The sequence below is a fragment of the Uloborus diversus genome, chromosome 6, assembly GCF_026930045.1.
Source record: "Uloborus diversus isolate 005 chromosome 6, Udiv.v.3.1, whole genome shotgun sequence".
Taxonomy (NCBI): Eukaryota; Metazoa; Arthropoda; class Arachnida; order Araneae; family Uloboridae; genus Uloborus; species Uloborus diversus.
The window spans coordinates 135063912-135208090 of record NC_072736.1 but is presented as its reverse complement, the minus strand read 5'-3'; positions in this window follow the sequence as shown (position 1 = coordinate 135208090).

Genomic DNA, 144179 nt, shown 5'->3' with positions numbered 1-144179 from the left:
GTTAAACCACATTAATGAGTTGAGCGAGTGGCACAGACTTCATATTTTTAAGGTTTGTTTTTAAGAAATTTTAATTTTAATTTTTTTTGGGGGGTGCCCCCCCCCCAAAAAAAACCCTCATAACATGTGGGTAGGAATTCCTATTTAAAGGGGAACATCCCCTTCCGCTATAACTCTGCAGTAGGGAAAAACCATCGGCCTTCTGGATTTAAAAAAAAATCAAGCTATTTATTCGAATAAGACCAAAAGTAGTAGGGCCTATTGGGGGGGGGGGGGGAGAATGGAGCGGGTCATGGCGCAGACTTCAAATTTTTAAGGTTTATTTTTTAAAGATTTCAGTTTTTGTGGTGATTTTCTTTCTTTTTTCGGGGGGGGGGGGGTTGACCCCCTCGTTTTACTTAAGGGGGTTAACTTTTACTTTCAGGGAAGCACCCCCTTCCCGAAAGTAAACGCAATATGGAACAGGCATCAGCCTTTTGGATAAAAAAAATTCAAGCAATTTATTGCAATAAGATCAAAAGCAGTGGGTCCTACGGGGGGGGGGGGGGGGGTTGCAGCAGGTCATGGCACAAGCTTCAAAATTTTAGAGTTTTTCCTTTAAAAATTTTAGTTTTTTGATGGTTTTAATTTTTTTCTAAGGACGGGGGGGGGGAGAGGTATGCCCTAGACCCCCTAATACCTGAGGGGGGTGAAATCCTATTTTAGGGGGAACATCTTCTACAAGTGACTGATAAAAGGAAAAGCCATCGGCCTTCTGTATTAAAAAAAAAAGCTAATTTGAATAAGACCAAAAGTAGTAGGGCCTACGGGGGGGGGGGTGATGTAGAGGGTCATGGCGCAGGCTTCAAATTTTTAAGGTTTATTTCTTAAATAATTCAGTTTTTGTGGTGATTTTCTTTTTTTTTGGGGGGGGGGTTGACCACCCCACCCCCCGTTTTACCTAAGGGGGTTAACTTTTACTTTCAGAGAAGCACCCCCTTTCCGAAAGTAAACGCAATATGGAACAGGCATCGGCCTTTTGGATAAAAGAAATTCAAGCAATTTATTGCAATAAGATCAAAAGCAGTGAGTCCTACGAGGGGGGGGGGGGGGTGGAGCGGGTCATGGCGCAAGCTTCAAATTTTAAAGTTTTTCCTTTAAAAACTTTAGTTTGTAGCTTTTTTTGATAGCTTTGTTTTTTTTTTTCGAAGGAGGGGGGATGCCCCAGACCCCCCCCCTAATACCTAAGAGGGTGAAATCCTATTTTAGTTGAACATCTCCTTTTACAAGTGACTCTGCAATAGGGAACAGCCATCGGCCCTCTGGATAAAAGAACGTTCAAGCTATTTTTGTTTCATTAAGACCGAAAGCAGTGTTGCCTACGGGGGGGGGGGGAGGGAATAGTTGAACGGGTGGAACAGACTTCAGATTTTTACGGTTGGTTTTTGAAAATTTTTAATTTTAATATTTTTTTTTGGGGGGGAGGAGCCCCCACCCCCACCCCCATGACCTGAGTAGGGTAAATTTCTATTTAGGGGGGCATCCCCTTACGCCAGTAACTCTGCAATAGGAACTGGCATCGACCATCTGGATAAAAAATTTAAGCATTTTATTCGAATAAGGACAAAAGCAGTGTGGCCTGCGATGGGCGGGGGGGGGGGAGGGGTAGTTGCGCGGGTGGCGCAGACTTAATATTTAAGGTTGGTTTTTGAAAATTTTTAGTTTTATTTTTATTTTTTTGTTTTTTTTTTTGGTGGGGGGGATTTGCCCCCCCCCCAACCCCCATGACCTGAGGGGGAGGAGAATTACTATGTAGGAGGAACATCTCCTTCCGCAAGTAACTGCAATAGGGAACAGCCATCGGCCATCTGGATAGTAAAAAGTCTATTCCAATAAGATTAAAAACAGCGGGGTGTACCAAATGGGGGGGGGGGGAGTCGGTCATGGCGCAGACTGCTTCAGTCAAAAAAGGGGATGTTTTTAAAAACTATCGATTTTTTAAGATCTTGTATTGGAGAACAGCCCCCCAGAACCCCCCACCCCCCAAAAAACCCTCCCCCTCCCCGTACCACATGAGGGGCTACCTATTTTCCATTGGGGGAGGGGTAGCGCCCTTTCCGCAAGAACTGAATATTAAAACCTGCAATAGGGAAAAGTGAGGGTGCCATTTCTCACTCCTAGTATGCCATCTTTTCACCTACTGTGCACGCTGTGGTTAAGGGTGCCAGTTTTTCACCCATTTTAAGGGTGACATTTCGGCACCGTATAGGGTGTCGCTGGTGAACAAGCTTTTCACCCTTGAAAGGTGCCAATCGCAACCTGTAGTTTTAACAGTGTAACTTTCTTGCTGGATTGTTTTTAGGCACCAAATTAGTTTAAATAGGGGAATGTGGGGCAAAGTGAAATGGTTAGAATGACTGAGTTTTTTCAAAATGAACAAATCGGAAATTTGTTTCGAAAATTACAGTACATAAAGAAAGAACATTTTATTTGATGATAAAACTTGCGTCGAAACAGTATTTTTTATTTTTGGCAATAAATTTGACTCTTAAAAAAAAAAAAAGAAGTCGAAAATGTTCACTTTTTTTTATGGGGCAAAGTGAAAAAAGGAACATTTTTCTAATGAAATATTTTCTATTCGGTTATAAAACATATTTTTGATCATGAAAATCAGTAAATAAACGTTTGAATGAATAAATGAAGAGATAATGAAACAATATATATAAACGAATAATTAAATGAATAAATCAATTAATATATGAAGCAAAATTAATGAGCGAGTAAAAGAATGAATGAATAAGAAAATAAATGAATAAATAAGTGAATTACTAAATGAAAGAATGTAAATGAATTAATAAATAAATGAAAATGTAAGTGATTTAAATTAAATGATTGAGTGGGTGAATAAAACAAACTTTCACTTCGCCCCGTATGAACTTGACTAACTGTACAATTTATTTAAAATACAAAAAGCTTAATGTTAACTGAATTTATACTGCATTGAATATTAGGAAGTCTCAACTAATATTTAAAATGTTAACAACAAGAACTTTATCATTTTATAGAAACAAAAATTATTTTTGACTTACAACAAAACATTGCAATATTAGTATCAGTTTTCTAAAATTGCCTTTGTTACCAAATGCTTTAACCTTCGGCGGTATTTCTTATCTGACTGGAATAGACTTCATATGGTACTACACAGTTAAAATATTACCAGATAGGTGGAGCTAAAAGCAGAGTAAATATTTCACCATTTCACTTTGGCCCGCTATTTTACTTTGCCCCATGTTCCCCTATATCTTTTTTTTTTAGAAAGCAAGACAATTAAAAATGCACATGTATGACTTGTGAAAAATAAAAGTAGATAGTTATTCGTGTAATATTAAACTAGTCGACCGTATACTGTTCAACTGAATTATTGTACTACTTTGTTCGTTGAAAAGAAAGCACTGAATTGTTTGGTGAAAACTTGCTTAAATGATTTCTGCCCTGAATTATGACATCGGAAAAAAAAAACTTTCATTTAACGCAAATCAAGGGTTGGACATTATTCGAAAAAAGCTCTATCGGAAAACCATCGCTTTAATGAGCGCAAAATTCTTTAAGTAACTCCAAAAAAGACACTGATTAAGTTTAGTTATCATTGTACACGTTGTTTATTGCATAACTCTACCTCAGAGCTAGACTGACGTAAGTTCAAAAATTGCGATTTGCAGTTTAATAGTGCATTGTATGTAGAATTATACTCTGCATCAAGCCATGTAAACGTAGTATTTCTAAAAAGAAAAATAATTTGTAATTATTACTTACCAACGTTAAAAGAACACGCATTTCATCTTTTGCATGCGCAAGACAACCTTTTTTTTTTTCTCTTTTCTGTAAAATTGCGATTATTTGACTTGGTACAGAAATGACATAGAAACTCGTTTACCGCAGTTGGTGATTCGTTGTTTAAAAGATGAAATGCGCCGTCTTGCGGTGATTTCAGAAATTAGCCAAAGAGGTAAAATATTTCAATTCTGCTCGGACAAGGCAGTCTCATTGGACAGGTCATACATTATACCTCATAGGGTCTATCTTGGTTTTACCTTTTTTAGATGTCCATAAACAGAAACTGCAGAGCCTTTTATAGTTTATTTGTATTGCGAGCTTGCAAAAAATAGAAATTATAATCTTTTAAATCATGGGTGAAATAATTCAAGGAAAAAAATCCAAATTATTACAAATGCCCTGTTTCATTAAAATGATATGTTTTTTAGTTTTTAATTTTTTTCACATTCAACGCAGTTAAAAAATCTTTATTTTCACTGCGTCATTATGTAATGCAAAAATTTCTTACAGAAAAACAAATTTAGCAACGCAGACATTATAAACTTAATCAAACCTGAAAAAAGTGAAACGTGTTTTGAAATTCTATTAGCTGATATTAAATTAAAGAAATTTTAGTGAAATAAAGCAAATACTGAAGAATATACAAGTAATATATGGTATTTAATGTGTGTAGGAAACTTTGAGAAAAATAGATGTTTTCATTCCCTAAGCCATTACTTCAATTACTGCTCCATAAAAATTATACCATTACGTTTATTTCTACGAGCCATATAAATCTTTTCATGTCTTACTTAAAAAATATTTTTATGATATTTTCATAAAAGAAATTGCTGCAATAAATTCGCCATAGTAGGAGCCTAGATTGAGAAAAAGCGTCTATATTTTATGTCTTTTTGTCATGAAGTCGAAAAGCGAGAATGCGGGATACCGTAGTAAAATTATTTCACACATAAAAATGTCAAAATAAAATATAAGATGAAATCTCCAATGTCTAACTGAATCGATCTCCGCTATTACTTCTAGTTTTGTTCTTCTGCTTTTTATTTGCTGAAATTCATTTGTCCTTGTTAGATAGAGAGTGGTGTAAGCCAGAGTTCCTCATTATTTTTAAACCCCTAGGGCCAGTACACATTTTCATTAAAAAAAAAAAATTCGTTGACCAAGAAAGAATTTAAAAGCAAGAAATTAAAATCATTTTAAAAGTCTTGCTTAAATTCAAACATTTTATTTGCTTACAAATAGAAGATTTCAACAGATTTAAAAATTTTGATTCTTTGTAATCCTCCGGTCATTGTATAACAGTTAAATCGCGTGAACGCTTTCTGGATGCCATTGTTGATGAAAGATTTTAATGTAATTTCTCTTTCACATTGTTGGTTTAATTAAACTGTTAGACTCACGCAAAAGATGACGAAAATTAGCCCACCTTTGAGCGATTAATGCCAAAATTGAAACAGCGCCTGTTTTTGTATAAGTTCACTTTTATTCCTAATTTTCTCTAAATCGTAACATTAGTTCTTGAGATATAGCAGTCGAAATTTACAAGAAAGAACATTAAAATGAGCCCTTGGAACTATTAGCACGAAAATCGGCTCAGCTTTTGCACCCTCTAAGTCTACCTGTGGACCAATTCTCGTTTGTTTAAATCCATTCATTACTTCTCGAGCTGTAGTCACTAGTAATGAGGAAAAAAAAAACATTCGATTACCTCCTTTGAGATATTAGCAGCAAAATTGAATCAGCACCTGTAACCTCTAGGTTCTACATTTTGACCAACGATTGTTTGATTTCGCCCGTTACTTTCTGGAATATAGCAATCTCGCTTAATGGATAAAACGTTCGATTGCTCCACCCTCCTCGGAGAAATTCGTGCCAAAAACTAGGCACTAAATTACATAAGAGCACATATATGTACCGAATTTCGTTTGTTGGGTCATGCAGTAGTTTTTTTCTCTAGAGTGACCACAAAAACAGGTCACATACGAACAGCGGACTCACACTTTCCAAAATAGGTAAAAACTGAGTCAGAACACCTCAAAATGATTAAATCCATCAAAATTTGAAATTTGAAAATTTTTATGAATCGAGTACTTTTTTCATTACATTAGATACAAAAGAAATTAAAGGTAGCCAGCTTCATATGGTTTACCAATTGTACTCCTGCTTCTAAGGCACTTAGAAGCAGGTGGCGAAGAGTGTATGTGAAAAAAATTGATAATACAAGTGGAAACAGTATGAGAAACATCCATCTACAGTGCCGGCAAAAAAAAAAAAAAAAATCTTTACATTCGATTAGCAGTTCAAAACTTTACATGCGAACTTCTTGTCATTCGGCCACAACCTAAGCCAAAAATTCCGAATTCGACCAAATCCCTTGAGAGCATGCCAATAAAATCATGAGAAGAAGTTTGCATGTAAAGTTTTTAATTGCGAACCAAATGTAAAGATTTTTTTTTTTTTGCCGGCAAAGTATTTTGTTACACGAGACATTAGTGGTCGCTCTAAGAGGTGCTGTTATCATTAATTAGTAATCAGTATTTAGTAATGAATTTACTTCAAGGCTGCCGTACAATTAAAATTTTACACGTGTTTTACTCAAAAAAATTCTTTCATCCCTTACGCTGCCTTCCTCCTCGCCCCTCCAAACACTGCATCCCGTTCCTATCGATTTTGAAAATTGATCTCCACCATTTGCTTGTAAGGGATAAATTAAACATCTTGAGCCATAAAAAAAAACAAAGAATCAAACATCCTGAACGGACGACTGTCTTTAATCCAGGTAAAAATGCCGCAGTTAAATATCTGCCTGGATGATTAATATATCATTGAACACCGTCAGTGAAAGTTTTAATCCCTTTTTTAATAATTAATATACATTTTAATTTAAGCTAAAATTAATACATAATTAACTTAAAATTTATTTACCTTCGTGTCCATTCCAAGAGTAATAGAGATATTCAACACCTGTTTTTTAAGTGTCAAAAAATATAAGCTCAATATATATTTCAGCGGAGATTTTTTGCTGAGCGCCAATCATTCTGGAAAGTTCCAGAGAACACTAGTAATCATAAACTGAGAAAGTTCCAAAGCCGTTTCTTTCTTATTATTATTTTTTTTTTTTTTTTTGCAACTATTAAACCTATGCCTGCGTTGGCAATTAGCCTGGATCGATCGACAAAATCTGCATTAACGCGAGAGAAGCCGCGGGTAAAGGATAGTTCAAGATGGTGTGATGAATTGTATTTTCGTACTTTTTATGTGCACCATGATTTGAATTTCTTTCACTTCCTTGATCAATCACTTGCCCTCTAGGGTGGCCCGCAAATGATTTCATACTTTGAGGAGGAGGAGGGAGGATCGTGAAATTTTGAGAGTTTGTGATAGGGGGAGGGTGGAGGTAACAAGAAGCATGACATCACACTAAAAAAAATTCTTATGGGAAACAGCGTGACATGCTTTTTATAAGGGCAGGGGGTAAGGTGAATTGTGATACATTGTGACAAAGGGGGAGAGGGACAAATTCGTTGAAATAAATGTGACAGTCAATATGGGACAGCCCCTTTTCTTAAAGTTTATTTCAAGTGTAACAAATTGAAAGTGTATTTGTGCTATGAATAATTAATTTCAATCCTCAACTGAAGCAATACCTTAGTTTATTTTTTGACTATTTGTCTCAACTGTACTGAACTTTGGGGGGGGGGCAAACCAAAACAAAACCAAACATGTTTTTGCTAGTAAAATAAGTGGTAGTTTGTTGTCCCCGGTGTTGGTGTGATGTCGTATTTCGCAATTTAGCTGTATGCTTAGCAATTTAATACTATTTAGCTAACCTACACTGTTAAAATAAAATCCTGAAATTCTGCGGTAATTTTACGGTAGAATAAATGAGAGTTAAAAAACGCAGCATGCAAGAAGCAGGTTCGAACTCTGGACCTTCGTATCGATAGGTAGCTTTGCTGACCACCATATCAGTTGAGTCACAGTGTGTGAAGGTAAGTACAGTCCTATGTTCTTCGCACTGTCAGTCACGTGGTGTATCAATTGGCGCTGCAAACGTTTATTTTATTTCGGTACAATTTACTGTAATTTTTTCCTCTACTGTAAACACTCCATTTTACAGTGAAGTTTAACATAAAATTTTCCTGAACTTTTAACAATGTATAGGGCCTATAAAAAATTGCATAGAGGAAAGGCATAGTGAACTGAAGGATATTTTCCGATACAACATAGAAATAAAGATTTTTTAACGGACAACGAAAACGAATAAAAGACACTAACAAGGACAAATTTAGACAAATTCATCGTAAATTTCAAACCAAATGGTTAATATAAAGAAAACACAAACCTACCGTGATCAAGAGGTAAAGTCAAAGATGATGTTAACGTTGGAAAGGAATTCTCTCTCGAAGAGAAAATAAATCTAGCTATAAATAATTAAAAGCAATAATACACGAACGATACTACACAAACTCTTTCTCTCTCTCTCACACACACAGGATAGATACATCCAAAACCAACACGAAAGAGATAAAATTATTTGACGAGGAAGGCCATTGTGGTAATCAGAGGAAATATATTGCGAATTATTAATTTTTCTACTGATCAGTTTGAATTTAGAAACAGTATTTTCAACTACAGGAAATTTGTGCAATAAAATGAGTTTCAGATTGAAAGTTCAATAGATATATTGTGTTTATTAATAATACTGATATTTTATTGTAACAGTTCAGTTTAATTTGTTCACAATAAATTTTCTTTTTTAATGCACTTTTAGCAAAATATATAAAATATAAAAAAAATACCGAAATATAAAAAAAAAAATGATACCGTTTTAAAAAATACCGAATTCCGTTGATGCTTTTTTGGTCCGGTATTGCAATCGCTCATTATAATTCTCAATAAAAATAAATAAAGTCCGTAAAAGAAGTTTCTCTACGAGTATAGTGTAAATGCATGAAAGTAAACTAGACTTCTATATCCTCTGTGTGGTGATAAATGCGTTTAACCCTAATCAACTAAATTTTTGTCTAAGTGCATTTCGTTAAATGCTTAGAATTCCTAATATTAGAAAATTGTGACGTTTATGGTTCAACTGACCAAATGGTATTGGTTTGATTATAAATTAAGTAATTTATCATTTTCCGGTCTCTTCTAAGATTTATGTCGATAAAAATAAATGAAGTCCGTAAAAGTTGTTTCTCTGCTAGTGCAGTGTCAATGCACGAAAGTTGGTGGTGCGGCTGATTGGCACCGTGAGTAGAAAAATTCGACCGATCCCCAAAATTTATTGCTCATCCATGTTAAAAAATGTTCCTTACCATCATCATTTTAAAATAATGTTCTTAACGACATCTTTTACTTGAATTTTGTGATTAATTTTCGTTCTTTTCTATGAATTTTCAGTCATGTGTATTACTTCTGTACAACTGTGGCAATAATTACGAGGCGTATTTTTAACATTTAAATATATTTTGCAACAGTTCTTTAACACCAAGTTAAGCTCTAAGAATTCATTTATTGTCATTTCTATAAATTGTTAAAAAGGGAGACATAAAACATCAGTCATTTGCAGTTGTCTTTCACAGATATTTTTCAGTCTTCGAGTAGAAAGTTTTCTTTTTGTTGCAAGAAAAAAAAGAGGATAAGTCAAAACCTCACCGAGTCGTAAACAAACAATATTCGAGTTGAACCGAATCATTGCTTCGGTCACTCGTCTGGTCAATGCTAATTCTGTTTTAACTACCAGTTTGTTTGGCACTCTTGGCTTCCTTAAGAGGCTTTCCACCAATGGTTCAGTCACTCCTATGCTGGGCTGATGAGTGCTAATAAGCACAAAACTGCAGTCCTCGGCTGAAATTGACTGAGCTGGCGGTGTATTTCATGTAAAATTCACATGTTTTAAACGGTCTGTAAATGCAAGTTTTTTTTTGCGGAAAAAGAAAATGGAAGAAAGTAAAGAAAAGGGGAAAAAATATTGCCGGTTCACGGATTTTTTTCAAAGCTCCCGCCAATCCACGGGTCAAAAAAGGTTGGTAGATGCTGCTCAATATAAGAAGAATGTAACTTCGATGGAAGTGTAAAAAGTTTAATGAAAAATGTGACAGCATATGATTGATCAGATCCCTCTCTGTGTACACCCCTTCTGTGACAGTAAAATATTAAACAGATCAAAGTAAAAAAATTAAGAAAAAATAGAGAATTGCTCGAAATTTCTTAACAATGTGAAGGTATTCATGTAAAACTGATTACGATGAACGTAAGAATGGACTCGCTTTCTGCCGGTTTCAACTTTTTTTTCAATGATTAATCATTTCTCGCATTTGTTTTTTGAGTTCTTTTGCGTCACACAGTGCGTAGAGTTAGCCGAGTGTTCTGATGGGAAAGACGTTGCACTCATTGTTAGAGAATCATAGGTTCTATGCTTGCCGGTACAAGGTTCTCCATGTTCATCGATGGTACCTGGTGAACGTTAATTTATTCGTGGTCACACAGTCCTCTGTGTATCCATTCCAAAAAATACTTCGAAGAGTTCTGTATCGGAAGTATCCCGACTCTCCTGGTCTAGTTCAAAACATAGAGCCTCCAACAATTGGTTAAACCATGTAAAGTTATATCTACGAGCAGTTACAGAATAAGCTTATTGTTTAAAGCTTGAAACTTCAATAAACAAATCTCTTTAACAGCACTTGAATCCATTATTCAAGGAATAGCTTTTACATGTACGGCCGATTTTTTTTATCTGATTGTTTTTTCTCAAAAACAACTAACGGTTTATCGCGATTACATGTTTTTGCACCAACATTAAAATACTGCAATCTTTGTTTTAGAAGGTATTGGAAAGTACAAAAAAGCTTGGTTGAGCGTAACAACGAAAAGAATGTCGACAAAAGAATCTTATCCCAATCTGTCTTTCCATTGTAATCCGCTGAAACATTATTTCTTTTAACAAGTTTAAAGACACTCTTCTTTTCGAGTGTCTGAACCTTGAGCTGTCACCTTTCAAGGAGACATTTTCCTTTGTACTACTTTTCTTCGTATTGGACAAAAAGAATTTTAAAGATTGTAATTATTTTAAGATGACAATTAAAGTAAAAAATAATGAAATTTCATCCAAAAGATATCGAATCGGAGTAGAAGTTGTATGAAAAAAAAAATGTTTCGTAAAGACACATGATAAAAGTGAAACCTTTTTTATTTCAGGGAAGCCCTAAGGCGCTGTTCACAAATGATGTCATGCTTTGAAGGAGAAGGAAGGGTTCGGTAAATTGTGACAAGGGAGAAGAGGGCTAACAAAAAGTGACATCAAGCATTTTTTATGAAAATATGCTCATGAAAAACAGCGTGACATGTGACGAAGTGAGAGTAGGGGAAGTGTGACATTTTGTGGCAAAAGGGGAAAGGAGGGTCAAAATGTTGCAAAAAATTGTTACATCATTTATGGACAACCCTTAAATTGGAGAAAGGTATTACCTGTCAACCTGTCAATTTGACGAACTCGATGAACCAGTGATTCGTTCTAGAACACCTTTAGAGTGCAGGCCGACTTATCCTCAATTTTGTTTGCAGGAGCGCTTTAAATCCAGAGTTGTTTCAAATAGGGGAATGTGGGGCAAAGTGAAATAGTCAAGAAAACTCCTAATTTTCAAAATGGAAAAAAATTTAAATTTATTTTGAAAATTACGGTACATTAAGAAAAAACAATATATTTGATACAAGTTGCATTGAAACATTATTTTTAATTTTAAGCAGAAAATTTGAGCCTTAAAAAAGTGCTTAGTTTTCACTTCATTTTTTCATGGGGCTAAATGAAAAATAAAATGGTTTAACAATAAAATTGTTTTTAGTTGGTAACTAAAAATGTTTTTGATCAAATTAAGGAGTAAATAAAAACTTAAATGAAGACATTAATCGATAATGAAGCAATACACGAATAAATGAGTAAATAATTAGTCAATATGTGAGAAAAAATAAATGAGTGTATATAATAGTGAATTAATAATAAAATAAGTGATTGAATGAATAAATAAGTGAATTAATAATTGAACACGTAATTGATTCAACAAATAATTGAATAAGTAAAAAAATGAAGTATTTCACTTGCCCCATATTCATTTGACTATTTGTCCGAAATATTTAGAACAAAAATAATCCTAATATTAAATAAATAAATATTGCAAATCTATTGTTAGAAGGACTCAATCAACATTTAAATTTGTGATAACAGGAACTTTATCATTTTGTGATAATAAAAACAATTTTTTACTTACAACAAATATTACAATATGAGTATCAATTTTTGAAAACAGCCCTTTATTTTCATAATGCTTTAATTTTCGGCGGAATTTTTTCCTGACTGGAATAGAATACATGTACTACTACATAGTTAAAATATTACCAGTTTGGTGGAATCATCAATAGGTGGAATATAAGCATAGTAAGTATTTCAGTATTTCACTTTGTCCTTGTATTTCACTTTGCGCCACATCCCCCTACTTGTAAACGCAGTTTACTATTGTCACTGGTTGGTGCGTCGTAAAAATAACTGCTGAAAAGTTCAGTAAACGCACTTTCAGCAAATCCAGCTAGGTAACTTATTTCTTAAAACATAATAGCTTCTCAGTAAATATTGCCCGTTAAGAACCCAGTTTTTATACCTAACTTGTTTTGAATCTGAATGAATGAAATCTTTTTGTTTATTAACTGAAATAGTCAAACATCCATCAAACTACACGTCTGAAGTTTAGACACCTATTTTCTCCAACGTGGTTTGCGTACGCATACTAATATTGCCTCGTAGCGCAATCTGAGTGACAATCACTGTGACTCAATCAGCAAAGCGCTCGGCTTCGAACCCATCTGATTCCGGATCGATTACCGGCCAAGATGTTTCAGGCGGATTCATAGAAAATTGTACGTTTTAATGAAGAAAATAGATTATAAACAACGAGAACACTAAACAGTACTCGAAATGCGTTGGTAATACACACGTGTTTTAACGTGGATGTTTTATTGATAACCAACAGCTTTACTCAACGCAGTACATGCAACCACGGACATCGAGAAGGATAGAAATCGAGTGGAGCTCATGGTCACACAAAACAATTACACCACTTCCGTAATACAAAAAATTCCGATCAGAATGGGGTTGTTTCCTTCATTCAAAAGAAGTACATTTAGTCACAGAAATTGATAGAATAAGCAAAAAAAAAAAAAAAAAAGGAAAACGACCCAGAAAATTCTTTCATTTTCCCAACAGTTATTTTTTAATTAATTTTTTTAAATGTCCGATTTTTCAAACAAGGCCTGGTCAAAATGACGTCACAAATGATGCTTTTTGGCGCATCTTTGTAACGCGTTTCCACGTTATAATAATCAAGAAGTGAATTAAAATTGCGCTCTACGCTTGCTATCAACCATATCGTTGCCAATACACGTGAGTAAAGATGCGAATTAAATATTTTGCTCTGTGAATGGCAACACAGAATGGCATTTCATCATTTGTGATGTCATTGGAAAGAAATGTAAACAATGAAAGATCACCGAATTAAGTAATTTTTTTAAAATATTAAACTTAAACAAATTATTTAAAAAATGGTCAGAGCCTATGTTTTTAAGCATGCTCTTCTAGAAAAAAATACTTTTAAACTATCGGAAACGACCCCATTTCAAAGCCCTCGCACAAAAAGTTTCATTCCACAATCTTGAGCTGGAAGACAACAGCGGAACGTTAATAAATGTTTCGCAACAAATTAGAACTCAACAAGGGTGAGTAAAGTTTGACCACGAAAAGAAGGCGGATGACCTTGAAGCGAAACAGAATTACTATCATCTGTAATAGGTAGAATCTGCCAGAAAGCACCGAATAGTAAGAGGCATGGTCTCGCTAATTCTATCTATTCTAAAATAATAACAAACATTCTATTACAAATGATGTTTTTGCTTCAAGGTCATCCGCTTTCTTTTCGTGGTCAAGCTATATAACCATGGGGTTATACTCACTCTTATGTAGCCGTGGCAACCTAAGTCGTATTGCTAAAAGGTGGTGTAAAGTAGAGAAAAGTAACCGTGGCTTACCCCAGTTAAATTAACTTTTATTTGTACGCCTTGTTCAATACATATGCTTATGCAAGCCCTTTCTTGTTATAATTAACCGTAAATTGTCATACCTAACAAAAATAATAGTTAATTTTTAGAGATAAAATTGTGGCTAGCATTGTAAAGTTTTGCAAACTAGGCATCTAAAATACAAAATACAGCTTCATGTTTTTTTTTTTTTTTTTGAACAAAGTGGCAGTTTGCTGGCAAAACAGTAAATTTATAAGGATTTTGTCCTTACTGAAGTGTTGCAAAAAATAAAAGTTAGATTTAATCAAAAAAAAAAAGTTCATTGAAAGAAAAATGCACGCATAATTTAGTGAAGTTTTTGAGGATAAGTAGTTTGGATAAAAAATTATCATAGGTGCTTTGCACTAAAATAAAATTAAAATGAAACAGTAACATAAATAAGGTTTAAATTTAAATGAAAAAGCTGCTTTCTTGGTCAAATTGTGCGTTATTTTCGTTTTTCTTCATTTTAATCAAGTAGCTGACGTTGCGTTTTTGCCTAAAACCTTGACACGTCATTTTAAAAATGGATATTTGTCCGTAGATTCAGTTTCTTATGCTAAAATAATTTCAGTTCTTTGTCTCTTATACAATGATAATTCTTAAAAAGATCATGAATACTATACTAAGAAAATTAATAACAATAATAGCATAAAAATTAATAAATAATTAATATATTGGTCCAGCAATTGGCGGTTCAACAATTTAATTTAGAGTAATAAGGGTGCTTTAATTACTTGGATCCGAAAGCAATTTGTTATCATTCCATGAATTTATTTTTACTGCTATAGAGTGGAAATAGATTCTATTCTGCATAAATTCAATCGGTACTTTTATTATACGAGTCAAGAAGTTCACTAATTACTTCCTTTGACAAGCTTTATTGCCGATTTCGGCGGAATGGTTAAGTTAATTATATTATTGATTAATTATCTGAATGGTTCTTTGTTCAAACCCTCAGTCGGTTAAAAAATCTTAATACATCTGGTAGTTTTACTAATTTTTTTATGGAACCGATAAAGTGTTTTACATATAAGTATTGCTTTTGTTTCTATATAAGTTTGATTATCTTTTCACTTAGCGACTAATTAATTAACAAAAAACTTCATTAAGCTGTTAAAATTTATCTGGAATTTGGTGTTTTTTTTCACGCATGTATATATGTTTTTACTTTGATGCTTTATTATTAAACTTTCATTTACAAATATGCGAAAGTACACAGATGTTAGAGGAAAAAGTGTTTCAGAATTTTTTTGTGCACGCGCATATGTGCATGCAAATATAAACACGCACGCACACAAATCTGGTGCTTTAAAGCGTTTCTTGGCACGTTTGTCAGTCTCTGGTTAAATGGCTATATGCAGTGTCCCAATTAAATGTACACACTGTTTGGATGACTATTTCTCGAAAAATTATTATAAAACAAAGTTTTCAAAAATCAAAATAATGTGAATTAATATAGGAAATATTCTGATTCCATTTCAAGAACAAGTTTGATACCATTAAACCACATACGATCAATTAATTGTGAGAATCCACTGAACGAGCACATACCCAAATACCAGTTGATGTGGATCGGAATCTTTTGAATTCCACCGATCTTCGCTAATAGCTCCGCCAGATTCATGTGGCCGATAATTTGAACGTTTTCAATAATAATCTGTGTCCCATATGTTTTGAAACTATTTCGATTTTTGAAACTTTTCTGTATTGTTGTGTGTTATAGTTATTCAATAGTTGATTGTAAACATTTTATTGGGATTCTCTCTCTCTCTAGAGAGGTAAGTAATATGGAATAAAAATTACATTCCCATAAATAGCTAGTTTTTTGGATAAAAATCCCCAAATCGCTATTAGAATCTACTATAAACGGCTGTAACGAAGTGCCACTTGCAAAAAAATAAAAATGTACTAGAGTAACGGCATCAGTAATAGACGTGCTTAAGGGGGGGGGGGGAATCGCTCACAGGTTAACTCAATTTTCTGAGCTTTTTACTGTAGTTAGACTTTTAAAACTATTTTTCTCTCGTGCAACTTCATCTCATCTAACGTTTGGCTGCTTCTCGATCCACAGAATTAGTTAAATTTATTTTTATTTGCTTAATTTCGAAAAAAGGTCCAACCCTCCAGTAACAGACGCCGACAATTCTGATGATACCCAGTAACAGATAGGATGAGGAAAGGATGAGTAATGGACAGAATTACTTTTATCTTCAAAGTGTGCAAAAGTTCTTTATTTTTATATCTAAAACCTTACTAAATTCAAATGAACATGAAATACCGGAAGACCTCGTAGTGTGGCTGTTCATAACCTTCCATCACTGCATTGTAAATATCAACTGGATCATAAAATTCACTCTGATAACACTAGATAGTATTCATGGGTTTCAGCAACATCTGTTTTGCCCGCCTAAAATTCCAATTTAAATCCAAACTAATGACTGTCTGTTACTGAACCCTTGTCTGTTATTGGTGCCTTTACCGTATTTATTTTGTTGTCATGAAGAAAATAAATATTCATTAAAAACCGACAAATAAAGAGTGATACGGAATAGTCGGGTAGTATGGAATACGTGTTTTAAATCATTGAAAATTTCAAACATTCGGCCTCTTTTTTTTTTTTTTTTGCTATAGAGCCTTTCTGGTTCTTTTTATTTACATGATATTTAATTTCAACCTTTTACTCTTCTTATGCATGGGGAATAGTTATAAAAGAAGATCCAAATTTACGACCCAGATTTAACTTCTGATTTCTTGGCGGTAGTATCTGTGTAGAAAATGTTATGTTAATTTTCTTCACGCTTTTGTTTTCGTATCAAGGACAACTACACTGGTGGACAAAATTAAGAGATAGATGGCCTTTTTCCCCAGTATCTCGAGAAATACTGGATAAAAATTAATGAAATTTGGTATGGATATAACTTATAGAATAACAATAATGTGTGCAAAGCAAAAATTTAAGTGCCCTTCAATTGCCAAGAGTTATTGCCAATACTCCAATGTGAACTGAACTTCATGATGGAAGATGGAAATAAAAGTGAGGCTTGTATGGTATATGGGCGCCTCTAGTATGTTGTGTGGTCCCCTCTGACAGATAGATAGCATGCACAACGAGTATTTATTCGTAGTTATTATTCAAGCACGTTCGAAGAGGTTAAGGTCAGCATAATCTGCTGGCCAATCCATTCAACGAATGTATTCACTTTCCAGATACTCCTCAACCAGAACAACCCTATGTGGTCGGACAATGTTGTCAATAAAAACGAATTCAGGGCCAACAGCACTCCCGAAAAGACAAACATAGGGTTGTAGGATCTCCTGCCTGTACCTAGGGCTTTCCTGGAACCAATGTCACATACATGGAGTGATATGCGGGTATCTTGCATGTGATCCCTGCCCGAACCATCACTCCTCCACCAATATAATGGCCCCTTTCCATGATGTTACTGGAATGATATCGGGTCCTAGGCTCCCCCCATATGAATATTCACCGAAAATCATGATGTAGACTGAATCTGGACTCATCTGTGATAAGAACATTAGCCCATTGGAACTGTGTCCAATGTTGGGGCTGTATGCACCATTGTACACGCTCTCTTTTGCGGGAGGGAGTGAGTAGGATGCAAATGGTGGACTTCCTGGCATACAACTCTCTTCCAGCGAGCCTCCTGGCAACTGTCAGTCTTGAAACTAATGTTCTTGTGGTAGCAGCGAGGTCCGTAGACCGTTGAATCGCTGTAGACGTCCTCTGGCGTTTGTCTGTAAGTAACAAATACTGGTCTTTATCGGTCGTTGTTGCCGTCGAACGACCTTGTCCTGGTCTTCTGGACATTGTCCCCATGTTTTTAAGCTGACTCCACAAATTTGAACCAACGCTTGGAGTTACACCGAATTCCCAAGCAACCTCAGCTTGGGACTGTTCTGCCTCATGTCTATCCACAATTCTCAACCTCATATCTTCGTCTTAACGACGATATTCAATTATTTCATCTAAATATCAACAAAAAACAACAAAATTATTCAAGAAACACAATACAAATCGCAACTTGAGCTAAAAAGTCGAATGAACTGAACAGCTGTCTGCAGACTTTTATATCTTCTTCTGCCTTAGCAACGCCCACAAGAATACGTAAACTCATCTCAGCGACACCAGCACCATAGGCCATAATATGGCAACCACCAGTCCAGATTTTATGTGATATTATCCGAGAAATGTGTGAAAACCCCTTCCATCTCTTAATTTTGTCCACCAGTGTGCATCAGGACTCTTGAAAAAACAGGGTTAAGTTGGATGTTACGAAATACCTGGTATTCCATAACATAATCTGACACCTCATCTTAAAAAATGAATCTTTAAACTGATGGACACAACTTTGTCAGCTGGAAGGCGACCACAGTGTTCAAAACTTAGTTCCTTTGGTGTGTCTTATGATCAATGTCGATATTCCACACGTGTAATAGTAAATTAAAATGCTTCAAAACTTGCTTGCTGAAACTCTTGAAAATCAGAACGACACACTGTATTATCTGCTAAGTGGTACAACAATAACAAGCGATCAACTCTCACTCTACTGCATCATGGGAGTCCCTTTTAAGTACTATTGTACGTTTTCCACGAGAAGGCACTTGACTCAGTCTTCGTCACGTGGTGTCCGATTATTCCATTTTCCTGTTTTCGGCATAAGGCATTTTCGGATCATAGCAGCAGTTTTTAAAATGTAAGAATAACGGAAGTAGCAACAGATAAGTGAAGCAAGTGATGTAATGGACACTAAGACTTTTTTTGCACGTTAAAATGCACGCCAGAGTTAAGGTTGTCCGGTTGTTTCATTTACAAGCATGGGGATATGTTTACCGATCACACCCGCGTAAAATTCAGCTCTGTGTTCGAGAAGACTGGACGAAGTGCATTCTCTTGGAAAACGGACAATAGTTCATGATATTCCCACGAGTGATATCGACTTCAAATAGAGACACATCCTGGCTGTTCCATATTTCCCAATTATTCCATATTACCCTTCTCTCATCTATCTATTCATCCATCCAACCATCTCATCTCATGTCAAAATATCCATAAAATATCCGTCCTCTTAAAGGGATACTTTTTCTTTGTTCGAAACTTTTATTGATGCCTAGCATAGGTTTTTACGATAAGAAAACTTCGGAAGAAATCTTTTCTTGTATCATTAAGATCAAAAGATAGTATTTCCGAGTTTCACACTCAAAGAACTTCTGTTCTCTTCGTCAGAATTTCCTCAGGTATTAAGTTCCTAAGATTGCGGGTTTTGGAGCTCTTTCTTTATCCGTATTTTATGTTGCCATTTCTTTTGTTGCGGAAAAAAAAAATACGTATTTTTTCAACTATTGCTAAAAATCTAATATGATTCAATTTTTCACTTAAGTTTAAATAATTAATAGCTAATTTTTGGAAAAGGTCACTATTTATTCATAAGAGTATTTAATCTGAATGATAAATTAAAAATTTTTTTTCAACTCATCCGTTTAAGCACAAATAACTCGATAAAAAAGATTTTAAGCACCACGTTTTCTCATGACGATAAAGTCAAGACCATACGAGTTTTTGCTACTCTACGAAGAAAATGGGGACTGTTCTTATTAGTCTACGCGGCTTTATTTGCACAACCGCCTTAATCTAGCAGTTTGAAACACTCAAAGTCATGTCGTCTTTACATTCAGTAATAACTTTCTACGTACGTTAAAAGATTACATTTTGTTTTCAAAAATTATATCTACTTGCAAAAAAGGCGAATTTGAAATAATATGTAGCATAATTCAACTTGGGGAGATATTTAGCTATGTTTTAAATACAACGTTGGTAAACGAGAAAGTCGGTTGATTTAGATCTGAGCGAAACGTATGAGCATAAGAACAGAAAAAGCTGACATGTCCCTTGTTCAATCTCTTTTATCATACTATTTTAATCTTAATTAATTTCCATAAACAATAGATCTTGGTTGGGAAAGTAGAGTTTTTTTCCCGAATAGCAAAACGTAAATAATTAACAAGGTTATTAATTGCACTTTATTGTTTTACACATTTGGTATGTACCGATGAGTTTATAACAGAGCTCCTGTTCAATTAGGCGTGAAAGAAATCCCTAACGCATCATAAAGTCATTTTCCTGTGGTATTAGCTTTTTGTTTTGCATAATGTTAATATCTCCTTTTCTTTCATTTTTTCCATTGTACATTAAGTATTATCATAGTTACTTCACATTAATATTTATTTAACTGCATTATTTATCAGTTAAGTGACAAATTGCGTGTTTTCTTGCAATAAAAGTCATTAATAGGTGACTAACACATTTATTCTTGCATTAATTTTTTATGGCTTTTCAATTGACGTGCAGGCAGGGACGTAGTAAATATTGTATACGAAAAAGTTTTTTGAAGTTTTTGCCGTGTATGTTAGCTTAATATCAGTGTTTCAATAGATACTTTCGAAGTTAAATGTGTTTTCTTTTTAATTTACAGTAGGCGCTGCTTAATGTGATCACTTTGGGACAAATACAATTTGATGACAATAACCGACTGATAGCAATAGCCGAAAGGAATCAAGGAAGCACAAAATGAAGATTTTTTTAAATTAAGAAGCATACACACTGCAAATTATAAATTAGCAGAATGACATAGTTTATTTTTTCCACATTTAAAATGGGCAAGAAATACTTTAGCCATCCGTCCGATGCTAAAGTATTATTTGCCCATTTCAAAAGCCAGAAAAAAAGTTTTTAAAGTTAAGTTTTTTCTGCATTATCGGACCATTTACTCGCGCAACATTTTTTCTGACATTCGTATATAAACCACAGTTTCAAAGCAGATAAAATTTCACCATCATTTTCAGCAATGTTTCGCTTGTTGTTTAAATTTTTAATTTGTTTTCAATCACATCACACTTTTTTTTTTTTTTTGTAACTTACAAAGTAATGGTTGAGAAATTTTTAGATGTACTGCCTTGACTCATAATGGTTAAATTGTCAAAGTGTTTAAAGAGAAAAATTCTTCTGCTTTACTGATGAGAAGGGAACCTATTTTCCGGGAAGCTACCTGTCAGTGCTTGTCTTTGTATTTTTTTTGATTGAGGAGCAAAAAAGGGGAAAAAATTCAAAATCTATGAAAAAGTGATAACAATAAACGAATACACTGATTACAATATCCGATTTTTTTTAACGCATGTTAATATACAAGTGTTCCGGGTCTTCGTGATTCTGATAACATTAAGCAAATGATAACATTAACGTGATCACATTAAGCGGCTCCTACTGTATGTATAATCAGCTTTCTTTCTATGATTTGTAGAATTTGTCTTTTGAATATAATAGACATATTTTTAATTAATTACCGGACAGTGTGACCTTTAGGGTTACGGGTCTAGTCGAAAATCTGAATTTAGGTTAATTTGTACTTCATATGAGCCAAGGTAAAGTAGTTTGACAGAGGCGCTTTAGTTTGGAAGCAACTGGAATCCAAAGTTGATGGTTTGGCTCCAAAAATGCAATAGCGTTTCCTTAGGAGTTATTTCTTTTTTTTCATTTCAAACCACTGGTAAATGTTATATCCGATAAAGGCTTCATATTTTTTTTGTATTTAGCAATTTATTTTAACTTTTCAATGCTAAAAATGTTTTTTTTTTTTTTTTTTTTTAATTCTTAAATATATCGTTTTCCCACACTTTCTTCAGATTCTCCGCTCGGAATTTCTTAGTTTGTCACTTTTCTTGCCCTCTTACATTTGAAAAGCAATTTAAGCCCTCACATTAAAAGTTCCATTTCCAAAAAAATCAGTTCAATGATTTTTCAGTTTGAATTCAATGAAAAAAAAATAATGAAAAAGGAAGGACTATGTTGTGACTAGGGGGCTCCATCCCTTGCTTACTTTATCCTTCAGCACCTCAATGATTGCGATATTTAGTTTGCTTCCTTTACACTACTAGCACAATATTCAGTCGACAATGTTTGAGAGTAATTCTGAGACGCTTGTGTTCCAATAGAGAAAATTTTCGTTAAACAGAAGTTGCTGCTTTAGCAATGTTTTCTTAGTTTGCTTGAATGATAAAAAATACAAGGGTAAAGTCTAATAGCACTCAGCTGAAAAACAAAAATAATTCAAGTTAAAAAGATAACAAGTCAAAGATTTACTTGAAACTTTGTCTAATACGAGACACAAAGGTAGGAGGCAGTGTTTATTTTTCTTATTTCAAATTTTGTAATGCTTCTCTGGAGCGAGTAGCCATAACTTGTAGCTGTTACTTACTTAACATCACCAGCTTGCGCATGGGATTTAACAATGTCATGGATGCAAGCCACATTACCCCCACTCTATAAAAACGCATATTTTATGAATCAATTGACAAAACAACTTATATAGAAGTTCAAACTGTTTGTTAGAAATTCGTATAATTCACAAATTTGCTATAATTTTGTTATTAAACTTCAAAACTTTCATCGAAAACAAATAAAGACAACTCATAAATACTTACAAGCAAATACGGAACAGCTCGTTATGGCATCCAGATCTGCAGTATCACCCTTGTCTGGGATAATTATTCCGAAATAGCCATAAAAGAGCTGAAGGCGAAACCTTCCAGCGCGAAAAAAGGCTCAGCTTCTGTAAGTGTTTTTTTTTTTTTTTTTTTTTTTTTTTTTTGGAGCAATCACGATTGCTTATTGTTCTCACTTGACTGTTTTTGGAGTTCCTATGATTTTATTTTCCCGCCAGCACCCTCTGCAGCATCACCGTCGATCGGCTCCTCACGATGCTGCTCCTATAGCGAAAGCCATCTCCAGGTTGCGTCAATATCCTACACTTACACGCATACATACACGCACATACAAACACATACACACACATACATACACACATACACAAACACATGCACACGCATACATACAGACGCCTACACATACACACACCTACACACATACACAAACACGCACACGCATACATACAGACACCTACACATACACACACACCTACACACAACTACCCACACAGTCATGCCTGCACACAGACACAAACACATATGCCTACACACACATACACATCCCCCCTATACCACAAACACTCATACACACAACTACCCACACACTCATACCTGCACACAGACACACACACACACGCCTGCATACACACGCACTCGTGATTGCGAAAAACATAATTTGAACTCCAGATGTCAAAATTCAAATTAATTTTTTTTTGCTTTCAGCTCTGATAAACCTATTACAGACTAAATTAGTCTAAAAAGGGATCAAATGCACTTTCTGAATGCCGTAACGAGTTGACAGGTATTTTCAATTCTGCCTTCGCTCTTGGTATGGAGAAATAGCTTGTAGCTTTTTATACGTAGGTGTCATCGGAATTAGTTTGTAAGAAAGTAGTTACCTGATTTGCGTACAGAGACTTAAAATATGAAACAAAGCGGTTGCCATGGCGGTTAGCATTATACAAAATAGCTACAATAGATTTCTAAATTTCTCTTATATTTAGACAAATAATACTATGTTTTAATGCATTGTTGAAAAATTTTAATGCAATAAGAGTCAAGCTATCTTTCTTCTTTTTCGAGATTTATCACTTACTCATTAGTTTGGAAATATGCCCTGTACCAGCAAAAGTGTATTAAGCTTTAAAGTAAGAAAAATCAAACCAGGCTAGTAATTTGAGTTATTAGAATTTTATTGATGATATTTGGTATCATTTATTTATTAACTCCAACCAAACACTCGATTGTTTGTTTTTTTCTTAATTCATCCCTCATTCCTTGTGGAACTCTTTTAATAGGAAAAATAATTATTGAATGTAATGACAGTTTTTTTTTTCAATTCTATCGTTGTAGAAATATGTAATATTTGCATATGTTACAATCAGACAGAACTTTAATACTAGCATAAATAATGTGGAGTTTCAATGTAAAGTAAATAAATTCTTTTAGCGTTAAATTTTTAAAGCACATTATAAATAGTTTTGCTCAGTTTTACTTAACACTGAATTACTCCAAACAAAGCCACTCGAAACAAAACTTCTATTCATCCTTCTTAATTTTATGAGAACAGAATTTTTATAAATCCCAGTTACATTAACTTTGTTGAAAGTAATCCCTTGATTAACACAACTTGTTTAAACTTTAAGACAAAAAAAAAAAAAAAAAAAAAAAAAAAAGAGTAACCACTACATACTTAAGCGGAGAATGAACACTTTCGTAAAAATTCTTTTACAGTACGAAATACACCACCGAAAGAATATTATAGTGCTTATCCGCATCTTTTACAGCGCACGTGGTACAATACTTGGGAACAACTCGGGCGTTTTTCTTTATTCTCCGCGACTTCTTGTTGCTAGGCAGCAAATACATGACGCGTGAATCAAATTTTTGAAAAATTGCACTTGAAGCGAAATTCTTTGTCGCACCCACAATAAACTCTTTTGAGTTTAGGTACTACCATGGGAATAATAAGTGTTTTATGAGGCGTGAAAATTGTTTACTCCTGTATGGTTTTCTTGGCTACAAAGAATTTTGCGTTTTATGTAAGAAAGTATGAAATTAATAATATAAAAGATGTTGACAGCTGAAAATATTTTGAGAGCTTTTTAACACAAAAGTTATTACTGTATTGTCTTACTTTGTACAATTGAACTGCTTATAAAAATGCATGAAAAATTAATTACAGGTTTTTTGATTCATTATTTGAGTGTTTGATGAAAATAGTAACATTATTTGTAGAAACAAAACTGTGTATATATTTGTCGGTCGACTAAGAAGTGCATAATTTTGTTCACAGGTACCTAAAGAGTCAGCCCCTGATGCTGCTCGATGTGTTTCCCCGAAATTAGGATATTTATAAAACTCCTATTTTAAGCAAAGATTATAATTTTGATCTAGCAGTACCCGCACAGCGTTGTCCGTGCTAAGAAGTTAAAGGAAATCCGTTGAAAAAAAAAAAAAAAAAAAAAAAAAATCCCGCCCCCTTCTGATGTGAAATGATCATTTTTCTTCAACTAAAATGCGTACACACCTTTTCAAGAGAAGTATTAAAGTCTCTTTGGAATTTATAAAACTATTCGCCAGAACTCATAAAAATATTAACAGTAGCTTTAAAAGTAAAAATAATCCTACAACTACATAGTTCATCGCTTAATGGACCAAGGAACCACGCTACCGTAACCCTGCCCAGTAGCGACTGAAGCGGTTTTTCCTCCCCAACAATTTAAAGAGTTTCGCCAAATAAACAATGCTATAATAAAAACGTTATGAAGAACAATCACAGTTGAAAAATACGACACTCTTATTAGTTACTTAGATAAGTAACTATCTTCAACTATAAGAACAAAAACAAACGTTGAAGAAATAAGGAAAACAAAACCCAGTAGAAAAATCTTACGAAATCAAATATGTACCTGAATATCGGGGGGGGGGACAAAAAAACGCTTTCTCTCACAAATTTGTTTGCTAATCACAACAGCGTAGCATGGGCATGGATCCTCGCAGCTATCGAAACTGTCGGACATCGCCTTCTCGGAGAGTTAACTTACACCGACATCTATTAGGAATTCATGGAACTAAATAATTAAACATTTAATTTGAAATTACAAATATTTCGGTCAATCCGATTTAATAACAATAGCCTATAGCCTTCCTCAATAAATGGACTATTCATAACAAAATGAGTTTTTCAATTCGAACCAGCAGTTTCTGAGATTAGCACGTTCAAACAAACTTATAATATTAGTATAGATATAAAATTTCCCGTTTTCATACCATTTTTTCCTGCTACTGCACTCCTATTAGTCATACCGCAATGCTATATAGCCTATATCCTTCCTCAATGAATGGACTATTCAGCTCAAAAATAATTTTTCAATTCGAACCAGTAGTTCCTGGGTCATTCCATTTTAAATCAACAAATTTTCAAAAAAGTTGTTGCATCACCGTTTTTGATTTTGATGAAAATTTGCATGTGCATTCCTTTCATTTTCTAGACCTCAAAAAAATAAATTTTTTATTTTTAAAAAATTTACCCTTTGATATATAGGCCATTTTTGTTGTTGGCAACAGCAAAAATAGGGCATTTTGATGCTTTGTGTTATGGACAATAACTTTTTTTCTATTAAAGCTTTTGAGCTCAAACATAGCTCATTGGAAAGCTAAGAAAACGATCTTTCCATACATGATATCAATAAATTTCAGATTTAAAAAAAATATCAATTTTTTCAAGGTCAAAGTTCGCGATGAAAAACTATTTTTTTACCACTTTTGAAAATTAAAAAACCTATGAAGGGTTTAGAGTAACAAGCCCTAATTTTCATCATATATTTATATGCATGGTTACTTATTGTATTAAAAAAATGGCTTGTTACTCCGCCCCCTTTATGAGATATGCTTCCCCAAAGTTGCAAATTTTCAAAAAAAATCCAGTTTTCAACGCTAAAAAAATGCATGTGGGGGGCAAGATAAAAAAATTTTTACTTGTGGTATTTTAAGTACTTTTTATAAGCTTTCTATCAAAGTAAAAGTTGCTTTGTTATTCAAAGGTGTTTGGCAGATATAAGGGTCTGAATTTTCAAATAATTGCGCTGAAACAACGCAGGTTTTTTTTTTTCACTTTTTAATCTTAGTTTTTTATTGAAATGTAATTATATATCTTATTCTTTGCTTTAAATGGTTTTAAAAAAAAGACTAAGATGAGTTATGACGTATTGCATTTGAACTTTAAAAAGACAATTTAACATTTTAAACAGTTAGGGACATAAATCTTTCAATGCTATTTTCTTTAGTATTTTCTCTCGCGGAGAAGAGTTGATAAATAATCTCTCATCACAGGTGTGATATTGTGACCTCTTCCTTGTACAGACCATAGTTCTGATGCAATCAAGATTTTAAAAATGTCTTGCAACTGAACCCAAGTTTGGTCATTATCACGTGATTTTTTAAATGATGTTCCAGGCCTTTTAGGATGAAAAAGTGGATCCTGTATTCTTCTTCTACATTGAATACTTTTACTTCCAATACTTCTCCTAGCCACCAGTCACTATCATACACACAGCAAACATAATCTGATAATTTCTTTCGGATTAATGCTTTTTGCTCAGCAAGTTCGTCTTTCATGACCTGAAAAATTGTAAAATCTGAAGGAACAGACGCGCGTCTCACATGAATGTTATGTCTGTTGATAGGGATGTAGCTGTGAAAAGACAGAGTTTGGGGGTAATGGCAAGGATGCTTTATATCTTTTTTCAAGAACCTTTGCTAATGTCTTAACATTATCACAGGAAACATAGAAAAATGTTAAACCATTAATATGTTTGGTGCAATAATCATGTACATCTAATGGATTTAAGATTTGATTATTAATTAGGCGCTGTAAACTAGCCTTTCGAACTAGCCTCTTTACTGTTCCACCAATCCCATCGCATGGGCCTTTCACATGGGATATAGCAAAAAAATGCCACTATGTTTTTATACCAATGTCCTCTTCATGGTGGCTGAGGTTAATGAAGTTCTTTCTGTTTTTATATTGTGCAGCAGACCCATCTGAAAAGTAAGTTAATTTTGAAACTGAAGGGTGGTCCGCCTTTTTTTTTCAACAAGGATATTTGTGGTAGGGTTGTGATCCAGGTAATAATTTACAAAGCAAAAACTTTCAGCTTGAACATTTCCATTTTTTTGCCAGTATACAACAAAAGGATGAAGTGTGCATTGAACACCTGACCAGTGATAGGTCTGGATCTCGTCTTGGAAAACACAAGAAAATTTTTCTGAGAAATCTCCAAGTACCAAAACTTCTACCTTATCCAAAAGGGCCCATATGAGAAGCGGGGGAGGGGCAAGTAGGGGCTCAACACCCCCCCTTAGAAATTAGAACTTCCTTGCTTTTAGTACTTTTTTCTTTGGAAAAATGTAAAAACATTTCTTCTTTTGCCATTAACGAATAAGTTATTTTTTAAAATTAAATTTTATAAACTCTAATTGGTACTGAAATCGGTTTCTACAGAGAAAATATCCTGCTAACTCATGAGGAAAATATCTGAGCCCCATCCCGCCTTAAAATTTTGCCTATAGGCACCCATGCCCTTATCCAGAGCGTCTTTTTTTGATTTTAAAAACTCTGCTTGCTTACTGGCAATGAAATTGTGGCTCTTCAGGTGTTCCAAGTTTTTCACAACACTTAAAATAAAATTCTTGCAAGGGGAGCACATATTTCAATAAAAAACTAAGATTAAAAAGTGAAAAAAAAAATGCGCCGTTTCAGTGGAATTATTTGAAAACTCAGACCCTTATATTTACCAAACACCTTTGAATAACAGAGCAACTTTTATTTTGTTAGAAAGCTGGTAAAAAGTACTTAAAATACCACAAATAAAATTTTTTTTTATCTTGCCCCCCCACATGCATTTTTTTAGCGTTGAAAACTGGATTTTTTTGAAAATTTGCAACTTTGGGGGAGCATATCTCATAAAGGGGGCGGAGTAACAAGCAAATTTTTTTTATACAATAAGTAACCATGCATATAAATATATGATGAAAATTAGGGCTTGTTACTCTAAACCCTTCATAGGTTTTTTAATTTTCAAAAGTGGTAAAAAAATAGTTTTTCATCGCGAACTTTGACCTTGAAAAAATTGATATTTTTTTTAAATCTGAAATTTATTGATATCATGTATAAAAAGATCGTTTTCTTAGCTTTCCAATGAGCTATGTTTGAGCTCAAAAGCTTTAATAGAAAAAAAGTTATTGTCCATAAGACAAAGCATCAAAATGCCCTATTTTTGCTGTTGCCAACAACAAAAATGGCCTATATATCAAAGGGTAAATTTTTTAAAAATAAAAAATTTATTTTTTTGAGGTCTAGGAAATGAAAGGAATGCACATGCAAATTTTCATCAAAATCAAAAATGGTGATGCGCACCCCATTTGTTGATTTAAAAATGGAATGACCCTCCTGAGATTAGCGCGTTCAAACAAACTCTTCAGCTTTATATTATGTGTGAAAGTTAATTAAAAAGAAAAATAAGACAATCATACGTATATTGTATCTTTTTAAAATCATTTTTAGAATCGTTTAGCATTTTCTCTCAAAAGTACCCTCATGCGACCCTACTCAGAACTCGACCTACCCCCACTGGATAGCGAAGCCCGCTCTTTCAAGTCGAGTCGCCATGGCTACGCATATTCTGCGTTCCAAACATTGTATATTATAATATAAATTTTACCGTTTTCATAACATTTTTTTTTACTTCTCCACTCCTATTAGTCATAGCGAGATGTAATATAGCCTACAGCTTTCGTCAATGAATGGACTATTCAATACAAAAATATTTTTTCAATTCGAACCAGTAGTTCCTGAGATTAGCGCGTTCAAACAAGCAAACTCCACAGCTTTATATTACTAGTATAGATAAAGGCTCAGCTTGATTTTGTTTCAGCTCCTGCGCCAGCTTTATTCTGCTGAAAAAAATCACCGACGAGAAAAAGTGTTACTTTCCCGCAAAAAAATATGAAACTTTATTCCTTTGTTTTCTGCCACGGTTTAAAACTGCGGATTTATTCGACATTAGCTTTCGGAATAATTATAAGCACAAGTTTGTTAAAATCATGTGCTCCCATAGTTTTTTAGTAGTGTAATTGTGAACCGTGTTCGCGTCTAGACTTTTTTTTTTTAAAGTTTGACTTGACTATCACAATGTCTTTCTATATTTTTTTATTTTATTCATTTCAATAATATAGTTGCTTTGTTCTCTTTATTTGTTATATTGCATCATTGTTGAACCATGAAGCACCATAAGCAGCACCATCTGCTGCTCATTTTAAAAAATATTACTGCTGGTCCAACCTGCCTCTATGACCAACTATCCTGTGGGTCACCCTATTCTCTTTTTCTTCTCACCATACAGAAAAAGTTCAGTTAGAAGTTCAAAAAAAAAAAAAAATCTCTCTAAAGTGTTACATAATCAAATATTCTTCCTTAAACAATACATTTTAAAATAATTGAATTTTCATAATCATATCAACAACAAATTACCATCAAACAATTTAATGCAAGCGTATAAAATAATGTACAATACAGAATAAGTTCAGTTTTGTTGCAAAATTTCTCTTCGAAATTTCCATCGATTTTAATTTTAAAGCGAATTGTCAATAGACTAAAGTAAACACCATTAGTCTTCTTTCCAATTTTCTGAATACATTATTGATTTCAGAAATAAACTTCTTAAGGAATAAACATTGCTCAGTTGAATGAATATTTCTAGATTAAAAAGCTCCGAACGAACGATATTAATAACAGAAATCGACAACATGAAAGTAATCGATTTTTGGTAAGCAGCCGTGGGGGAAACAGTATTTTCGTCAAAAAGCTTCATTGTTGCTAAGCAAGATGAAATTTTATGATTTTTTTTGGAGATTCTGGTGGATATGCATAATGTTTCGAATAATCAGAAGGAACGAAGAATGGATGCAAGGGACTTGCGATGGGGCGGTTGCCCCCTCCTTAGGCAAGATACTGGAACTTTATTCAGTTATATTTTAGATATTAAAGTTCCAAAATCGGCAATTTTACATAATCTTCGCAATTCTTCCGGATTTGAAGTATTGAAAACACAATCGTAGCCCAACTCTTATTACTCTATGGATAGGAACGCGAACTTTCTACAGGTTTTTTTTTTTTCGAAATTGAAATTTTAAAACCTCAATTTTTGGCGATTTTAGGTGATATTAGAGATAGGTTCGAGGGCTCCTCTCAATATTTTTCGGAAAAAACACAACTGTAGGACGCAAGCGATGGAGTTCAGTACATTTCTTCGAAAAATTTTAGAAATTGTAGTTTCAAGGAGTAAAGAGTCCTTGAACATTGAATATTTGACATTTCCTTGAAAATTTTCTGGATCAGACCTTGGAAGGAACAAAGTTCCAGGGGTACGAACTGTAAAGAAAAGGAGCACACAAGCAACTAATTACACGTTGAGTCATTTTCGGTCCGCTTAAAGTGTATGTGGTCATGATGCGCTAAGAATCAAATGTTTAGTACTACATCAATATGACGGTGCCCTTAAAGTATGTTTTTTTGCAATTTTTTTTTTTTTAAATTATTAAAAAAGAATTTACTATCGGTGTTAAACATGAAACTGCAAATGTTTTCAGCAGAAAGGGGGATAGTGCAAACCACGTTCCACTTTAAGCGTTACTGTTATTCTGCGTCGTAATATTCATTGAACTATTGAACCTTTATAATTAGTCATAACATATTAGAAATAGTTCAAACAGAACTATTGAATCATTATAACTAGTTATAACAGATAGATATAGTTCAAAGAGATTTAATCTTGTTAATCTGTTTGAACTATATTTCTAGAAAACCAAATCGCACCAACTGGATGCATGATTCATAAATTAGAATATCTGCAAAAACAACAAATCACATCAACAAGATTGCCATAATACTTAAATTAAAAATGTCAAAGGCAAAAAAAAAAATCTTGGTAATTGATACGTGAGCACCCATGATTTGCAGAAAGTTTCAGGTACATGTATCTTGTAATTATTTCGAGAAAATTACAACATACTTTTTTTCCATTCTCGTTGCTAAACTGCCATTTTTTGTAGAAATAAAAAATGATTTAAAATGGAAACAGCGGAAAAATTTACGGGAACGTGTTCGTGGCTAGTAATAGAAAATTGTTGTGCCGCAGTCATACTGGCAATCGTCGATTCCGTGCCAAGTGCCAAGTCATTCCAAAAGAATCCAGTAAAATATAACAATACCGGTAAACAAATAAACTAGGCAATCAAAAACCAGTAAAAGTGCTATCAAAATAATCCTTCAAATATATAAAACTAGCATAAATTGCATACTAGAATAAATAAAATTACATTGAAATTTCACATTACAAAGTGAAATATTCTGCCAACTAAATTGAGCAACATTAAAGGCTAAATTATTTATTGACAATCTTGTCACAACTTCGTTGCCTTCAAAAACCATGAAGTCAAAGTAGTAGTAAAACCAGTAACAAATGTAAAGTGACAATCTATCGAGAATTAACGTACTAGCAAGTTTGAAATTTATGGTAGTAAGTATACCTATATAGGGTGGTTCGAAAAAATCGATTTCTTTATTTCGGAATCGCGTTACCTCTCGAAAGTGGTGGTTTGGTATCCTCTATTGTGGGTGTTAAATTCCAAGTTGACATCCTCAATTCGCGCATGATGCTGAAAGTTTGAAAACATATGATAAAAATTGAATTTTTCAAAAAAAAAAACTTTTTTATATTTTATCATATTGCAACAGCCATAAACTCAGTATATAGCGTGGTTTGAACCTAAAAAATATTTTATAGCTTTTACATAAGATCTTTAGTTCGCACATACGCCTTAGATAGGGCAGGTGATTTTAGCTCAATTTAAGGCGTATGCGCAAGCGAAAGATTTTATATTTTTTTTAGGTTTAAACTACGCTATGTATACTGATATTTTATGGCTGTTGCGTTATAAAATATAAAAAACTGTTTTTTTATTTTTTGAAAAATTCAAGTTTTAGCATATTTTTTCAAACTTTCAGCCTTATGCGCAAACTGAAGGTGTCAACTGAAATTTTTTTAATTATTTTTCCCCAATTGTGGGGAAAAACCAAACTACAACTTTTGAGAGGTAACGCGATCCCGAAATAAAGAAATCGAATTTTTTGAACCACCTTAGTAACTAAACATCTATGGAGAACTGGCAGTAAATAAAAATGAAATCCACACTAGTAACTAACTCTGTATCTAGAATAAAACGATCAACATAGTGTCAATAAACAAGATTGAAATTGATAGTATCTATGTATAGAAAATAATAGGATTAAGGCGATAAAAAAGTTTGAAATTCGTAGGAGTAATTATGTATCAATAATAAAACGATTAACATATTAAACAAGTCTGAAATTTAGAGCAGTAACTATCTATTGAGGATAAAACGATTTACATACTTGTTCGAAACAAGGGTGAAATCCACATAGTAACTAACTCTCTATCGAGAATAAAACGACCAACGAATTTACAAGAAACAAGTTCGAAATTTATAGTGATATCTATGTATCGAGAACAATACGATTCAGATAATAAACAAATAGGAAATTCATAGTAGTAACTGCATAAAAAATAAAACCACTAACATACAAGTTAGGTTAAATATTCAGTTAGTATATCTATCGAGAGTAAAACGATTAACATTTCAAACAAATTTGACATTCTTAAAACTTAAAATACACCGCCAGCTCAGTTATTCCATCCGAGGACAGCAGTTTCGTGCTTTTTAGCACTCATCAGCCCGGAATAGGAATCACATGAGCTGGAGGCGAAAAACCTCTTAAGGGAGCCAAGCGAGCCAAACAAACTGGTAGCTAATGCAGAATTAGCAAACCAGTAACTTACTACAAAATTTGACATTCACAGAAGGAACTATGAATCGAGAATAAAACGATCAACAAACTAAACTTTGAAATTCACAGTAGTAACTATCTAATTAGAGTGAAACAATTAATATAATAAACAAATTTGACACTCATAAGTAGTAACTATGTATCGAGAATAAATCGATTAACATACTAAACAGGTTTGATATTCACAGTAATAACTAACTATCAATCGGAAATGAAACGATTACCATAATTAACAAATTTAACATTCATAGTAGTAACTATGTATGGATAATAAATCGATTAACATACTAAATAAGTTTGATATTCACTGTAGAAACTATCTGTCGAAAATAAAACAATTATCATAATAAACAAATTTGACTTTCATAGTGGTAACTATGTATCGAGAATAAATCGATTAACATATTAAACAGGTTTGATATTCACAGTAGTAACTAACTATCTATCGAAAATGAAACGATTACCATAATTAACAAATTTGACATTCATAGTAGTAACTATGTATGGATAATAAATCGATTAACATGCTAAATAAGTTTTGATATTCACAGTAGAAACTATCTATCGAAAATAAAACAATTACCATAATTAACAAATATGACATTCATAGTGGTAACTATGTATCGAGAACAAATCGATTAACACACTAAACAAGTTTGATATTCACAGTAGTAACTAACTATCTTTACTAATAATAAAGCTGAAAGTCTGTGTATGTTTGGATTACTCGATGTCTGTTACGAGAATAGCGCCTAGAACGTTTGGCCGATTTTCATGAAATTAGGCACAAAATTAGAGTTCGCAGCATAGGGGGAGCACCTCGAAGCTATTTTTGTAAAATTTGATTTTGTTCTTTTTCTATTCCAATTTTAAGCCCATTTTACCGAGTGAATTACCATAACATGGACGAGTAAATTACCATAACGTGGACGAGTAAATTACCATAACATGGACGAGTAAATTACCATAACATGGACGAGTAAATTACCATAACATGGACGAGCAAATTAACATAGCATATTGGCGAGAAATTCGTTATCCATTATATTTGTAAATATACAGGCGAACCAAATGACCTTTTAATAATCTACTACGGGCAAAGCCATGCGGGTACCGCTAGTCGAGAATAAAACGATTACCATAAACAAATTCGACATTCATAGTAGTAACTATGAATTGAGAATAAAACGGTTAACGTACTAAACAAGTTTGACATTCACATTATTAAATGGATTGAGAATGTAATATGCGATAGAAACATGCATCACAGCGATAGGAGTATTAAAGCTATGATAAATAACGAACCCCGTCTAGAAGGTGGTGACACGAGGCAGTTCGAAGCGAACATTGTAAAAATTGTCGATTGATTGACGTTCCTCGAGTGCACTGAGTTTTATGGAGTGCCGTGTAAAGCATTTTGAAACCCATCGCCTTGAAATAAGGTTTTCCTTTTCGCTTTTCATGACAGAATTTTTCAGTGTAGAGTACTTTTAGTTGCGTTTTTAAAATTACTGTATGCATTGATCTTACCGGTGGTGCTGTTTAATAGGTTATAGATGTCTACAAACTGCTTATTTTACTGTGCAAAGCTAAAATTAATGGAGTAAAATGAATGAAGAATTAGAGTGAAAGGATGATAAATGCTAAATGTTGTGAATATATATTATCCTTCCTGACATTATATATATAAATGTGAAAATGAGTTTACTTGTTTCACAAAGTTGGAACACTTCTACGCGTGCTACTTTCGTGTTTCTGAGACGATGTCAGACGATTTTTTACTTCGCGACAAATGCTAAAGCAGCCGGAATTTATCTTCGGGAGGGGGGGGGGATCATAACAGTCCTCAAATGGTTATGAACTGTCGTAGTAAGTCTGAGAGTGTGTTTTAATATCAGAGGTTCTGGGGTGGGATGTGCCTCTCAACCTCCGCTCGTGGTTCCCCTGAGAGATTTTCTTTCATTGACGCCATTTTCATTTCGCAATCACGTGTGCGTATGTAGGCGTGTGTATTTGTGTCTGTGTGCAGGCATGAGTGTGTGGGTATGTGTGTGTAGGTGTTTGTGTGTGTTGTGTGTGTGTGTGTGTGTAAATATGTGTGTAGGATATGGACGCAACTTGGAGACGGTTTTCGCTAGAGGAGCAGCATCGACAGGGCTCGGTCGACGGTAATGCTGCAGAGGGAGGAGGGGGAAAATAAAATCATAGGAACATCAAAACAGTCAAATGAGAACAATAAGCAATGTGATTGCTCAATAAATAAATAAACAAACAACATTTTTTATACTGATAAAAAAACAGTGAACCATGAAGAAGCAAAATTTACAGCAAAATAAAAGCAGTTTGCTCTGACCTGCTGTACGTACTCTCTTTAGTGCGTGTACTATACTTTATACTTTGACTATACTTCTGTGGATTACATTCTATACTTGTTTTCAAAGCTTCTTGGCAATGACGTCACAACGCACGGAAGAAGAACTATTGTGAAGCTCTGAGAAGTTGAGTTCCGACTCTGACAATGTTTACCTCTGTTTCTGAAAATAAGAAGGGGTTGGTAATAAGAAGGCGCTAAGTTGAGATGGGAAACATTCTTAGTAGTTTTTCAAAAATATTCCAATTAAAATCCGAGCCAATAACACGTCTATTTTTCACTAAACTTCCTTAAAACAGGTAAACATAGTCAAGGTCACAGCTCAACTAATCAGAGCTGCACTATAAGTTAACAGGTAAAACGTCATACTTTCTTGTTACTTACTTGACAAATTACAAGAGATTGCCTATTGTCAGGAACTGTTATTGGATGGCGCGTTCGATTCAAATGGATGCAATACTCTGTGCTGCACCGCTCGTAAAAATGAAAATATTTAACAATTAACAGAAATTATGACAAAAAAAAAAGTTACATAAGCATGGGTTTAACAAACTAATCCGATTTCTAAAGCAAATGGCCGAATTTCACCCGAAGTTCGGACATTGCGCTGGGAACTACTTCTTTCGCTTGGTCTCAACTCATTTCTCTATTGCTAAGAAAAGCTGCAGCCGAGTATAATGGCGATGAAGTCACGATTTAGCGAATGTCTGGGAAACTACATCCAAAAAATAAGGGGGGGGGGTGCTTTATTGGTCTAGATGGCCTGTTTGGCAATTGACACACATGCACTCGCACCACACACACGTACATATATCATCTTTACTAATAATAAAGCTCAGTATCTCTGTCTGGATGTCTGTAGGATGTCTGGATCTCTGTGACGCGCATAGCGCCTAGAACGTTCGGCCGATTTTCATGAAATTCGGTACAAAGTTAGTTTGTAGCATGGGGGTGTGCACCTCGAAGCGATTTTTCGAAAATTCGATTTTTTTCTTCTATTTCAATTTTAAGAATATTTTCCGGAGCAAAATTATCATAAGATGGACGAGTAAACTACGAAATTATCATGACGTGGAATGGGCGAGCGAATAAACATAGCCAATTGGCGAGAAATTCGTCATCCATTATTTGTAAATATACAGGCGAACCGAATGACCTTTTAATTTTTAACTACGGGCAAAGCCGTGCGGCTACCACTAGTATACATTAAACTGTCGTTTGTAAAATTTAGCCAGCGTTAAATTCATTATTCTCTCGAAATTCATAATTATTAAAAGAAATGCGAACATTGTTAGAGCATAGTACACACTCAATTAGATATTTTTTTAGCAACCGAAGAAACAAAATTTTCTACTTTCTCGCTTTTCAGTTTTCTGGTACAGTGAATGCCGGTTAATTGAATCAGTGGTTAATTGAATCAGCCCCTTTAATAAATCAAATCTTCAAAAACAGGACTAAATCGAGCTTGAAAAAGTTAGCCACTAAAATGAATCAGCCGCTTTAATGAATCAAATCGTCAAAAACAGGACTACATCCAGCTTTATTTAATTAGCCACTTAAATGAATCAGCTGCTTTATGGAATCAAAACTCTTTAGAACAAACATGATTCGTGTAAGCGGCGGCCACTGTATAAGTTAATATTATGGTACCTGCACGGCTTTGACCGTAGTAAAAAATCAAAAGGTCATTTGATTCGCCTGTATATTTAAAAATAATGGATGATTTTTCTCGCCAATTCGGTATGTTAATTTGCTCGCCCATGTTACGGTAAATTGCTCGTCCACGTTATGGTAATTTGCTCGTCCACGTTATGATAATTTGCTAGTCCACGTTATGTTTATTTACTCGTCCACGTTATGGCAATTTACTCGTCCACGTTATGGTAATTTGCTCGTCCATGTTATGATAATTTCCTCGTTAAAATGTTCTTAAAATTGTAATAGAAAAAGAACCAAATCTAATTTTCAAAAAATCGCTTCGAGGTGCTCACCCCTATGCTACGAAATAATTGTGTGCCAAAGTTTATGAAAATCGGCCGAACGGTCTAACCGATATGCGCGTAACAGACATCCAGACTTTCAGCTTTATTATTAGTTAAGATAAAGATTTCACTCTTTGCATTGAGCAACACACCCTGTTCATCAACAATTCCACTACAGGTTTCTCGAGAAGCTTTTGTTCCATCTACTTAAACGGAAGTAAAATTATGCACTATTTTCTTTTTTCGAAGCATTTCATAAAGATTGCTGAAATATTTATCAGTGTAACTGCGAATGAATTCTTTTCTTTCAGCGCAAATAGTGATCTAACCAACTTCAACGTTAATATTTCACGGGACCTTATTGATTATTCTGACGATAGCAGGCAGCTTATAAATATTGGATTATATATTGCAGTAAATATATACGTTAAATTTGATAAATATTCATGATATTGTTACTCGGAGATTCTCCCGTGTGCTGATAAACTATTTCATTTATGGAGACTTAATTATCAGGGGATTAACATACATTGATAACTGAGTTAGTGGTGTCGTGGTTGGGCTTTGAAGTTTTGTGGGGGGTAATTTAGAAAGTCTTTGCTTTTGGGGCTCTTTGTTCTTAAGGGGCTTCCCTTTAGCATGTGAAAGGGGGTGGGGTGTAATTTCTTTTGGAGAAACGAACATCCCTGAGCTTCCCTGTATCCCTGCAGCTTCTTATCAAATTTCTAAATATCGCAGAGAGAGGACACCAGAAAGCGAATGCTGCTATGAAATGATATTTTTAGTGAATTTATCAAATAAAATTTATTGATAATGATTCACATAGAGCCATGATGTATTGATAACAAGAACTTTTAATGAGAACTCATTTCAAATATAAGCTAAAGAAAGTTAAACTATCTTAACTGTTCCACTATCAGCGTGACATTTTGTGCCACTATTAGTTTCACATGATCATATGATTAAAGGGAGAAACCAACGTTAATTACAGCGCATAACTATTTCAAGGAAACAATGGAGCCTCTTCATCAGTGCAAAAAACTCATTACGCAACAAGAAACTTTTTCAGAAAACTCAATAAAATAATGGATGTATTGACGGTAAGGATAATATAGGGGAAGTGGGGTAAAACCGGGAAGTTAGGAGCAAACCGGGTACCCCCTTCCAGCCGCGGTAATTGCGTGGACAAGATAACTACCACCTTCCACCTTGATGAAAAAAGCAGCGGTCATTAAATTAGAACGCGATCGACTCGCTTATTTCGCTCCTGTGAAAAAAATTCTGTTTGAGTGGTTTTTGCTTAAAGTTTTTGAGCAAAACTAGACCGATTATACTACGTTCCTGTTTCTGCAACAGTAGAGGTATGTAGCTCTCTTTGTAAAACATTTGATTACCTTCCTTATCATTCTAAGTAATTGTCTGTAGCGTTCTGTATAGTCATATGACGGCATTTTTTATGAAAACTGTACGTGCGGGGCAAAACCGAGTACTAACCGAGGGGCAAAATCGGGTACTACCCCCATACTTTGAGAGAAAGACGCAGTCGAAGGAGGACAAGAGAAAAGGAAAAAATGGCATTTTGACAGTCTCTCCCATACAAGCTTCATCTTCAGGCAGCATTGGAAGAAAAGAAAAAGAAAAATGATGGAAAGGAGACCAAAGATGGACGGAAGAAAAAAAAACTGAAAAAATGGATAAACGAAACAAATAAAAGGCAACATTATGAAGATGTCAAAAAGGAACAGACAGAACCCCCCCCCCCCCCCCAAAGGAACAAATGAGGGATGAGTCCAGTGAAGAGAATGACAACACTGCCTGAATTTATTGCAATGAGCTTTATTCCCACTGCAAGGGTGGTGAGGGATGGATCCAATGCTTCCAATGTCGTCGTTGGGCCCACGAAAGCTGCTCTGGGGCCGAAGAGGAAGATAACTATTTTACTTGCGACTGGTGTCAATAGGCCTTATAGTACAGCAAAAAATTAAAGATAAAAACAATTAAATTTACTGTCAACTCATCAATCTGTGCCCTTTTATACTTATTCTAGTATGTTAGGACAATAGTTAACATACTAATAAAACAATACAAATAAAACTAGAATTTTGTGTAACTTTTTTAAAATTTTTATTTTCATATAGCAATAACATGTATACCCGGTTTTATCCCACTAGTGGGTGGCAAAACCGGGTAAATTGACTTTTTTTGCAAAAAAATTAAAGTTAAAAAACAAAAACCCTTATGGTTTTGAAACTGTGGTTGCATTAACAGATAAGTAGTGCATACTTTTGCAAATTTTGTTCCTTTATGCTAAAAACTGTGATTTCTGGAAGCCTGCAAACCTTAAGGTCCCAGTTTTACCCCACTTTCCCCTATTCATCATGTTAAAACTGTGTGTAGTCACATTAATTTATACGCATGAATAATAGAATGAAAGTCAATTATTGAGATGAAATGGTAATGCATTTCATTTGCAAGTTGCAAGAGCTTTTTGTAAACACATTATTTTAATCAACTAGTAGATTCCCTTAAATCTGAATTTCTGAAAGCGATCTCTTCATTATTTGAAACTAAATCGTAAAAAAGTAGTGCGAAAAAGCTGTAGTGTAAATGCAAAAAATTAATGACAATGCGAATGAATTTTATCTGTTACAATAAGGATTCAAATCGATGAATTGAAAGGCTTGGGGCAAGAATGTAATATGACACATGAGTTTTGGCCAATTTCCAACTTTTGAAAAAGGCTACAAATATTTTTTTTTTATAGATAATATACATTCTATATTCTGCAATACTAAAACCAGATGCGTATTTGTCTGTAACATAATCCATTGTCATGATTATTTCAATCATCAAAGCAGCATTTAGAACAAAAAATGTTCTATTTCAAAAGTGTGGCTTATCTCGTTCTTGCCCCGAGCCCTTCAATTTTATTTGTTGGAATGGGAGAGGGGGATACGCAGACGAATTTTATCATTTAATATTAGCGAGATATGCAGATACTTTTTAACTGTTATAGGGAGGTACCATTTTATTAGATTATCATTTGTTGCACGAAACACCTTACAAATAACGAAACTGGATGTAATAAACGGGCTGTCTGGTATATTGCATGAAAGACTCCCCCCCACCCGAATACGTTGGATTCTTGTTGGGTAAGAGTATTAGAAACGCCATACTTTCTCTAGAAATAAGAAAAAAAATTAATTTGAACTTTGACATCTTGAATTCAAATTATGTTTTTCGCAATCACGAGTGTGTGTGTGTGTGTGTGTGTGTGTGTGTATGTAGGCGTGTGTGTTTGTGTGTGGGGTATGTGTGTTTGTGTGTAGGGGTATGTGTATGTGTGTGTAGGCATGTGTGTTTGTGTCTATGTGCAGGCATGAGTGTGTGGGTAGTTGTGTGTATGAGTTTGTGTGCGTGGGGATGGGGTGTGTGTATGTGTGTGTAGGCATATGTGTTTGTGTCTGTGTGCAGGGATGAATGTGGGGATAGTTGTGTGTATGTGTTGGTGTATGCGTATGCGTGTGTGTCTGTATGTGTGTGGTGGTGTGTGTGTATGTGTTTGTGTGTGCGTGCGTGTGTGTATGTGTTTGTGTATGTGTAGGTGTCTGTATGTATGCGTGTGTGTATGTGTTTGTGTATGTGTGAGTAGGTGTATGTGTTTGTGTGTGCGTGTGTGTGTGTATGTGTGTGTAGGATATGGATGCAACCTGGAGGCAGTTTTCGCTGTAGGAGCAGCATCGTGAGGAGCTGGTCGACGGTGATATTGCAGAGGGTGCTGGTGGGAAACTAAAATCATAGGACATCAAAACAGTCGAATGAAAGCAATAAGCAATCGTGATTGCTCAAAAAAAAAAAAAAAAATGTAAAATAAATCAATCCTACATGTTTTATTTTAAAGTTACACTCTTATTAAATACTAGCATCTGATATACGAGAGAGTGTTGTCTCTTGGGACACTTTTCATACTTTAATTTTTAACGTCAGTTATTTGAATCAAATTTAAAAACTAATAGTCACATTAAAATTCCCAAACATACTTCTGTGCAATATATTGTTTTAAATTCAGACAGTTTGAAAATAAAATACAGCCAGCCATTTAAAGTAAAAGTTCCAAACTGTCCCAAGGTACAACATCCTATTGTACCTTGGGACACATCTTGTTGAACTATTGTAAAGTCTTCATGATTCATGAAACAGCTATAGACTTCAACCAATTTTGCACCATAAAAAAAAATCTATGGTGGTGAATTAAATATGATAATACAGGAGTGATTTTTATGTGTTAGAATACGGGTGCGCAAATGAACTTTATTTGTTAAAATTCATTCACACACTCCCTATTTTATCTGTCAGAATGGGGGATACGCAGATGAACTTCAACTTGTTAGAATGGGGGATAACGGGGTTGTAGACTACGAAAACGGTACAACAATCAAAAGCTACGTTAATAAAAACAAAATTAATTTGCGCTAAAATAATACACTCTTAAAAGATACTGGTACGTAAATCTTAGATTTTCAGTAATTTTATATATTTATTTATGCATAATGGTTACGCTGCTACGAGTTTAAATTTTCGAAATTTCCATCAACTTTCTTATTTTATTCACCGGAGTATTTATTATGCTTTCTCACTAGATGCTGAGAAATAACGAACTTTAATGGAGTTTAACTTTGAAAAGTCAATCAGGATTAAGATGACCATAAAAAATAATAAGTATAAAATACTTGAATCTCCTCGAGCTTGAAACGTTTTGAAGATTTCTCGTCCAAAATAAATCGTATTTTAGCGCCACCATAAGAAAATTACGAGCAGTGAATAGTTATAGCAGTTTCTAGGCGATTATAAAAAGCACTTACCCGTAAAAATGATCCGGTGGCGTAATGGGTTTTAAAGAGTAAAAACGAATTATTGGCTCTTAAATCTGGTCGTTTTTTTTCATCATTTAAAGAAGTGAAAATTTCTTTTTCTTCCTTTGAAAAAAGTTTTTGGGAAGAAGGGAAGTTAATATGAGGAAACATTTAATTGAGAAAAAAAGAAATAAGAGTGGTTTCACTCTATCAGTAAAATATTTCATGGACTAGAGGTCTCTTAAATGTTCTTGAAAAGAATAATGCACGTTGGTAAAACACTACGAATGAATTAAAAATTGAAGGGATTAAAAAAAGAAAACATATTTAATACAAAGGAAACATCTTTCGTAGTACTGAATGATTAAATTTTATCTCGTTCTGTATGTCTGTTGCTCGCGTTGCGTCTAGGTTGAGTTTTCATTAAGTTGGTGACAAAATTTTTCTTGGTTAATGCCGAAAAGCTAGCGATTTTTGTGAACTTAGACAAACATATATTTGTGAAATTTGAGCATTTTAAACTTTTGAAATAATGCTTGTTTTCGAAGATTTTTTTTTAAATTTAAGTCAAGTGATCAGTTTAAAAGCGTAATCCACATTACTTAAGTTCCTCTTTGAAATTAATTTGCTAACTTTTAATAACAAATTAATTTTTTAACTACACTATTATTTTTCGTTGCTTTATGAATATTTAAAATGCGGATTTTGAGTATTTTTTCATTTTCTTGTTTTTTATAATCTATTTTCTTCATTAAAATATAAAATTGTGTTGTAAATATGCCTAAGTCAGGCTCAGAAAGAACAAGAGGGTAGCGTAAGAGAAAACGTGTGAATGAAGTTACAGTTCAGAATTTAAAAAAAGAAAAGATTAAAATTTCACTTCTGTTGTGTGACGTTACGACACACATTTTTTAAAGTTATTATTTTTTTTCAATGGACAATTTTTATCCTATTTTTTATGCAAATTATTCCAAAGAAATGGACATCCAAAGCTCAATTTTAGCGTTTATCATAACAGTTTTTTACTTCATCATTCCAAATATTACTAATTCAATTATAATAGATCTACCACAACAGTGGTAATTACAAAACCATAAATAAATTTTAGGAATTATTAGTCACGTGGACTTGGGTTTCCTCGTTTAATCTTGAGAATTTTGTGAGACAAAATTTTATGAGCTGTCTGATGATTTGCGACACATTGCTCATAGAGCCGAGTATCTTTTCCTTACTCAACAATAACAATTATTTTAACGAATGTTTTTAACCATTTAAAAATGCCAAAGATCTCTTAAATTTATTATTGTCGCAGGCGATCAAAGTAATTGATAAAATAATAGTCAAAAAGAAACATTTATTATTCTAAACTTTGTTTCTCATTTGATTAACTATCGTCTGCTCTTCTCATTCTTCTCATGGATAAAAATGCGTATGCCCTGAAAAGTTTAATGAAAAACTGAAATTTTTGTAATAGTAAAAAAAAAAAAATATTTTTATGCAACACCTAGAAGCAAAGGGGTGTAAGTGACAGAATTAAAAATTTATAGGTAATTGTACAATGGTACTAGAAACTTTGCTCTACTTTGGGGCAAGATGTAGTGATTTTATTAGTTTTTTTTTTAGTAGGGGCTGCTACAAAGTATGACGTAGAAATTTTCAATTTCCAACATTTATACTTTGCACGAGTTTTATTATAGTTCACAATTAATCGGAAGCACTTCCTCACACTTACTAGACGAGTGGGCACTATGCGTCTTATCTCTGTTTCTTCTAATTAATACGGCAGTTTTTACTTTTTTTTTTACATTGTAAGGGAAGTATTGTTATCGCGAAAAACAATTACCTCAAATTTCGGCCTTCATTTTATTGTGCGTTGAGATTAGATCCAATGAAGTTATCGCACCGATGACTAATTTAATTAGTGCCCTTTTGAGTTGCAGAGTGTAATTGAAGTCCTTTGCAGAAAACAGTACCTGTGGTTGAAATTATCTCTTTTTATTTCCTCCATGGTGATATAATACAATGACATCCTTGCCGAGCTATTTACATATGAAAAATGAAATTGGAAAATAAGTTCTCTCGAAGCATAGATAATTTAGTAAACATGCAAAACCATTATAGATAAATTTGTAATATCACTAATAAAGGGTCATTTATCTAACCGAGGTTCCATTAATTTAAACGTTAGGTTTGCTGACAAAAGTTGACAATCTTAAAATGCCTAATCGAGAGCATGATGGCTAATAGCCGACTCGGCTGACCAAGAAATTAAAAATACGGCTCCTTAAAAGAGAAAGAGCAGCTAAGCTACCGAAACAACATATATAGCCAGCCAGAGTCATTTGCATGGATTTCAAGACATGCATTTGAGATGCGTATTTCCCGATGTTAGAATGGCAGCCAATCAAATGAAAAAGGAACTTCGTCATTTCATGATGTAAGGCACGCACGTGTCTAAGATCGGAAAATACGTTACAATATATGAAATTAGCATTAGTGACTTAGAAATATAAAAGAAAATAGGGATTTGATTAAAGCCAAATATGTCAAGATAAAGTAAATAATTGATAATATTATTTGGAATTCGCAACACATTTTACTTTTACTCACTCTTTCATAAACTAGAAAATCAGTGGTCATGATATGACTGGTGAAAATTGCTTCTGCATTTGAACGACGCAATTGCCTGTTTGGTGATATTTTGACTGTTGAAATTTTAACCCTAACTCCAGTGGATTAACCCTAAACTCCAGTAGATAGCTTTCATTGTTGACCATTTTTTCGTTTCTTCAATCTCCTAAAACTACAGTCTTACCAGTAAAAGTTATGTTACCGGATCTAGTTCAGCCTTGTCACAATAATGCATTTTCCTGCATGTCAAAATTACCAAAAAATATTTGTAAATTATCATGCTGACACGCTAATTTCATTGTCGATAACGCCGGCGTTACTCGATCCGTGAATTCGCTATTAAATATATGAATATATATGAGGATGAGGAGTTTGCGCAGTTTTTCAGTGAGTCCGTACATCTGTATATACGGAAGACCGCATGAGCAGCCCTAATATCCATCTCGACCATCCCAATGTAAATGATCACGAGTTTTCTCGTGACATCTGCAAAAGCGTATGCAAATTTTCCTTGTATAATTCCAAACGGCAGGCCGTAGAAGATTAAAATTTCGTATGTAGGCTCAGTGAGATCTAAATGTGCATTTCCTCTTTTTTGGTTGTATTTTAATGTTCCAAAAGGAGTCTTTCACATTTATTTTGGTTAAAATAGGTGTTAAATTCAATGCAGATTTATGTGCTGTTATAACATGACTTCCACTGGGCGATATATGACCAAGATTTTGTCCATCAAGTTTATATCAACAGCTTTGCGATGCATCGCTAAGTTGGTGACAAAAAATATTTTTCGAATCTGGCATGAACTTGGTGCTATTGGTGAAATTTATTTATTTAGCGAGACGTTCATCGAATCATGTTAAAGTTGTCAACGGTTGAAAAATATATCTCCGTAAAACTCTTTTTTTTTTTTAACATCTGTCCGTGACAAAATATTTAAAGTGTTTTCTTGATCACACAGACACTAAGATACTATTATATTATATTTTCGATCTTTATACACGTTATAGTTTTTGCGTTGCTTAAGATCACGGACGCTAAAATAAAAATAAAAAAAAAAAAAAATTAAAAAAAAAAATCACCCTTATTTACATTTAAGAGTACAATACTCTATGTTTACCATACTTTAATATAAGTAGAAAAATATCTAAAACTCTGTTCAAGAAGTATGAGTTGTTCAACTGAACAGCTTTTAGAAAATATTTAAAAGCTGTTCAACAAGTATGCGCGCTATAAACAAAATTTGTTTATAGCGCACATACACCAGTTCAAACATTCATTCTTTTAAGTTATTAAAAGCATCGATTATTTAATACACGTAAAAGGAAATAGTGTGGGATCCAGATCGAATATTTAATTTTCTTATAGACTGACAGCATAACACAAGAACTATTTACAGCACAAGAAGAGGAATCACACCTACGTCATCTGTAAGAAGCGAACCCACGCCTTTCTCTACCCCACACAGGAAAGCGTGAGCACTCAGCTTTTCAGCTGATTCCAAAATCTGAAGAGAAAAAGATGATCGTTAGCTATACTGTGAGATTTGATGGGCTCTCACGTTGGCACAAATGAGCTTTGTCACTCAATATAGCTCCACTCCATATTCGTTACATGATTTTCTATGGAGATACTATTGTTTGATTAGATTTGGTCAGGGGTCGCAAATGCATATAAGAATATATCTACACGAAATGTAGAACAAAAGAAAAAGAAAAGAAAACTATTCGTATATATACATTCAGTCATATATATACACTGCTTGTCAATTGCTAAGGAACAATTACGTTTTTTGGAAATGTTAAGAATAGATAATGATTAAAGAAACAGAACAAAATATATAGTTAGTAGGGAGGATGTGCCTTTATTATAATTACAAAATAATACAGATATTACTGCATCAATGAAGTAAAAACTTAAAAATAAAAAAATAATCCTACTTAGATGATTTTCATACAACCACAAAAAAAATGATCTAGGTCACATTGATGGAGACATGAGTACCTTAATATGATGTATGATTACCAGGGACACTAATGCACAATTTACATCTGTTTTTTATACTCCCCACTAATTATTGAGGAGTGCTTGGGGATGTTTTCCCACTCCTCTCTCAATGCGGATTTGAGTTCTTGTACTGTTCTGGGAGGGACGGTTCTTCACGCAACACGTCTTCCAAAAGCCTCCCAGGTAAGTTCAATTGGATTTAAGTCGGGAAAGTAAGCAGGTCACTGCATAAGGAGAATGTTTTCACTTTGCAGTGTGTTTGACACTTCAATGCTCCAGTGTGGCCGTGTATCGTCGTCCGTAAAGAGAAAGTCTGGACCTACAGCCCCCCTAAAAAGACGAACATGGTCCAGTATAACTTCTCTACAGTACATTTGCGACGTAACGCTTTCTTGTTCAAATATGTGAAGCGGTGTTCTGCCAGTGTGCATGATGCCTGCCCACACCATCACGCCAGGGCCGTACCGATCACGTTCGCAAACAAATTTTTTGTGCATAACGTGTTCCACGCTCTCTCCACAGTAGTTGGTGACCAGAATCACTTGTCACAGTGAAACGAGATTCGTCAGCGAACATCACTCTAGACCAATTTTGATGATCCCACCAATATGTTCCTTACACCAGCGTAATCTCTCTCGACGATGGCGTGGTTGAACTTGGATGCAACGTACGGGCTTCCGTGCATACAAACCGACATTATTTACTCGCCGTGAGATGGTCCTTGCAGAAACATGCGTACCGGTAGCGGTTGTTAGATTTGCAGCTGTCAGTCCAAGAGTGAAATTTCTGTTCCTTTTTGCCACGAGGGTTACATAGCGATTCTATGAAGGTGTGGTGCTCCTACCACGATTTCCGGCATGCTTTTGCAAAACATTTCCACTTTCAGCGGCCGTCTTTAATCGGGGAGATGGCACTTTTTGATACTCATTGCAGCAGCCACAGTGGTGACACTTTGACCTGCTTCCAGTCGTCCAACCACTCGTCCACGATCGTAGATACTCAAATGATATCTTGCTGACATTTTACTCTTAAATATTTCAAGAACCAAACATAATTTCAGAGAAAAACTCATTTTAACATCCAGCACTATTTTTGTTAAAAACCAAACAGCGTGAATTTTCGTACGAATCTTGAGCGTGTATGCACTGTCTTTTATACAGATAACGAGTCTTGGTCTACCACGCCATCTGAACTTGAATTTATTTCCATTGGCCAGGTGATTGAGGTACAAATTTGCATAAATCACTTGTTCCTTAGCAATTGTCAAGCTATATATATATATTAGGGTGCATCATACGCCCCATCAATTTTTTTTTTTTTTTACAAATGCTTTGTCCCTAAGCTACTTTAATTCTACATACAAAATTAATAATTTGTGTGAAATTTTTCCCACTTTGAACAATATCTATGTGTGCCACCTGACAATTGAAAGTTATGAAAACTCAGAAAAATAACACATTAAGCAATTTTTTGCATTTATTTAATTATTGAGAGAATTATTTGATTTATTACAGCCAATTTATTGTATATTTCATAATATTACTTTGAATTCTGAATCTAACTTCAAAATTAAAAATAAAAACCAGGAATCAATGTCAACAAAATCAGACCGTGTTGGTGAAAAATGAATTTCTGTTGGAAACTGGTTTTCCAAATCCCATACCAAATCTGTGTTTTGGATTAGAAAGATTAGCTGGTCTAATGCCTAATATACTTTCAGCAAGAGCACGTCGGTCTGCTTCAGGCACTTTACCACTCCATAGTGCTAGAGGTACAATTTCTTCTGTCAGATACCAAAGGTGATTTTTAAAAGCAATAATTGTACTTCCAGAAATTTCTGAATTAATAATACTATATTTTATAAGTAAATGAAAGAATTGCGAGTCATTCCATGGTGCATCGAAAACAGAAGTGCACATCATCCACCATGAACTATATACCAAAGTGACAAAATTAACAAAATTTCTAAATTTTAAAACTTGTTGATACGTAGCTATTGTTCCAGTTGGTCGTTCTTGGATTTGATGTTGAAATAAGCAAAAATGTTGATGGAATGAATTAATTTTGCCATCTGCTTTATATAAAGCTGCTGGACATTTAAAGTCTGCTGCAGTTATCTCATTTGGATCGTATACCTAGAACAAAAAACAAAGTTGAACAAATTCTAAGTAGTCACCTCTGCAAAACACAACATTTGAATTTAGCTAATTTGATAACATTGTTTTTGCACTCGTCAATTAATCTTCTTGCGAACTCACTGAATGAACTGTCATCAAATTTGGATAAATTTATATAGGTATAGCAGCATCACTCTCTTCCACAATGTGCAGTAATGTATAATGTTTGCGAAATCTTTTAAATGAATATGTCTGGTGACTTCGATGCTTCAATTTTTAAATCGTCAAACACATGTAACAATATAATTTCTCCAATGTGGTGACGGCTAGCTGACCACAGGAGAGCTTTACCCAAACGCTCTTGAATAGCTACACATGCTGCAATTATATGTCCTGTATTAGAAGCAGTTGTGACTTACGACATATTGAGTCAGAACAGTTCCATGAATTTAGCAAATAAGTTGTTAAATTAGCAATAAAAACTCCTTTTTTTTGTCTGTTCCTATTGGATATACTGGTACACCAAAAAGCTTAACTTCATATGAATTACCCACTATAACTGCAAGCCTTTTTTCTGCAATATTTTGATTTGTTAAAGTTGGTAAGAGTTAAGAATCCCAGTACAAAGTTGCAAAATCAAAACCATTCCATTGCTCCTTACAAGCTTTGACAATGTCTCTGACACTTGATTGTCTTGCTCTGTCTGTTGTTGCATATGATGCTGAAATTTTGAATGATTCACCACCAGCTTCTGCTATTAAAGTTTAAGTGTATGAAGCTCGCTGTGCTGGTGCCATTTTAAACGTGTTGCCAATGATATACCATCAGGTTGTTTTATAATATTATGTGGAATAAAAGCATATGAACCAGTTCGTGTTGTATGATGACGATTTCTGATATTATGAGCATTATAAATCTGTCTCATCACTTGTATCACTATTTTTATCTCTTTCAATTTCATCAATAATAGCTGAATTGAAACTTGTATTGAAGTTCCTCGTTTCCTTGGCTGCTTTTGATATTTCACGCATTTCCTGACACTTAATGTTTTGGTGTAATATTTTATCGTGTGAGCCAAAGGTTGCTAGATGATCACTTTTCATAGATTGAAGAAGAGCTAAATCTTCTGGATTTTTTATAAGGCATTCTACATTTTTAGGCCATAATGAAAATGTTTTAGCTGATTCTTCTTCCATTTTCTTTACTTCATTAATGGAATTTGTTGAATTACTTCTTTGAAGAGGAATTGTTTTTGATTTTGTTGTCTTCATGAAGTTTTAGTATTTTCTCACAGGATTTACATTTAGTAAACATTGGAATGTTTGCTTTTGCATAGAAATCAGATTTTTTGACAAGACAAGGTTTGAAGACTCCCATTTGGTAAGATTCTGATCGGCACCTTTCTCAGATACATCAAGCAGCGAAGCACTTGCAAGTCAGAGGGTAAACATGAGCCCTTAAATTCCGAGTCCTCTTGAGTTATTTCAAGTCCAAATACCATTGAAGATTGTCTGGTTTTGACTTTTACCTTTTGTACAGATGAACAAGGCTTTATAACGAACCTTTGTGCTGAAAATTCAAAAGAATCAGTAATCCAACGTCAGAAAGCACAAATATTGCAAGATATTGCAGACACGTGTTTCGGTGTTACAAGGAACACGTGTCTGCAATATCTTGCAATATTTGTGCTTTCTGACGTTGGATTACTGATTTTTTGAACAAGGCTTTGTTTGGGGAGAAAATGTCACTGATTCAACAACAGCTGATTTATTCATGTTTATTGAAAGATTTCAAAATATGTTACTTTCAAAAATTCATGGATCTTATGAATTAAAACAGAATAGATCAACTTATTTAAGTGGTTTACAACACATATGCATAGAATAACAAGAAGAAAATGTAAAGAACTAGCATTAGCAGTTGAATGATAGAAGAAAATGGTAGAAAGTTGAAAACAAATAGTGAACCTAAACATACAGTTACAAAAGATGTTATAGAAAGTTACTGAAAAAATGATAACAGTTGAAGTTAACACCGGTACAATGTAAATAAAGTAATTTAAAAATTATTTCCCAGTATTGCACTTTGAGTCACTTTTGATGTTATAATTGTTCATTTACCTTAAAAAAGAAACTTCTTGCTTGAGGTGGGATACCTAAATCAATTTTGATTTTCATAAAAATTCACAGGAATACTATCTAGTGGTATGAGAACATTTTTAAATTAGGGACAAAACAATTTTAGACTAGTTGGGCAAATGATGCACCCTAATATATATATATATATATATATATATATATATATATATATATATATATATATATATATATATATATATATATATATATATAATGTACACAGAGGTCCCACACAAGGTTTACTCGAAACTTAAATAAGTTCACTTACATCCATTTGCTTCTGTCTCTTATGCAAAAGTTATTCATAAATCAGTACGTTACATATTTCAATGTGTAATATAAAATTAAGAATAATTTTTTATTGAAAAAGAAATGTTTGTTAGATCGTCAAAAAATAATATATTTAATTATGTTGAAGAATACAGTTTTTAGGAAACGAATATAGAGAAAAACTCAAATATCATCGCAGTGTTATTAATAGTTCTGGTAAGATAGCAGAGCTGGACGTTAAAAAACAATATTACAAAATGATAAATGTAACGGTCTAAATTTTGTTCTCCCATATCCAGCAAGTTCAAAATGGCATGTAATATTTCATGTTCATCCATTTACTTTAAAGGCACATTTGTAAAATTTCAAAGATTTTGAAAAATAACTATATTTCTTTTATTAATGTTCAAACCATATTATTACTTAAGATGGGAAGCACATTTAATACAAGTGACAGAGTATTAAATTAATACAGATTCACTGAAGTTTCGATTCCCGCGGTTTTGAAGTAATTTATTTAATTATACATGAAATAAAATACACAGTGTTTTAGCATTAATTTAGTCATTATTAATTGCTGCTAAACTTGTGTTTCTTCTTAAATTGTATTTAAGCGTGTAAAATTATTTCAGTTTAATGAATGAACATGACGTTATAGTAATACAGACCTTTTAACCTTCTTACTTAATTTAATTAAGAGAAAAAAGGGATTTGCTTTTACTAAAATTAATGCTTGAAATTTTGCGCAATACAGAGAGGAATTGGCCTAAAGTAGAAACATTATTTACTACCTTATTTGAATAATCGATTCACTTCGAGTTTATTATCGGAAGTTTCTTGAATAGAAAATTTGAAGATTAAAGTAGAAAATAATTTTTCATGCAGTAAAAGAACAGAAGGAACTTTGAAAGGACTGCGAACTTAAGAACCTGAAGAAAGTAGGGAAATGTGGGGCAGAGTGAAATAGTTAAGATAACTCAGCTTTTTCAAAATGAACAAAATGAAAATTTGTTTTGAAAAGTACAGTACACAAAGTAACAATGTATTTTAAAAGAAAACTTGCATTGAAACATTATTTTTCATTTTTTGGCAGTAAATTTGTGCCTTCAAAAAAAAAGTCGGAAGTTTAAACTTTAACTTTTTTACTGGGCAACGTGAAAAATAAATTTTTTTTCTAATATGCGACTGTAAAAAATATTTTTGATCAAATGATTGAGTAAATAAAAGGATAAATGAATAAATGAAAAATAAAACAATAAATTAATAAAAAAATTAATTAATATATGTGGAAAAATAAATAAGGGAATAAAATAGTAATGTATAAGAAAAAAAGTTAATGAATGAATAAATAAGTAAATTATATAGGGGAGGAATATAAATTATATATAATAAATGAATACGGAAGTGATTTAGTAAATGATGGAATGCGTAAACGAAATGAACTATTTCACTTTGCCCCGTATGCGCTTAACCAATTGAGCAAAATATTTAAAGCACGAATAAGCTTAACATTAACTAAATAAATATTACACCGAACATTAGTAAATCTCAATTAATATTCAAAATATTGATAACACGTACTTTATCATTTGATAATAACAGACCCCGAAGAGTTCCTATTTTTCCTCCTTTTTCCTACTTTTTAGAGCTCTCTCCTTATTTTCCTACTTTTTCCTTTTTTTCCTGCTTTTTCTTTCTTTAGTATAGCACTTCTAATTGTACATTTTTTCTTATTTTTACAATGCCGCACCGGTAATTTTCTGCATGTTTCAATTTTAAAAAGCAAAAGAAACAAGCGAATCCTAAGTTTTCAATTCACTGACTACAGTAATTTCTGGAAGGAACACTGCGGCGTCTGAGTGTTTAAAAGTTAAATATTCGTAAGTCCCTTTTATGGCGTTGCGGCGTTTATGATCGACCTTTCTTTTTATCGCTCCGACTTCAGTCCTACTGTTTTAACGAAACAATAAAGAAAGAGATACTGGCCCATTCTGATGCAATTATATATTTTTTACCCCTCAATTAGAAGCTTTAATTAAATTAAACGGCCAACTGTCCAAAAAATGCGGGAAAAGCCGAATTTCCTATTTGCCAATTTTTTGTATAGTTGATTACAAGTGAAATGGAGCTCTATTTAAACAGAAAGGCAATGAAAAACCATAAAAGAAAATTAAGGAAGCAAAAAATGAAAAACTTGTGCTCTATACATATTTTATTGATGTTAGTACAAAATAAAAGGCACAGATAACAGAAATTCGCAAAAACGGATCACTTCAAAAATAATAGCGGAAACCAACTTTTTTCAGACATAAACATGATTATTGTTCATTCTAAATCGTAAACATGATTATAAAATTTTATAAAATTTCATTTTCTTTCCTTGCAAAGAGTGTATATGGCAAAACCTAGATGAGCAAAACATTCCCGATTTTTGGAGAAAAACCGGAAATCAATTTAAATGCGAGATTCCGTTTTTATTTCTTTACATTTTTAAAAGTTTGGGGATAGAGCCAGAAGCAAATATGTACTGTATTTTTTTTCCTTTTTAATGGGTATTTTCTACTCTGATATATCATCAATATCGAGGAGTAGCTCATATTTTTATGCGTTGCATTTATGACAATGCGGCATTTCGGAACATATACATTTTTTTTTGACAGACTCTTACTCTTTTCGGGGTGCGGCAATTATACCGATGCGGCGTATCTACTGTAAGTTATTGTACTCAGGGCGCCTGATCAAGGGGGGTGGAAGATATTTATGCTGGCATTTGATACCAGGTGCTCCCCCCTCACTCTCAATTTCGTGAACAATTTCCGAATGAATATTTTTATCGTGTGATGAGGATCGAACGAAACTACATGTCTTTGATTTTATGCACAGAGAGCATTAGTAACTGATCTTTGGCTTTGATAAAAATGTTATGTTTACCATGCATGTATTTTTCCTTTTTTTTTCAGTGAAAAATTTTGGAACAAGAAAGAGGTAAAAAATCATCAAACCAATAAAACTATTCGTTTTTATTGCTTGATTCAAATTAAAACTGGCCCGTCACTCTGATTTTCCCCGGTGGTGGCTAGCAAAGGATGTATACTGAATGCAAATTTTATCTGAAAACAACAGAAACTGCACAAACTTGTATAGTTAAGCTTTAATTTGCCAAAGCCAGTGAGGGGAGAAATTGACCCCACTGACACCCCATAAATGACGTGCCTGAAACTAAAAATTTATGTTGAATGCTAAAAGTTCACAACATAATACAAACCCTATAGTTTACTTATTTTATTTATTTAGTTTAATTATTTTATTATAAATTTTATGTCCCATATTAAGGAACAAATTTATTTTAGTTCTGCATTTTCAGTCTTTTTCCTTTTTCTTCAAATTCAAACATCTGCCCCTGTTTATGCAAGAATACATGTCAGCTGCTGATTATTTTTAACTAAAACTAATTTAATATTTGCTTTGCTTATTGTATCATGGTTTATGACAACCGGAGCTGAAAGTGTTAGTACTATTTTCAAATCATAAATGAATGCTCTCGAAGGAATTTTTTCGTTTTTGATAAAACAAATCTTTGACAAAAATGATTTTATTGCACCAAAATATGAGTTTTATTTTATTTTATTTATTTTATTTTATTTTATTTATTTATTTATTTTTTTGCGATCGCTATATTGCATTTTATTCTTTCACACTTAAAAATTTTATTACTGTATTGTTCGAAAGTGTTTTTTTGTTCGGATTTTGTTTTCATATATCTTTGTTTCCACCAGTTTATTTTTCATACTAATGTTTGTCAGCTTGTTTCTTTCGTTTTGTTTTTGAGACTCAGCCTTTCATTAAATCCCTTTATTACTTCAAAAGTACTGTTAGTTAATTTTTGGGACAGTTTTAAATCAAAAATACTGTTAGTTTATTTTACAGTAGAAATAAAATTTACTCTAAATTTGCTTCCTCTTGACGTGTGTGTAGTCCCATCGCTTCCTATTTTTTCCTACTTTTTTAAGTGATTTTTTTCCCTACTTTTCCTACTTTTCAATTTTTGATTCCTTATTTCCTACTTTTCCCCCCCAAAAACCACTTCGGGGTCTGTAATAACAAAAATAACTTTTGACTTACAGCAAAATATTACAATTTCAGTATGAATTTCAGAAAGCTGCTTGTATTATGTGATTTGATTGTAAGGGGTGGTTTCTTCTTGACTGGAATAGACTACATGTGTTACTACGTAGTTAATATGGCCAGATAGGTGGTGCTGAAAGCAGAGTAATTATTTCACCATTTCACTTTGCCCCCCCCTATTTCACTTTGCCCCAAATTCCCCTACCTGTAATTGCAGGTACCTTAATTTAAATGCATTTATTTAAATACGCTACAAAATTTTACTATTGTAATCTTTGTGATAAAAATTGCAAGTAGTAATTTCAGGAGTTCAAAATTTTTTCTTTAGCCTGCTTTTGTGCCTAGGTTAAAAAATATAACTATGCATGTTATTAAAATCCAGTGATGATATAGCAGTAGCCAATGAAATCTCTGAAACGTTATGACGTCAAAATATGGAGTTAAATTTCATAATCGGCAGTAAAAGTTGAAGCAAAGACTAAAGGGTCATTCCATAGAAATGTCAACCTCAACCTCCGAAATTTTTTTCCCACAAAGCCTTAATTGTGACCTATCATTTCATTCAGCATACTTTCTAGTACATAAATCCAATAACAGTTTGCAAAAATTTCATTCGGTGTTTTTCTTCTGGCTCTAAACGTGCGAGGTTGTAGAAAAGGCTTAGCATGTGCAAAAAACATGCGTCTACGTTTTCTTGTGTAATGTAAAATATTTTGCAAATTTTTAAAAGAACTATGTTTATTCTAAATGAATAGATGTTGGCCCAATAAAATTGACAGTTCTTTTTGCATACATTATAAGGTAAGTCTTTTAATTAGTTTGGTTTTTTCAATGAAAATATTTACGTTACGTTAGTCACGAAAATGTACTAATTTCTGCTTAAAAACTAAACCAGATGATTGAACCAAACAGAACTTTTTATTTTCTTACATCTGTGTCATATCTACTTAAAAAGTGCAAAATATTTATTTTAGTATCAGTAGATATAAAATAATTAGTGTGACTAACGTAACATTTTAGCTGTGACTAACGTAACAGTTTGCCTGTGACTAATGTAACATTTTAAAAATGACTGCTAACATTTAAAACTTATTTAATTTAATGTAAATTTTTATGAGCAATTTTGAATATGTAGGCATTCTATATTGATTAAAAATATAAAGGGTGAAAAATACCAGTAATATTACATTGTAGACCTTCTGTTTACTTAGAAAAATACTTTTTTAAAGGTCTTTATAAAGATGCTTCCAATTTAAAGAATTATTAAAAAAGAAAAAAGTGAGTAAAGCAAAATGAGTACTCTGCTGAATGTGCACTCAACACAAGAATCCAAGTTTAAGAAGTAAGATAATAGAAATACAGTCTTAACAAAGGAGAACGTCTCTATTTTTTAGAAAATACATCTCCACCTATTATTAAAATGAAGTAACGGCTGCTCGTTGGAAAACATTTAAAGATGTTACATGATACAGTGACGAGACAGATAAGCGCTGCTGCCATATATTTCAGAAAATACAAGAATGATCATTTAAAAATTCAAACATTTGCGGTGATATCTGGAATTAAAATGCATTCTGCAAAAACGTTCGAATATTTTTTTCTCAATATTACATTTTAATTCAAAAGGATGCACAACACTATTCGTTCGATGAATCAGTAAACCTTAAAAAATAATATGCCATTGAAAAGTACTACGGAGTTTCTTATAACGATAACAAGTACATCAGCAGAAAACTAGAATTCAGTGAAACTACCAACTTGCAAAAAGTTAATTTTTTAAAAGATAGATATTTAGGATTTAATTAGTCCAAGAATGATGTTATTTAGTTTGTAAAATTATTTTTTTTATTTGTTTATTTTTTTTTTCGCACATTCAAATTGAGTTAATTAAACTGAGTCCTTCCATTCAATTTTTACACTAATATAGAAAAAAAGTAAAGAAAGAACCATAATACAACACAAAGAAAGTTCCTAAAAAGTATAAAAGTAATATAAGAGCAAGAAATTAATTATAAAAAGTTTTTTATATGCATTCATTGCTTGCTATTCGATGGTTACGTTAGTCACGTTACGTTAGTCACACACAGTTTTTCGGAAAAGTACCATTTAGGGCCAAAAAAGATTCGTCTGTAACAAATCTGTAGTACGATTTAAAAAATAGATTGTTTACCTCTTACAAATATATCGGCCAATTTTAAATGTCTGCGTAAGTTTCAGAAAAATTTGCCTCGTAACATAAGCATTGTTTCTCAGGGTTGCAAAAATGTTACGTTAGTCAATATGCCTTTTTTGGTGAAAAAACACCTGCCAGCGCTTATTTTGCTTCAAATTCTTGGTAGAAATGAAAAATAGTCACCTTGTACATTTTAAATCTGTATATTAAACGAAAACACATTTATTTTTACTCCCGATGTAAGTAAAAAGAGTTTGAAAATCAGCTGCGAATGTTACGTTAGTCACTATGGAATGACCCTAAAATACATGTAAATCTAACCTTATAGCTTGCAATAGATTGAAATTGTACTGGAGTATCACTGTCATACAAATTTGTTGCACAGTGTTTTTGCATTTGTTAAACAATTTCATTTGAAATTAGGAAGAGGGATTAGCTTGATCTTTCAGATTTTGTCACAATACCCAAGTTTTAGGTGTTATGGCAACATCAGCAAGTGCAAAAAAAAAAAAAAAAAAAAAAATGTAGTCCAGAATATTGTATTATGAACATACTTTTGAACTCGAATTTGATATGCAGTATAATTATGTGGTTTGTGATGAACGAGCGCAGCGAGCTCTGAACGTGAAGTAAGCTGAATGAAACTGTTTGTAGTTCCGGGTGTTGGTGAGTGAACGAAAAAGGGGCACATAGAAAAAAAAAAAAGAAAGAAAGAAAGAAAGAAAAAACACCTCCAATATCCAGTCCTTGGCATTCATCTGAATTTCGACGCCGTGAATTCAAATTATGTTTTTCGTGATAACAAATTGCCATAAGGCCCTACTCGTTAGGTTTCTTGTTTATACGAATGGAATGAAAATGGATAAGAAATTTGCACCCGCCTGCACATAGTGACTGGTGATTTTCTAGTATAAGTAATGCGAGACATATCCATAAAAAAAGAAATGGTAGTTAGGATGAGATAATAAAGATATGATTATAACGGCTAATTTGCATTCGCATAATTATCATAAAAATTGTATTTACAGCGGTTACTGCTATGGTATTTTTATTTCGCATTAATCTTAAATGATGGGAATAATCTGGAAATTTTATATTAAAATGATATTAGCTATTTAAGTTCATCTATATAGGTATTTTTTCTTTTAAAATGCGGTTTTACACAAAAAGCCCTTAATAAATAGAGGAAGGCTTAGTATTAAGGAGTTAAAATATTTTTCAAACAATTTATCAAACATAGAATTAATAAATTCAATAAATGTTTCAAAAAATATTTGAATGAAGGATAATGAATAAGGCCAATGTCAATGGTCGGTCTGTTAGTCTGTCTTTAACACCCATTGAACTACGATTTGAAAGGCGCTCATTTAAACTTATTTTTTCATTGTGAATATTTTCTGAAGTAGCGTTATTAAAGTAGCACTACTAGGGTTTCAATACCGAAATCCCGATCCCGAATCCTGTGGGATTAATCCCTCGGGATTGAGAGCAAAACCCCGAAAGATTTCCTATCCCGCAAAGATTTTTATTAAAACTTTTTTCTAACTTTTGCCACACATAAAACGAGTATTTTCACAAACGTCATTTGAAGTTTGAATCACCTTCCTCGCATTTCTGCAAGAATAGCAAAAGAACTTTATCTCATAAGATGAACGATAGATTTACCATTTAAGAACACAATAAAAATAAAGTATTTATTTCTGGAAAGAAATTGGTATTCTTATTCGAGGTTTTCGTTTTCATACATTTAAGCATTTCAAAAATTGCATAAAAATTATAAACATTTTCGAAAACTATCTCTAAAATGTTAAACCTAAAAAATTATGCTTTTGAAAAAACTAAGAAAGTGCATTACAGATTGCAAAGCCCGCTGTAGTAGCCAGAACACAATTTTGGAACGTTTCAGTATGCTTAAGGAAATCTCTCTACTAAAAGTGCACAAGATTTTTCTTCGAAGAAGAAAGCAATGAAAAATCTAACATTATGAATGCTCTAAACCTGTAGAAAGTACCTGTCGATGATTTTGTCACATTGAAGCTGATTGATGAATGCGAATGGTACCTTGAAAATTATGTTGGATAAGTTAGCTGAGCAATTCTTTAATATTTGGCGCGACTCTAAAGAAGGCGACAGAAACTTGGTTGAAACACAGGATGATTTGCAATACATTAATCGGCTCAAGTGTTTGAATGTCACTATTAAGTGAGAGGTAAAATTAGCAAAGTTGTCCAAAGACTTTTGATGAGACTGCGACGGTTAAACCAATCAGTGTTGACTCCCTGTTGTAATGAATCAAATGCACTGATACAAATGTAGCAACCCGACGGGGTATTCCAGATTCAAGTTAAATTGAATACAGCAGTACACAAATCAAATAGACATCGTTTTTGTCCGAAATTTGCAGTTCTTGAGCAAAAGCCAACCATGGCTCCCAAAAGAAAAAAACATATTTTTGAAGATAATTAAGTTTATGGGGATTTTTTGTTAAATGTCCTCCAATTATTTAAACTAAGTAAAACCAACTGCAGTGGAACCGCAGCATGTGTTTTCATTACAACGAATGCTCTTAATCCTGTCGTAGGTCTATTTAATTTCAGGCATCATGTAATCTTCAGCTAAATTTGTACACGAATGTTAATTCCTTTAAGGTCATCGAAAAAAAAATAACAATCATGTTTTTTCATTTTCTTTTATCCCCAGTTTTATCAGTTAATTATTGCAAAAAGCCGGAAACCGGAGAGTTTTGCAAATTAATTATGAAAATATAGCTCTTGCTTTTATGGCAGCGCTAATTAAACTTTAATACGTTCATTTCAAAAGTGTTGAGGCGACAGCGCTTCTAATTAAGAAATTCTAATTGAACTTTCCAGGTTATTTTCACGGAGCGTCACCGTGTTTCAAAATTTATATCTAGCCAAGAAAAAACGTTGTACAAACAGAAAAACACCTTTAAATAGATCACACATGAAGCGTTAAATAGAACCCTAATTTTATCTGAAACGTAATTGCAGGAAGCTTTTGTCTAACTGAATAGTCTTCATTAAACTGAGACACAAATTCTTCCCAACAAAGCATTAATTTCGATTGTTACGGATGACAATGTTAGAACATCCACACTAAAGCCAAAATGGAACTTAATTTGAAATTCAATGGCTCAGAGGCAAATAATTAAGAATGCAGAGCGGAATTAGATATTCTTTCTTCGGGTGAGAAATTCCTCGTAAAGGGATTATCGCAATGGAAATTACTTTAAACGAATTGTATACATAAATGCTTGATGAATCCGGTACTTTCGCAAGCAACAAATGAGAGAAGCTGAAATTGGAGTAAGAGCTTAGGTGTTTTAAGCTACTAGAAGTATGTTTATATTTGTACTTTGTAAATGAAAAATTGTAAAAATACAATTGATACGTTTTGCACTTTCCACCGAAACAATATTTGTTCAGTTTTAATCGCTCAAAACTTAATTCTTTTTTAAATTGTCAGTATTTTAATGCTATTTTTGCGCAAGGTTATAAAATATATGCATGAGACCATTATTCTTATCACTAGAAAGTCACCCGTCAAAGTATGACGGGTGAAAATTGCTACTACATTTTAGAGAAATGATTGCATGTTTGGTGATATTTTGATAGTTGACATTTTAACCTAACGCCAGAGGATTAACCCGAAACTCCGGTAGATAGCCTTCATTGTACTTTGTTGCTCAAAACTTAATTTTTTTTTAAAATTGACAATATTTTAATGCTATTTTTGCGCAAGGTTCTAAAATATATGCGTGAGACCATTATTCTTATTACTAGAAAGTCACCCGTCAAGGTATGACGGGTGAAAATTGCTACTACATTTTAGAGAAATGATTGCGTGTTTGCTGATATTTTGATAGTTGACATTTTAACCCTAACGCCAGAGGATTAACCCGAAACTCCGGTAGATAGCCTTCATTGTTGACAGCTTTTTCGTTTCTTCATTCTTCTAAAGTGACAGTCTTACTAGTAAAACAGCTAAGTGACCGGATCCACTTTAGCCTTGTCGAAATAAACTTTACTCGATTATTCGCTATTATATATAAGAGGGTTTTCCAAAATTTAAATATTTAAATGGTAAATTTGAGTACAGAATATTGAGTCGGCATAAGTTCATTTACTTTACCAATACATTAACATTATTGTGCATAACTACACTGAAAATATCTTACAATTTTTGAGCACATTTTGAACGTGAACGGACTGACCACTTGAACCACGGTCCAGAACTCATGCCCAAGGGGTACAAGGCCCATCACCACGCCATCCAGCTAACCTACAAGGCACAATAATTTTCATTAATGGTAATACTAGCACTCATGTGCATGGTCTGAAAACAAATCCGAACCGCGTCTAATTGTTTTCATTATTATCTGTCCCTCTCTCCGGATTTCCTTGTTGTATTTAAAACTCGAACAAAGTAACATCTTTTCAGATACAAGAAAAGGTTTTCTCTCAATTTTTTAATATTTCTGATATAGGCCAAAAGAAAAAAAAAACTTACCGTGAAAAAGAAAATCATGAATATGATTTTCTTTTGCATAGTTCTATCCATCATTATTTAAAAAAAATAATGATGGATAAAAATGCATAAAAATAGGCTAATATAAATTTTTATTTAAAGTAAAGTATAATCACAAATTTATAGCATGGAAAATACTGTTAAAATGTTTCATTTGGTATCAAATGATATAAATTAGCCATTTTTACTCCATAAAATAGGCATTTCTTAATTACAATTGCAGAATTTATTTCTTTTAGTTGCCTTCCAAAACTTTTCGGCAAGGTTCAAAATGTTGATGGAACAAACGGTTTGTTATCTTATATCATGTTTGGGATACTTTATGGTGCAGTTCCATTATTGGTTGCAGTACGATGGCGCTCCATCTACAGAGATTGGGATCTGCTTCAAGCTTCGATTTCCGATAATAAGTCATCACTTCCAACAGAAAAAGATCCAGTTAGCTTTACGAACTGTGAAAAGCAGAATTTCGATCTGCATACGCGTATATACTCGAAGTCAAGAAATATTTTATGCCAAATGTTTCCTAATTTTCGGTGATGTCTGTTATGATAAAATGTTTTGACACTAGACATCTTTAATGTTGTACAGGGTGTCTGAGAAGTATTTGACACATTTAAAAACTTCGGCTTAAAAAAAAAAAATAAACGCGGTAGAAAGTAAAATTAAGTTACATTTATTACCTCATATAGTAAAGTTTTTTTTTTAAATGCAAAAATGGCCGCAAAATTGCAATGCAAATTTGGATGCGGGAATTTTTAAATCGAGAATGCCCAAACAGTTGTATCGGACGAGATGGTCCCATCCAGTGGCCCCCGCTTTCTTTCTTTGGGGATTTGTCAAAGACACTGTGTATTTCACCAAAGTGCACAGCATTTCAGATCTTAAACATCGCATTACAGCTGCAATCTCACAAGTTACAGAATCAATGCTACAACGAACTTGGTTAGAAATTGATTATATGATGGATATTCTTCGTGCGTAATAAATGTATTTTAATTTTACTTTCTATCTCGTTTATTTTTTTTACCGAATTTTTGAACTGTGTCAAAGACTTCTCGGACACCCTGTATTTTAACTTACGTCTTTTATAGAAGACTGTGAAAACTTTGGAAATGTACAGAGTGCTTTAAGTCTCTCGCTGATAAAGAATTTTTTTTCAAAAATAACAGTTAAAATTAATGCATAATTATTCTTTATTTTGATCTTTTTTTCATCAACTTTTCCCCCATTGCTACAATATTAGCTAAAGGCATTTAGATGGCACTAACTGACTGTCCTTGCGTCCGGAGTTTAGCTGAAAATTGTCTAAATCTTCTGAGAACTACAAAAGATGTGCATGTAGAAGTGTATTAAGGTGAAAAAAACTTTTTTGAGAAAAATGTTGGATTTTTAAAATTTGTAAGCTTGAAAAACCATTTATATGGTCTGAAATTTTTATGGAAGTCTTATTTTAGGTCATAAACCAAAATGAGAGGTTTCCCCAGAAAGTTTTCAAAAGTTTAGTTTTAAAGACTACCGACGTACACTGATAATAAGAGCCAAGTTGAAGAACTTGGTTGCAAGAACTCGAACCAAGCTCGCAAGAAAGAGACACCTCCGCTTTTGCCGGTTTTGTATTTTACATGGAAATCTAAGGGGTGACACATATTTTATTCTGTAAAAGAACGAGACATCTCCAACCAATATTCAGAAACATATTTTTTAAAAATATAATAAATATTTAAAAAAAAATATTTAAAAAATATATAAAATAAGATATTTTAAAAGGGTCTGCTATAGGCTGCGTTTCAGGAGACAGTAAAGAGAAAAATTACCAATGGGGGTCGTTTGGAAAAATTTAAAAGTATTTTTTTTCTGAAAGAGCATGCTTAAAAACATAGGATCTGATCATTTTAAAAATTATTTGACTAAGTTTAATATTTTTAAAAAATTACTTTAATCGAAGCACTTTTATTGTTTACGCTTCTGCCGGATGACATCACAAATGATGAAATGCCATGCAGTGTTGCCATTCACAAAGCATAATATTTAATTTGCATCTTTACTCACGTGTACTGGCAACAATATTGTTGATAGCAAGCGTACAGAGCAATATTTGATTCGCTTGTTGATTATCATAACGTGGAAATGCGGTAAACATATGCGTCAAATTGCATCATTTGTGACGTCATTAAGACCACGCCTTGTTTGAAAAATCGGACATTTTAAAAAATTAATTAAAAAATAACTGTTGGGAAAATAAAAGTATTTTCTGGGTCCATGTTTTTTTTTTTTTTTTTTTTTTGCTTATTCTATCAATTTCAGTGACTAAAAGTAGTACTTTTATCTGAAACAACCCCATTCTGCGGTATTATTTTGAAGTTAAAGCTTGAAGCTTTTCATCACAAGACTCATTTTTATTGGAACGGAATATTATTTCAATTAAAATTAAACTACAAATGTATTTGGAATTATTACAGGTATTTTTGGAGTATTCCAATACGTAACAATTATTTACACATTGGTAAATATTTTATTGAAATGTCGTTGAAGGTGGTTTCATTGAAGTAAATTTTAACAGAATATTAAATATGAAAACGGAATCTTTAGAAATGAATTTTTATTTATTCATAAATTTATTTGCGATTCCTGAAAGTTTTGGAGCTGTCTCCTTTTTACTCGGAGGTCCTACTCTCGCCATACCTATACAGATTTAAAATTGAAGAATGTAAACTACAATACTTAATCTAAATTCGTTTGCATTTCCTTTTTAAATTTGCGTAGGACATTTTACTGTTTATATTTTCAAACTGAATCCGTTTATTATTCTGTTTATGTAATGTTTAAATAAAAGACTGAAAATTTAAAAATCTAGTAATTTATTTGTAAAATTAAAGAAAAATGAATAATAAAATGTAAAATTACGATAAAAATAGCATGCAATAAATATAAATCAATAATTTTTGCAGTATGGTGATAAATGCATATGAAAGAAATTAGTCATTATGTAATAGCTTATATTTCAATATACTTGTCTCTCTATCAGTTACAACTTAAAATTAAAAAAATATTTCCCCGACATTAGCTTCAACGCGTAACTTTCGCTCTCATGATTCTTCTTTCTTGTATGCACTGTTTCTAAAAAGGCGCATTTAAAACAAAATGACTTAAATGTTAGTGATGATTCGTATTTTTGTTATCGATTTTTACATTACTATTAGCGAAAATCAAAATGGGTTGGTTCAGTGTATTGATTTCATTAACCACATCTTGCTATAGGGTAAGCTGAGTCAGAATTTCTTAAACATGTTTTCTATTCCATTATAAATATTAAATCTACTTTTTACTTCTTCAGAACAAAAACTTTGAATGAGCATAAAGACGTTGATTGTATCTTCTCCGAATAAAAAAAAAAATGAAAATCAATCGGATCGAAGAAAAGGGTGTGGATTGTTTTAAAACTTATTTTCCATCCGTTGAACTAGTTTGTATTATTTTATTTTATTCTAATGCAATCTTTTCGCCTTATTTTACGCTTTATTTTTTCATATTTTTTGCGAAACGTGTGCTATAAGTACGTTGTTTTAACCGCGTTTTGCTCTACAAATGAAGTGAACTTCAAATTAGAGTGAAAGAAGGTTTGGTGAATCAGAGTAATGAAGTTTCGCAAAAACCAGAAAAACCCAATATAAATGAATGCTTTTTAAGATAATAATGCATAAACTTTAGCCTTTTAACGAATAATTTTCATATCCCCTTTATCACTAAAGCAAAAAAAAAAAAAAAAAAAAAAAAAGGAAAAAAAAAAAAATCAGAGAAACGATGGTGGATAGAATTATTCATCTTTGTTATTAAGGTACAAATTCTTAAAGCTACTTCTGGTGGTCTATATAAAAACCCTTAAATTAAAACACTGAAAATGATAATATTTCTTGCAATTATTACTTATCTGAAAAAAAGAGTGCTACAGCTTACATGATTTTTGATCTTCGTATTAAAGTACAGCCCTTTGTGACTTTGTAAACTCTGGTGTTAAACTCATTCAACATTCATTCATCATCTTTGTGACTTTGTAAACTCTGGTGTTAAACTCATTCTTGCTCAGTGACAGAAAAATATTTTTTGCGATTAATTTATTTATTGAATTATCCACTTAAAACGATGTTTTGAAACTTGTCACGATTTTGAAAAAGAATACTAAACTTCGTCGGATTTCTACTTGCAAAATGTGTACAGCTACAAAACTAAGTCCATTTAAGCAAAAGAAATTCCATTTAGTTACTTATGAATATTTGGTTTTAATTTTGATAGTACCACGATTTAGAAAAGGTAAAATAATTTGTTGTTTTTTGAATTTACTGTACGCCATTTTATTGCATTTAGCGTGTTTTCATGCAAGCGGTAGGAGATTTGTCAAGTTTCGGAAGTGTCCGACGGAGTCTTGTAGAAAGCTACAGGTATTTATTGGCGTATGGGGACTGAGTGTCATACTGTTCTATTATGCTATGCTATATTGTGGAAGCAAAGTTCAAAAAGTCATACTTAAATTCAGAACGTATTTTGAAAAATTTGGAGAAAAACCACATCATCGCTTGATGAATATCCTAACTTTGTGTTCCACCATTACATTGGCCACTATCCACTGTTGCTTTTACATATTCGAGTTTTTGACGAAGTCAAATATTGATAAATATTTAGAGGAATACTTTCTTGATGCTATACTACCAAGGTCATACGAAGTAAAAATTCTAGTAGGACTAATAATTTTACTTAACCGTTTCTTTTTCTTATTAGAGCTTCCTATATTGTTTAATTTTTTCATTAGTCTGAAAATGTCTGAACTAAGTGGCATCATTAATAAAACATACGCTAAACTTCGCTTTTTGAATAACAATAAAAATCCAAAAGACGCTTCAGCTATCTTCGTTGAAGACTGCAAACGATATCAAGACCTCGCTCGCTGCCTTCAATCTTCGATTTCTTTACCACTTCTTTTTCAAATGCTGATTAATTTCGTTTCTCTCTACCTGTTTTTCAGTGTATTCGACCAGCACTATGGAAAAATAGAAACCTGTGCCCTGACAACTCTGCTCCTTCATAATATTTCGTACATATTTATGATGTTATCATCTGCTAAAGTAAGTGAAGCTGACCAGAGACTTAGAAAGAAAGTAAAACGAACAATGCTTGATTTAGATGAAGATTCTTGCCGCCAAATTAAAAAGTGGATCGATAATACTGATGCTATTGCTTTTTCAGCTGCGGGGGCATTTACTTTGTCGAAGGGATTTCTTTTGACATCTTTAGGAGCAATTTTCACTTTCCACGCTGTCATCAATCAAGCAACAGAAAAATCGAAAAAATAATTCGCAAAGATCTGAACGGTCCTTGGATGTGATTGGAAAAGTACAGGGTGTGCAAAAAGTCCTTGACACAATTTAAAATTCATAGGAAAGCAGCAAATTACCTTATGAATAAGCGATTTGCGCCATAATACTTCACAGGTTTGAGAATTTTGTACGACATCATAAAAGAAAACGAGCTGATGTGTGCATCACATGACTTCCCTTTACTCCAATTTACACTGTTAAAAAAATTTCCTGAAAATAACGGAGAAAGTACCGGCAGCAAAGTTGCCGTAAATATTACGTTTACGTTCAATGACTTTCCGTGACTTAACAGAAGTTCCATTTCTTATTTCTCCGTAGTTGTAGTTTTCCGTTTATAAATTTCCCGTGACTGAACGAAAATTCCATTTCTTATTTTTCCGTTCATTTACGATCTTTGTGTGTTTTAACAGAATTTACGTTCCTTATTTTTTCATTGCGATATTTTTTCCATTTCTCACTTTCCCGTATTTAAGTAAAAAGATTTTATTTAAAAAAAAAAATATTTAAAAAGTTATGTCAAGTATTGACTTTTCGTTTCATCAAAAATTTAGTTCTTTAAAATGATATATAATACAGATATAGTTAACTGTTCTAAAATTATTACTTTTTTTATTTGCATTTGTTATACTTAAAGATTTTTTAAATTAACAACTGGAGAGAGAACTTACCTAACATAATATCTACTCCGAGCATCTATGACTGACCAAAACTTTTTATATCAACTTCAGATGAATGAAATTAATCAAATAGTACTAGCAGAAAAATTGATGGATTTAAATATGACACCAATTATCCCTGCTGATACTGTTCGATATTCCCTTCCTCGTACAGTGTCTGGGGTGGCATGGAAAAACATACATGAAAAATATGATATTTTTATTTGCAGAATATGTCAAATAAAATACTATTAAAAACAGGTTGACGTTATCATTTAATAATATACCTGATAGAGAGTACCGCATATCTATTGTATTAAAAAACAGAATCATTGACATGCACGTGAAGAATTTTTGATTCAGATGCTGCATGCCCCCCCCCCCCAACGATATCCCAATTTTTCACTCATTGGAATCGCAACATAGATTTTTAGTACATAATCATCATACTTAAGCATATCAATATCAATCAGTTCGTTTTACCCGAACTGTTTTTCCAAGAAACTTGCAATAATCTCAAATAAGTTGTTGGATAAGAGCCTAACAAATTGAATTAAGTACTTATTGTTGCAAAACTCTCATTGTATTTTCAAAGATCATTAATACACCTTTATTTAGATATTTAAAATAGTGACTTTCAGTATTCCAAACTGTGAAGCGAAAAAAAAACCCCTAAAAAACTAAGTAATTTTTCCTATCTTGCTCGCACACCTCTCCGGTAGATACGAAATGTTGGCATTTAGCGTTAATGACTTTCAAGAATGCAATGCGTTAGAGCAATAAAAAATAACTTTATAATAGTTCTATAAATTCTAAATAAACTAACATCGGAATTCTATCAAATGCATATTAATAAGGAAAATACATTTGTATATTAACATGGACAAAGATATTCAACAACGCTTACATGTGACCAGCGGTGCTGAATGTATCTCCATTGCATCTGGATACAACTGATCCAATAGGCGTTATTTTAAATTGATAACACGAGATCCTAAAACTATTCTCACTGATAGAGCACACTATATGACTAACGAATAGAATTGTTCAAAGTATTGAGCAAAATATTAAAACCACAAGGATATTCTAATACTGACTCAGTAAAACCCACATCAAATCACCAGGACGATCAAAACACATCTGCCAGTCTAAAAATGGCGCTAACATTTTTCCAAACCTACAAAGCTCAAAGGCGTATAAACAATTTTGACATACGAGTACTATTACTCTCCAGGCATGAAATAGCAAGCTATCTATTTTGTCTACAGCATCTGAGTTGTTATTCTAAACATGCTTTTAATTTGCAAAATGTAACAGTGCGAATTATAAGCACTATCAAAAGTGATGTTTATCATGACTTGAAGGCTAATCAGAGCGAAGTACAGCACAGCGGCAACCCTAGAAATGGAAAAATTCTGTTTTCGTTATTTTCTTTCGTGATGTTTCTGTTATTGTAAGGAAAAAATACGTTTTGAAGCATTACGGAAATATTCTGTTAAAATCAGTCAGAAAACCACCTGAATTTTCAGTTTTTTTTTAATCAGTGTACTGTCATTTCCCAATTATTGGCAATTTCAGTGTGATTCAGTGGTTTACTCTCTAAATATCACCAACACTGGCCAAGTTGAAACCAAATTAAAAATATATATATATCACCAAGTTTGTTGCCAAGTTGACGACAGAACTTGGCGACCGAAAGACTATCGATATATCGCCAAATGTACGACAAATTATAACACCACTTGAGTTTACATCGAAATTTAAACAATGATTTCCCCCTCAAAAGGGGCAAAAAACCCCTTTAGAAACACCCGAATGCAACCAAAAAAGGTACCCACTAGAAGTCTACGTACCAAATTTCAACTTTCTAGGAGATACCGTTCTTGAGTTATGCGACATACATACGCACATACATACGTACATACAGACGTCACGAGAAAACTCGTTGTAATTAACTCAGGAATCGTCAAAATGGATATTTCGCGTGTCTATACATTCTTAGGCACTTATCCACGTGTGGTCGAATATAAAAAAAAAACTAAATATTCATTCGGGGGTGAGCAAAATGGAAATTAAGATCGATTTTTTAATGAAATGGTTTTCGTGTATACAACACTTCCTTTTTTGTAAAAAGAAGTAAAAAAGAAAGAAAAAAAAGAGAAAGTACAATTTTAAGTAATCGCTATATCGTCACATTAGGAAAAATGTTATTTGAGGTGTTTGACCATTTTACTAAATAGAAATCAATACCTTTCATTACCAGAGTTCATTATCAGAGCTAATGCAGTTCGAGCATCATATGTTGCACGAACCACATATAAACGGTAATCAAGTTTATCCCAGTAACGGTGTTACCAGTTATCGGCTATTATATTAACGGTTATCACCAGTATTGACGGTGAAGTTTTGCAATTTATATGTCTCTTAGGGTTGTCACTGAGTTCTCTTGCCAAAAAATAGTTATTTTTGTTGACTCCCAAGCTGCAATACAGTCAATCACATACTATAACCTTTTCCCAACAGAGACTGAGTTTGAATGTAAACTCATTATTAGTTCACTTTTTGAGACCGGTAAAGACGTTGTGCTCCAATGGATAGCAAGCCACTGCGGTATCCATGGCAACGAGCAAGCTGACTTGTTGGCTAAAGAGGCTTCAACATTAAATCCACCTTGCCTCCCGATTCCCATTCGAAACGCCAAGCGCCATCTTGGAAGCAGTATTAGGCTCAAAAGAATTTCATCTCTCCGTGGCATTGCCAGCGGAAAATCTTGGACGTGTCTTCTTGAAGACCAAACAAGACTGCAACTTTCCCTTCTCCCTAGAGTTGAAGGGGTAACATCTTTTCATTTCATTACTGGTCACGACTACTTACAAGCCCATCTTTTTAAAATCGGACTGGCCAGTTCCCCGCTGTGCCCACTATGTGAAGGGACTAAGCAAATGACAGGGGAGCATCTTTTTGATTGCCCCGTTCTTCTCGACGTGCTGAAGGACGTCTTCTTCAGGGAATTTTCCCGCTCTGCTGCTGCATCTCTGTTGCATTGGACTGCAAGGCGCCTTATGTCCGAGAGGACGTTGGTGGGCGTAAATTAAAAAAAAAGTTTATCCCAAGTCCACAAACGGTACACACATTGATCTTATATCCTATATGGCTTTCTGCTTAATGAAACGATTGAAGACCTCACATGACGCTTGTTTTTCTTACTATTAAGAATAAGAAACAAAGATGACTTATTATTACACTTTTTTCCCGTGTCATAAAAAAAGTCATGAATCTATGATGTATTATGGCGCAAACCGCACATTCATATGGCAATTTCTTGTTTTCCTATGAATTTTCAGAATGTGTCAAGGATTTTTTGGACATTGATTTATGGGGAAATAGAAACACCTAAACTGCAAATCAAAAATCGCTGGGAAGGTGAAATTCATTAATAAATGTTTTTAGTAACCTACCTCATAATTCGCAAAATTAGTTGAAATCTTTTACTTCGCATTTGTAGACCTGCTAGAAGGGAAAATATAAGGTACTAAACTTTAAAAATCAGTTTTTTAAAGTTTAGTACCTTATGTTTTCAGTAAATTTTCAGTGTCATCTTCAAACAATGATGACACCTACACAATTGTTTGGAAACTCGCTGCACTCCCAGAATCTTTTCTACATGTTACCTTGTCTACACTCATATCTGCACTTCCGTTTCAAAAATTACCGTAAGTGTTTAGAGTTTGTTTGTATTTATCCCATGATACCTTTTACCTGAACTGACTCTAGTACTTGTTCAGTTCTTGCAGTATATATATATATATATATATATATATATATGTGTGTGTGTGTTACTATCGTTTTTGCCATACATGAAAAAGTCAAAATCTAAATAAAGATATAAAAAATTTAGTCAAATAAATATCTTTGTGCATAAAATGTAAAATAGGAAATAACCTCAAATAGCAAATTAAAGATTACTGCAGAACGTGTCTCGGCGTTACAAGGAACGCCTTTTTCAATACAAAAGAAATGAGCTTATGGTGGGAAAGACATTCGCAAACGCCATGAATTGATGTCTTTTTATTCATAAGCTCATTTGTTTTGCATTGAAAAAAGCGTTTCTTGTAACGCCGAAGCACGTGTCTGCAATAATCAGTAATTTGTGCAATGGGGTTGTTTCCTGCAGTTAAAAATACTAAAATACTACTTTTAGTCACTAAAATTGAAGAATAAGCAAAAAAAAAAAAAATTGGGAGGGGGCGAGAAAAAACTTTTTTTTTCTTCTACGCTTAATTTTTAATTTTTTTCAAATGTCCGATTTTGAAAATAAGGCTTGTTCTTTATGACGTCACAAATGATGTACTTGGCCGCAGCTGTCAATTACGTTTCCACGTTATGATAATCAGGAAGTGAATTAAATATTGCGCTCTACGCTTGCTTTTAACCATATCGTTGCCAATACACGTGAGTAAAGATGCGAATTAAATATTTTGCACTGTGAATGGCCACAGTGAATTGCGTTTTATCGTTTGTGATGTCATCGACAGAAGCGTAAACAATGAAAGCGGACTGATTAAACTCTTTTTTTTTTAAATATTAAACTTAGTCAAATTATTTAAAAAATGGTCAGATCCTTTGTTTTTAATTATGCTCTTTCAGAAAAATAAAATACTTTTAAAGTTTTGGAAACGACCCCATTTGAGGTTTTTAATTTCTTACTTTAAACATTTACACTAAAATTCATTAATTTACATTTAAAAATTTGTTTGTCTCTAAAAATGTTTTTGTGTTGATAATTTACAGAAATAAAGCATTTTCATTTAGAACATCAGCGTATTTCTTAATTTATTTTCTCTGCAACAAAACTTAATTAATTTTGTTAACGCTGTGGTGAAAGTTTGTTCTCGTTAATTAGTGCTCCCGTGGAAGAACAGTTTCTGTTTTCGTTTTAATATACAACCTTATCTTTGTTTCAGAGAGAAACAACTGTTAATCAGATCTTTTAAATATTGAAAAGATAGTTGTTAAACTAGATTTTATTACCATGTTCCGAGGGGAAATGCTTTGTGCCATGCAAACAAGAAAAACATTCATTAAAAATGCCCTAAAAGCAGAAAATAAAGAAAATGTTTTTTAAAAAAAGTAATGTATAAAATGCTTTCCGGTATTCAAAACTAATTGAAATTTTGCTTTAGGTTGCAGTTGAATTTTCGAAGTTAAGCAACCTTTGTATATAAATAGACATGCCGTTTTCTTTCGGTACAGATTTCTCTTATGTTTGTGAACCGATTTCCTTCATTCTTTTTTTGTTCAGTAGCCATTGCCGAGTTTTAGTGTCATCAACAATTTTTTTTGAAATCGAACGTTAATTAACGGAGATAATTATTAAAAACGCATTTTCGCCCTAAATGGCTCTTTCTACGCGAGCGGATGGTTCAATTTTTTCGAATTTGATATGATCGGAAAGGTTCTTAAAAATACTCCTAACGAAGAAATTTGCAGGGTGCCCAAGGTTCAATAACCTAAATCCACTAGAAAAAAATAGTTATAATTTTTTTTAGTTAGCGAAACTCAAAAATTTTATCTCTTTTCCATTGTTGAAATTCATTGTTGGAATATGGTTGGAAAGATCGTGAAAAATACTTCTAAAAACGTTTACCCCCCGTTACGACTCAAAATCGGAAACCCGCTAAGACGACTAGAAAAGGAGCTAGAAGCAATTATAAGTTAGCGAAAATTCATTTTTATGTGATTTTTCACACAACTTGGTTAGCGTGAAGAAATTGCTAGGTAATATTGTGTGATGCCATTTCGCGCTTGAGCGTAAAGAAATGAAACTCTTGCATTTGTTTTTATTATCGAGGCTTTTTGGGTAACTACGGGCATTTAAAATATTTCCATTTTGATTGTTTTCGCGATTTTAATAGCATTTAAATAAATCATTTTACAGAGTGAGAGAGGACTTTCAGTTTCGACAAAACTACTTTCTTAAAAAAAAAATGCTCACAATCACAATAATACCTGCATTTGCTAACACCAGCAACATATATCAAGGTGAAACTTATGATAAAATTGGCGTATTATTACGACGTCCAGTTCTTTCGCATGGGCAATTATATGTTGCCGCGAGTAGAGTTCGTTCATTTGATTATTGGAAATTTTATATTTAACGGCAAAGGTCATGCCTACTATAACTTTGTTTATACAGAAGTTTTATGTATTAAAGGAGTTTTGCGATATCACTTCATTCAGGAAGACTTCCATAATTGTGAAATTGATGAACTTTATCCATTGGTGTCAAATTTTTGACATCAATACCAGAGTACGAATGAAGTCCCTCTTCATTAAATTGTAACCGTTCGTGACAAGGGGGAGGAAATAAATGACAAGAGGGACTTACAATGGGGAAAATGTGACATTAAGCCTTTTTTTGATAGAACGTTTATTAAAAATAGTATGACATGTGGCAAAGGGAACAGGGGGTAATGGTGAACTGTGAAACTTTGTGACAAAGGGGAGAGGGATCAAAATTTTTGAAAAATGCATTAGTCAGTTACTGCCTAAACGGTAAACAAATCACTAAGACGATTATTTTTAGGAGCTTTTCTGTTCATTTACTAATTTTACAAATATTAAATTAAGACAGTTTTTGATATGGGTGTGCAAATTATTCAGTACTCAGGGAAGCACAGCAATTAACAAAACCAACAGAGTGCTGGATTTTAACAATAGGTCAATTTCTTATTATTCTAAAAAAAGTTTTTTTTTAATTTTTTTTTTACATTTATGCCTAAGTTTGATAAAACATCATTTGCGATATGCTATTGTTCAATTTGGATCTTATTAAAATGGCAGATATTTATGAGCTATAGTTCTGCACAGGTGGCAAAACAAGGTTTTCAAATCCCAAACTAGCCTTGAGCACAATAAGTGATTGTATAACAAGTCACCTTTGCAAATGAGGAAGTGAGAAGCAATGAGATGTAAGTGACAAAATTAAAAATTTGGAGATAACCAGTTCAAATGGTAGGTGAACCTTTCCTCTGTCTTGAGGCAAGAGAAAGTACTTGTAGCTCTGGTAGGTGCTACTATGCAGCATTATTTTAAAAAAATGTCAATGAAAGCCTACCTAGGATCTTATTATTCTATCTTTAAGCGCTTCTCAATCAAATTCTCAGTCGATTCTCAACGATTGAGCTTTTTTCTTCTATCTTTAAACGCATTTTACTCAAAACTTAAAAATGTCCACTTACATCCCTTCGCGTCTCACTACCTCAAATGGTATGCTTGATCATTTGACTTAATGATGTGTGGTCTTTTTTAGCTGCCAAAAAAATGATATGTTTTTATGCTCCCATGGCCAACAACCTATGGAAAACAACAATAGGAATTTAACAAACTCGATTATTTTCTAAAAGTTATGATGTACTTTTATTTGGTTAACGTTGAAATCATTGAACCATTTCTGCCGTGTGCAGGTAAACGGCAGTATCTGCAGAAATGAGTTTCCGAGATATTTGAAGAAACACGTTTTGGATTCAATACTAAAAATAGGAAAATGTTGGAATTAGACGTCTTTTTCGCGCCTTTTTTTCAGCGGAAACCAAATAAGCGAGCTTGTACAATAGTTAAAGATTAGTACAATAGATGACAAAAATGCAAAAAAATGACAAATTAGAAATATGCAGTTACTGCCCTTTACCTGAACACGGCAGATTTTATTCAATCACTTTTTATAGAACCGGAATGAATAACTACCCAATAATTTATATTTCAATAGCAGGAAATTCTGTAAAATCGATATAAATGTCCTAATTTTTCCCTAGTGCCTTTCATGAAAACTTCGAATTCGACTTAAATGTCGTTCGAGCACTTTGCTTTTAGATTGAATAACTACACCGCAACCACATACTTCAATGGGAATTTAATACCGCGTTTCCTAACAAAGTTATAACAAAATGCAGATTCAGATAAATGCAGATATCCAATTGTTGAGACTTGAATTTGGCGTAATAACCGATGAGAAAATGTATTCACAAGATGTGTGATATTTTCTCGCAAATGCCCGCTGATTTAATGCGAAGACCTTTTAAATCTTTTAGAGAATCAATAATGTCTTTCCAAGGAACGGAAGAGGACTTTAATCCAATATTTACTTTGCCTCAAGACGTATTGGAGTTGAAATGGAAGTTTAATTAAGTATTTCCCTCCGGTGACATAGCATCGCATTTTCACAGGACAATTGGAGGAAAACATATGGAATCTGATAATTTATTTACAAATTAAGAGGCTTTCATTAAAAATCTAAATCACTAAATATTTTGGATTATTCATAAATTTATAGATTTAAAGCAGAATGTATTATATGGTTAACTTTTTCAATTCCTAGAATTATATTTTTGTAATTGTTTTTATTGTCTTGCCGCTGTAATCGGATTATTTTTTTGTAGTTGGCAGTATTTTTAAATAAATAAGCGGATAAATATTTGATCTCAATTTATCGCATTTTCAAAACTGAAGGAAAACATAGGAAATCTGATAATTTATTTACAAATTAAAAGTCTTTCATTAAAATTTTAAATACTATAATATTTTGGATTACTCCTAAATTTATGGATTTAAAACAAGATGTATCATACTTTTATCTGTTTAATATGTTTAAATTTCTAGATTTATATTTTCGTTATTGTTTCAATAGTCTTGTCACTGTAATCTGAGTTTTCTGTACCTTGCAGTATTTTTTTAAAATAAATAAGTGGATAAATATTTGATCACAATTGATGCATTTAAAATATAATGCCTGTTGTAGATATGCAATAGAACTTTCTTAAATCGAATGTTTAAAGATTTGTTGACGTGTTTCAGACAAGTGTTGTAAGCAGTAGGATTCCTTTTTGTTTCTATGTGGCAGTAGAATGCATCACGTAATAAAGAGATCTATGTACTCATACAAAGCTATGCTTTTTATTGCCTTGTAAACAGTGGCGTAGCTAGGGAGGGGCGGAGGGGGCGGTCCGCCCCGGGCGGCACTTTTTGGGGGGCGGCAATTTCACACTTTTGATGTGAAAAAAATTAACGTGTTTTCCCACTAAGGAAATCATGCTTTTGACATAATACTGGAGGCGAAAAAGAAATCAAAAAGGTGTTTGAATTGTAAGGTTTTGGTGCGACTTTGATAATAAAATTACTTTAAAACAAGACATGTGTTTTTCCTGTGGACATCTCAGTACTATTGTTTTTTTTTTCTCTTCCTTCGTCTGAAGCTCTACAGACTGATGGAAGTGGTAGTGTAAAGTCAAGGGACCATGTTTTTTTTTTGCTGTTAAGGTTAACTATTATGCAGGAAACAATAAATTTCATAACCTTTCGTTATATGATTAACCCCGAACCTTCCCTAATATCTTCACGTATTCAAAGATAGCCTAAAATTGCTTTTTTAACACTTCAGTTTCAGAAAAAATATTTCAGAAGTCCCGACCACCTAACGTCACCAAAGAATGCACAAAACTAATTTTAATTTTGAAAAAAAAAAAAAAAATCGTGTGGGAGCTCCAAGCATTTTTTCTATAAGCGTTGCTAAAAATTGCATAACATTCCGAATTTTGACTTAATATTTGGAATGTTTCGGTGGGGACCTGAATTTATTTTTTTTCCTTCTGCAAAAAAATACACTGCTTGACATTGAAAATGCAACACCATGAAGGAGTGGTCAGAAAGTGATGAAATTTGCAGAAAAGACAGAGACAGCAAGGAAAAATAAATGATCTTAATTTCAAAATGATGGGCAGAATACAGAGCGAGAACGGCGTCGGCTCAGTAAAATGTAGGACCACCGCGGACAGCGATACACGAAGAAACACGTCTAGGCATAGAGTTAGTAAGGGTGCGGATGGTTTCCAGAGGGATGGCTCTCCATTCCCATTCAACCATTTGCCACAGTTCGTCTTCTTAACGAGGCAGGGACAGAGTCTGCAAACGGCGTTCAATCACATCCCACACATGTTCGATTGGTTTCAGGTCAGGAGAGTATGGTGGCCAGGGAAGCATCTGTGTGCCTTGGAGAGCATGTTGGCAGGTGTGAGCACTGTGTGATCGAACGTTATACTGCTGAATAAATTGTATTAGGTAGCCCTTGAAGGTAAGGGATTGCCACCGGCCGCAGGACATTATGTAAGTATCGTTGGGCAGTCATAGTGCCCTGAATACGAACTAGAGGTGATATGGAATTGTACGCAATTGCGCACCAAACCCTTATGCCACGTTTTCGTGCGGTGGGACGTTCCACAATTACTGCGGGATTAGATCTGTCTCCACGTCGACGCCACACACGTATGCGGCGACTATTACTGGATAAACAGAAGCGGGATTCATCTGAGAACTCGACATTTCGCCATTCTGTCATCCACGTCGCTCTAGTCTTGCACCATACTAAACGTTGCTGTCTATGTTGTGGGGTCTTTTTAGTGGACACCGTAATTGCAGACCACGTGCGACCAAACGACGGGAAATGGTTCTGGTTGACACGGGAACATTCAGGGTATCTCGTACCTGCTGCAGAATTGAGGAACAAGTGACTTGTGGGTCTGCTACAGTTTGTCGGTGGATGCGTCGATCCACGCGTTCTGACGTCACTCTGGTTGCCCCTGCACCCCTCAATCTTGCCACATTTCGTTGTTCCAACAATCTTCGGCACAGCCGATGCACCGTGCTCGCATTCATGTGGGTATCAGCTGCGATTTGACGTACGGACCAACCTCCCCTTCTCAGTCCGATCGCCATACCCCTCGTAAAATCGTCTATCTGCTGGAAGTGCCTTCGTTGACGTCGGCCCGGCATTCTCTCGTGTTGCACGTATCCTCCAAGACAAAAACAAAATTTCTTCGATAATTCTCCAGTCAGAAATAACGACACGAATATTGCCCATTCTGCAAGTTCCTTCCCTTATATCTTACTTCATGTGCGTCGGAGAGCTGCGCATTTCACATCATTTACATAACTCAGTGATGTACCTCTACTCTAAAATTTGCTTAAATTTCTGAACACTCCTTCTTGGTGTTGCATTTTCAATGTCGAGCAGTGTAAGAAGGGGAAAAAAAGTTTATTTTCTTGTTTATTAAAATACTTTTGATTCTTTAATGTGTCAACTATTTCCCATCGAAAAGGGCGGCAAATTGAGGAACCGCCCCGGGCGGCAGAAAGTGTAGCTACGCCACTGCTTTTAAAGTCATTTTTTCTATTAATAGGTTAAAGGTGCTAGTTCTGTATTTGGAGAGATATGTAAGCATATTGACTATTAGCAGATCAAGGAATTAAATTTAACTATCCGTTTTATTTGGAATTTCGCATTTCACCTTTACTTGGGCATACCAAAATGGGCACAAGGGGAACAGTTCTGCCGTAATAAGCACAAAAGTCGTATCTGCACTTTTTATCAATATTGAGTTACGGTCAACGAGTGGTTCTTTGTCACATATTTTTCCTAAACACAATGTTTTATGGTCATTTGTGAATGGGAAATATATTTTTAAAAATTCTGAAAAAATTGTAATTATATCAAATACATGGAGGCCACAACTTTAAAAGGCAATTTCTCATTTTGAACTGAGATACAGATACGACTTATGCGCTTAGCGGCAGAGCTGCCTCCTTCCCGTCCAAAACAGAAAATATTTAAAATTAAACCGAAAAAAAAACAAAAACAAAAAGACATTTCAAAAATTTGATTAATTGAAGTTTGCTTCAATTTCTAAAGTTATCGATGAGCTCAGTTCTTGAAAATCTGTGTCTAGTGGGATATATTTCTTACTTGGGAGCCCATTAAAGAAGAAAAGTTATCGGTGTTCAGCTGAGTTATCGACACGATATTGCTATAAAAGTAGTGCTAGATACAGTACTAAAAACACTTTCTTTTTCAACAAAACATGTCACAAGAAGTGTATTGTTTCACGCATCCGTACACACAGTAGAAAGGTTTGAATTTAGAAAATTGCCTCCACTGACAGTCATTTTAGAATTTTATGGAGCGAAGAGTAGGGTAATGAGGGACAAAGTGAAATAGCGGGGCGAAGTCAAAAGCTTAAATATTTGCTTTGCGTTTAGCACCACCTATCAGGTAATATATTAACGATGTAGTTGCACATATAGTATATTCCAGTCAGGAAAAAAATACCGCCGAAGATTAAAGCATAAGATAATACAGGCAATTTTCAAAAATGAATACTCTTATTACAATTTAGACAAAAAAAAAAGCACCCCTGAAAACTAATAGATGTGTTCGTTTCTGCCTTTCAAACGGTTGTTTGCTTTCTGACTCCTTCCGTGGTGTTCTGAGATTGCGATGTAGGGTAATGAGGGGCAAAGTGAAAGGGTCAAGATGACTGAGCTTTTCAAAATGAACAAATTGGAAATTTGTTTGTCTAAATTAATTGTCTATTGTAATAGTTGTTGAAAGTCAAAAAATATTTCTGATAATTCAAAACTATAAAATTCTTCTTATTAACATTTTAAATATTAATTGTGACCTTCTAATATGCGATGCAATATTTATTTTGTAAATATTAAGCTAATTTGTATTTTAAATATTTTACTCAAGCAGTCGAGTGCATGCAGGGCAAAGTGGAAGGGGCAAAATGAAGTAGCTTGATTCGTTTACTCACTCAATCATTTACGAAAACACTTACGTATTCATTTGGTAATTAATTCATTTACATTCCTTCATTCAATAATTCACTATTGTTTTTAATTCTTTCACTTATTTTCTTATTCATTCATACTTTTACTCACACATTTATTTTTCTTCGCATATTAATTAATTAAATAAATTATTCATTTATTGTTCTATTTTCTTTTCAGTTATTGATTCAAAATTTTATTTACAGATTCATTTGATCAAAAATACTTTTATAATCAAATAGGAAGCATTTCATTAGAAAAATGTTTCATTTTTCACTCGGCCCCATGAAAAAAAAAGTGAACATTTTTCACTTTTTTTTGAAGGCTCCAAATTAATGCCAAAAAATAAAAAATTCAAGTTTTATCATAAAATACAATGTTCTTCCTTTTTGTACTGTAATTTTCAAAACAAATTTCCAATTTGTTCATTTTGAAAAGCTCAGTCATCTTGACCCTTTCACTTTGCCCCTCATTACGCTATATCGCTATCTCAGAACACCACGGAAGGAATCAGAAAGCAAAAAAAAGTTTGAAAGGCAGAAACGAACACATCTATTAGTTTTCAGGGGTGCTTTTTTTTGTCTAAATTAAGCAAAGCCTCATTGAAATAAGCAAAACCTGCTCAACAAATTAAATTTTTATTTCCCCTTTCATTGAGTTAGAAGTGTCTTAACTGGCCACTTGCCAATTCCATAGCAAATGTGAAGAGACATAAACACGAATCTCCGAATGTTTTAATCGTTATACATAAATGGCTACTTCTGTATGTATAAATGTATGTAGTATGTATGTATGAATGTCCAGGGTAATCTTCAAAACTACTGGACCGATTGTAACCATTTTTTCCCCATAGATAACTACTTTATCAGGGAGCAGCTTAGGCTATAATTTATTCCTTAAAAACTTAGTTTAAAAATGTTATGATGGAAAACAGTAAATGTCATGTAATTTCCCCATTAAATGATTAAATGTAAAACCCATTATTATACGAAAATTCGTTGCCTTACAACAGCAATATTAAAAGTAATCATAATGAAAATTTTGAATCAAGGCTTCTCCAGAATAAACATGAGTTTAAAGTCATTTAAACATTCGGAAACTCTACTTTTTGCACACTTACGGAAACATAGTAGCGATCTTTTTTTTCTTTTTGTGTGTGTGTGAACTATTTAAATAAATAAAGCGCACGGTTTTTTTTAGTGATCTTTGTTTTTGTTAGTTCATATTTTGGAAATTCTTCAAATTTTTATATGCTTTAATCCGTGCTTTCGTTTCTAAATGAATACTCGTTTGTTCTTTATACTTATTGCTATTTTACTTTTATGGGTAAGGAAAAAGCTCGATTTTTAATCACGTCAAAGCGGTGCGTTTTTATTTCTTCCAGTTAAAACAGAAAAAAAAGAAAGTGATTGTTTCTCACAATTATTACTGACCCAGGCAACGCCGGGTATTTTTGCTAGTTAATTATAAAAAGTAAACATAAAGCTAACTTTGTAAATATCTTTTTAAAATTTTTGTTTTTTATCCTTGAAAATAATACTCAATCTTCCATATTGTTAAAACAACAAAAATATTGTTCCTTCTTATTTTAAAGTAATGCCATTTTTTAAAATACCATACTGGCAAAATTTTTTCAAAAGCTGTATAGCCAAGCATTATTTAAACCAGCTATTGAATAGATTTTTAAGATGAAAAAGTATATTTCTCTCACAAAAATTAATTTACTTTACTTTTCATTCGCTTCTAAAACTTGTTCAAAGAATTGTTATCGTTATGTTAGAAATTTTTTAGCTTTAGTGCCTAATGGGTCATTAAGGGTTTCGAGTTAATGTCTTTCTTAATGGAAAAGAAATAAAAAAGAAAAAATATATATGTATCCTAATCTATGTTGAACAAAAAGATCCTGAGGATAAAGTAACGTTTTCAACAATCTTTAGATATTAAATGTCCTTGAAAGAATTAATGCCCGTGAATTTCTTCTAATATACTTAATTGGGATAACTTAATTTTTTTAGGTAAAAGAAAAAATGAACTTCTTTTCTTATCTAAATGGCTTAAAACATAGTTTTGGTTCAACAGTATGAACATACAGAACGTTTGGTTCATTAATATTGTTTCTAGTTCATCAATATTGAGTTAGGTTTATCAATCTATCAATATTGTTTCCTAGTTTATCGATATTGTACCCAGTTCATCAATATTGTTTTTGATTTATCTATATTGTTTTTATAGTTCCTCTACATTGCTCCTAGTTTATCAATATTGTTTGATCTAAAATATAATGAGAGGAAAGATAGTGTAGTAGCAATTCCAAAGAAACATTATAGAGACCTTAAATACTATGACCATGCTAAAAGAACTAACTGCTTTTACGGAAATAAATAGTTTCGCTCAAGGAGTACTTAGAGAAGCAGTGATGTTTTTTTTCACATGGTCAGATTCTTTCTTTTCCTAAAAGAACATCTAGTTTGTTGTCTTCAGTTTCACGACAGTTATAAAGTACTTTTATCGTTAGTCTGAGTGTTTCAAAGGCTGAATGCTTGAAGCTCAATGAAACGTGTTAGATAAATGGACTATTTTATGGATGTTCACTCAAAAAGCTCTTAATGCCACAACTTCATTTGAGTAGTAAACAAAAGTGTTTACGAATAAAATAAACTTTCTGGTCTAAACATTACTCCTTAAAAAAAAAAAAAACTTTCTTATTTTTCATACAATTCTTCGTTCATTTGTAGGTAGGAATGCTTTCGATCAAGTCTTTAACGAAATACTTTAAACTTAAGTTATGCATCATGGACGTATCCAAAAGGGGGGGGGGACAAGGAGGGACAGCTGTCCCATATATACCATTGGCAATGCATTTTACAAGAAACAACAGAAAAATGCACAATTGCAATGGTTTTGAAAATACGGGGGGAAGAAATTGCCTCTCTGATCACCCGAATGACGGGTTTGCCCCCCTTCTATTTTGAGCAGGATACACTCTTGCTTTCTATTATAGTAAAATATAAATCTGACAATCTAAAGAATGCCTCAAAAAAGAAGTTAGAACATGAAAACTGAGAAAAAATAGTCTGAAAAAACAAATCGTAATTGTTACCAATAAACAAAAAAGTGCTAAAAAATAAAGATAAATCAGTTTTTTAATTTTGAGATTAATCTCTAATGCAGATATTATTTTTTTAGTTTTTATCATTTGTTTTATGGATTATTTTTACTAATAAGTAGTGAACAAATTGTACTAACAAAGAAGGACATTTGTGTAAAAATAATCTGTAGTATCATCGCTTTATGGTTTTGCTTCATAGTTTTTCTATGCTCGGTGTTTTTTTTTTTCGTCAATTTCTGATTATTTAATCATGTTTTTTAAAAAAAATTTTAAAAAAATGCCTTTAACACTAATGGAGTTACCACAAAAATAAAACTTCTTATAATTAAAATATACATGGCCTTGTATAACAGAAAAAATGTTTTATCTACTTGCTTATCTTTTAATTACCTGTATAGTACATTTACTAATTCCTATTAGAGCTTGCTTGTTGTCCAACCTTCAAGTCAGCTAAGTAAAAAAACGTCGAATCTCGTGAAACTGCCAAAAAAGCTTTAGTTTTCTTTCTGAAATGTTCTTAAACCTGACAGCGTAATTATTTTAAAATTAGTTTCACCATGCTTTAATTACTTTTCTTTCGCTGAAGTAATTAGTGTTCATTTGAAATAGCTGTTGTACAGTTTTTTTTTAAGAAATAAAACACTGTTTACAGTAGGCGGACGCATGATACATTTTCTCTTTGTAAGTACCTTTTAAATATTTTGTGTTTATTGGTAAAGGTAATTTTTAGAAACTGCATGTAAAATATTCGCTTTTGGCGAAAAAAACGAGTTGATAAAGCTTTACAATTTCTCTTTTAAACAGCAACCAATAGCTTTAAAAAAATATAAATAGGATAAAATATGGGGCATTGTATGTACCTTTTATTAATGAATGTTTTTGTCCTGATTTTCGTTTTCAATTTTTCAACTTATGTAAAACCATCTAGATTAATTTAAAAAATAGAAAGCATTAAACTAATTTTAGTGTAGTATCTATACTTGCTTAGAATCATCATACCTTCTTTGAAAACAAGAAGTTTTCTCCAAAACTAAATGAGCTTACTTTTCTGTTTATCAACTTCAATTTTCTGGCTTGAACTTAATCTTCATTTTGGTTGGATTAAACTGCAATAATTTCACTTGTACATTTTTCTCAATTAGGGACAGTTGTCTAAATACAAAGGGGAAATGTGGGGCAAAAGTGAAATGGTTAAATATTTACTTTGTTTTTAGCGCCACGATCTGGTAATATTTTCTATGTAGTAACATATGTAGTTCATTACCGTCAGGAATAAAATTACATCTGAAAATCAAAGCATGTGATAATGCAAGCAATTTTCAAAACTTGATACTTAAATTGTAATATTTTATAGTAAACCAAAAGTTATTTTTGGTATTACAAAAATGTTTGGTATTTAAATTTTTATCGAAATCTTCTATTACTCGATACAGGATTTATTTAGTTATTAACAGGCTTATTTGTGTTTTAAATATTTTGTACATTTAATAAAGTACATATGGGGCAAAGTGAAATAGTTTGTTTAATTTACTCAGTCAATCATTTAATATGAATCACTTACGTTTTCATTTATTAATAAATTCATTTACATGCTTTCATTCAGTAATTCACTTATTTATTCATTCGTTCACTTATTTTCTTATTCATTCATTCTTTTACACGCTCATTAATTTTGCTTCATATATTAATTGATTTATTCATTTAATTATTCGTTTATATATTGTTTCATTATCTCTTAATTTATTCATTCAAACGTTTATTTACTGATTATTTTGATCAAAAATATGTTTTACGATCTAATAGAAAATATTTCATTGGAAAAGTATTTTATTTTTCACTTTGCCCCATAAAAGAAAAAAAAGTGAAAATTTTCCACCTTTTTTGAAGACTCAAACTTACTGGCAAAAATTAAAAATTATGTTTCAATGCAAGTTATCCAAAAAAAAAAAATCATTATTATTTCTTTTTGCATTGTAATTTTCAAAGCAAATTTCCAAGTTGTTCATTTTGAAAAAGCTAAGTCATCTGAAATATTCCACTTTGTCCCATATTCCCCTACGTCTCCTTTATGCAAAAAGAAAGTTATTAGTTAATAAGAAATGAAAAATTTGAAATTGGAATGTTTACCAGGTCGTAAAGCCTCTAACACAATCCCATTAAAAAAAACTGGAAACGCTTGGTAATAATGGGCTGCACCCTATTAATAACAGGCATAGGTTAAGCAGTTGCAGCACAACTAAAATGAAATAGTCACAATTATCTGCAGCATTTCCAACAAGGTAAAATTTAACTACATAAATTAAAACACTACCTACGAACGTTAGCATCCTTGCCCATAGATATGTTGTGACTTTAGTATCCGTTAATAATTTTCATTGTATACTCTGTACGTTCTCTATAAAAGCTTGTTGCATCAAAGAGCGTTCTATGAAGAAAAACTTATAACTGAAAATGTTTAGTATTTTTATTTTAATTAATGCACCTATTGTTTGTGCATTCGACACTATATTTTGGTATCAGATTTAATTTCTGAGACATGCTTTATAACCAACAGTGATTCAGTATTTAATCTGTAAGTCTTCAGCTGACAATCGATTAGGTGCAATGAAACTATTTATGATGTTACTTAATACAATTGAGTGAAAGCATTGTCACGAGCAGGGCTTCATTATGCCTGGATTTTATTGGGAATCAATAATCCCGGCGCGAAGCAGTCAGAACAATTGGATGAAATATTTCAATTTAGCTTTGGGTTGTAGATGAAATGGTTCTCTCTAACGCGTATCTTTTATTGTTGTATTAATTTAGTTCCGTGAAATGTAACATAATTTAAACTAAACATGACTGACATAATTATATTCAACTAAACTATGTTTAGTTTCATAATTACATTAACTAAACATAATTTAACAACAATTTATACCAAATCTACCTTCTACTATTAGAAAACATGACAATAGTGCAAACAATGTTAGAATGTACAAGCATAATGACAACTAACCAATTTAATGCCACTTTTTTGTCGTGGTTGCAAGAAGTAAAAAATAACAAAAGACAATCTGCAAATGAAGTGAGCTTTTGGAGTTGAAGTTACACTATTTCTGAAGTTTACATGTTTTTGAATTTGTGAATGAATTTCTAGAAAACCTGAAAGCACGTACATGTAATTTATATTCAGGTTTACGCAAGTAACGTTGTTTCTTATAAATTCGTAGCGTAAACATGTCATTGATTTCAACACGCTTTTATTGCCTTCATTTGTATACAGAGTGTTCCGTTTTATCCTGCAAGACATTTTCGCAACCGTTAGTCCTAGATGTATACTTTCGATTGCAAAAATGTTCAAAAACAGATGCAGAGTTAAGATATTGAAAGTTTGATGTAAAAATAAAAATAAGTCAAAAATACAAAATTTTACTTTTTATACGGGCCCCAAGTCCCCTTACTTATATTTAGGGAAATTTTCCCCACTAAAAAATAATTCCAACAGAAAAAGTTTGACATTTAGTACGACCAATATTCACCGAGCTATAAAACGCTGCATTTCGTAACTTACACCAATTTACACTCACCATCAATAACACCTTTTTGGGGAAATATAGCAGTTAACAAGGGTTTAAAATTATGCGCGCCCGAGCTAAATCGACGTCGTGAATGGCCACGCCGGAATCTACTTGACTTTGATTTCAGCGTCACGGCGAGAAGCGACGTCGAAGATCGCTCCTAGGAAACCAGGGCTTTATACACATGTGTTTCAACGGGTGTCCTGATGCAACCCAAGAGCTGTACTTAACGCAGTGCACGTATACTGCAATCGATCGATGCCACTGCCGGTACCGTATCCCTATCAAAACTTACACGGTTACCTCTCCGAATACGGGTAGTTAGTTGATCGTCTTCTTTATCTTTACTAACAGTAAAGCTCAAGGTCTGGATGTCTGGATCTCTGTGACGCACATAGCGCCTATACCGTTCGGCCGATTTTCATGAAATTTGGCAGAAAGTTAGTTTGTAGCATGGGAGTGTGCACCGCGAAGCAATTTTTCGAAAATTCGATTTTATTCTTTTTCTATTCCAATTTTAAGAACATTTTTCCGAGCTATATTATCATAAGATGGACAAGTAAATTACCAAGTGGAATCGTAACATGTTGAAAGCCAATTGGCAAGAAATTCACCATACATTATTTGTAAATATACAGGCGAACCAAAAAACCTTTTAACTTTCTACTACGGGCAAAGCCGTGCGGGTACCACAAGTATCTTATATAATTAAAAACTGAGCGTATGTACCTATGTATGTATACCCGAGTTACTTCTCCGGAACTCTAGTAAACTGACCATCGAATCAAATATCGATTGATTCCTAATTTTCCCGTTTTTATTGTTAGGCTATTTAACATAACCCTCCGATAATAATTAGCGGAGATATCAGTTAAAACTATTTATTATGATACTTAGATTTTGACATAAAATCCGAAAGCTTTCCTCCATTCAAATTATTATTCAGTGCATCATCTCAACTTTCCGTAACAATGTTTTTATTAAAATTTGTAGCATGAAGAAAATCATTGAGAAAAAAGATCTGTGTTGCCATTTTTTCTCGAATATAAACAAATAAAATTATGGGTTTTGTTTTGATTCTTTTCCTGTAATCGAGGGATTTAAAATGTTTCCTTTTTGGTTATTTTTTCCGTAATCTACCACAAAATTTTACTGTTTTTTTTTTTTTTGTTGTTGTTGTTGAAACGTGATTGTTGAACACGCGTACTTGACATAACTTTTATTTTCGAGGTAGACCGTGCAAAGCCGGGAGACGCAGCTAGTATCTGAACTAAAACATTTCATACTACAGATGATCTATGTTCCAAAGAAAAGATATTTTAGGGTCGATGTATCGATATCATCGATATTTCAAAACCAAATTTGTAGTTTGAAAACAAAATGCTAGTATTGTGTGTTGGATATTTTTAAGTGAAACTTTTTATGCGACAGCTTTGAAATTTTGATCCGGAATTTTTTCGTGTTATGGAAGTGACGTAGTTGTTATTTAATTGTTGCCAAAAACAATGAAAAATAATAGTAAGATAAAGTGAAAATACTTTCCGCTTTGTTGCAGAAAAAATGACAGTATTTATATTGTTAGTTTTGTTAACAAATTTTATCAATTAATTTCAAGCCTAAACTTAAGCAAACATAATTTGTATATTTTGAACATTTTTAACTTTTCAAATAATACAGGTTTTCGAAGATTTCTTTGATTCAAGTCAAGTGATCAGCTCAAAAGTGCAAAACCAATTGCTTGAATTCACCTTTGAAGTTAGTTTTTTTTACTGTTATTAACAAAAGTAACTTGAGAATTACCATTATTTTTCATTGTTTTTGGCAAAAATTAAAATGCTGATTTCGAGTGTTGTTTAGGTTCTCATTGTTTAAATCTTGTTTCCTTCATTAAAATATCTAGTTCTGTTAATGTACCTAAGTTAGGTGCAGAAAGAACAAAAAAGTGTGTCGTGAGAGAAACATTGCGAGTGAAGTTACAGTTCAGAATGTAAAAGAAAATAAGAAGAATAAAAGATAAAAATGTCACTTTTAATGTATGCTTTACGACATACATTTTTTTTCAACTTTTAATTTCTTTAACAAAAGTGATCTTTTCCGAAGTTAGAAGTTTTGATACAGTTAAAAAAAAAAAAAAAATCTGTCTTTTGAGGTTTTATTCGTCAAAGTTAGTTTGTAAAAGTTATCATGTTTTCCTTTTCTTATTTTGATGTTTCCAATGTCCAGAAGCGTATAAAAGATGAACGTTGGACAGTAAACAAAACGAAAAAAAAAAGAAAAGGATTTCAACATAAATGAAACTGACAAGATTTCAAAGCAAGAAACGCTATTGTGCATTTGTTGTCGTAGCTACTTCCGCCAGGAGAGATTCTTTTGAAAGATATTCTTCGAAGATTTTGGAAAATGTCATTCAATCCTAGAGTCAGGATAAGTATCCCTTCTAGGACTGTCTATTAGAAGGAAAACTAGAATTTTTCTTGCGTTAATTCCTGCTAAAAGCTTTGAAATACTTAGAGAAAACTAATGGAATGCATAGAAGTAAACATTGGGAAACGTTTAACTATTTCTTTTTCTTGTTATTAATTAAATATTTCCAAAAAAAAAAAATTTTTTTTTTTTGCAAAACTATTCAGATTGTATTTTGAAAAAAAATAAGCTTGCTGTAGATATTTTCTTTTGTAATAAAATATTGCCGCTGAGGACTGTCAAAAAGTCTTTTGAAAACCCATTTTACAATTGAACCGACATTTTAATGTTCCTAAAGATAGCGAAAAAAGACGCTTTGGGAAGTCACAAGAGATATTCTGCTAACAAGAGCAAGATATATTCGTTAAACAATCGCAATAGGTATCTCGCAAAAAAAAAAAAAAAAAAAAAAAATCGCAAGAGATAGTCTCCGCAAAAAAGTTTTTAAAGTCTTTAAAAATATTTTTTTTTAGATACAAATCTTTACTAATAATAAAGCTGAAATTCTCTCTGTCTGGATCTCTCTCTCTGTCAGGATCTTTGTTACGCGCATAGCGCCTAGACTGCTCGGCCGATTTTTATGATATTTGGTGCAAAATTAGTTTGTAGCACGGGATATGCACCTCTAGGCGATATTTCGAAAATTCGATTTTGCTATTTTTATATTCCAATTCAAAGAAAATTTTACCGAGCAAATTATCACAACTTTGACGAATAAATTACGGAATTGTCATAACGTGGAACAGTAACATGGGCAAGCAAATAAATATAGCAAATTGGCAAGAAATTCCTCATCCATTATTTGTAAATATACAGGCGAACCAAATGACCTTTTAATTTTACACTACGGACAAAGCCGTGTGGGTACCACTAGTTCTAAATAAAATAATTTTTTGAAGTATTGTATAGTCATCTAAAACTAAGAAATGATGATTGTAAAAACTATTTAAACTGACTTACGAAAACTTTTCTAAGTTATTCTGCCTCTTTAGGTAATTTTGAGCCAAGTACGGAATGTGATGTTAAATAAATTACAGTCGAACCCGCTTAGTGGAATATCCAGTTTGCCACGAAATAATATTATAATAAGCGGGAATATTCCATTATCCGGGATGAAAATAACAAATACAACAGTTTGGTGTTTGAGAGATGTATTGCATTAAGCGGAATATTCTTTGAACTGATATTCTAAATGTTAAGGATCCGGGGCAACTTCAAACTTTCTTCTAAATGACGATTCCAATCTTGATAAAAACAAAATGAATTTATTTACAAATATTAACAATGAGCAGGTAACAATTACAAACTTCCAGCAATTAATCGAATATCGTTAAACACTGTACATTACTCAGTACATCACGCATTTAAATCCAACATACGTGAAAAGAACAGCAATTCGAAAATCACAGCGCTAGTACATTCACAGACAGCAGTGAAAAAAGACTGAACAGTTAGAAAGCAAACTGACTGACTCTCCCTATTCACAAGACGCCGGGCGTTTTATACCAGCAAAGAAATATCCAGAAAATCCTACAACTTTCTACCAATATTTTTCATATTTTCTTTTAATCCATTCACGAATCTTATCAATGAGAAACAGGGGACCGTATACTTCATTTGAATGTAAGGAGGATGTATATTCATTACAAGAAACTATTTACAGGTTACGTTACTAAGACAATTTTAGATGAAAGATAATGGAATAAACTCCAAATTTAGCCAGATTACAACAAATTAATTATAAAAATAATTACTATTTACAAAATTTGTAACAATATTCTAATAAGCGGGCTTGACTGTATTCAGATAATAGTAGCGATATTTTAAAACAGAAAACTACATCTTCTAAATGTTTGGAACAATCCTATTTTAACTTCACCGAACCAAGGTGTGCCTATCATTTATGATATGGTATAGAGAATTGTAATGTAGGATAAGAGATTTCAACCACTTCAAATACAAATTCAAGAGTAGTTTCCAAGCAGTAACTTCATAGTTAGTGACTAACACTACTCACAACGAGTTGTGTTCGGTGTTTCCAGCTTCTGTTGTAAAATTAGAAGCAGAAGATGAGAATGAAATCTTGGCAGAAAAGTGCCGCATTGAACCTCTTTCTTCCTCTGTAGTGAAATATACCAAAATAAACGAAGTGGTAACTCGAATGTTCAAAGTTAAAATGATTGATGCCTTCAAAATTATCTTTTGTGGATCATTTTTTGGACGTAGTGGGTAAGAAAAATGTCCAAATTTTTTTTTTCTTTTTTTTGGACAATGGGGTCGTTTCCAAAATTTTAAAAGTATTTTTTTTCTGTAAGATCTGACCATTTTTTAAATAATTTATTTAAGTTTATTACTTTTAAAAAATTACTTAAATTGGTGCGCTTTCATTGTTTATGCTTCTGCCGATGACATCACAATTGATGAAATGTCATTCAGTGTTGCCATTCACAGAGAAAATAATTAACTCGCATCTTTACTGAAGTGTATTGGCAACGATATGGTTCATAGCAAGCGTAGAGCGCAATTTTAATTCGCTTCTTGATTATCACAACGTGGAAACGCTGTAGAAAGATACGCCAAAGGGCATCATTTGACGTCAACAAGACCACGCCTTGTTTGCAAAATCGGACATTTTAAAAAACTAATTAAAAAATAACTGATGGGGAAAATGAAAACGTTTTCTGGGTCCATGTTTTTTTTTGCTTATTCTATCGATCTTAGTGACTAAAAGTACTACTTTTGACTGAAGGAAACAACCCCATTATCGTGTAATTTTTGTTTCAATTCAGAAACTTATTTTTACTTTCTTCTATATCTAATATATAGAAGAAAGTATTGGATTCGTGCAAATTTTCGAATTTCGAATTTTGACGGATTCGAACGTTTTGAGGTGTGCTGAGTCCATTTCGACTATTTTTGGAAAATGTCTGTCTGTCTGTGTGTGTATGTGTGTGTGTGTGTATGTGTGTGTGTGTGTGTGTATGTGTGTGTATGTGTGTGTGTGTATGTGTGTGTGTCACGTCTGTGTGTGACCAGTTTTTTGTGGCCGCTCTACAGCAAAAAACTACCGCACGAAATCGAACGAAATTTGGTACACATATGTGCTCCTATGTGAACTTGTGCCCATTGGTTTTTGGCGCGAATTCCTCCAAGGGGGGTGGAGCAATGGGACGTTTTTTGAGTTACGCGTGCTTGCTATTCCTCAGGAAGTAACTGGCGGAATCAAACTAAATTTGGACCATATGTTGCCATTAACAGAAACAGGTGCTGATTCAATTTTGGTGGCAATAACTCAAACGGGGGTTAAGCTATAGAACGTTTTTTGTCGTCAATTGTGACTGCTGTATCTCAAGAAATAATGAACGGAATGAAAGAAAAATTTATCGGCAAGTAGACCTTAGTGGGTATAAGAGCTGATTTTATTTTGGTGTCAAAAGCTGAAAAGGGGGTGGCACAATCGAATGTTCTTTTTTTTCATTGTGAGTACCATTTCTCAAGAAGTAATGCTACGTTCTGGATGAAATTTGGAATAAATGTGAATCTATTTGTAAATAGGCGTTGTTTCAATTTTGGCGCCAATCGCTCCATGGGGTTCTGATTTTTTTTTGTGTTAATAAAAATAGCTTTATAAATGCAACAATAAGAAAGATAAATTGCAATACTGTCGTCTGCTTATTTCACGTGATTTTAATTTTCGGGAGATAATCGGAAATGTTATCGCAATGATTTAAAATTAATAACTGTTGCCATTTTATGTTTGTTAACAAATAAAACATCTAATTAATTCAAGCAAGGCTTTTAAAATAACTTTCAAGTCGTTCTTTGCTTTGCTTTTGCGGAAATTCAGGAATTCGGACGGTCGTCGGTTTTTTTTTTTTTTTTTTTTGTTGCTGGGAATATTGCATTCTTTTCAAGCATAGGGATTGATCAGAATTCACAAGAAAGATATAGAAGAAAGTTTCGTGATGGCCACAACATACTAGTTCAATAGTTGCTTCAGTAGGAGAGTTACGTAATTTATAGCTGATCTTGTGAAACCCACTAAAACTTGATTTCAATAGTTTTTAGAAAACTATGCATAGTGAACTGCAGTTATGTGCACAAAAAAAGAAAAAAGTAATTTACATTTTCTTAATTTATTTTATTCTTGGTGAATTGTTTGTATAATGTAGTCCTTGCCGATCATGTAGAGATGATTAAACAATTCACAATTTATGCGTTAAATATACATGCTGTCGAAACTTTAAAACTTTTCCGGCAAAGATAATGTTCATAATTCGGTAAGAATAACAAAAGAGCATAAAGCATGACAAATTATGTAACGTTCTTCTGTAGATCAAAACTTCTGCAATTATTAGTCAAAAAGCCCATATTTTGCCTAAAAGGCATGATAGACTACTAGGGCCAACGAGAGGACATGTCAGCTTAATCGGAAACTATGGGGCTCATGTCCAAGATCAAGAAATGCGTCACCAAGGGCGCCCATATGCAAAATTTTAAGCGGGAGGTTCAGATATTTTCCCCATGATTTACCAGGATATTTTCCACATATAAACCGATTTCAGTACAGATAAGAGCTATTAAAGTTTCACATTTTTAATAAATTATTCATTAATGGCTGGAGAAGAAATGTTTTTACATTTTTGCAAAGAAAAGAGTAGCAAGGAAGTTCCAATTTCTAGGGGGGGGGGACTTGAGCCCCCCTTGCCCCCCTATATGGGCGCCCTTGTGAATCACAATAATTGAGTTAAGATTGTCTGTACAAGATAAAGGCAGGAATTTACAAAAGCCACAAATGAGGATATAGTATTTTTCATGTGTTGGGACGTAACTTGGAAATTCTTCGAAAAATTTTCTTTTTGCAGCTATGTACAAGCATAATTTAAATGTGATAAAGCGTAATTTTAATGCGACAGTGCAATATCAATGTGATAACGTTCATTTGTACTGAATAGGGTTTGAAACAGTAGTCTTTTCAAACAACTTAACGAAAGTTGAATGCACTTTTTTCAGGAGTAAAAAGAAGTCCGTAAAGCAAGCAAATAAGCAAATGGGGGTGGGGAGATAGAAATCGCAAAAGGAAACCAAGCTTTACCACATTTGACATATTTTTACACGCTGGAAAGCTTCCAAAAAAAAATCAAACTCAATGAAATGCAAATAAATATCTTTGCCAAAATTAAAACCTAATTACTGTTTAAATTTCTAACAATGCTAAGCTTTTTCAATTCTTGTTTTATTTAATAATTAATAATTTTCGTGCTCATTCAAGCGAGTTTTGACAGCTCAATCTGTTTTTCTTACGTAATTGAGTCCACACTAAGAGTTGAGTACAAACACCAAAGCAGTTAGAACCAGTTCAAGCCATTACTATTTAATTTTTAAGGTAAACACACATTTTTTGATGGATGCAGGTTTATCAAAAAATCAAAATAATCTGGAATGTGGTGACTAACAATATAGGAAAAAACTGACCGAACTCTTTATCGAGAAAGTCTTTTTACTGTTAGAGTATTATTACTGAGCCCAATCACACCCCTCGTAAGCTGCCACGTTATGTTTGCCTCAACTATAGAATTTTAATGTATGAAGTAATTGGTGATAATGTATTTCAGTCTCTTTGTTGTTATTAATTTGAGTGTTTTTACTCGGGATTGTATGCATAAGGACAATAAGAGCGTTCGGGGACAATTTATCTAACTGGTGTTTCCTTCAGTAAAAAATACTACTTTTAGTCACCGAAATTGCTAAAATAAGCAAAAAAAAAAAAAAAAAAACATGGAGCCAGAAATTATTTTTATTTTCTCAACATTTAATTTTAACTAATTTGTTTAAATATCAGATTTCTAAAACAAGATGTTTCATCGTGTGACGTCACAAGTGAAGACAGGCATCTTGAATCGTAGCGTGTGGTTGTCTTTTCCGTCAAGACATCGTCTTTTGCGATTTTCCCACTAGAATCAAATATTAACGGAACGAGAATTGTTAGTTTAGTAAAATATTCATGTGGCTAAGTTTCTCAATGTCCTAAAAATTTGTTCTGGTAATCCTAGGATTCACTGGGGACGTCAGCAGCGAAAATGAAAACAGCGACTGAGCGTCTTTAAAGCTATTTTTTTAAAGAGAAAATAAGTCAAAATTTAGAAAAAAAAAAGTGACTTACCCGATGTTTTCGACCATGTTCTTTCGGAAAAAAATATTTTTGAAAAATGAGAAACAAACAAATTTTCATAAAACTAAATTTTACTTTAAGTAATTCAGAGAAAGGACAAATTTTTCACTAAATTGTACGCAGATATTATATATATTTTTTCAATATATAAATGCTTTGGATAAGAATATATTTCCATTTGAAATCTGAGAAGATGAGGACCGATGAGCTGGTGCACAGCTTGAAGCAGACTTACTTGAATTCAAGTCAGACCACGTCTGTTTACCTAGAAGAGTAATAAAAATAGGATTAATATGAAGTTAGATTAATCTAAGCAGTAAAATCACTTGTTTTCGCGAAGCTTCAGTTTTAGTGATTTTTGCGAATCGTTCGTAATCATGAAAATTTAAGCAATGCGAAATATTTCAACATTGTGGCGACTTAGCCTTGCAAAAGATTGAATGCAGGTTCGCCTTGTATAAATTGTTTTTTATTATTGTAATTACGGCACTAGAAGCATATGATGCTCGTTGTTGTAAAGAAATGGAAAAATAAAATTAGTTAACGTCTTGTTCAAAAGTTGATAGCACTGGATTTTGAACATGCAAAATATCTAACGGGAAAGAGGATCTACGCAGGAAATTGTGGTGAGTTCGTACCGAGAAATGAACCACCACAACTTCATATAGGGTAAAAGCACCAGTAACAAAATAGGGTCCAGTAACAGACAGTCATAAGTGAGGATTTAAATAAGTGATTTAGGCTTTTTAAACTGATGTTGCTGCTACCCATGAATACGGTGCAACCACCTAGTGTTATCAAAGTGAATTTTATGATCCAGTTGGTATTTACGAGGCAGTGGTGGAAGGTTATGAACAGCTACCATGAGGTTTGCCGGTGTTTCATGCTCATTTGAATTTAGTAAGGTTTTAGATCTAAAAATAAAGAACTTTTACACATTTTGAAGAGGAAAGGGGAATTTTGTCCATTACTCATCCTTTAATCATCCTATCTGTTACTGGGCATCATCAGATTTTTTGTTGTCTGTTACTGCGGTTTGGACCTTTTTTTTTGAAATTGAGCTAATAAAAATAGAATTAACTAATTCAGAGGATCCAGAAGCAGCCAAATGTTAGATGAAATGTAGTTGCATGAGAGGAAAAGTAGTTTTAAAAGTCTAAATACATTAAAAGGCTCAGAAAATTGAGTTAACCTGAGAGCACTGACTTAAGCCTGTCTGTTACTGGTGGCGTTACCCTGCACTCTGTAACAAAATGAGCTGATGTGTGCATCACATGACTTCCTTTTACTCCAATTTACTGTCATTTCCCCATTATTGGCAACTTTAATGTGATTTACTCTCTAAATATCACCAACAGTGGCTAAATTAAAACCCAATTTTAAAAAAAAATCGCCAAATTTGTCGCCAAGTTGGCGACAAAACTTGGCGAACAAAAGACTGGTGATATATCGCCAAGTGTCCGACAAATTATAACACCACTTGAGTTTACATCGAAATTAACAATGATTTCCCCCCAAAAAGGGACAAAAGACCCCTTTAGAAACACCCAAATGCAATCAAAAGGAGAGGTGCACAACTAGACCCCACTAGGAGTCTACGTACTAAATTTCAACTTTCTAGGACATACCGTTCTTGAGTTATGCGACATACATACGCACATAAATACAGACGTAACGAGAAAACTTGTTGAAATTAACACGGGAATCGTCAAAATGGATATTTCGCGTGTCTATACATTCATAGGCACTTATCCATGTGTGGTCGAGTCGAAAAAAAAAGAAAAAACTCATCATTCATTCGGGGGTGAGCAAAATGGAAATTGAGGTCGATTTTTGAGTGAAATTTTTTTCGCGAATACAATACTTCCTTTTTTGTAAAAGGAAGTAAAATTTGACGCACCAAGAAGTAGTTGTTAGAATGAAAAGAAATGTACTATACGGGAGGACAGCACTGATGAAAGAAAGTGATTACAAAATGAAAGGAAAATGATCTTTTATTAGAGGAAAAATCTCAAATGGGTGTTGCTTTTAGTACCCTGTTGGGCCACCTCTAGCGTGAATGTACGAGGCAATACAGGCGATCGTTTAGGCTTAAATTAGCGTGCGATGTTCTACGTCATCTCGTTTTACATTTGTAAAGAGCCGCTAATTTGATCAAACTCATACTCCGTCCAATTTAGCGTAGAAACGTGATCCCAGATATACTTGATCTGTGAAACGTCAGGGAATCGAACAAACCAGAGAAGGTGATATTGCACACCTAGTACAGCACTGCCACATCTGCAAAAACTACATTTCGAGAAAAAATCAATTTAAATGTTTTGCGCCTTAGCTTAAATTCTTATAGTAACACACTGGCACATCTCAAAAATAAGATTAATTTTTTTTCTCGTTTGTGGCTGTCTTGCATTTAAATAGAATTAATAAAAATGCACCAGAACAACTCAAAATCGACAACTTTTGACTTGTGGTGGCGTTGTAATAGGTGTGCGATATTGTGCAAGAGAAAGTCCCCTGACATCCTTGCTGCGTTTGACCGAGAATTGACCGGTAAAAAAATTGGCTCCTGTGAGCCACACCATGCGTGCAAAAACATGTGTCTGAAGCAACTGGGGGTAAATTGAATGATAAGGTAGAACGGTCTTCGAACTTGATTGAATTAATGGTGCTTTTACAGTAAATGTGGAACGAGACGATGTAGGAAAAAGTACGATACTAGTACGCCTCAATGGTTGCATGTATTGCCTCGTAAGTTCACACTAGAGGGGACTCAACAGGGTACTAAAGCCTCTGTTCATTAGGCAAAGTTCCGATAATAAATGATTTAATTTTATTTTGTAATCACTTTCTTTTACCAATGGTGGCTTTACGTGTGAGGCTCTGGGATGCAAAGGGGTGTATATGGAAGTTTTAAAGATTTGAATAAAATGCGTTTAAAGTTCAGATTCCAGGTAGATTTTCATTGTTTTTTTTTTTTTTTTTTTGTAAATCATGCTGTACAGCTTCACCTACCTACGATACTAGTACCATTTCTTGCCATAACACAGAGGAAAGGTTCTCCTACTATTTATATTGCTTTCTCTAAATTTTTAATTTTGGCACTTGTATCCCTTTGCTTCACACTGTCTTGTATGTAAAATTTCGTTTTGTTTTGAAAATTCCTTCTTAGTGCGCCGGTATTTTAAAAACTTTGTTTCGTTACATAGTGTGTAATCAAACTTTGGTGCTGTTCATATACATTTTGCAAAAATTTTCAGCTCGGAAAATCACCGATATTTACAGTTTCGCTAATGGCTCATGAAAATTCGTGCTTTTGCAGTATATTGCAACGTATTAAGTAGAGCCTAAAATAACATTTGTGTAAAGAGGCAAAAAGGTTTCCCATTAAATGGCGGGCTCCGGATCGTAATTTAACTTTTACCATTTGGCAACGATTTCAATAAAAAATGTTTTTACATCGCTCTTAAGTTTTTTTCTTGAGAACGATAAGGCTAAAATGATGTAGCTACAGAGATATACTATAATTATAATTTGTCACATTAAATGTCAAACATATGTGAACATATTTAATATAAATATTTATCCGTAAATTAACATTACTGAATTGAATTCGATTTCCTTATGTTTATCCCTTAGTTCACAGATAATTACAAGATCGAGTTTACTGAGTCAGCCCTGGACTGATTCCAGAAGATGTGTCGATTTAACAACTTATTATTCTAGTGCAAAATAGTGTACACGTGTTAGACGGCAGTGATTGCATAATTATGATAATGTGTGTGATTAAGGATGTAACATATGAAGAATTTATCGACATTTAAGTTAAACGAAAGAATGTTTGCTACGACATTGATATTCTTTCTTCTTTCATTTTTTTGAAACTTTCCGTTTTTAAGTTCAGTTTGTACAAAGCTCTGCCGTATAAATGTCCCCTGAATCAAGCTATATAATGCATATTTTCTCAATCAGAAAAAAATAAACTAAGAAAAAGGAAATCGGCTAAATTTTAAACAGATTAAGAAAGCTTAAAATGTAGCGCATCCTTTAAATTCCTGTTTTTGTTGCCAAGCAGCTAAAACCAAATACTTAGACACTTTTCAAAGACAAAAAAAAAAAAAAAAATTAACAATTGGTTAAGATAGTGTTTTTGTAATTTCTTCTTGTTTTATCAACGCTTTTAATGGAGTGAAATCTAAAATAGTATTGCAGTATTTATTCGTTAAATAGCTTTAAAGGGCAAAACTGGTGACATTCTCTCGGCTCCATAGGTCGGTAGCAGTAGTTAAATTAGTGACCACTGTCTTGACTCAAAGCACCTACTAAACGATCAAATTTTAAAATTAGTAATGCTAAATTCATGAATTAATGAAGTAGTATATATTTAATAATTTAGTTCTTTAAAGTTGCATTTTGGTTTTTGATGGGAAATTTGAGGTGATTCAATGATTTTTTTTGGGTGTCTATCGAGTAATCGACACATGGTTTTAAGTCGCCATTTTTTTTTTTTTTTTGCATTTTGTCGTCCTGAAGTTAAGAGAGATAGCTTGTTTTGCCTATTAAGTAGTATGAAAAAGTGCACATTTTGAGCCTTAGTAGGATTTATTGCTCTGATCACTTCTTTTTCTTCCTTCTAATGTATGACCAAGTCTCCATATATCGTTTCTCTTTTAAATACATCATAACAAATTGTGTTCTGAACCAAAATCATTTTACAAAGTACTTGTTAAAACGACTAAAGCTTTTCTTTGCACAAGATAGACAGAGGGAAACTGTCTTTCATAAAATGTTGGCAATATGTTATTGGAAATCGATTGGTATTGCACAGTGAATTCTTTAAGTACGTTACTAATTCTCATCACACTGATACAATCGTTACAAATTAGAGACCGTTTTATCGGAAGATATTGGAAAAACCGATAAAGGTTTCATCATGTAGAGCAGAAGTCTTAATACAGCGTTTTCTCTAAACCATCATAACTGTGTTTGTAAAAAAAAAAAAAAAATAAGCCCTGTGTTTCTTATAATTCAACCTTGCGTGGTTTTTCTTCCTTATCTTGAAAGTAATAAAGAGATAGTTTCATGTATGCTATTTTTGCTAGGGAGGGGGGAGGTAAAATGATGTTTTCTAATTACTACGTCAACAAATGTTACATAATTCAAAGATATATAATGTTTTTGGCTTCATAACTAGTATTTTTTTATACAAGGGTGGTCAAAATTATTGAGACAGCAGAAAATTGCACTGGAAAAAATATTCCTGAAATAATTCATGAAATTTATACACAATATGCCTTTTTATGCTAGAAACCATTTGTGGGATGCAGAACATTTTAAAATACAAAACGCAAATGCTTTGCCGTGATTAATAAAAAAAATGTCATTTTTAAAACTGGGCAAAAATTATAAATACAACGAGCGTTTTCCCCCCCCTTGAAAAACCCTTGTAATCAATAATATCCCCACTTTTTTTCAACCACTTTTATCAGTTTTAATGTCATGGAAGTTGAAGAACGTTCTTGAAAATCTTCATTCTGACTTTTTCGATAGAAAAAAGGAATTCTTGCTTGTTTCGACATTAAACACCATTTTTTCCCTCTTCGGATACCAGAATGCCTCACAAAGTTTCCATTAAACAGATCGAGCCTTTTTTCCTGCCAGTACAGTTATATCACGAAAAAAAGTACAGAGAAATCATTTTGAGGTTTGAGAAACATGTAATAAGATATTAGCCTGCTGGAACAAATTTTTCAATCTCGTAAATGACGGTGTTTTTGGTTAAGAAAAATATTGCTCAGTACATCAACATTACTCTCAGAATTCATTCTGGCCTGAACTACGAATATTGGTATAGTTTCCTTTCGCTCCGAAATTTACTCTGACCATTACTGAGCCTTTTCCAAATGTGCACTTTGAGATTTTTTTTCCTTCTCAGAGATGGTACCGGAAATAACAAAAAACATCTAGTCCATCCTAACTAAACTTTTTCTCATCTCATCAAACTATCCCACCTTTTATCCAAAACAACGCGTTTTATGGGACGTTCACCCCTTGATCTCCTTCAAACTTTGCTAAGAGTCGGTCGTGATATTCGTTTCACATAATCTAGAACTGCTTCGTAACCCGAATCTTTTGGAGCAAGCTCGTCTTATTATCATGTGTTTCACACATACAGAAACAGAAGATTTCCTATGTGTTTACTGAGATTTTTGAGAAAACTCCAAGTGACCGTATTTATATTTGTTGTTATTTGACTTACTGTAAGTCGTGAAGATTTTCAAGCAACCACTTTCCTTTTCTAACATTCTTTATGCTTAGTTCCCAGCGGCATGACTTAAAAAATGGAATGTGACGTCCCCAGTCACTTACTAAGTACAGTCGACTCCCGCTACAACGCGATCCGACTTACGCGAAATGGCTATAACGCGAATTTTTCACGAGTAACGAATTTTAGAGCTAACGCGAATTTTTCGCCCACAAAATGAATTTATTTAGAAGGAAGTATCAGCTTCGTTATTGGCTACCAAATATTGAGTTCGTGAATGTTATTACGTCCCTTTCAGCATCACTGACAGCCAAAGTTCCCACGCCAAACTAGTCTAGTGCATCAAACAACCATAATGACACTTTAGTGTCACCTTCATCTAAAGTTTGAAAATGTGAAGAAAAAGAATGTTTCTGATAAAAGAATTTAAAAAGACTAAGATTCTCGATATGCTTGAACAATTACAAAACTTCGAAGGTAGTGCGACAATAAGTATGAATGAATCTTCCATATGTACAATTAAAAGTCAAAACAAAAAGATGCCCGTAAAAGTTCAGAACTTAGTTTCAATATTGAAGCTTACAGAGCAATCTAGCAAAGTAAAAATTATGAAAATGGAAGCTACGCGCGCTCTTGCATTGTGGATTAATAAAAAGATCAGGTAAAGGAGGTGTAGCCACAAATTGAAACGTTTTAAATAAAAGGAGAAGCGTATTTAAAAATGTATTAGATAAGAATAGCGATCTAATCTTGGAGCATAAATCATCACTAGTATCCTCATTTTTTTAACTCGTAAATATTGCTACTGCTTCTACTGTACAGTACTATTGTGTGCATCATTTTAATTTTACTGCATGCAGTGCGTACCGTGCTGTTTTTTTTTATATCTTTGATTCCCATTGGTCATTCATTTTGTGCATCTTAAGCATTTCATGTTGAATAACAGTTTTTTATTTTTTAAATACAGTAAAAGTTCAGATCTTTATGGAAGACACTGTAATGGTTAAGAATTGCTTTAGAGCAGTTTGAGGGGTGTTTATAAGTGCTTAAAAGTATTTGGTATGCTTTAAAAAATTTGTATGCATATATTTTTCCACAACGCGAAATTTCAACTTACGCGAGGAGTCTTGGAACGCATCCCTCGCGTAAGTCGGGACTCGACTGTATATATATCGTTATGTAGTGCAGTGTGCAGAAAAATAAGCAATATTTTAATTTTAGAACACACAAATCTAATTGTCCTTATAATTGTGTCCATACAACGGGTAATAAATTCAAACTTTATTCTACGACGAGTTTTCTCGTGACGTCTGTATGTACGTATGTATGTGTGTATGTATGTCGCATAACTCAAGAACGGAATGTCCTAGAAAGTTGAAATTTGGTACGTAGATTCCTATTGGGGGCCTAGTTGGGCACCTTTGCTTTTGGTTGCATTCGGATGTTCCTAAGGGGGTCTTTTGCCCCTTTTTGGGGGGAAATCATCGGAAATTTTGATGTAAACTCAAGTGGTGTTATAATTTGTCGGACACTTGGCAATATATCGCCAGTCTTTTGGTCACCAAGTTTTGTCGCCAATCTGGCGACAAATTTGGTGATTTTTTTTTTTTTTTTTGTTTAACTTGGTTTCAATTTGGCCACAGTTGGTGATATTTAGAGAGTAAACAATTGAATCACGTTAAAATTGCCAATAATGGAAATGACATTAAACTGGAGTAAAAGGAAGTCATGTGTGAAATTTTACGTTGTTAATTCTTATTTTTACTTTTGATGGACAAAAAGTATTTTTTCAGTTTTTCAAGTGTCCATGTTCAAAAGTGTCTGATGATATGCAGTGCATGTTAAAGATAAAGCTTAAAACTGAGAAAGTGCCTACAAATGTCAGGTTCATGAAAGGTTAATGCTACAAAAAAGAAAAAGACAGACGGAGGAGTGTTTCCTCTGCTCTCAAAAAATGTTTCCTCTTCAGTTGCGAAGCGTAATAATGCGGCTTCTGCATCACCACATCACGATTATTTTTGTCATAGTTTCACTTTATAGCCAAGAGAAGAAAGAAAGGAAGAAAAAAAGAGCAAATTTAATTCCTAACATTAATATTCTTCCAAGCGTGAAAGTGTTTTCCGCATTTAGAGCGCTTTCATGGCTTCTTTCTTTCATTACCCTTCTCTCTGCCCTCGTGCTGTCATCAATGCTGTGAGCAATGTTATGCTTAGGGATGCTTAGGGGGTTATTAAAGAGCCTTTTCACTTTGGAGAGTTGATCGCACGAAAGATATTTAATTTAGTGCAGCATTAAAAACAAAGAGCGGTAATTGTGCACACGAAAATTATCTAATCATTTTACAAACTTGTGTTCTTATTTTAATCATCAGGAATATCTTAGCAAGAATATTCTATATTTGTTGTCAACTTAAGTCCCACTTTATTAGTATTACTAGAAAATTTCCCGTCAAGGTCTGACTGGTAAAAATTTCTTCTACATTTGAACGAAGCAATTGCTTGTTTGATATATTTTGACAGTGGAAAGCTAAACTGTAACTCCAGTAGATTAACTCTAAACTTGTTACCACTTTTTCGTTTCTTCATTCTTCTAAAATAACAATCGTACCAGCAAAGCGGATCCAATTCAGCCTTGTCAAAATAAAACATTTCTCTGCATGCCAAACATGTCCAAAATTATTATCAAATTATCATTCCGAGGGGCTAGTTTCATTGTTAATTACGTCTTGTTACTCGATCAGTAAATTCGCTATTGAGGATTACGTTTTTAAAAATATCCGGAGTATACACTTTGGAGAAAAATGCTGAAAACGGAAACGTGATTAAATCTCTGAAGTACATAATCAATTTCCGGTAGGAGATAAAACGACAACTCTGTGGAATGATTTTTCCTAGAAAAAAAGTAAAGAATTATATAAATACTGGTACCCTCACGGCTTTTCCCGTAGCAGAAAATTAAAAGGTCATTTGGTTCGCGAGTATATTTACAAATAATGGATGATGAATTTCTCTCCAATTTGCTATGCTCATTTGTTCGCCCATGGTTGCATTTGGTAGTTTGCTCGTCCACGTTGAGATAATTTGCTCATAAAAATATTTTTAAAATGGGAGTAGAAAATGAACCAAATTGAATTTTTGAAAAATCGCTTTAAGGTGCACACCCCCATGCTACAAACTAATTCTGTGCTAAATTTCATGAAAATTGGCTGAACGGTCTTGGTGCTACGCGCGTCACAGACATCCAGACATCGGGAAGTCCAGACTTTCAGCTTTATTATTAGTGAAGATATCAAGCCTCTTAATTGTTTTATTGAAAAGATTGAAATAATATTGTAATTTCTTTCGTAAACATAGAGTCATAATGTCAAATTTTTTTATATCCAGTTGTTTTCAGAGAGGGTTTCTTGGGCACAATACACAAATTTCAAAGTTTTTGTACCAAAAAGCCTATGGATCTTTGGTTTTGAACCATAGTTTCACTGAGACTTTTACTTTCTTTGCGTTCAGGTTGTTTTTCCTCTTTACGTTTTCAAAGTTTTTTTCGCTCGTAGATTCTTTTTTTCCCCTTTAAGAATCGTATGAAATTACTGTCTCAGTTCATCTAAGGAAAAAAAATCAAAATCCTTCCTTGAAAAAAATCAACTTTTCAATTGGTGAGGTGTTTTTTACTTGACTGGACAACTCAATATAAATTAAGGTTTTTAATTATATTCAAGACGTACATGATAGTGCAAAGCAAAACCAGGTACATTGAGATAGGGTTAGCTCCCTAGAAGTCCCGTAACTATATTTACAAATGATGACAATAAACATTACTATTAAACTATCGATAAAACATTGGTATTAAATTATCGATAAAACATTACTTATAATTTTACTTGAAATTTAGCGTTCTTCTTCCTGTTGACTGCACTAGTGCCATTAAATAAATGCATAAGTTTGAATATACAGTGTAAAAAGATTATTGTTCGTGTTGTAATAAAGTTTTATCACTGCTTTGTATATTTTTCTTCCTTAAAAAGGTGTTTGGTTTTAGTTTAAATATAAGAGAACCATAAAGAGCTGAAGAGTAAGAGTTATTTAATTTTACTCCGCTTTGTATTTATTTAGAAACTGAACCTTCTTTATACTTTACAATTGGTTGCTTCTCTCCACGGTGAAAGGTGAGAACTCAAAATGCTTACTTTGGTAAAAAATGTTACTCGAGTGTAAATTCTGTTAAGAAACAAATATATTTTTAATTAAAGAACACCTGTAAAGTTGACCCCTTGTGAATTAACCAAATTTGTGAGTTGAAAAAATATATTTCTACTAAAGTAAAACATGTAAAGTTGACCACCCTTGTGGGTTGCCCAATTGTGTGAGTTGAACAAATATATTTCTACTACAATAAAACCTGTAAAATTGACTACCCTTGAAAGTTGATCACCTGTCTAGGTTGACGTTATTGTCAGGTACATAATTATTAAGAATGAATCTCAAATATTAACACTCTAAAGTTGACCACTTGTTTTAGTTGATCACTCAAGTCATGCACCGCAGGTGGTCAACTTAGACAGGTTTCACTGTACAAGGTAATACAGTGAAATTCCGTTACAACAAATACCAATACAACGAAATTTTCGTTTCAACAAAATACATTTTCAGTCCAGATTTAACTGTCATTACATTATTCGAATTCCATTACAACTAAATTCTCGTTACAACGAATATAATTTGCGGTCCCTTGAAGTTCGTAACTGGATTTCACGGTACTAACAAAAGAACAAAAACATTTAAAAACATAAATTTTCTAAAAACGTCGTTCTTGGACAGACACGTGTTCAGCACAAAATTTTACAAGTTTTTGGAGGTAAAGTAATCCGACACAAAGGTTCCTTCTTTGGTCATCTTTTGATTTATTTTTCCGGGTGATGTCATGTCCGCACTTTTCTGCTTTGAAAATAGTAGAAAATGAGTTTCTTAAAATCCCGAAGTACACGTCTGTTGATCCATTTGTCTTTTGCAGATTTGTTCTTGTATCTTGCTTCTGTTTTGCTAATATAAGTTCCCTTATTTTTTATGGTCCTCCCAGATAACCTTTGAAAACTTTTGAATGGTAGTCAAAACTCTTTTTCAATTACTAACTTAAAAAAGTGATGCCAAACGTAGAATAAATACATAATGTGAACAAAAAAAAAAGTAATTCAACAAATGCATGTTAATATGACCTAAAAAAAATTTCAGTACAATAAAGAATTTAATTTCGTAAAAACTTGTACAACAATTTAAATTTTTCATTCGAATCATAAATCAGACATTTCTCCATTCTATCTCTTATACAGAAAAATATAAACCTATGTCTCTATATTTTGTGCTTCGGAAATAAATAAAAAATAAGTTTTATCCTTTCGAAACGTTGATTTATTGCTCATGTCTACATTCTGAAAGTAGGACATAAAAAAGCTTTTAAAGTGTTAAAAAATTTAAAGTCTCAGAGGCGCTTTAGAGGGAATTTCGAAATTTATTTTACTTTTTTAACGCCTGTTATTTCTTTGTCGAATATTTTTGAATTATTAAGGAAAAATGCAACGGGGCTTTTCATTTATGATACGCCGGGGCTTATCATACTGCCGTGTACAGGTAAAGGGCAGTAACTGCAAATTTTTCATATTTTTTTTTGCGTTTTTGTCATCTATTGTACGTTATCTTTATTGTTCAAGCTCGCTTATTTTCTTTCTGATGAAAAAAAAAGGCGCGAAAAAGACCTAATTCCAGGATCTCCTCATTGTTAGTATTGAATACAAAACGTGGTTCTTCAAATATCTCAAAAACTCATTTCTGAAGATACTGCCGTTACTATAATAGATGCTAAAATAATTTTTTTTCTTCATACTTTTTCAGCATTGCTGTTAGTTTTTTTTAAAAATAGATTACAAATAAAGTTAAAAATTCTTTAGTCACCCGGGTGTCACCCTCAAAGTGGAATTGCAAGTTTTTGAAAAATATAGAGCTAAAATGCATTTTCAAGACTCAAATTTGAAATTTTTTCCGGGAGAGAGCCCCCAGATGCCCCCCTTTCCCACCCCACATCATGGAGTGAATTCTGTTCACAGGTTTATGTTCATAACGCCTCAACTAAGACCTAGTAGTGACTTTTTCTTATGTCAAAAAACTGAACCCCATTATTTTTCCGTGTGTTTTAGATACTACGTTTGAAATGAGTAAAGGATCTGCAATTTCATGCACGCTCAACCCCCTAACCTTTTTGAGCTCTCTACAGACTACACATATGCGTCTAGGACAAGTTACATAGAAAGCGTACATAGTTTTTATTGTCTTTTGTTTATTAGCCCACTTAAAATGTTGTCTCTAAAAATTGTATGAATTTCATGTTTGATGTTTATTTTGATTATTATTATTTATGTATTTATTACGTTTTTGGGGGGGGGGGGTGGACACTACAAACTACCGCCCGGGATGTCACCCACGCTAAGTACGCCTCTGCTCATATTTCATATAAGTATACCGTTTTTTTTTCGACTGAATAAAAAGTTTTCTTAAACATGCTAAAGACTTTTACGTCTTCCTCGTTAAAAAAGGGTTTCATAAAAATTATCAACTGTCAATAAAAAGTTAGCAGCGTAAGAAACTACAAAAAAAACAAAAAACAAAAAAATTCTGACACCACCCATCACTGAAGATATCTTTCTTTGATCACTTCGAAATGATTCACATCAGTGAAGATGTCACTAATTTTTTCACTTCGATAAATGAATGTTGACGACATGCTCTCAAGCGCCGAAAATCGAGCAGTAATTGCAAATAATATGTTTTTCTTATATCGATGAGTATGCAACTGTGTAAGGCAAAAAATTCAATGATTTCACCTAAATTGAATAAACGTAGAGTTAAAATTCCTTTAACTATTATTATTATTATTATCGAATAATACTTCCCAGAAAAATTTCGAACAAACTCTTTTGCTGACCAATATTTCTGATCTAGCTTATCAAACTTTTAATGCTTCCAAAAGAACAATTAAGAAAATTGTGACACTTGATTTTTAGTTTTGCTCTAAATTTCAGGTTTGAGCACTAACTGTGTATCAGTTTGTTTAAAATGTAATTGATGTGCGCGGAGTATGGCCACCCTAAGGTTCATAGATTAATGTCTTGTCTATTTACGGCTACTTTATCTCCAACATTTTAACATTCACAAGCTGACACTTAAATATAAGAAAAAAATAACGCCATTTTCTTGGTTATCAAATCACAGGAAAAATGACGGTACGCAGTGATATTTTTCTATTTGAATTCTATATTGAATTCTATTTGAATTTTGTATTGAATTTTATTTGAATCCTATTTTTCTGTTTGATGCTAGTAAACTTCAATCAGTCATGATATAAATAAAACTTACCGTAAAATTTATAAGATATTGTTATTTCCACAACACTTTTTTGTAGTAACTTTTGTTACATTGTTGACTGGGATTAAAAACTGCTTGTTGATAAGGTTTTATCATGAGGTGGGCTTTCTGACGACGAAGTCGTCCCGGCCTAGAAAGTTTTGTCAAAAAACGCATTATTTGGCAATATCTTCTTATAATGTAATGAAATCATTCTGTTGTCTCTAAAAAAAACAAATTAAAAAATGCTTAATGGCATTTGATCATAAAACTCATGTAAAAAACAATGCTGGTAAAGCACAAAATGTCGTTTTTTTCTTGAAAAATCGTAAGATAGTAATTTTGTGAGATGGTCTCAATGGAGTTAGTTTTATTCCAAGAAAGCTCATGAAATGTCAACAATGACAAACTTTCACAATGAGTGGAAATCTGGTAAATCGTCCACACATGGAAAAATAAAAAGTCTCGGGTACAAAACATTGTAAAAGACGTTTGTCTGGATAATTCTTCACTTTCCACATTGCATTCGTTTGTACTTGAGTAAAAATGTTAAATGACTTCTCTAGAGAGGATCATTTTTGCTGAAAACTGGCACGAATATTAAAAGCTTGAAAACGGTTTTGGAAAATTCTTAAATCTTGTTTCTGAAATAAGTAATCAAGTTCGGCAGTAAAAATATTTACTTACCTGAAAATCCAAATCAGAGGTTAATTTTGCAGATATTCGAATTAATAGGTAAAGGGAGAGTACATAGGAAATAATTTACGTTGCTTAATATCATTTTAACACTTTGGTGGCAGTGAAGTTAATAGAAACTCGAAATCAATGCACTGTTTGCAATTTGATCAATGTCGGCGAATATGTATTTGGAGTTCAGTGATATTATTACACTACGTTACATAAATTGTGTATTATAATTTGAGTTCATACATTGAGTATGACCAGAAATAAGAGAGATAACTTTATTTACTTGAACTTCTTTTTACGTTTGCAACGAAGTGAGGTTGTATTTATCAGTGTCTTTTATGCTATATTTTAGCTAAAAAAAATATTCTGACTTTGTATAAGAGAGCCTCTGTTTGGATTTCCAAGAAGCTTCGTTTGCATTTAAAATTATCATATGCTGGATGAACACATCAAGGGAAAGACTTATAATTTTGTATTACTAATGTTCTGGTTTTTTCCCCCTATATTTTTCTGTATCTAGGAAAAATTTTAATCTGAAATTCATTCAAAGCTTAAAACATGTTTTTGAAAAATTTCGAATTCAAAATATTGGAAAATAAAGAATAAAATTACGGGAAACAAGAACATTCCACCGAAGGTAAAACAGAGTTTTTTGAGATACGTACATGTAGTAATTTTTTGAATCATTTATGCAACATAAAGCTTTTTGGTAGTTTTACATGATATGGGATGAAAAAGAAGCATTAGTCGTTCATGTTGGAAATATTTGAGTTTTATTTTTTAAATATCTGCATGTTTGAAATATAATCTATTTGTTAGATATGTTTTTGTGTGTTCATGAGCAAACCGATTAAAGTAATTTTTTAAAAATATTAAACGTATTCAAATAATTTTGAAAATGGTCAAATCTTATGTTTTTAAGCATGCTTTTTCAGAAAAAAATGCTTTTAAAATTTTGGAAGCGACGCTATTGTACCATTTGAATGTCAAGAATTTCTAAGTAACATTAAGAACGTTTTTATTGATAAAAGTAATTGTCAGTAAATATATAAATCAATAAATACGTAGTATGATATATAAATAAAAAAATTAAAATAAAATTAATAAATACGCATTATGATGTATAAATAAAAGCTCAGTGGCTCAGGCTTCCTCGCCACAGGCCCGGGTTCTATTCTCAGGTTGGGCATGACTGACTCAGTCGTTAATCCCTTCTGTGGGTCGATAAAATGAGTACCAAGCGTACTTAAGAACAAAACGCTGAGGGTTTCGCGTTAGGCTGACCACCTAACCGGCCTTGCACCCCAGAGCCCCTGGTCAGGAAAACTGAGTTGGACACAGTAGGCGTTGGCCCTCACGGGCAATCGTGCCACAGAGTTTGGGTTTGGTTTGATGCATAAATAAAGATAAAATGAATTAAATAAATAGATGGGAGAATTCTTATGTTTGTGCTTATAATTTATGGGAATTTTAATGAAAAATGGTGCAGCAACCCAGTAAATAAATACTACTAACCAGTTGACACAATTTTCAAATCGTTTCCCTTTTCTGGGTTTAAAATGAATAATATTACTGTTTCCAATGCCTTCACTAGAAAATATTTAAAACCTTATTTAAAAAAAAGAATTGTTCAATGACTGGGTCAAATGCCAAAAAATGCTCCAAACACGAAAATTTTCATATCAGTTTATTTCGTTTACTTATTCATTCATTTACTAAATCACTGACGCTTTTAATTCATTACTTATTAATTTATATTTATTGTTCATAAATTCATCCATTTATTCATGTATTCACGTATATTTTCATTTATGTTTTTTTTTTTTTGATATATGTACTTATTTATTTATTTATTCTCTTACTTTTGCAGTATTTATTCTTTTAGTAACTTATTCATTAATTTATTTATTCATTCTATGAAACATACTTTTAATAATCAAATGAAAAGCATGCATTTTACTCCGAAAATACTTTATTTTTCACTTTGCCCCATGCAAAAAAACGAGAATATTTTCCACTTTTTTTACTGAAAATACAAATTTACTGCCGATGAAAAAAAAAATGAATGCAAGTTTTATTGTAAAACACATAGTTTCTCTTTCTATACTGTAATTTTTAAGAACGAATTTGTAATTTGTTCATAAAAAAAGTAAGTTATCTTTATTATTTCACTTTGCCCTATATTCCCCTACTTCTCAGTAGTGTAGATTAAGCAGCAGCTCTGCATTTTATGTGTTTTGCGTTAAGTGTAACAGGTACAAATGCAATCTTCCTATAATACGTTTAATTTCGTATATTTTTTCCTTACAAAGATAACCAAATTACTTAAGAACGCTCAACACAAAACTTCACGTGATTGTGAAGGTGTTCTTGAAAACAAAGTTTACTAATTAAGTATTTTAAATTAGCTTCGCTGTATGTTTCAAAAAGTGAAGTTGTCGGCGTGCTTTCTGATTTTGAGCTGAAATGATGAAAATTGTAAATAATGTATGCAAAGGTATTAAAACAGCAAAGTGATTCTTTCTGCGATCTATCAATCATTCCAGTGCTTTAAAAGATTAAAGAGACTTCAACTGCCTAGAACTGAATAAGCATCAAGCGATGTGCATACGAGTTTTTGGAATCTATTTTTCAAGATGATAAATAGCAAGTCAATTTTTTTGGTCCCGATAAAACTTAAGCTTTTATTTTAGGAAGACTAATATAAAGAATCGAAAAATTCTACTGGTTTTATCTATCGACTTACATTTTTATTTCAAACAATCAATCGTTCTACTGTTTTAAGGAGGGTTACCCAAAAACTAAAAAAAAAAAAATGTAATAATTTATCAGTTTTTATGGATTCAAAATATTTAAATCTAGAGCTTTCAGGCGACACCCGAATCAAGTTCGAAAGTAACTTAATTAAAATATTAATGGGGCAAGAATGCATGAAAACGTATGTACACTTTTACTTTCAAACACGATTTTCTCAATCCGTCTATTTTAAAAACTTATGTCTCTTTTACTACTTATCTGGTGTACAAATAAGTTGTAAAGGATTTTTAAGAGACATGGTCACTGGTTGTAAATCAAAACGGACAATGTTGCAACTAACTTCATTTTATAACCTCATATTTAGGCTTTCATTTTCAATATGTGACATTTCGCTGAAGTGGCAACAAAATAGTTTATGTGTGCTCTGAATGTGTCAACTTCTGTGCCAACAAAACACAATTTGCGGGAAAGTTCATTTTTCTGCTTCCATTTGAAGAAAAGAGCAGCTGAAGGGAATCAAATGCTGCAAAAAACTTACGGGGAACATGCTTCATCGATTTCCATATGTGCGTCTTGGTATAGACGTTTTAGAAGTGGTGATTTTGATACCAATGACAAAGAGCACGATGGACAGACACAAAATTTTGAAGATGCCGAGTTGGAGGCTATATTGAACGAAGAATGGTGCCAGACAACTTTACCGAACTCAGTTGATGTGTTTGAGCCGAGCTCTGCATGAAAAACGGCCGCAATATAAAGAGGGACACGACAAGGTAATTTCGCAACATGATAAAGCTCGGCCACATGTTGCGCCGCCGGTCAAAACATGCCTCGAGACTCTGAAACTAGCAGTCCTACCCCACCCTCTATATAGCCCAGACATTGCTCCTTCCGACTACTATTTGTTTTTATCGATGACCCATGCTATTGAGGATCAGCACTTCTGCTCTTTTGAAGAAGTCAAAAATTGGATTGGTTCGTGGATTGCATTAAAAGACGCATCATTTTTTTCGAGTAGGCATCCGAAAATTGCCAGAAGGATGGAAAAAAAACGGGGCTAACGATGGACAGTACTTCAAAAAATGAACATGAAACCATTTTTTCACAATAAACAAACTTGTCAAACTTGTAAAAAAATCCTTTAAAACTTAATTGTACTCCCGATAACTTTTTTTTTTTTTTGAAATTTTCACCACTTTTTTTTAATACGTTCCTAATTATACTTAAGTTAAATTTTTGCTATAGAACTCGAACGTTTTTCTAAAGAGTTGTTATATGATCGAAAAAATTACACTGGATTTTTATTTGCTTCACAATAAACTTTGAAAAAAAAAAGTAAGTCGAAAATGTTTTAAAACTCATAATTATTAAAAAGCATCAGTGTCTGAATAAAAAATCTGGAAATTTATCAACTGTTTGGTAGTAAGCATACGGGTGAGCTGAAAAAGTTTTATAATGCATAGTTCTTACACTTCTTGATACATAACAGCATTCAAGGTAAAAACTGCCCCAATGGAAGCGAAGAGAAAACTTTTCGAAAGCGTAAACACACCCCAAGCAGAAAACGAAATATCCTCGCTACAATATAACCAATCTTTTATGAATCTAAAAGGCTCACTCAAAAGCATTTTGTCTAAATCAAACATTATTTGCTTCTTTTCACATTTAAGACAATTATCACTTTCTTTCACTTTAGCAGGTGCTATGACTAAATATATATAAAAAAATATTCTGTGCTTGTAGATGAAATAAAAGTCCAATATCCAAGCCATGATATGGCTCATTGACTTTTTGAAAAAACACATAAAGCAAAATAAAATTACGCATAGACTGGAAAAGTAGTGGCAACGAAAACGAGGAGTGAAGACTAGCAGCAAGTTTTTGATAGTGTTGACATGATACTATAAAATTATTGGCAACATTCGTTTGAAGTTTTTGGTCGACCAGAGATCTAATCTTAAAGTTGTTGTCTTGAATAAAATTGCTTAAATCATGCATTTTTGTTGTTATAAATACAGCCAAGGGGATTATTGAGTGAGAGAGAGAAGTATCATGTGCATATATCATCGTATAGCAAGTTTTACTTCGTAAGGCGAGGCAAATTTGACTCTAAGTAATAGCTTTTGAAAGCTTTTTTCAAGATCTTCGTGTGTTTTGAAAAAAAAAATATTGGTTGAACAATCCGCAGTAAAACCATAGAAAATGTCATTAAATTAAATAATCGGTAGTGATTACGGCCTTGAGTTATTGCATGATTAAGTGCACGGAATTTTTGTAACGTTTGACGGATTTTCAATTCATTTTTCCGTAAAGAGGGATAAAGCAACACAATCCATATGCCCCAGATACTGGTAGTCCAGTCATTTAAGCTTAAATTAGGTATGAATCTCGGAATTCGAGATACCCAGCTGTAAGTCTGTAAATACTTGCATATTGACACCCTAAAAGTTGTCTCAACACCTACATATGGTAGGGTGTACGCAACTATTAAATTTCAAGGTCAAAGGTCACAAACATCGGTTTTTTGCGCTTTTTTTTTTGTAAATATCTCATTTTCTATGGGTTTTTTGCTATTTATATTTATTATCAATATTGTAGAATACAAAAAATTCTCTACAAATTTTGCTTTAAAATTTTTTATACGGTGAACCGTTTTCGAGATAGAGGGCGGAGAGCGCGCGGTCACAGAATCACTTCAGGTCAACCGGTGCCTCCGGTCGAAAACGCGTGAACTATCGATAAATCAATGATTGTAAATATTCGTCATTTTTTATTAACTATTATATTTTATCATTTTCTTCATGCATTAAATCTATATCTATTCAATAATACTGATAACTAAAATTAAAAAATAATTAAGGGAAAAACTTATAATTATATTCCCATTTACACTAATGACATTTTAAATAGAAAATAATCATCTGCTGTATCTGCAAATCTGCTGCAAGTATCTAATCATCAACATTTCAAACGTGTATATTATCAATGTCAAACTTGGTTAGGGCATGATTTGGAACCCCAGGTATGGGGTTGGGCAATGCGAAACGATTTTCTGGAGCCTATCATGACAATTTTACCACCTGCTCCAGATGATTTGCTAAATACAATTTTCTGCAACAGCAAGAGTGGTTGTGGTTCGCGATGCGAATGCAGGAAAGCGGGCTTGCAATGCTCTTTAGCTTGTGGACAATGTAATGGGCAAGCTTGTCTCAATGCTCTACCTTATCAGAGTGACGTAACGAAGATGGAACTTTTGACCCCGAAATCATGGAAGAACTTGAGACAAATGTCATTGAAGACGATAATGAAGACCAGTTTGAAGTTTACCAGCAGCCGGAAGACGACGATGAAGAGGAGGAAGATGATTAAAATTATAAATTGTAGTTTTTGTACTCTTTATTCCATTTTTTTACTTTTAATAAAAATAAATGTATTGAATGATATTTTTTAATAAAAAGATTAATTCATAATTTATTTGTTTTTTTTCATCATATAAGAAGTTATTAATATTAATTATGTTAAAATTCAAATATAATTCCTATATTTTCATTAACAATTCTGCAATTACATGGGCAGGTAAGTGTTGTTAAGTAAACTAATACTGAATAAAAAGTGGATAGGTTAGGAAGAAAATGATAAAATATAATATAATAGTTAATAAAAATTGACAAATATTTATAATCATTGATTTATTAATAGTTCATCAACTATATATGGCGCGTTTTCGACCGGAGGCACCGGTTGACCTGAAGTAAACCTGTAACCGCGCGCTCTCCGTCCTCTATCTCGAAAACGGTTCACCGTATAAAAATTATTTTGAAACAAAATTTGTAGAGAATTTTGTATTCTACAATATTGATAATAAATACAAGTAGCAAGAAACCCATAGAAAATGAGATATTTACAAAAAAAAAAGCGCAAAAAAGATTTTTGTGACCTTTGACCTTGAAATTTAATAGTTGCGTACACCCTACCATATGTAGCTTTTGAGACAACTTTTAGGGTGTCAATATACAAGTATTTACAGACTTACAGCTGGGTATCTTGAATTCCGAGGTGAACTTACTATAATGACTGGACTATGGGGGAAAAGCCAATTCTCTTACATGTAGTTGCATCACACGAGAGAGATCTAGTAATTCGCACTCCAATTGTGTGAACGCATGTCAAATGCAGCCAAATTGCGAAAAACGTGGTTAAAAGATGTGATGATTTGCCTGTTTTTCCGAATGCGGGTTTTATTAAGAATGTCAGTATACTTTCCGTCATCAAATAATGGCATTTAATCTTTCTGAAAATCATACTGAAGAAATCTATAAGTTGATAAAGTAACGCCTAAAGACAAAATAACTTTTTAAATTCCGGACGAAAGTTCAGAAAAAATCTCTCCTTCATACAGTCAATAATGCATTGGTTATTTAAGAAGTAAAACAGTATTACTTCCCTTATAGCACAGTGACTGAAATATGAAGATTATGTGAAAGTTGTGTGAGGGGGTTAAAAGGCTCCCCTTTGCATGGCGGTCATAAATCACAAATATGTAAATTGCAGTAACTTAGAAATGTCAGTTCACGTGACTTCTTCAAAATGACAAAAGTGACGGTTTTCTGTTTCTGAAGATTATTTAAATTCTATAGCTGATTAAGTAGCATCTACAGCCAAATTGTAACAAAAATTCAGAAACGTTTAAAAACGTTTCTGACATTTTTGAAATTCTGAACAAATATATGAAAAACATTGTTTTTATACAGTCAAAAACGCATTAGATATTTAAGAATTCAAATTCTCTGATAGCACTGTGCCTAAAATGTGACTCGCAAGTAAAAGTTATGTGACAGTCACATAGGGGTCCCCATCGCATGACAGTCACAAACCATCATTGTAAAGTCAACACCAGGTCGCAATAACTTGCAAACGCCAGTTCTTGGTGACGTCATCAAGTTAGGTTGCAAGTGACTTTTTCAAAATGACACAAGCTGGTTGGTCTCCTTAAGCTAATCGTTGCAGTGACATCGTAGTTAATTCTCAGGAAACATGTCACAAATGCGGCACAGTGAGACGATGCAATTATGTCGCTTTGCGACTTTTGGCCACCGCTCGTAATGTGGTCACTAACTCGGAAGTGCTTAAAATGTATCTGGAGTAATTAAATTATTTTTTAAAAACTGAAATACATTGTTAGTAGAAATATTATTTGTTGCGTTTCGTAAACAATTAAGCTATGTTTCAACAAATTGCAATGCAATCATCTCTTACAAAGGATGCTATGAAAACAGCATGGAGCAAGCTTTTTGAAATAAACAAAGATTAAATTTGAAAAGTCCTCGTTTGCGAACATGAGCAAAAGAAACACGATGGGATACTTCTGAGACAATCTGGCCTGAAAGGATTTCGAATTTTCAGTTTGATTGGTATTGTCGAGTACTATTACAAAATGACATCCAACGCATTCACGTTTCTTTATGTAGGACTTTAAATATTAATTTAACATTGGGATCGATCCCACTAATAAAACGATAAATTTCTCAAAGTAATCACAGTATGTTATTTTAAAACTTTGTGAAAACTTCTTCCAAACTCATTTCTTACACTAAGTATGGAGAGTTGTGGTTACCAAATAAGTTTTGTGCTATATTTCTTGACTTGCATTTCGTGTATTATTGCGTGTGAGAGCAGTACAATATCACTCAATCAGGAAATACAGTATTTGTTGTTCTGCTTGAACATCGAAAGAAATTGCTCCAATCCAAAATGATTTTAGAATATCCGTGATAAAGTGGTGAATGACGGAAATAAAAATACTTCTTTGAAACTCTCAAAGTTTTTCATAAAGTTAGAAGCCATGACGCAATCAACCAGTTACTCTTGAATGAAGGGAAGCATCTTAGATTTTGAAGCATCTTGAAGTTATAACCTACAATAACTATCAAAATAATCACCAATAAGTTAACTTTTTTTTCACTATCATTTCTATTATTAACGAAAATGTAAGTTCGAAGCAAGGACAGATCCAGAAATGTCAAGGAAGGGGCGATTGATTTTTTAAACTTACTTCTTACAACATATCTGGTTTCTTCATGCTTGGGAGGAGAAGGGGGGGGGACTTCCACTGCATTTCATCTAAAACAACCAAAATACAGAGATTTAGCCAAGGAGTCCCTAGAACATTTTCCGGTGAAAGAGGTATTCAAAAATTTACTTTTAAAACTGCAATTTCGTAAGAATTCTGGGGAATTTTATAAACCCTCTCCCCTTATCGGAGTTCGCTCAAAGCAGGACTTCAATTCGGGAAAATTTCCGGTGCAGGGTACGTCAAGGGAGGGGCAATCGCCCATCGCCCCTCCCTTGTATCCGTCCTTGGATCGAAGGAAGATGATATATTCATAACATAGAAAAATATTCGTTCTACACACTATATGGGCAAAACTAGAAACAACTGTTTTTCAGCAAACATACGAATGAGGTGAAATTGTTTTTGCAATGCATTATTCTTACACTCCTTGATACATAACAGCATTCAAGGTAAAAACTGCCCCAATGGAAGCGAGGAGAAAACTTTTCGAAAACGTAAACACACCCCAAGCAGAAAAAGAAATGTCGTCGCTACAATATAACCAATTTTTTACTAGTCTGGAAGGCTCACTCAAAAGCATTTTGTCTAAATCAAATATCATTTGCTTCGATTCGGCTTTGAGACAACTATCACTTTCTTGCACTTTAGCAGCTGCTATCACTAAAGATACGAAAAAAGTATTCTGTGCTAGTAGATGTAATAAAAATTCTATATCCAAGCCATGATATGGCTCATTGATTCCGTAGAAAAACAAGTAAAGCATAATAAAATTAAGCATAGATTGGAAAAGCAGTGGCAACGAAAACGATGACTGAAGATTAGCAGCAAGCTTTTGATAGTGTCGACAGGATACTATGAAATTATCGTCAACATTCGTTTGAACTTTTTGATCGACCGGAGATCTAATCTTGAAGTTGATATCTTTAATAAATATGCTTAAATCAAGCATTTTCGCTGTCATAAATGTATTAAAAGCCATGGGGATTATAGAGTCTGATAGCGAAGTATTAAGTGCACATATTATTCTTATTGCAAGTTTTACTTCGTAAGGCGAGGAAAATTTAATTCCAAGTAATAGTCTTTGACAGGTTTTTTCAAGATCTTCGTGTGTTTGGGGAAAAACAAAAAACATTATTGGATGAATAATCCAGGCTAAAACCATATAACATGTCATTAAATTAAATAGTCGGTAATGATTACGGCCTTGAACTAGTGTCTGATTAAGGGCACGGAATTTTTGTAACGTTTGTTGGATTTTCAATTCATTTTTCCGTAAAGAGTGATAAAGCAACACAATCCATATGCCCCAGATACTGGTGGAAAACCCAATTCTCTTACATTTAGTTGTATGACACGAGAGAGAGCTTACGATTCGCACTCCGATTGTATGGATGCATGTCAAATGCAGCCAAATTATGAAAAACGAGGTTAAAAGACGTGACGATTTACCTGTTTTTCTGAATCCCGGTATCATTAAAAATGTCAGTATGCTTTCTGCCATCAAATAATGGGATTTGATCTTTCTGAAGATCATACTGACGAATATTATAAGTTGATCAAGTAACATGTGAAGGTAAAATAACTTTTAAAATTCAGGACGAAAGTTCGGAAAAAAAAATCTTTGCTTTATAGTCAATTATGCATTGGTTATTTAAGAATTAAAATGTTATTTCTTCCCTGATAGCACAGTGACCAAAATTTGACCTATATGTGAATATTATGTGACGTTCAACAAAAGGGTCCCCGTCACATGGTGGTCGCAAATCATTACTGAAGAGATTGCAGTAACGTAAAAATGTCGGTTCACGTTACGATGAACTCAAATCTTCAAAATGGCTTCTTCAAAATGACAAAAGGTGACGGTTTTCTGTTTCTGAATGTCATTTAAATTCCATAGTTGATTAAGTAGCATCTAAAGCCAAATTTTAACAAAAATTCAGAAACGTTTGAAAACGTTTGACAGTTTTAGGTATCTGAACAAAAGTTTAGAAAAACATTGACTTTATACTGTCAAAAGGGCATTAGTTATTAAATAATTATATGACAGTCACATAATTGTCCCCGCCGCATGTCGGTCACAAACCATCATTGCAAAGTTATCATGAGGTAGCAGCAGTAACTTACAAACGCCATGGCGTCACAAAGTGAGGTTGCAGTGACTTCTTCAAAATGCCACAAGTTGATTGGTATCCTCCAAGTTAATCATTGCAGTGACGTTGTAATTAGTTTTCGGGAAACATGTCACAAATGCGGCACACTTAGATGACGAAATTATGTCGCTTTGTGACTTTTGACTATTGTGATTCGTAATGTCTTCTTACTTGCTATGCCCGTGCTTAAAATGTATCTGAAGTAGGTAAACTTATTTTTTTAACTCAAATACATTGTCGGTAGGAAAATTATTGTTGCCTTTCGAAAACAACAAAGGTATGTTTCAACAAAGAGTAATGCAACATATATCATCTTTTACAAAGAATGCTATGGAAACATTAGTGAAAGATTTTTTTAAGTACACAAAGATTAAATCTGAAAAGTCATCCTTTGAGAACGTGAAAAGAGTAAAAGCGAACAATAGGATAACTCTGAGACAGTCTAACTTAAAATGATTTCGATTTTTCAGTTTGAGTGATATTGTAGAGTATTACAGGATGACATCCATCGCATGCACGTTTCCTTTTGTGGGACTTTAAATAGTAATTTAACCTTAGTATCGATTAAAAAAAAACGATAAATTTCTCAAAGTAATCACAGTATGTATATTGAAACCTTAAGAATCTCTTTCCAAAAACATTTAATATACTAAGTATGTAGATTTTTAGTTACCTTTTTGTATTAATACTTGTGAGAGCAATACAATACAGGGCAATCAAGAAATACAGTATTTGTTGTCTACTTGAACATAAAAAGAAAATGCTTTCAGAATATATGTAATATATTGATGAATAAAAGAAATCAAAAGACACTTTTGACACAAAAACTTTCCAAGTTTTTCAAAATGTTAGAAGCCGTGATGCAGTGAACCAGGTACTTTTGGATGAAGGGAAACATCTTGGATTTTGAAGTTTCTTGAAAATATAACGTACAATATCTATTTCGATAATCATCAGTACATTAACTCTTTTCCGCTATTATTTCTATTATTAACTAAAATATAAGATTGGAGAAAGATTATACATTATTAACACGGAAAAAGTTTAGTACTACATAAGATACTGGTAAAAGTAGAAAATTTCAATAACATTTTTGTGACACAAAGTAAAAGAAATCAAAATACAACTGTTGCATATTATAGTATGATACGTATTTAAACATATGGGTATAAGAATCGGATATAACCAAATAAAATTCAGAACAATTTCTTCTCGTAACTTGCATACAAACAGGATGTTTTTTCTTGTACCAGTATATGTTTCCTGCATTCAAACTTTTCATCCATAATGTTTCACTTTGAGGAACATTACCCTGTTTAATCAAATCACTTTACAGGGTATGCGATGGAGATGATTTTAATAGTAAATTACATAGTAAAAACAAAAAGAAAATAACACAGTACAAAGAAAAACAATAGAAAAAGCGTATTTTATGATTTTTGACTTCTACATATTGATGTGACTATTAATACTAAGTGTAAGTCTGAATGAATAAACTGTTTATATTTTTCCTTGGCACGCAAAACTGACGTAACTTTTAAATATAAAATCATTTCATTCCATAATCACGCTCATATAAGTAAATTTTGGCATTTTCGAATTCATTGTGTTGAATTGCATATTTCCTTACTTAAACATAATATTCCATTACAGCAAAATTAATGCATTTTCGTTATTGTTGCGATCGTAAATAATAGTAATCATATACTAATGGTAATAATAATAAGTTTAAACGCACAGAAAAACAAAATTAATAACAGAACCCAAAATAATGACTTCAATTGCTCTTTTTTTAGTTCTGTTTAGTCTGTGATATTGAAATAAATAGACTTATTTCACTGTAAGGTATATTGGTAGCAATTCTTGTAGGTCTATTAATTCTTTCGAGACAAAATGTATTTATATAGGGTAAATTACTACTTATGAGCATGCTTGAGGTTTTTTTTAGATGCAAATGTTGCAGTTCGAGTGAATTGAAAAACAAATTTTATAGCTGTGAAATATTCATTTATTTTCAAACTATATATATATATATATATATATATATATATATATATATATATATATATATATATATATATATATATATATATATATATATATATATATATATATATATATATATATGCTCTTTGAAAGAATTTGGAGTACGCTGGTTTGACCAGTTATGGTCCCACTCGCTTAGTTATGGTCACTTTTAAAAACTATCAATGGTCATATTAGCGGAATTCAATTATTTTCAGGAAATACGTAAAGAAAAAAAAAAGCTTGAACAAAATGAAAACCTTTTTTTTTTTTACAATATAGCCAAATATTATCTTAAACTATCAATTCAAGCAATATAGGGACTAAAAAATTAATAATTGACTTATCGTTTTTGAAAGGTACGCCTGAACAACAAATTAAATTAATAAATAAAATAAATAGAACTGTTCTACTGCCACGTTTGTTTTCTATAGCATGGCCAAATTAAGCTTATGTTTTTTCATTAATACTAATTAATTTTGAGTAAGAATAGCCGAAAACTAGTTATGATCCTACGTGGCCATAACTGAAATACCTACTTTTAACTGATTATTAATGAAAACATCAGCTTGAAAGTATCTTAAATATCTTAATGCCAAAAATACACTTAAATGATAGAAAAAAGCTAAGCAAAAAGTGCGGCCCAATAAAACTGCGATTTTGTAAAAAAAAATAGCATTATTATCAGGTCCTTAAAAAAAACTTCAAAAACTTAAATGCAAATAAAATGCACTACTAATGTCTGAGGAACATTAACATTATAAATTACACTGTTTATAAAAACTTATGTTTGGGAAAAGGGGCATGCTATTTTGAGAATCCACTGATGGTGTTCCTGAATGTCAAATACAGCAATCAAAAAGAGCATTTACAAACAGTACGATAAGTCACATTTTCAAAAGATCAGAAAAAGTGTTCCCAAATAGCAACGTTTGAGTATTAGACTCATGAAACTTCAAAAATAAATAGTGTTCTGGATTGCAAACCCAGTGAAACATCACCGGTGGGGACAACTAGTGTCAGACCAAGAAACTTAGAGGGACGCAATCGAAAACGGTGGCTATTTTACTCTACCTAGTTTTCCCAGAAAAATTCTGCTGGGAACATGACATAAATGTTTCTCATTAAATAAAATTAGAAATGATAGTAAAATAACATCTAATCAAACCATCACATTCTCCGAAAATCGTGTAAAAACATTAAATCGTTCTTTTTTTTTTTGGAAACAGTTAAATTGCAGTTACCTAGTTGTAGTACTCACTATACGATATTTTCCGGCTTGATTTCTTAACTCTATCCTAGCTTAAGCTCCAGCTAGAAACTGCATTGTTAATAGCACTAGTCAACCCCAAAAATGCATCATGCTGAAAAATTGCTTTTTACTCAGACTTTACCTCGCTCAACACGAAAATCACCATAAAAGTTGAGATTCCCATCGGACTGACAGTTTTTTAAACCTCGACCCCAGATTGGGATAGAAAATCTCACTACATGAAAACCGAAATGGACTTCAAGAAATTTTAATTCTGAGATGAAAAATGCTCAAAATGAGCCTCTAGTATATCCACCTATTTCTGCATCCACTCATGCTCATTCTGATGGGAACAATAAAGAACTTCGTGAAATCAGTGAACAAAGACAATTTTCGAATACCTTATAGGGAAATTTCCAAGATATATTGAAGCTAAAGTTGCAAAGGTTAAGGAGAGAATTTTCCACCACTCTTCAAATGCGCGCAATTATAAAAATCACCGTTTTTGAAAGAAAAAAAAATGCAAGGAGGAAAAAAAAAAGTCCCTAGGAAACCTAAGCAGCAGAGAACACGAGAACTAAAAACAATTGGTCAAACAAATTCCTACAGAGGTTCTGGGACCATTGATGAATGACGTGTCTCTGAAACTCTATTTTGTTCACTTCTTAAAGCAAGGATTGCCAGGGGCTGTATTCCAGCAGGATAATGCCCGTCACATGTCGCCAGGACTGTCAAATCCTACCTTGATTCGCAGCAAGTACAGCTTCTTCCTTAGCCTGCATATTCCCCGGATATGTCACCGACGGAACATGTGTGGAATTTCGTGGGGCGGCGTCTCGCTCGTGATCCTCGTCCTGTTACTTCGACAGACGAACTTAGGTTGCGCTTACAAACAATATTTAATACTCTTCCGCAGGCAGATATTCAAACTTTGTTTCGCTCCATGCCGAGTCGTGTAGCAGCTCTTATTTTGGCACGTGGTGGCCACACAAAATACTAATTTCTATCTCTTTTTTCGTTTGTTTGTTTGGTTTGAAAATGTAATCATTTATTTGTAACATTACCACTCAAATGTGTATTAAATTTCATTCAACCATGATGCTTCCTTCATGGTGTTGCAATTTTCACAAACAGGCGTGTAATAACATTTATGGCACATGATTTTTTCCCCTTTTTAAATCAATGTGTGGTTGCTGTGCTTTCTCCAGTGGGCTTTTATGTATCTTGAAAACAAAAGCTAATGATAATAATAATAAAAAAAAACAGTACCCTACCCTATTCATTTTTCTTGGCCCAAAATTAGTAGGAATTCGCTATTTAGAACCAGGATGCAGACAAAAAGTTCTTTTTTGTTAACTAATGTAATTAAGCAACTTATGAATATAATCTGTTTCATGCTATTTGTAATTGATTTCTGCAGTGCTTTTGAAAACTTCCATGCAAGGTGCGGAAAACTTCCATGGAAAGATGTTAAGCAGTAAGTTACCATCCATAAGCCAGGGCTAAGGCAGAACTACATGCAATATACCGACAGCCCAGTTGTCACATACATAACCTGCAGTTTCGTCTTTATTATGGACTCATCAGTCTGGAGTAGAATGACCGACCTGGAAGCGCTGGTGAGGTAAATTTATCTTCCAGTTTGTTGACTTTCTTAGCTTTAATAAGATTACATCTGCCTCCTGTTTGCTTATTAACTATTCCAGACTGATGAGTCCATTTTAAAGACGAAATTTCAGTCTTTCGATGTGATAAATAGACTGTCGGTATATTGGATATTCGTAAACTATAGTTTATTACCATCCAGGGACATGTTTCGACTGAAATACGTTAAGTATTTTTCCAATGAGGGAAAATATTTTTTTCTTTCTAAACACCTTTAGCAGTAAACAATTTTCCTTTTTTAACGTATGTAATATACAATATAACTACACGTATATTATACTTCGAAGGCTTGAATCTTAGCTTCTATAAATTCTGATATGCAATGCAAGAGGTATTATTAGTTTGAATTATTCATATCCCATCTAGTTTTACGTTGCATGTAAAGGCAAATATTTTCACTTCACACGACATTAATTTTAATTTCAAATGTACACTTATCCAGTGAAATATTCTATTCTCAGCCGGCGACACTTTAAGGCTAGCAAGAGTTATAACACGGATGTCTATGATTTGAGAAATATATTTTATTTTCCTCTTTTCGATTCCTATTGCGACAATTATGGAACAAATATTTCTGCCGTGGGCGAGATTGGAAACGAAATTTTCATTTCAGACGAGTCTTCTCCCTTAATTAACAGTCCTAATACAGCATCATAATACTTGTTTGTTTTTACTTCCTTTTACAAAAAAGGAAGTATTGTATTCGCGAAAGATTTTTTTTTTTTTAAGTTAAAAAATATTCTCCAAAATCTAAAACTATTCTTGGAAATTCGATAGCTTTTTCTGATTTTTACTTCCTTTTACAAAAAAGGAAGTATTGTATTCGCGAAAAAAATTTTCACTCAAAAATCCTCCCTAATTTTCATTTATTCACCTCCAAATAAATGTTTAGTTTTTTTTTCGACTCGACCACACGTGGCTATATGCCTAGGGACGTACAGACATCCGAAATATCCATTTTGATGATCCCCGAGTTAATTACAACGAGTTTTCTCCTGACATCCGTATGTATGTGTGTATGTACGCATGTGCATATGTATCTCGCATAACTCTAAAACGGTACGTCCTAGAAAGTTGAAATTTTTACGTAGACTCCTAGTGGAGTCTAGTTGTGCACCTTCCCTTTCGGTTGCATTCGGATGTTCCTAAGGGTGTCTTTTACACCTTTTGAAGGGTATTCATTGTTAATTTCAATGCTAACTCAAGTGGTGTGATAATTTGTCAAGCACTTGGCGATACATCGCCAAGCTTTTGGTAACCAAGTTTTGTTACCAACTTGGCGAACAATTTGGCGATTTTTTTTTTTTTTAAATTTTTAAGTCTTGTTTTATTTCGGCCAATGCTGGTGATATTTAAAGAGTTAGCCACTGAATCACATTAAAATCGCCAATAATAGGGAAATAATACTGTGTAAAACGTTTTTTGCTTCGGTTCGCAAGAAACTAGGGGTGAAAATCTTTAGTGTTTCCTTACTTACTCCATTCCATCACTATTATCATTAAATTGGCGTAAAAAGAATTCATGTGATGCATACATCAGCTCGTTATTTTTGTTGTAGTTCCATATGAGACGGAATGATGTTTTTGCTGATAAACAAGCCTATTGAGTGATTGCAATTAAATTATTTTCATTAAAATATAAGCAATAATTTTTATTATTGCTTTTCAGTGGCACACTGCATCCACAGCTGACCTAATGTTATGCAGTGTCATACTTAGAGCAGGATTTAGTAAATGGAGGGAGCTAGTTCAATCTTTGGCTTAACAAAAGCTGAGGCTAAGATTCCAAGTCACGAGACTCAACAACGACGAATAGTTTACACGTTTTGCATGAAACTAGCGAAACAAACTAGATTTCTTTCAATGCGTTGCTTTAAAATCTAGTCAGGTTACTTGGGGACTTCGGTTCAAAAAAGAAATTTTTCACTCACTCCATTTTATCTCTTCTCAATGGTGCCATACCAAACGAAACATGGTCACCCTTAATATTGATGCACAGCACCATGACAGCATAGAAATATGTTAGTGTCATGCTTCAGTCACATGCGTTGGCACTTATGACAGGGCTCCCTTGAGTCAATTTTAACAGGACAATACTCGGTCTGACACAACAAGGGTGTTAGGGGACTACCGTGTCCACATTATGCCTTTCTCTGACCTGTACATCAATACAATGATTTGTCACAAATCGAGCATATTTGGGTTCACTTCAGACTATAAATTGGACTGCTATGCCTCAATGCTTCACTGTATTAGCTCAAACATTCACACTACAGGTGCTTTAACAAGGCACTAAATCCTCCACTCTTTGAGATTTTTCCAGTAATAAATGATATTTTTGCTTTCATTTTAATCATTTTTTTTCTCAAAGGCACTACAGCCTCCATCCTTTGAGATTTTTCTTGTAATGAATGATAGTTTTGCTTTCTCTTCAACCACTTTTTGTGTGTCAATGTTATAACCTAGCGTATCTAAAGTTTCGTCCTATTCTGACAACACCTTCTTGGTTCGTCAATTTTTTGTTATAGAGTTCATAAGTTCATATACAGGTATATATATATATATATATATATATATATATATATATATATATATATATATATATATATATATATATATACACACACAGTTACACACACTCACATACACACACACATGGATGCACACTCACATATGCTAACAAAATTTCTATAGAGAAAATATAAAACTAAGCTCTCAATGACTATTAAGCACTGATAAACATACGTATGAAATTATTAAGTTAAAAAAAAAAAAATAGCAGAATTTTTTCTGAGCAAAGCTAGTTTCAAAAACTTTATAACTTCAAGTATTTTATAACGTTTAAGGAAGTAATGGCTCCACTTTAACGGAGCAACATTTTTTATTAGATCGAAATTAAAAACCCCCATACAGTCATAATATTATCATGAGAAACTAATGTTCTTTCAATTCAAACTGTTTCTAAATATCTATTGTCTTATTTTTTATCCATTCGAATACTAAATGGGTAATGAACTAAAGTTAATTTCAGAGCATTAATGGGGTACAGAAACGAAGTAAGAGGAAAGAAAAAACAAATCATGAAAATCAAGTTATATTAGATTTACAAAAAAATTGTATCAGAAGTTTTATTAGTTAAAAAGCATTTTTACAAGAAAGGCTACAATGTTTTACACTAACAATCTAAAGCGAAAAGGAAACAAAGCCAATCAAAAGTCATAACTGAAATAAAAAATGATGAAAAAACAAAAGAATGCTGATTACTAAAAAATAAAACTAGATGTTTGGTTCTTTAATGTCGATACAAACTCCGTAAACATCATCAATGTCGTTTTTGCGTGCTGTATCTTTCTCCATGTTTGGAACTGTTTCATATTTTTTTCTGTAATACGTACCACAGCAAAAACAAAAGCAGTTTTTAATTATTTATTTTTTATTCAAGGCACTTATCGTGTCTTAAACAATTTAGAAACCCATCCTTGTTAATTTGACATAACTGGAATCACGCGAGCAAAAGGAAGTAATAACAGCACGATATAGTAAGCTTTTTTTTTTTTTTTTCAGTCTAAAAATTTTTTTTTCGTTTACTTATTTAATTATGATTTAATTGTATTGCTCCTAATTTGTTATGATTCATTTACTAGTTGAATTATTTATCATCTGAGCATCGAGCTGTGTGTAATAAGCTACCTAAGAATAAAAAAATGTTTGTGAAGATTATTTGTTCCTATTTACTTTGTTTTTATCCTAAACAAAGTTTATTAATACTTTGTTTAGGATAAAAACTAAATTCAGTCGAATGGTATACGTATTGCCAAACGAATAGTTTTCTACGTGATTTCTATTTTTAGCATGCGTTTTTATACCATTAGTGTTTGCTATATTTTCATTTAAATTTGTAATACAATCGAAAGTATTTTATAGTTTTGAACTAGAACCCCCCCCCCCCTTAAGGTATGACGGGTGAAAATTGCTTCTACATTTTTGAACGAAGCAATTGCCCGTTTCGGAATATTTTAATGGGTAAAATTTTAACCCTAACTCTAGTGGATTAACCCGAAACTCCAGTAGACAGCGTTCACTGTTGACCCCATTTTTGTTTCTTCATTCTCTTAAAATGAGTCTTACCAGTAAAGCAGTCAAATTACCGGATCCAGTTCAGACTTTTCAAAATAAAGCATTTCCCAGCATGTCAAAGATCACCAACAAATATTATCAAATTATCATGCCATGGCGCGAGTTTCATTCTTGGAGACGTCAGAAGCGTTACTCGATCAGTGAATCCGCTATTATAAAAATAAGGATATCGTACAATATAAGAAAAATCTTGATTAATGAAAAATTAAGAGCTTTTAGTAAAACAGAGTGGAATGGGGTCAAATGTGTACCTAGGGGTAAATGTGTTATATCATTCGAAAAAGTGCGAAAATATGATGACTAGTTATTTCACCGGTCTTATGAACAATAAGTATTAAGAACAGTTCTCATATGTCTGTTCATTCTGCTGAAACGGCTACGTAAGTGTATTTTGTTTATAGAGTTATGTGTTAAGAAGTGACCAAACATTTGTAAATCTGATTTTGGTATCTGCTTGTTACCAATTTTAAGTTTCCGTTAGTTTTTTAATGTCGAAACCACTCGAAGGCGAGTAGCTCTATTTACCTTTAAGTGTCCAACACTTTAAATTACTGTCTAGGGTACGCAATTGCCCCCACAATTGCATACTGTAAGCAAATAGTGTACTTTTTTGCGAGATAAATGTGTACTATGTAAAAGGGGTATGAGACGCAAAAATCGTCAAATTTTGCATTTTTTTTATCATTAAAAAAGTTCTCAGTTTTTTTCTGTTTAAAATGACGTTTGATTCTTGTTCTTATTTTAGCTAGTACGAAAGATAGAATTATTTTTGTTACATGCATTAAATTAACATTATTTTTAACTTTAAAACTTTAAACGCGTTTTTCTCCATGATGCAATTTTTCCCGTTTTTTTGCATTGAAACTCTTATAATGCAAGAAATGATAAAGATAATGTAACGAAATTTGGAGTCCTTTTTTTCAAACAGTTTACTTAATTTGATGTTCACAAATTTGGGAAAAAAAAAGTTTACTGTGAAAATGTGATTTTTTTCAAATAAAAATGTAGAATTTTTCGAAATTTTTCTTCAAATGTTTTCTATTTTTTATTGAACCACTATTTTTCAAATTTCCGAATAAAAAGTAAAGCTTTGATATTTGTGCATAATGTTTTGAAAAAAAATTTGAAAATTGTTCAAGAATACCTTCAGTTTTAGCGATTTGAAGTAACCCCATTTTTTAAAGCAAAATTTAAATTAAAAAAATGTTTTAAATATCAATGCTACGGTTTTGCTTGAAACATAGATGGTGAATCAGTGTAAAAAGTTTCAAAACTCTAAACTGTTTGATAAATTTGTTTTTCGAAATGTGTCCCGGTCCCCCCTAAGTAATGCTCTTGTGGTTCCTACATTTCTAATTCTTAGAGTTCTTTTAAAGAGGTCGTATACAAAGGATGCCACGCTTTGAGAGAGGGGAGGGGTCGTGAAATTGTTTATAACACTGAGGAGGGAGGTGTTAAGAAGAAGTGTGACATCACATATTTTTTATGAAAATATAATTATTAAAAATAGGGTGAGATGTGAGGAGGGGGAGATGAGGTGTGATTCTTTGTGAAAAGCGGGGGGGGGGGGGGGAATGTTTTCAAAATTTTAAAATGTGTGAAATCATTTACGCGCAAACCCATAAATAAGTGAAGTAAAAATCACAAACCTTTCATTTTGTACTTCTTAGAAAACCAAATTTTTTTCGAAAAATGAAAAATCGATTTCTTTTTAATACAACAGAATATGTAATGCAAGCTAAGTTTCAAATTTTCAAATGCGTTATTTAATGCTCGCCAAAATATATCTCAGATCAGATTCTGTGGTAATACGTTCAGAAAAGAAAAGAATCCAAACTTTTCCATTTCTTTAAAACATTTTAAAATAAGAATTGTCAGTCTGCTCCAAATATCACAAGAGAAATATAGTATTTTATGAATTCAATTTCTTTTTCCTTTTTTATTCTTTTCTGGATTTTGAACTGGAAAAATCCATAAAAGAAATGCAAATATCTTAATGGAACCAAAAAAAGAAAGAAAGAAAGAAAGAAAAGAAAACATTCCTAGAAAAATATTTAGAAGCTACGACACATCTTAAAAGGTTTCTCATGTTTAATACTTTCATGGTGAGTTTTCAGATTTCTATTGTACGGAAATGCTTTCTTAAAATCTCTATGTGTACAAAAAAAAAAAAAAAAGCTAGGCAATAATAAATAGTTTCCCTTAAAAGCATTTGAAAAGAAAACTAATAAATATTCAAGAGTTGAACAGAAAGCCTTATTACTTTTCATCAGGCAGTGAGAAGTAAAATAATATAAACAGCCTTTTAAAAGTTTTGAATAAAATTCATTTAAAATTCAGATATTAGGTAGACGTTTTCATTGAAATTGTTTTCTAAATCATGCTGTATACAGCAGTAGCTACCAGGATACTAGTACCATTTCTTGCCCAATGCAGATGACATGTTATCCTATTTATTATTTGTACTGTTCATCTTTCTTTTTCACTTCCTTTTACAAAAAAGGAAGTTGCAGCCTAGTTCTGCACCTTCCCTTTTGGTTGCATTCGAAAGTTTCTGAGGGGGTTCATTTGCCCCTTTTTGGGGGGAAATCATTGTTAATTTCGATTTAAACGCAAGTGGTCTTATAATTTGTCGGACAATTGGCGATATATCGCCTTTTTTTTCGCCAAGATTTGTCGCCAACTTGGCGACAAATTTGGAGGATTTTTTTTTTTTAAATTTTATTTTAATTTGGCCACTGTTGGTGACATTTAGAGAGTAAGCAATTGAATCACATTAAAATTGCCAATAACGAGTAAATGACATAAAATTGGAGTAAAAGGAAGTCATGTGATGCACACATCAGCTAGTTTTAAATTTTGTCACTTACCATCTCTTGGTTTCTTACAACCTCATTTGTACATAAGCGCTATATCTATTTCTTAAAAATTGGGACCAAAGCATTCAGCATTTTTTAAATTTTTTCAGCGGTATAAAGCACCAGTCAAATCCTCATAAATGGGTCATTCTTCAAAAAGTGTAACTTTTCTGTCACACGCCTTTTACAGTAAAAACTTTCAGAAAAATTCATTTAACAATGCTTTTTAATTTCATCAAAAACATATTAATTTAAACCAGTCAACAATCTTTAAATTATAATTTTTATTTTAGTACATTTTTGGTTCATAACATGTGAATTCTCACCTCCGTGGCATGTCATAAACCTGGTGTGACTGTTTATCTTGCTTAATAACTTGTTTAATGAAAAGTATATACTTATATATTTACCTTCCACAAGTGCCTCAAATACTAATTGTTTAAGTATATTTAATTTTTTATTTAATTTTTTAATATTGTGTTTTAGTTCGTTTTAGTAGGACAAGAAGTCATGTCACACAATAAATTCTCAGTAATGACATCAAATTTTATTTCCCATGGTACAAGGGTTCCATTGTTCATTTTCCGCTATAAAGAAGTTGTGAGATTATTGCCGAAAAGCAAAAAGATGGATTTTATTTTGAAAACTAAGTGTGACTTCTCTCCTCCGTGAACTTAAATTTCATTGGTGTAAATTAATATAAAAAAAGAAATGAACATGTTTTCTTATGCTTAACATGTGCTGATTGCAGCAACGAAGGAGAAAAATAGTTCCCTGAAAAATGTATCCATTACGCCTATATTAATAGAAAATTCCTCACCTCCGTGACAGACCTTATCAATGACATTATTTCTGAGTTGAAAATTAATGATGGAGGGGAAATACATCAATATTAGGCATTCTATCAAAATTATAAATTTCCCGTATATTCTCAGATTTACTAAATACTATTTTCTAACACTAATTTGAACTAAAAGGGTAACTACTCATTAAGCCGTACTTTAATTAAGAGAGCTTAATATTAAGTTCTCACTAATCATTAAAATAGCTCACTGTTTGCGCAGTTAACAAAATTACTACTTTGGTATTAAATTGGCCTCGATTTTTAAACATTAAAAGTTTTTTCATTTTTTTATTTCCGTGAAAAAGACTTTTTTTTTTAATTTTTATTTATGAGAAAAATAATTGGATCTTTGCTGGGCCATTGTTTATGGTTACTTCTAGTAGGTAACACTTTCATTTAAGAATGAAAAAAAGGAAGCAAAAGGTTTAGAAATTGAAAAATATTTTCGTTCAAAAGTTACGTTTTCTTTAGAATGACCCATATATAGTAGCCAAAATCACTGATCGAGTAACGCTCATGACATCACCAACAACGAAATTCGCGCCGTAGCGTGCGTGACAACATGATTTCATTGTTGAAGCACCAAAAATTCCTTAAATTATTTATAATTTGATAGTATTTCCTGGCAATGTTTGACATGCATGGACATGCTTTACTTCGACAAGGCTGAACTGGATCCGGTAACCTAACTGTTTTACTGGTAAGACTCATTTCAGGGGAATGAAGAAACGAAAAAGTAGTCAACAATTCACACTATCTACTGGAGTCTAGGGTTAATCCACTGGAGTTAGGGTTGAAATTTCAACGATCAAAATATCACCTAACAGGATATTGCTTCGTACAAATGTAGATGCTATTTTCACCTGTCATACCTTGACGGGCGATTTTCTAGTTAATAATAATAAACGATGTAGGCAACAGAAAACAGCATCTTTTGTTCGTTTCTCATTATGGTTTTTAGGGGAAAGATTTGAAACATATCTCCTAGGCAATTTCGGTTTTTGTAGCAGTGTCCTTCCCCTCCAAATACGGATATGCAAGCTGATTAGCTGATTCCGATCAGTTTTTTTTTCTTTTTTTTTTTTAATTTTAAATAGGGCTTATTACGCAGCGCATCCAGAAAGTAAGTTTTACGCTGTTTTCCCCTTTAAAATAAACGTAATTAGCATTGTCAATAGTGCATGCGGAAGAGATTTATTACGTATCGATCATACGTCAGCCGGACAGGTTCAGCAACGACAAGTGTCCCAATTCTGGTGGTAACTATGTTGAAAAAAAGCTGAAACATTGTTATATTTGTTAACAATAAATATGTTCCTGAAAGTGTGAGTTCTTTTTTTTTAATAGGGAAACTTACTTTCTGGATGCGCCTCGTGTATCTTCTTTTTAAGGTTTTGTAACTATTTATGCATGCATCTCACCTTCAGGGTAACAAAGCCATAACTTAAAATAAATAAATAAATAAAGTAAAATGAAAAAAAAAATTGCTAATTTTTTTTTGTCTTTTCTTTTGAAAAGGAGAAAACAATTTAATTCCAGTTATTTCATGATCTTGATTTCTCTTAATATTTTCTTGTGAATTACAATGTCGCAACAGCATAAAACATTTTACTACAAAATCTTCCACAAGTAGAGGAGGGTGGCCCAAAGCGGGTAGGTCTTCGTATGCCCCCGCATGATGTGTATAAGCAGCGATGCATACGTATGTCGTGTTAACCCGAACGCCCTCGAGTTTTAAGCAGTCCTAGCGAAGCGGCATTGGGCAACCAGGCTTAAAAAAAAAAGATACATTTCGTTAAAAAAAAAAATGAAGTTTTGTAACTTGTGATTAGTCGAAAACCAGCTTATTTTTTTAATTGTCAATAACATTACGTTATTTTGACACCATGTACCTATAAACTACGATGGTCATTCTGTTTTTTTTTAATTATTAATTTAAAATTATTATTATTGTAATAAAAGACATGCTTTTGGGCAAAGCGGGTATAGGATTTAATCATATATTTATTCGAAATTTCTTGACTCGTGTGCTGACAGATTTTCTATTTCAATAGGATAAGTATTATTTTAAAAAGGCATTTTTTATGATGGCAATTAATTAGTCTATTAATTTAATCAGTTATTTCTATATGTTTTATAAACAAATGTACTGACTTTACATTGGATAAGTTTTAATTTTATATACATTTTTTATAATGTGGCAGTTAGCTAGTCAATTATTTTAATCATTTATAACATCATATTTAATAGGCAAATGTACCAAATCATGATTAGTTAAGCTTACCCCCTTTGGGCACCCTGGTATAGGGCAAAGCGGGTTTTTCGAGTGTTTGTAATGTTTGATAATAAATAAATATTGGGTTTCAAGTAATAAAAAAAATCACTTTTTATTTCGAATTTCAAGAACCCTGCTGGAAAAAACCCCGAAATTGGTTCGATAAAAATCCAAAAACTTCAATTTTCGAGCGTTCTTCGAAAACCTACCCGCTTTGGGCCATTCTCCCCTAAATACCACCCTCCATAGTTTCTAAACCTTATCAGAATAAAATTATTTTGAGTGCAATTGTATTTTAAGTTGCTAAATCATTTTAATGTGCATTTGAAGAAAGTTTATGCATTTAAAATATAAGGTCTTACTAAGTCTGGCACTGAAAAAGAAAGTTCATTAAAGCTTAGTGAGACGAGTATGAAAAAGAAGTCGAGTTATCATAGATCTTAAATAATGTTTTAAAACTTTTTTGAAAGACTTTATACGACGGCTGTTCAGTAAGTAATAAGACTAAATTTATAAAAAATACAGAACAACTTTAATCGTCATAATTTACATGTTTTTTTCAAGAATAACTTCTGCGGGACGGACTCAATGCATTTATTACAACGCTATGTCCACTTCTTAAAAACGTGTGAACGTAAAGTTCTATTCTATTCTATTCTATTCAGAGTCACAACTGACTACAACTGTATTTATGTCGAGGACTGCATACTAAGTGCCTTGCCTCCATTATTTTATATACCGATAGATGGCAGCACCATCACCGGATCGAACAGTTTATGAGAATTTAGAACTAGTGCAGGAGCTAATAACTACCTGGTGCTAGCACCCCCAGAGGTATCGTTTCACTTGGACCACGTCCACGTTTCACTTTGGACCATTGAGACCACGAGCATATTTAACGTCGCCCAGTCCCCTTTAATGACGACGGTGGGTCTTCGACCATCGAGGTTCGAACCCAGGACCCTCCGGCCCCGAATCCGACACTCTACCGATCGGGCTACCACGGCCTGAACGTAAAGTTATTGAGAGCTTATTCAAAACTGCCTCTGGAGAGTTTAGACATGCTTTGTTGCTTGCAAAATGTTTGCCTCTTAATGGTTTCTTAAGTTAGGGAAACAACCAGAAATCACTGGTGTAAAATAATTCTGTCATTCCCCTTGATGATAGTAGCAGCAGTGTAATAACTTCCACATTTTGCCTGCCTTTCTTGAAAGTTTATGCGAGCAAAAAGTAAGTACCGATTCTAAACATTGTTTCATCGTTGAAAACTTCACGTATCATATCAAAGATCTTGATGCTGAATTTTGCAGAAGAAAACAATTTTTAGTCGCATAACTTTGTTTCAACGACGCTTCCGTTTTAACAAGTGGCTGCGTCTTGTAGGCGCCCGCCAACAGGTATCTATGCAATCACGTGATACTCAGGAACATGAGTCTGTACGCGCCAACTATCGGTAACTTTTGTCAATACAGACAACAGACAGTGTTCATGCCACAGAAATTAACATTACGATGAGTGGTTTCGCGACAGTGTAATTAGTCTTATTACTTATTGAACAGCCTACGTAATTACAGTTCTGTCGTGGCCAAGCAAACGACACTATGTCCAGAAACGAGTATTCAAGATATTTGCGTTTGATAAGCATTTTGGATTCAAAAGTAACAATAGGGAAAGGTTAGAATTAGATGGAGAATTTTTTCTTAGCGGAAACAAAATGAGCAAGTTTGTACAATGGGGCGGTTTCCTTGAGTCAAAAGTACTACTTTTAGTCATTGAAATGGATAAAATGAGCAAAAAACATTACATAGACCCACAAACTTTCATTTTCCCCAACAGTTTTTTTAATTAAATTTTTTAAATGTCCGATTTTTCAAACAAAGCGTGGTCTTTATGACGTCACAAATGATGCAATTTGATAAAATCTTTCTACTACGTTTCCACGTTATGATAATCAAGCAGCGAATTAAAATTGCGCTCTACGCTTACTATCAACCATATCGTTGCCAATAAACGTGAGTAAAGATGCGAATTAAATATTTTGCTCTGTGAATGGCAACATTGAATGGCATTTCATCATTTGTGATGTCACACGACAGAAGTGTAAACAATGAAAGCGCATCGATTTAAGTAATTTTTTAAAAATATTAAACTTAAATAAATTATTTTAAAAATGGTCAGATCCTATGTTTTTAAGCATGCTTTTTCAGAAAAAAATACTTTTAAAATTTTGGAATCGACCTCATTAAGCTAACTTATGATAAGGTGAGCAAAAATGCAAAAACGTGAAAAATTTACAGTTACTGCGATTTACCAACCCACGGCAGAGTACATACATAATAAGGGAAATGTTCCCTCTCAATATACATTCTTTTACTCATAGAATCTGTTTTAATTCTCCTAAAGAAAAAAAAATCGCTTTTCATACTGAAACAAATACATCTTTTCAATTTGTTTTACACAACACAAAATATAAACTAACAAATAACCGAACTTCATTCTACATGTACTACACCATTCTTGAGGTTTAATGCTTCAATGCAGTTTTCGCCTTCGTAAATTTATTGTCTCAATAAACTTCGTGTTGCTACGTAAAAGATACATGGAGCGTGATTTAATGTTATGAAAACTTCCCCTTTCTATAAGAAATTCTTCGAGCTGAAAATGTAATAAAATTTTGTGCTGAAACGCTATTTGTAAAATACAATGCTTATATTTGAGTTTCAAGAAAATTCTTTTTCTTTCTCAATTCGATGCAGTTCTGAATTTGAATGAACTATACGTAAATTTAACGTTAACGAATAAAAAGTATGTTTACTTTTTTAATACAATACTGAAGACAACAGTTTACATACGCTTGGGTTTTATTTTTATAAAAAGGTGCTTTTTATGTAGTGAATTGTTACCTATTTTAAATTTTCTTTGAGAACAATAGACTGTCTTACATTTAGGAGAGGGTCAGGAAAAAATATCCAGAAAAGTTATTTTACTTAATTTTGTTTTATTTATTTATTATAATTTTTTAGACCCAGATACAAAAAAAGAAAACGATATTAAATGTTCTTGAATGCAGGTAAACATAGCATGTTCACAATGGTCACTATGCCCGACCTTCTCCTACATTATATTATTGTAAAAACTGATGTTTAACTAGTATGTAAAAACTAATGTTTTTGAAAAGGTCTAGGCCACAATTTTTTTTGTCACAATTTTTTTTTTCTTCTGAAAATGGATATTTTGTTTCAAATATATTCTGCTGCCGTCAAGTTGTATTATTTTAAAAAACTCATTTCTGACTCGATTCCATTTACTGTGATATATATGTTAGAAAAGAAAATTAATTTTTGGAAAAGCTTTGAGTTTAGTTATTCTTTTTTTAAATATCTGGTACAAAATTCGGAAACTTGACTTTTGCCCTTTCTAAGTGAAATGTTTCATTTATAGTTATAAATCAGTGTAACGCATCGACTCATTTTTTCATAATCATGACTTCTTCAATATCTCACTCTTTTGTATGCACACAGTTCGTTGTGACCAGAGTTTAGTTTGCATGGTATAGTGTGGTTCGGATTGCTTGAAGAAAATTTTCATACATTAAAAAAAACAAATATATATATATATATATTTGTTTATATATATATATATATATATATATATATATATCTACTTTCTTTCACTTCAAAATAATTTAACGGAGAATCTAACGCCGCGCTTTATCAAATTTTACTCAAGAAAAATTTTCACAACACACTTTTCTTATCTTTCCAACCATTTCCCATTGTCCCTCCGGTCAGTATAAAAATAGTTAAAAAAATATTTTTTGCACGAATTGTCTGCTTTCTTTCGTTTAATTTGTAAATTATAATTCACAGTTTTAAAGCTTGAATACATAATTTGACGGAGAATCTAGTCCTTCAATTTATCGAATGTTACTCCGAAAAATCATATTCACAATAAACTTTTCTTATCTTTCTAACCATTTCCCATCACCACTCTATCCAGTATAAAAATACTTAAGTGATTTATAAACAAGAACCGTCTACGTACTCTAATATAGTTCAAGTAAGAATTTGCAGTTTGAAAGCTTGAACACGCCACCTTGAGGGGATTTAAGGAACTGCATCATTCTATCTCCCCTTTTTGGTAAAACGTGGGCTTGAGACTGTTAGTGATGTTAACGTAATTTCAAAAAAATGCAAATGAGATACCGTATAAATGCGAAAAAAAATACTATCATTCACTGAGTTTAAAGTAGACTATAAATAATAGATTTCTTTGTTTTAACTCTTTCAAGAGACGTTAAAGCTTTACCAAGAAAAGAAGGCGGATGACCTTGAAGCAAAACATCAGTTGTATCGTTTGTAATAGGTTATTTTATTATTATTTTGGAATAGATATAGGATTAGCGAGACCGTGCCTCTTACTATTCCGTAGCTTCTAGTAGATTCTACCTATTACAAATGATACAATTGATGTTTCGCTTCTAACAAGGAGAGGTTACGGTCTCGGAAATTCAGATCGGGATGAGATTTGGCATATTAGTAGTATCCCTTAAGGGTACTCTCAGGGTAAATTAATAAAGCGCACTAGCCATAAAATTCCGAGAAAACAGCCTTTAAAGATTTAAGCGCAACTTATTAACTAGTAGAGATTGTTCGTAAACAAGCGCCCGGTGGTCATGTGGGCAGCGCGCTGGGGTTCCATGCGGTCAATCCGGGTTCAAATCCACTGCGAGTTTTTTCATTTTTGTTCATTTATAAAGTGACTATTACCGCTTTTTGCAGTTTGCAAAACTCTATTTACTATTCTCACAAACAAGTGATTACACATTTTTAGATATTATAAACTTTGACGAAGTAAATTATTTTTGCAATAAAAACATAATCAGTTTCTTTGTGGATGAGTAAGAATGTTGTTTTATTGCATATAAGCAGGTAGTCAAATTTAAAAAAAACCTAACCTTACTTATCGAGCAATGGTTTTGCTCCTTGATTCTGTTATTTGTAAATTTATCGTCTGCTGTATTTTTCATTGAATATTCAACTCTTTATTTTCCATCTATTATTGTTTGCAATGTTCATATTTGTTTTCATCATTAAATTTATTTATTGTCTGTACTGTATATTAGACTGGAACATTCTATACCGTGAAAAAGGATTTCAGTTTTTAAAATATTGTGAATCGAAATGGTCGGTTATTGAAGTAATCCTGAAACAAATAAAATCTGTTGGCAAAATGGATCAAAATTCATTGCACAAGGAATTGTTGAAGCAGAGATTAAAAGATGCGGTCGTTTATTACAAGAGCTTGCTTACTGAAAACCATTTGATTGCAGCAGAATCATCAAGTTCAATTTCTCATGAAGCAGTGTTAATGGGCGAAGAAATTTATGAACTTACTATGGATATGCTGGTTGAAAAAATATTTGTAACTGATGACGAACTTGCTCATGAAAATGAAAACTGTAAACTCCTTGTAAGTCATCCTCCTTATTTCCGTGGTCAAGCTTTAGTCCTATCGATTCCAAAATAATAACAAACAGCCTATATCGAATGATACATATGTTGTTTTTGCTTCAAGGTCATCAGCCTTCTTTTCGTGATCAAACTATACTCTGAGACTATATTTTATAGTTACTTCAATTGTGAATAGACAAGAATAAAAAAGCATTAATAGCATTAACATACTAGCTGGAAGAGGAAAATTAGTGATAGTGAGAATCAAGAATTGGCTGTTTTATCTCCCACTAACTAGCGACTTTTTACAGAAATGAATATTATAAATTATTGTCACTTTCTCGAATATAAGGCTCACACTAAATGTGGTAGTTAGCAGTTATTCAGCTCCTGTACTTTAATTTGTTTTATGTGAACATTTAGATATTAGATGAAGTTCTGACTGTTTGAAAATGAAAATGAGTTTCGAACTTCTCACACTTTTTTTTGCTTGAAATTAACTTCTGGTTGTAATTCATCACCCCATGTTTCATCCAATGTAGTTTCATCGCGTTTCATTCCTTGCGCGTAGTATACCGTTGTTCTGCCAATTAATTTATAACGCACTGCCATCTGTATTTATTGATTGTATTAATTCTACTAATATGACACGGCGCTCTGCCTGTTAATCGCAGCTAGATCCCGTCCACTGTGTGTCGATTCATTGCTCTCAGTTCATTCTCCATACACAGGGCATGGATTCATTAGCGGCCATTGAGTGATACTTTATTAACTCAAGTTGCGGAAGCTGACTTTATCGATTTGCTGCTGGTTTAGCTCTCTAATTTAGTCGCTCAAGAATACATATTATTCTATCACGTCCTCCTGGCATCAATTCGTTTAAAACATTCTAAACTTCTAACTTAATCTGTGACGTCGTACTCAGCTAGTTTCAATACATTTATTCGTCGTAAAAATGGTTTTATGTAAGCATGTAGAAAGTAAGGTCTTAATGGAACAAAGTTCTTATCTACAAGTTTATTACTTTTTTGTTTAAAAATTTCTATGCACAATCTAAAACTTTGCTATAAAATTATTTTATTTTACTTTTATACACTAATTATCGTAGCGTAGTGGTTAGTCGTTGGCCTCTTATGCCCAAATACGTGGGTTCAAACCTTGCTCCAGTCGGTGGATTTTCAACATGCTGAAAATCTTCAGCTTCCGTAATGTGTGATTATGTCCCACGTAAAAGATTCCTTGAGTTACCTTGAATACTCTCGGTAAAATAAAACTACTGGTCCAGTTTCGCATCGAAGAAAGCTGAGATTCCTTCATGTGGTGGAAATACTGGGAGTCTAATTATGTGGTAATGACCGAAAATGGTGCCATATGAAGGAATGGATTTTAGTTCTTGGGGAATTCTCCAGGTTCGAACATGATGAAAAGCAATACACAGCCCAATTCCATACAATTAAATTTACTGTTTTAAAATAATTTATTTTTAACGGTACTTTTCCGTTATTGGTTCGCTACTTTGCGCATTTGTTATCTTTTTTGATTACAATGGATTTTTTATTGCTAAATAACAATTTTATAGCTGGTGACATTCAACAACTGGCAACATTTGCCACCATGTTTGACCAGACTTAACACTAGTTAAAAGGCGAAACTTAACGAGGTTAAAAAATGTAACAGCTAAAGCTTAGTTTAAATCTGAAATCATTCGCCAAATATATATAATCTTCAACAGACATTAAATGTTTCTTCGAAATGCAAAATAAAATAAAATAAAGCATGGAGACGCCGTAAACTCTTT